This window comes from Oreochromis aureus, linkage group 2 (genome assembly GCF_013358895.1).
Source record: "Oreochromis aureus strain Israel breed Guangdong linkage group 2, ZZ_aureus, whole genome shotgun sequence".
Lineage (NCBI taxonomy): Eukaryota > Metazoa > Chordata > Actinopteri > Cichliformes > Cichlidae > Oreochromis > Oreochromis aureus.
This window is the reverse complement of record NC_052943.1, coordinates 4,258,187-4,376,921: the sequence shown is the minus strand read 5'-3', so window position 1 is coordinate 4,376,921 and position 118,735 is coordinate 4,258,187. Positions and strand designations below refer to the sequence as shown.

At 40.8% G+C, this 118,735-nt stretch overlaps 10 protein-coding genes and 1 non-coding gene across 15 annotated transcripts; 4 read left to right on the top strand and 7 right to left on the bottom strand.

Annotated features, from left to right (window-relative positions):
• Positions 1 to 25,514: 25,514 nt before the first annotated feature.
• Positions 25,515 to 26,777, bottom strand: her11 (hairy-related 11). Its single transcript, XM_031751437.1, has 4 exons — positions 26,724 to 26,777; positions 26,414 to 26,509; positions 26,197 to 26,290; positions 25,515 to 26,110 (listed from the first exon to the last, which is right to left on the bottom strand). Exons 1-4 carry the CDS (start codon positions 26,775 to 26,777, stop codon positions 25,515 to 25,517), a joined length of 840 nt encoding a protein of 279 aa, XP_031607297.1.
• Positions 26,778 to 29,968: 3,191 nt separating this feature from the next.
• her5 (hairy-related 5) lies at positions 29,969 to 31,278 on the top strand. The gene is made up of 3 exons (XM_031751486.2): positions 29,969 to 30,052; positions 30,146 to 30,241; positions 30,359 to 31,278. Exons 1-3 carry the CDS (start codon positions 30,002 to 30,004, stop codon positions 30,848 to 30,850), a joined length of 639 nt encoding a protein of 212 aa, XP_031607346.1. The 5' UTR covers positions 29,969 to 30,001; the 3' UTR covers positions 30,851 to 31,278.
• A 3,922-nt stretch (positions 31,279 to 35,200) lies between these two features.
• pfdn6 (prefoldin subunit 6) lies at positions 35,201 to 39,220 on the bottom strand. Its single transcript, XM_031751444.2, has 4 exons — positions 39,020 to 39,220; positions 38,746 to 38,816; positions 38,496 to 38,620; positions 35,201 to 35,473 (listed from the first exon to the last, which is right to left on the bottom strand). Exons 1-4 carry the CDS (start codon positions 39,081 to 39,083, stop codon positions 35,353 to 35,355), a joined length of 381 nt encoding a protein of 126 aa, XP_031607304.1. The 5' UTR covers positions 39,084 to 39,220; the 3' UTR covers positions 35,201 to 35,352.
• Positions 39,221 to 39,387: 167 nt separating this feature from the next.
• mmgt1 (membrane magnesium transporter 1) lies at positions 39,388 to 42,124 on the top strand. Its single transcript, XM_031751482.2, has 4 exons — positions 39,388 to 39,545; positions 39,895 to 39,947; positions 40,051 to 40,154; positions 41,259 to 42,124. The coding sequence occupies exons 1-4, from the start codon at positions 39,398 to 39,400 to the stop codon at positions 41,413 to 41,415; spliced, it is 462 nt and encodes a 153-aa protein (XP_031607342.2). The 5' UTR covers positions 39,388 to 39,397; the 3' UTR covers positions 41,416 to 42,124.
• A 1,760-nt stretch (positions 42,125 to 43,884) lies between these two features.
• Positions 43,885 to 63,542, bottom strand: ints6l (integrator complex subunit 6 like). 2 transcript variants are annotated; one of them, XM_031751422.2, is made up of 19 exons: positions 62,379 to 63,542; positions 62,182 to 62,259; positions 56,231 to 56,380; positions 52,751 to 52,840; positions 52,375 to 52,558; positions 52,130 to 52,258; positions 51,365 to 51,528; positions 50,900 to 51,052; positions 50,527 to 50,659; positions 50,059 to 50,153; positions 49,860 to 49,970; positions 49,064 to 49,279; positions 48,825 to 48,951; positions 48,553 to 48,695; positions 48,230 to 48,461; positions 47,770 to 48,150; positions 46,062 to 46,155; positions 45,562 to 45,657; positions 43,885 to 44,129 (listed from the first exon to the last, which is right to left on the bottom strand). In XM_031751422.2, the coding sequence occupies exons 1-19, from the start codon at positions 62,487 to 62,489 to the stop codon at positions 44,126 to 44,128; spliced, it is 2,691 nt and encodes an 896-aa protein (XP_031607282.1). In that variant the 5' UTR covers positions 62,490 to 63,542; the 3' UTR covers positions 43,885 to 44,125. The 2 variants fall into 2 exon arrangements, with proteins under 2 accessions (XP_031607282.1, XP_039471533.1); XM_039615599.1 differs by lacking the exon at positions 43,885 to 44,129 and having other exon boundaries at positions 44,570 to 45,657.
• An 88-nt stretch (positions 63,543 to 63,630) lies between these two features.
• On the top strand, positions 63,631 to 67,274 carry mospd1 (motile sperm domain containing 1). The gene is made up of 6 exons (XM_031751475.2): positions 63,631 to 63,776; positions 65,161 to 65,446; positions 65,556 to 65,631; positions 65,720 to 65,940; positions 66,291 to 66,452; positions 66,572 to 67,274. The coding sequence occupies exons 2-6, from the start codon at positions 65,290 to 65,292 to the stop codon at positions 66,601 to 66,603; spliced, it is 648 nt and encodes a 215-aa protein (XP_031607335.1). The 5' UTR covers positions 63,631 to 63,776; positions 65,161 to 65,289; the 3' UTR covers positions 66,604 to 67,274.
• Positions 67,275 to 70,344: 3,070 nt separating this feature from the next.
• pabir2 (PABIR family member 2) lies at positions 70,345 to 80,444 on the bottom strand. 2 transcript variants are annotated; one of them, XM_031751409.2, is made up of 10 exons: positions 79,050 to 80,444; positions 78,853 to 78,931; positions 78,706 to 78,759; positions 78,137 to 78,180; positions 77,980 to 78,034; positions 77,595 to 77,696; positions 75,592 to 75,680; positions 75,354 to 75,418; positions 72,529 to 72,625; positions 70,345 to 72,107 (listed from the first exon to the last, which is right to left on the bottom strand). In XM_031751409.2, exons 1-10 carry the CDS (start codon positions 79,172 to 79,174, stop codon positions 71,969 to 71,971), a joined length of 849 nt encoding a protein of 282 aa, XP_031607269.1. In that variant the 5' UTR covers positions 79,175 to 80,444; the 3' UTR covers positions 70,345 to 71,968. The 2 variants fall into 2 exon arrangements, with proteins under 2 accessions (XP_031607269.1, XP_031607270.1); XM_031751410.2 differs by having other exon boundaries at positions 75,592 to 75,677; positions 79,050 to 80,443.
• On the bottom strand, positions 77,770 to 77,926 carry LOC116329461. The gene has a single exon (XR_004200162.1). It is a non-coding gene; the product is annotated as a small nucleolar RNA U109 (small nucleolar RNA).
• Positions 80,445 to 82,628: 2,184 nt separating the features above from the next.
• On the bottom strand, positions 82,629 to 91,359 carry hprt1 (hypoxanthine phosphoribosyltransferase 1). 2 transcript variants are annotated; one of them, XM_031751407.2, is made up of 9 exons: positions 91,138 to 91,358; positions 87,953 to 88,059; positions 87,529 to 87,712; positions 86,476 to 86,541; positions 86,086 to 86,103; positions 85,915 to 85,997; positions 85,741 to 85,787; positions 85,533 to 85,609; positions 82,629 to 83,646 (listed from the first exon to the last, which is right to left on the bottom strand). In XM_031751407.2, the coding sequence occupies exons 1-9, from the start codon at positions 91,162 to 91,164 to the stop codon at positions 83,599 to 83,601; spliced, it is 657 nt and encodes a 218-aa protein (XP_031607267.1). In that variant the 5' UTR covers positions 91,165 to 91,358; the 3' UTR covers positions 82,629 to 83,598. The 2 variants fall into 2 exon arrangements, with proteins under 2 accessions (XP_031607267.1, XP_039471530.1); XM_039615596.1 differs by lacking the exon at positions 82,629 to 83,646 and adding an exon at positions 83,663 to 84,110 and having other exon boundaries at positions 91,138 to 91,359.
• A 4,394-nt stretch (positions 91,360 to 95,753) lies between these two features.
• On the bottom strand, positions 95,754 to 106,862 carry phf6 (PHD finger protein 6). 2 transcript variants are annotated; one of them, XM_031751451.2, is made up of 11 exons: positions 106,609 to 106,862; positions 101,259 to 101,422; positions 100,843 to 100,944; positions 99,367 to 99,500; positions 99,127 to 99,173; positions 98,746 to 98,906; positions 98,502 to 98,645; positions 98,314 to 98,418; positions 98,088 to 98,221; positions 96,730 to 96,859; positions 95,754 to 96,599 (listed from the first exon to the last, which is right to left on the bottom strand). In XM_031751451.2, exons 1-10 carry the CDS (start codon positions 106,613 to 106,615, stop codon positions 96,730 to 96,732), a joined length of 1,128 nt encoding a protein of 375 aa, XP_031607311.1. In that variant the 5' UTR covers positions 106,616 to 106,862; the 3' UTR covers positions 95,754 to 96,599. The 2 variants fall into 2 exon arrangements, with proteins under 2 accessions (XP_031607311.1, XP_031607312.1); XM_031751452.2 differs by lacking the exon at positions 106,609 to 106,862 and adding an exon at positions 103,438 to 103,591.
• On the top strand, positions 106,242 to 115,177 carry cab39l1 (calcium binding protein 39, like 1). Its single transcript, XM_031751454.2, has 9 exons — positions 106,242 to 106,618; positions 107,169 to 107,316; positions 107,414 to 107,578; positions 107,770 to 107,888; positions 110,801 to 110,969; positions 111,057 to 111,116; positions 111,199 to 111,264; positions 111,360 to 111,503; positions 112,113 to 115,177. Exons 2-9 carry the CDS (start codon positions 107,200 to 107,202, stop codon positions 112,302 to 112,304), a joined length of 1,032 nt encoding a protein of 343 aa, XP_031607314.1. The 5' UTR covers positions 106,242 to 106,618; positions 107,169 to 107,199; the 3' UTR covers positions 112,305 to 115,177.
• The last annotated feature ends 3,558 nt before the right edge of the window (positions 115,178 to 118,735 follow it).

Below are 118,735 nucleotides of genomic sequence, written 5' to 3'. Positions count from 1 at the left end.
ATTTCACACTTGAGTGCACACTTCTGATTAAATGTTTGTGCATCTGCCTGTTTTATAGTTTAAAGCCATGAACTTTATCTGTTTTACAGAATAAAAATTGCATCTTTTTATTAAGTCCCCTCACTTTAGACTTTTGAACTTGTCTCCTCCTTGTGTCCACCAGCTCACTCTAAAGAGGCCCCTCACATCTGCTGACCAAACCAGTGTGTGAGTCCCTCCGGAGCAGCCGTGTCACCATTTCCTCTGGCCTGCGTGTCCACATTACAGAGTCACAAATTAGGTCTTGACATTTTGATGCTATAATTGCCTCCCGAAAAGCATGAGGCATCAATTAGGCTCTCAGCACCATGGCGGGTTATCCCTACAGGACATAATCGCCACTCCGGGCTCCTCGGCTGGATTGTCCCACCAGGGCAGATGCAAAACACCCACACACACAATAACCCTGCAAATATGCAAATATGTCTGGATCACTAGTGGATTTTTTTTTGTGCAATCATGCCAAGATAAGCAATAAAACCAGCCGCTGTGGTTCCTAAACAGTTTGCCATTCTCATTAACACCAAATGATCTCTTTGAACTGAAAGCAGTGTGGCAAAAAAAAAAAAGTGTGTGGAATCCATGCTGGGGGAGTGGCAGCAGGTCTGAAGGTGCCGCCGCACTAAATAACAGCACAGATCTCTTTGATTTCCCAACTCTGCTGCAGCCTGACAGTTTGTGCTCCCGCAGGGCGTGGAGATCTCTAGGGTCAGAAAAAAGGTCAATTGGTTCATTTCCATAGCTTCCACTTTTAACATTCTTGGACACTTTGGAAGCAATTGAAAGAAAAAAGGAACACCAGCTAGCATTTTCAGACATGCATAAACAGAATAACACACAGAGAAATAAAATATATGAGCTTGTGTAGCTCAGAAATGCTGGAACATATTAGATATAACAGACTTCACGTTCACTTGGAGCATTGTCTTTCTTCTAATCTGGTCATTTGGGAAGATTGCAGGCAGCTACAACAACAAATAATGACTCCATTAAATGTTTAAGTTATTTGAAATTTGTGCAGCTGCTTTAACCAGTGCAAAAGTCCACCGAAGACACAGTGGCTAGCTTGGTTTAGATGAGATGACAGCATCACACAGTAGCTGCACGTTCATGACGTGAATGTGGCGTTCCACCACATCGCAAAGGTGCACCACTAGACTGAGATCTGGTGAGTACAGTGAAATCACTGTCATGGCGAAGAAACCAGTTTGAGATGATCTGAGCTTTTGTGACAGTGACTGTGAGCAGAAAAAAGAGCAGTAGTCTTAAAATGTGATGCAAGAAAAACAAGCCTTTCTTGTCTTCATCAACAGATTACCTCACTGCGTGAAGTCAGGCTTTCACTTAACTATGTTTGCCTTGATACATCACACCGAGTGGGACTGTCTGTTTTACCGTACGGGCAGAAGGCGCCAAAGTAAAGAGTCCAGCTATGTGTAACGCTTACCGCCTGGTTAAAGAGCAAGTGAGATAGAGGGAGACTGTACTCTCGCTGCCTACCGGTGAAAGTGGAAATGTGCTTTGTTGCCCCTCAGTCAGGCGGAAAATTGCAAACCCATTTGTCATTGTGTGCCAAGATGCAGAGGTCAGTCAATGGGTTCCTTCATGACAAGCTTACGGAATCGAATGTTTTTCCACGGCCTCACCCTTTCACACCTGCACCTCCAGGTAAAATAACAAAACAAGGGGAGAAGGAGAGAAAAGAGGGCTTAAAGCGAGCCACATAAAGACGGGGGAAGAGAAAAACGATACGCGAGAAGAATTCACCGTGAAACCCTGCACGTCTATTGGCCATTTCAGCTCATTTGAACCCAATATATGTTCAGCTCACAGTGGCAGATGAAATGCCGTGCTTTGGCCAACATCCAAATCCGGAGAATACCACTAATTATTCCTGCGTGTGACAACAGAACATTCTTACGGGCTCAGAGATGTTTTTTGTTTTCCTCTCATTGAGAACAGCAACTGCTTGAGCTGACAGAACAACAGCAACACTTAAAACTTTTCCACTGCTTGACTGTTTCGTCCACACAGAGAGGCTCTGAGCTGCAGCAGTCTAAAGTAAAAACAGAATCAGGTTGATGTGTACCTTTAAAAAAAAGTGATTATGCTTTAAATGAAGAGCATGGGCAACAGATAAAAGATGAGATGAGATCACACATTTTAAAATTATTTGTATTATTTGATATCAACTTTAAAAGTCGTAACTATATCTGTGATCTTTAACATCTGCTGTTGTTTCCAGGAAATCAGTTTATATAAAGATATCTTGCATGTTTTTCACCTTGTGAAAGGAAAGTGAAGAAAGCAAATATTCTAGCTTTAAATATCAGCTTGTGAGACATTATTGCATTTAACCTTCTTCTCTTTTTCAAGTGTTTCTGTTTCCCTGAACTCTGTTGCCTTTTTTCTTGCTACACATTTATCCAGTACATTTAGGCACTGGGCTCAGTGTCAATATTTTCAGCTCGCGTTTTCAAAGCATGATTATTTCACAGGTTTTTGTTTTTATTGCTTTTTACTCATGGTCAGTATAAAACATGGGAGTAGTTTGCGGGTCAGAAAAATGAAGCCATTGCAAAATTGCCTTAGACCGTTCTTAATGCATTCTCTCTAAAGGCCACCAGAGGGCGATAGCTGTGGTTGAAAAAAGACGTGATCCTATAGAAGTCTGTGGGAAAACAGCTTTCTGTTTTGAGCCCTGTTAACTTTTTCCAGATGTGTTTATGGGCTCTGTCATCCATCTCGGGTCACAGTGAATATAAAAGTAAAGTCTGTTTTGTAAATCTTGGTCATACAAAATTTATCTATTATGCTCTTTGGCTAACAACTTGTTGTTGTAGAGCAAGTGGTTTTTCACAGTTAGACCCGCCCTTTCTCATCCCATCCAGATTTTTGAAATCAAGATGGCGACCAGTGACTGTAAAAAAGTGGACAAAAATGCTCCTGTTCCTCACGATATACAAAAAAGAAACAAGTTTCTCCATGACAGCAGCTGTTACTGAAAACCGTGAATTATGATGGCATGCCCCAATTTTACATCATCACTTCAGTAAATAAAAATAAACTTGTGAGAAAAGTGACCCCTTAAACCCAAATCACCATGATGATGATGATGGCAGAAAGCATTTTAGTTTGATCCCAGTCCCATTCAAACACACACAGAGGGCGGAGTTTATAACCAGTACTGCAGCAAGACACCAGGGGGCGATGGAGACATTTTGGCTTAATGACGAATACAGTCAAAATGTTCATCTCAAGGCTTTGGATGTCATGTCACCGTAGTTACGTCCACCTCTTATACTACACAAAATCACTTCCTATTTATGTGAGCGTCTCAGTTCTCTATCCTTGGTTTCCGAGGCATAGCTAAAGTACTTTCTAACAATCACACAATGCAAAGACTCAAGCCACACTCTAAAATCTCAGTGTCAGCAAACCTGTGGTCATACCAGCAGCAGTTAGCGAACTGATGCTAACATGACCATGCTAAGGTTTTTACCATGTTGACATGCTAGTCTTACAGCACATTTGCCATCTTAGTTTGCAAATGCTAACACTAAATACAAACCACATCTCTAGGTTTATGAGAGTACATAAAATTTAGACGTTGATTCGACTGGGACATCTGGCTAGGCATGCAAAAATTTCCCTGTAACCCGAAAGCTATTTTACCATTGACTACTCTTATAAAAGACATTTGAAAAACAACTACCATCTAACAGAGAAAGGTCAATAATTGCTCTCCATATTAAGCATTTAAAACCACGACAGCCTAATATTTGTGTAGCACTGTTTGAACTTAGAAACTCATATTCTAAACATGACGTTATCTGGAGATCACGCTGCCAGAAGTACAAAGACAAATGGGCTGCAGAAGAAACCGGGGAGAGAAGAGTTTGTAGGGATTTGCATAGCTTCACTCTAAAGTGTGAAACTTCTTTTGCACTTAGATCAGTTCTTGTCAAGTAATCCTTAAGTTAAACAATTAAAACTCAGTTTCCTTTCCCTTCTAGGAGAGTGTGTTTAGTGATTGTGAACAGCTTATCTCCTATGACAAGACTGCTCTACAGATAGAGTAAACAGGGCTTTGCCATACAGTACAATAATCTGTAGCTCTTACATAGTTGCATTGTATAAATCACAGGGCTAAACATGAACAAGCCCCGGCGAGTCACTAGGCTCTGAGGGTGCCGCTTGAGTCGCTTGTTGTTTTGGAGAATAGAAAGGAGTGTGAGCCAACACAGAAACCACTTCAGAGAAATCAATGTGAATCAATAGACCTGTAATCTGCTGCATTATAAATGCTACGATCCCTAATTACATCACTTATGCATAGTGTTAAGTGTATATGATATAAAAGCTGGGTGAAAGTGGATTTGCACAACTGTTATCAGGGCTGTAACCTCGCATCACATTAAAATGAAACCAGACAGCGGTGTGTGCGTCTGCGTGTGTGTGCTCCCTGCTGCTGTGGCTGCTCTTCGCTGTGATCTCTGGGAGTGTTAGTGGTGCAAAACGTTGTGGCGAACTTCAAACAGGCGTTGCAGCAGAGCTCAGATCCTCCTCCACAGTAATAACTTTGAGTGCTTCTGGAAGAAGGAAATCCCCTGGCCAGGAAAGACACATCACTCCACTACAGAGGCAACGAGACGGGCGGTTTAACACAGCCAACTCACTGACTCCACCTTTAAACCACAACACACAAGACTAGTGGACGGTGCTAAACCTCGGTTAACTTGGACACAAACTTCTGCACATCCCGGATACCACCAACTGTAAAACTGAAGGCCATTTTGTTTTTGTAAAATAGCGAGGGGAAGCCTTCTTATGGGTTTATTGGATAAGATAGCATTAACTCATATCAGGTCTGTATTTATACAATCTAAAACCAGACTAAGTCTACCTCAGGGAGCTTCACAGTGTGCAGACCATTCAACAATATGAGGATCTATTCTTAGACCTTTCTTTAGATTAGGAAACCTTTTACAAAGTAACAGAATTTGGATCTTCTTCTAGTATAAACAGATGAGAAAACTGGATGAATGACAATGAAAATGACTTTAAAAACTCTCAAATGGAATTATAACATGATTATTTCCCAGCCAGCATGTGTGATCAAAACTCCTGTGACAGTATCTTTAGAAGACTCTTTAATGGACCCATATCAATCAAAATCCATCCCAGCATGCTGCTCACAACTGCTGATTTCTCCCGCTTATCACAGATTCAGTGTTTAATCAGCAAAGCCTGGAACAAGCCTTTATTTTCCCAAAGCCTGCATTTGTTCCAGTATCAGAGGCAACATGAAAAACCACGAAAGAACCGCAACAGGTGATAAACCACAAGAGTTAAAAGAGACTGAAAGAAGAGGACGCGCCGTTCAAAGATTGAGATTTTGACTTTTTTAGAACAATTCTAGTTCGGTGAGCATGTTGCGTACACGGTGTAATACCTGAGGTGTGAATTGGCAAGTTGCGTGTTCAACAAATATAAGGACTGCAACATCACCAACTGTCCCTTAGTTGGGGCAGTTTGTGAACTTTTCAAATACCAAATTCTTCTTCGCTGAAGATGAAAATTTCGCACATATGCACAACAAGCACCATCACAACTCGTGCACGTTAAAGGCCTCATAAAAATCTGATGCTGTCTGCAAGCCAGCTAGCATGTGCACCATTGCCACTGAAAACATATCCTCCTCTTTGTGGCTGAAAATTCGGTTGTGGGCATGTGCGAGAAATGTACACAGTAATTGGAGACTAATTGACTCACTATGCAGTCGCCTTGCAAATTTGTTACAGTTACAGTTAGTTGCTGTCTTCAAACTGACGTTGGCGCATCAAGACAGCGATAAAACGGCAAAAGGATGGAGCCATGCTGCTATCAGTGTCAATTAAACGTGTTCAGGTTGGCAAGTAAATGCAATATCTTTACAATAAATTGGCAAAAATCTGAAATTTCTTGCTTTCTACATACACAGAAATTCACATTAACTACTTACATACATTCAGCCAGAACCTCATAGATTTGAAACAGAACTTGAGAAATCAGTGCAGACTGACTCAAACTGATTGCAGTGTATGGGCAATCTGCCTGAGTTTATAAATTAGACAGCAGTTATGTGAAAAACTGTCTGAGAGTAAGTGCAGTTGGCGATAAGTTGTCAAAGGTGACCTTTGCAATCGCCTTGCGATCAAAAGTTGGTTGCTGCAACCACTGAGATTTTTACTAATTATAAGGAGGTTGCTATTCTATTTTTACAACATGCAGCTGAGCCATGCCAGCAACTCTGAGACACATTAGTGCTTTCAGTTAAATGCAAAGATACAGTTTAAGAGGCAAACATAGTTCAGTATATAACTTTTCATAGTTCATATTCATAGTTCTATCAGGACCACTTTTTGTAGTCTGGCTCTGTTCTGTGATGTAGTTATTGAAAACCAGAGCCCAGTTTATGTCCTCACGAATTGTAGCACATGCCAATAGTGACAACTGCTGGTGTCGAAATGCTCTGCTGTCATTTGGGTTGGATTTGCACCTCGTGATTTTTGTAAAGCTTAGTTTATGGTCATCATATTGGTTGTTGCACATGCCTACTGGGGCATCGCTGCAACCCCATAACTATTTATACTGGTGCATAAGTGATGACAAATATGCCTTGGTTTTCTCTGGAATAATAGGTGCCACCAACGAGAAGAACATTATTCCATCAGTACTGATTTAGTAATCAAAGAAACATAAAGCAATTCGTGACGGCAACAGTGGCGAGCAAAAACTAGACGTAAATTGTTGAGGAAATGTGGTGACATCATAGTCAAAGCATGCAACAACCAATGGTGTGACCTTAAACTACACTTGAAGAGGTGGAGAGAGTGCAGAATGTGAATCACAGAACAGAGCAGACATCAAGGACAACTGAGATGATATATAAGTCAGAAATGGTGCAAATAACAAAAAATTGGGTGGGTTGCCAACTAGCTTGCAGGGGCAGTGGTAACTATATTCAGGCTGAAGCAGCTCAGACAGGGCGCTATAATGCGGGACTTTGCTGATCTGCTGAGAATGTTGGCTGATCTTGACTCCATGGACCACTTGAGCTAACGCTGAGCTCAGTTTGAGCATTGTATCATGCTAACATGTGGATATGAACACTAAACACAAAATCAGGCTAATGTAGATGCCATTTGTTTTCCAGGTATGTGCTCATGAAGTGTTGGCCAAATCAGAAACTGGATGTGGCCATCAGTTTTATTGTAGACCTTTCCAAACCCTAAACCCCAGATGTCAAACTCAAAGTGACATTACAGGAAAATTCAGGCAGATTTTTAAGAGATCTAATAATGTGGACATACGTGGTTTCTAATAACACCCAGGACTAGTTAGAAAATCCTTCACAGATCAGTGACTGCTATAAGTAGAATACAAAGATTAGCAGTAGCTGGACAGGGAGTGGTTTCGATGAGGTTCTTCTTCCTTGTCCTCCTGCTCATAAGGCATGCATACCTCTCCACGTCCCAGTAACTAATCACCATACAGATCTGGCCAAGAACAGAGCCACCGAACACACAGGAAATATCATATTTAAGCTTTGTAGACCTTCACTTCTGCTTCTCGGGTTCATTTCCCATGCCTCAACCAAGGAGATATGAACAGTGTCTGCTTCAGTAGGCAGACATTACACTTCAAAGCTTTGGGACTCAGCAGAACAGTTTGGGGAGTTGTTCAAATGTTCCAGTGTTAGAGAGGGGAGCCATTTATTTCCTTGCCATTTCCCTATAATGCTTACTATGCTTGCACTAATAGGCTGGTCCAGCTCACATTATTCTGTCTGGTTGGCTCTGGTCTTTCAATAACCCAGGTGTGTTTTTATTGGATTCAGAGTTATCAGTGAGGTGATCAAAAACCTGCTGCCAGCTAGGCAGGTCAACCACTCTGTAATATTGAAATGCAAAAAAAATTGTTGGGCAAAAGAAAGACAATACCTGGTTTCATTATTAAAGAAAGCTAATTTGTGTCAGTATTCAAAGGTAGAATTTGACACTTTTATTTCTCAGTCTTGGTTTAAATTAGTTGAAAAATAACTCAGTTTGTCTCTAAAAGAAACCAGGAAAAGCACTATCTTCCAGTGAGTTGACATCCAGGATCAAAGCGCTTCCTTGCGCACATTAGGAAAATACTGGGGACTCATTTCAAGCGCTCAAAGTGCCACATAGATGCTTAGCCACACATTCCCCCTGTCAGAGTCAAACAAAGACAGTTTTCTTGTGAAGAGAAAGGCATGCTATTTCCCCAACATGCCTCACCCAGAGCGACCAATCACAGTAGCAGTTACAATCCCGGGCCCTGAAGGAAGACAGGTAAGGGTTTATGTTGTCATTGGTGGATGTTTTACAATTGGGTGTAATACATCTCACAGTTAATGTTTATTTTCACAGAGACCACCTCATTCCTTTGGTCTGACCCACAAGGATGCTGCGCGAGATCAGAACAGAGCTGACCGGAGTATGCTTGGATGTCTGCAGAGTGGCTGACATAATTAATTTGTTCAGGTTTGGCAGTGGGCTTGTCATTCTGTAAATTGGAAAGATTTCAGCAACACATCCTTTTAAAAAATTTAAATCAAATGCAAAAAATAGCCTTTGGCATTTGCAGAAGATTCCAATGGGGGAAAAATGGCGACACCGTATTAGGGAGGTAGCCCACATCTAACCAGTTAAGGTAAAAAAAATGTGTTTTTGAAACAAACTGGTCCAAGCAAAAGTATTTAAATCTCCAAAAAAGAAAGGTGCTGAGAGATACTAATGTGAAAATGATACTATTGATGCTAAAAAATAATTACTGTGACAGAAAACTATTACTGCTTTCAACAGATAAAGTTAGCAAAATTTAGACAAAATGCTTTTGCTAAGGGTGGAAAATAGTGAGCGTAAATCTGCTGTCCTGGCACTGCAGCTCAGGACATCGGTCCAACTCACAAGTCAGGGCCTTGTGAAGTCAGATGTAGTCTCACAGATTCAGATCAGTAATAAAACATCACTGTTAGCTTCGGGTTCTGAGCTGAACCTGAAGAATGTGGTTCTAACGGAGAGGACAGCAGGAGACCCAGTGAAGTAGATAATTATGAGACGAGGCCTGAGAACTCTTTCATGCTGATTTAAAACCATCTTTTACCGCTGAAAGCCAGTGACATGCAAAAGTATTGTCTATTCGCCGCGCTGTGATGTTGTGGGCAGAAAAGAAGAGAAGAAGCTGATGACAGGGTACTTTCATGTTACTTATCGTGGCACCTTATCAGAGTGATCTAGATGGGCTAGACAAAGTACCACCAGGTCCCGTAGCTCTGAGCAGAATTTCATCTGTTCCATCACATCGCCCTGCCTTTACTCCTCAGGGAAGATGAGAGGTTGGTGGTCCACGCATTTAGACCACAGTGAAAAAAGAGGAGGGAGCCTGAATGACAGATAAGTCTAGTCTCAAGAGGAGGCAGCTGTGTTTTATGAAGAACTTAGAAATAGGGAGCTGGATGAAAAGAGACAAAGAAAAGCTCTGATAAACTACACACACATGGTCTCACGCAACACTTGTCAAGAGGAGATAGCGTGCTCATCTCTTAAAAGTTCCTCGAGCTTTCAGAGGGTATGTTTGAGGATGGGGGCAATGGGACTCGAGAAGAAAACGTCACCACCAAAAATAAACACTGGGAGAGGCAAACTAATGCTTATTTATCAGTGCCGGAGAATCTCTGATTGTGACGTAGAACAAGCGTAGCAGCTTTGATGTTAGAAAGCACTGATTCCCTCACAGTACATTGTGTCGCCGCTCTCAGGCCTTCAGAGTGTGCTATGATAATGTTCCCAGATGTCACCAGATGTGTATCACACACACAGAGTCAGGGAGACTGTAACGGGAGTGACAGTGGAGCTTGAAGTAGTCAGGAGAGTTAACAGCATTGACACAAGAAAGCCCTGCAAATCCTAAGATTCAAAAATGAATCAGAAAAACTGAAGATTTAAGCTAACTAACTAGCTAACTCCTGCTAACATGCTCAGAAAGACAGTTTGGATAAATGTGTTTACTTCATTAGTTTGGAATAACGGCATGCTAATGTTTGCAACTTGCCACTAAAACAGAAAGTCCCAGTCAAGCTAATGATTGTGGTCATAAACAGACCTGATGATGGTGCCAGATAACACTGTAAATATAATGCGCTGCTGCTAGCTTGGCTACCAGTCAACCTAGCAGCAGTTTTTACTCTATATATCTACAAACAATGATTTAAAAAGTTTCTGGGAATAGCCTGGCTGATCACCAGTTCAAGGTCATCTTCTCATACACCTCTGGACCATTTTAGGGTCACCTCTAGAAATCTGTACTCCCGTTCTCACTCCTCACCTGATCTGTTGATTCTCCAACTAAAAACCCCTCACTCGCAGCCACAGCGCAGACACAGCGCCAATTACTATACTGAAGACCAACTGGACATGCTGGAAAAGCTGATGTGAATTTGAGATTGGCCATATTTAAATCAGGTTCCAGTAAATGTTTGATTATACATCATAAATAGCCAGGCTAGCTGGGCTAACCAGCCCGCTAGCCGATCTTGGGGCAGTTTAATTTCAGTGCACAGATTCAAGCTCCTTCAGTCACAAAGAGTCAGTGAGTTAGAGTTGGATGATTTGTAATTATGGTCCTCGTGGATTGTATGAAAGGAAAAACTGAACAAGTCTTCCTCATGAGCCTAAAAATCAAATGTGATCAGAATGTCACGAAGAACAGTTCATCAGCCAGGATTTCACTGGTTACACACCTAATATAAAGAACACAACCTGTATAATAAGAAAAACTCACAAGCGTCATATAACCAACACATGGCCTGGTCCATTTGTCACACATACCAGGAACATCCGACACCTACAGTGAGGGGCTCTGCTGTCACTCTGCTGTGTGGGCAGTTTTACTGGCATGCTGTGGGCCCACCAGAGTTCACCTTTATACCCCAGTGAAACTGAAATCTGATGAGAGGGGTCCCTTCGATTTTAAGGCACGATAGGTCACTGAATTGTTAAATGAGGATGAAATCAATCAAATGTTATGATCTTTGTGGTCATCATAGCTCAACCCTCCTGACCGCTTTATGGGAGACTGAAGCTAACCTAGCAGCACATTGTGGACCAACACCTTAGTAATAAGTTATATTGCATTTTTCCCCCCCTTTTTCATACACCAAGCATCACTACTCTCTGGTCACTTACTGATTAGCATGACTGCACTAGACCCCTCACAAATGACTACCAGCTAAGTTAAGAGTGTAGGTATTTGGCAGTCAAGATATATAATTTCCTCCTTTCCGTTGCTCTGGTGCTTGTTCCTGCATGGAGCTGCAGTGGGAAACCCCAGATCCCCAAGACAGAGCGCACTCTGCTCACCTACATCAGTTCTGCCAGGTGTCATCTTGTGAAAGTGCAATAAAAAAGCATTTTTTCCACACTTGTAATGCATGAGTAAGTCAATAAAGGACTAGAATGCTGTCTTGATTAGTTTGTTCATTCTCAGAAAAAGAGGCTACCTCATTTCCTGAAAGAACATCAGGCTTGTATTTATAGATTTTTTTCATGGCGTGGTAAATTTGGAACACTGTGCACTTTGGTGTCAGTCACCTTTTCTCAACCCGTCCTATTAAACTATCCACTGTTTGCTGTCAAATATAGCGCAGCCACTATAAATTGAGGCAATACAAAGTCAAACACAGTTGCAATAAAGACTAATTTTATTTCAACCGTGGCTAATTTTAGAGCTTTCCTAATATGCTTTTTATTGTTCATAAACTCTGGCTTCAGATGCTGCCGTCTCCAGCAGCAGAGGTGGAATTCTTACATTTTCGAGATAAGGACAGAGTGCTCTATTTGTCAGTGCATGGGGCCCCTTAAGGTCCCGGAGAATCTGATGTCCACACACTCTTTCGCCTGCACTCTGACATTTTCTCAGCAGTATGAGGTTACATACAAGAAAAAGACATCTGCATCATCAAGCCCGCTTTTTGTCCGAACAAAACAGCCTCTCACTCCTGTTTCTGCAGACGTTGGCCGATGGAAAATGTCAAAAGTTCCCAAATGTTTCCCTGCAAAACAAAGTATTCCGTAAATAAGAACGGACAGGAGCTAGTATTTTTAGATGACCTATGTATCAGTGGCTATTTTTATCTGCAGCTTCTGTTTGGTACGCTGACCTGTGACCTGTTGGGCTCTTACTGAATTTTAGAAAGGGGCAAAGAGCACTAAGCACACTGAAGTACATCCCTGGGATTACAAGCATTGCAGGGTGAGAGTTTGTAACCTGTAGTGGCTGCAGGCAAGCAGGGTCACAGCCCACCCATGGGTGGGGGTGGAGGGGGCGGACAGGGTCACGCAAGCTGAGGTGGATGCATGTTCCCAGACAGAAAATGGAGCGCTCCAGAGCTCAAACACAAAACACAGGAAAATGCTGGAAAACAGGCGGGAGAGGCTCGAGTCAAAACCCCAAGTTTAAAGAAATGGCTCCTCTAGGTTAAAAGTTTAAGACAAATGTGATGAATGTAGCACTGTGATGACGCCAACAAAGATGCATTTCAGGTCAGAACATGCTGACAATTAACTGCGCTTTGAATCTCAAGATATCTCTAAGCAGCACTGGGAAGATTACAATTTGGACCGCGCAAGCAACGCGAATGACAATATGCTTTGGCATACTCGATTGCAAAGGGGTCCCCCGGGAAGAAAAGGTTATAGGATCTCTGAAAAGACAGCCATTGTTCGTCATCTACAGCAAAATGACTTTGTAAAATTGAGAGGAAGAAAGGCAAACCACTGGACCAATGTGATAGCAGTCTCTGAAAGTGGAGAGCACTGATGCATGAGTGGAAAGCGCCTTATGTCAAATATAATTGCCCTGCTCTGAAAAACAAGCTAGCAACGTCTGATTCAATATCCTCTCGTTTGGCTCAGGTTACTTCCTGTCCGCTTAAAGCATGTTTGTCGTGACAATGGAGCTCCCGTCAAGATGGTGGGATGTTCAGTCTGTGTCCGCCAAAGAGCTAAATGTGTTACTTTTTCTTTCAAGTGAAAGGATTTATTTTAATCCGGCATAGTTTCGAATCTTAAAGTAACAGTTGCACATTTTGGGAAATAAGATTCTCACTTTCTTGCCAAGACTCAAGTTAACAACTGTGTGTGTCTCTACAGGCTACAGACGTTTGCTGGTTTGCTTCTGTTAGAAGACTGGAAAGAAACAGTTAGTCCAAGTGTAACAAAACCTGCATCCCAGTTTTACCAGCAGTTATTCAAGTTTTACAATTTTATTTTATCAAAGATTGGCCTTCAGATTTGGGCTGTTGCCATCTTGTGTGTCCAGGAGTTTTTTTGTTTTCTTTTATATGATCATATGTAGATAGTTGAGCAGATCTGAGGGGTATACTGAGAGGCAAGATTAATGGATTAGCCAGATATCTCAAGCTTAAAGTCAGAGTTTCCTGTGTTACGAAAGGGGTTCTCTTTTTACCTGGCTAAATCACCATGGTAACTGATGTAGAACACATAACCTGGTTATGTCAGTTTAACCCTTTCACACAGTGGTCACTACAGTGGACAGCTATTCAAAGGCTGTTTTCTTGCATTTGTGTCAGTGTTGATGGTGTACTGACGTGTCACTCCATACCCTGCCACCCACTGGTTGTTTTACACTATAGATGTATGACACGTTTCATTGTAATTATTGTTTTTTTAACCCTTTCATGCATGAATTATGACAACCTCAATCAGCATTTTTTTCTTAAGTATTTTTATTCATCTTTCATGCCCAAAGATGAATGAAATATTAAGAAAATAAATCCTGATTGAGGTTGTCATAAAATCATCTCAAATTGCCACATTTTCATTGACTCCTTTGTGTACATCATGTTTCAGGCACAGTACAGATTTTCTGTTGGGTTTACATGTTTTATATGAAACATATATGTAATGCAGATTCCATACCCGAATAAAACCACAGAGTTAAGTGCAAACTGTGGATTGCATTGTCACAGGAATGTGCATGTTGTTTAGAAAATGTATGCATATTTTATATTTGATTCTCATTGGCTATTTAGTCTGTTTCATACAGCTGGAATTCCAACAACTGGCACGCAAAACAGACACATCAAGAATGCCTGTTCAGTCAGTGAAATTAATTTCACTTTCATCTGCCAACAAACTTAAGTGATTTCCACATCTTCTTTAATAGTCTATGAGATGGTTCTCCTTTAACGTTTAAATGTATCCAGGTTTAAGTTTCAGAACTTGCAGCCATCATCTTGTAAATAAACAGCAGCACTGAGAGCGCACTCAACAATAAAATACTTAAATGAATTGTATTTTACCACGCTAATTCACCAGACAGCACTATCTAATATTGTCACTGACTGGAGTGGGTGACACTCATAGGGATCATTTTCTGTCGAAGGAAAGCCATGTGACCTGTGAAACCTCCTTTTTTTATGTGAGCATGCACGGACCCTGAAGTAGAAAGCAGAGAAAGTTGATAACCACATTGTGATACCTGTTATCGCCAACTGGGGTTTTAAGATTTGTAAAGCCAAGCTAAGCCAAAGACAGCCTGGCTGTGTTGAACTTAATATAACCCTCTAAGGAATTACTAGCTGATGCCAGCACTAGCTAGAGCTGATAAAAAGAAGCATTCATATCTCAAAGTGATATTAAATGGGATGCTAACTTTGATTTAAAAAGACAATTTAAAAATTAAATTCTCTTTCACAGGAAACTGAGTAGCTGACTCCAAAGTCTGTCCTTTACAATTAAGTACTGAAGAAAACAGAAACGCACCCACCCACCTAGAAATGCTAGCTATGTACCTTATTACAGACGTAAAATTTTGCAAGAAGGGTATGCAGCAAAAATGAATAAATACCCCTCATGCAGTTGTTTGGAGGAGGAAAATAAAGTAGAGCAGTCAGAACTGTTTTTGTATCAGGCTGTCAACATATTTCTTGTAAATTTGGGCATTTTAACATTGTGTGTGTGTGTGTGTGTGTGTGTGTGTGTGTGTGTGTGTGTGTGTGTGTGTGTGTGTGTGTGTGTATGCCTCATCTGGAATGTAAGGGTGTGGTTAGATGAGAGTGATGGGAGTGATCTTGGAAGGAAAAAACACTAAATCCTGACTGTGGCATGAACTTTTTCCAGTTGAGCCAAAAAAAAAAAAAAACAGAAAACCACACAAATGCAGAAAAACTCTCACATGAAATTATAATGAACGCAAACAAAATAATTACTGTAAGCACAATTTTTAATAATATTAACTCTATTTTCTTACCTTTACAAATGAAATGTTGTCCAAAAGTGGAACTCTGTCTCTTTTTTTCATGCAACAGCTGATTCAGTGAAGTTTAATCACAATGCAAATGTTACTTTTTTATTGTAAGTGGGGAGACTTCTTCACACACAAAGGTTAGTTGTGGTTTTCACACACTTCTGTGCTCTGACCATTATTTTTTACATATACATGCTTCTCTTAACGATGCTTCTGCTATACAGATGATATTCAGGTATATCTATCTATGAAGCCAGATGACACAAATCAAGTTTAGTTTAGATTTTTAGTTAACCTTAACGACATAAAAGCCTGAATGTCCCATAATTTTCTTCCCCTGATTTCAGATGAAATTGAGGTTTTTGTGCTCAGCTCTAAAAATCTTAGAACCATGATGCGTACCCATATACTTACTATGGACATTATTACCTTGGTCAGCAGCAACACTATGAGTCATTTTTGATCAGTGTGCATATTAAACAAATATATACATTGCTTTCTGTCACCCATGCAATATCTCTAAAATTAGAAACATCTTGCCTCAGAGTAGTCTGTGCCTTCATCATGTCACAACTGGACTTTTGTACGCCAATATTATTGGAGTGTTCTAGAAGTTTCCTCTGTTGATCCAGAACTCTGTAAGACCTCATAGTACCTTATTATCCTTGTAGTTCCTAGAGTTTCTGAAAGTAGAAAGTAGACAGAGCCATCAACCTTCAGAGCCCTCTCATCCCAGTTTGGATTCTGGAAACAGTGACTTTCTATTTTTAAGATGAGCTTATAATTATTGTTAGATAAGGTGACCCTAAATCACCCCTTAGTTATGCTGCTATAGGCTTCTCCTCTCACCTCCTGTAACTCCCGCAGGTATTGATATGCCACTATTGCATACCATTACATTGTGTGTTCTCTCTCCCATGTTTTTCTCCCCATCTCTCTATGCGGTCCTTTTTTCTTTAGTCTTTTCTCTCACGCCCAGCTTCAGGATGTTGTGATCCCTCCTGAACTCTGCCGGAGTTCTTCCTTCCCACTTTCATCAAGTGCTTGCTCTTGGGGGCCTCATCTGATTGTTGGCATTGGGTCTTTACCATTGACTGTAGAAAAGATGGACGACGCGACACCGCCTCCTCCCACTGTGCAAAAATGAATCCCGCTTGTGGAGGCTGCCATCTTGCAAATTTGGAGCCAGAGTCTGCGCAGTAGTGACTTGAGGTGGAGCTACTGTGTAACGCTCCCGCCCACACACCCGCTGGACGTGACCGCAAACACGCCCCCTGCACTTTTTACGTAGCCCGGCTGCTCGAGTTCTTTTGCTGGTTTACCACGGCTGACGACTCGTTTAATTAAGGTAAATACAACCATGTCACTGTTATAAAAAAAAAAAAAGACACACAGCTTATCATCTTATAGTTCTAAAATCACTCTGTTGTTAATTCGTTAGCTAGATTAGCCGCTAGCATACGCACCTGTTGGAGGCTTGTTGCTAGCTAGTTAGCGATGCTACACACCTAATACTCTTAATAGTCTGTGTTATTGAAGGATTCAGCACTTATGTTTTTTTTTTTTTTATCCATTTTTAGACAGCGATGAGATCATCTGCTCACTCTACAGAAGCCCAGAGTTACTGTTAATATCAAAAATATAATGCTGTCCTTTGAGATTTTAACATAAGACTGTGAGTGTAATGGATCTAAAACTGTTTAAATCTTCAGAGGCCTCTACAGCCTGGTAACATGGAGACTTTAAAAACAGCAGCAGAACGTTTCAGTAATGTAGTCTAATTTGTTCTTTTCATTTAATAATAGAGTCCATATTATATCAACAGCTACATTCACCCTGGAGAGAAACTAGTGAGGGAGACCACCAGGACCAAGCTGGGTTTCCTGGGTCCAGAGGTTTGGAGAAACTTCTTCCCTTTCTTTCATCACAGCTGTCCTGTGCCAGAAGTTCTGTTGACCCTCTGAAAGAGGCTTCATTTAAGAAACACCAGAAAGACTGAAGCTCATCACATTGATCAAGCAGGACTCATGATCTTCACCAGCAGCTCCCTCACAGGGAAATCTTCAGCACTCCTCCGTAGGCCTGCCCCAGGAGATGGATAAACCCAGTGTAGCTGTTGTCATGATGACATTGTATATAATTTGGATTATTTCTTTATCTTGTCAAGATTCATGTCATGATTGTAAATTGTTTAAGCTCTACATTACTTTGTTTGGTTTTTTTTGTAGTCAACAGTTTGGTGCTTTTATTTTGAAAGTCAAGTTCTCTTACAAGTTGCGCTAGTTTCCTCTTTGGGTAGAAAGAAGAAAAACACCTGTAAGCACGCAGAAAGGATGGTTTTTATTCAAAGACATGTTAAGTGGACTTTAACTACACACGGTTAAAGGAAACCTCAGAAGAACGGTGGCTAATTCCCTTTTTGCAGCATGCAGCCAACGAGGTATTTATTGATTTATCGTGTTTGTTGTACAGTGTTATTTTTAGTGCTGTGTCTTACGCTGAGTTTTATTTTGTTAATACTGTATAATTTTCACGGTGGCTTTGGAGAGGAGTCTTCAAATAAACCAGTGACAGAAAACCATTTGCGTCTGTCTGTGCTTCGAGGGAATTATACCCAGCATTTCATGAACACTGTGATGGAGACCTTTGGTTTGTCTAATGTTATAAATACTCGGATACTCTCCAGAGGCTCCGGACTTTTACATAAAGATATTATATTCAGTCCTGTAAGTTATATATTTAAAAATATATGATCCTCTCTGGTTACTCTGGGATGAATAACTCTCAATCACTTTATAGTAAATAACACACTATCTGCAAAAAACTGTGAAAGAATTCCAGATGACAAGTTTGTAGTTCAACATACAAGTGATGACGTTTGACCTTTATCAGGTTTTATTTAATTGTGTTAGAGAAAATCTCATATGCTCTTCATGCAGCTGAGTACATCAAGTGTTTAAAACGGAAGATGTGCAGGTCTGAGATCAGCAGCTTTCTGAAACACCAAACTGAGGTCCTGTTAATGCTGATATATAGTGACACAGTTACATGAGTGATTAATCCTTTTGTTTTTTTGTCTTTAACTTTATCAATAAAGCTGCAGCTTTCACTACAGCACATGTGGTACTTTAACCTTTGTACTGTTTTCATCAGTTCATTTTGCAGTTAACATGTGAACATGTTGGATGATCTGTCTGCTGTCACTGGGTGGTGCTGAGGTCTGAATCTGAGGGCAGCCCCTGTAATCACAAAGAGAACAGAACCATCAAACTCAGATATAAATTTTATCCCTCAAAATTGAAATAAAGCTGATTCTTCTGTCCTCACACACTCAGGATCTGAAGTTCTTCTCTTACATTTTTTTTTAGTATTACAGTACACTACAGTACTTTAATCCATAGTTCCTGATTAATGAGGAGTTACTGAAGTACAAGCTTTTAAAAAAGATGTTACTGTCTTTACAGATGTGGCAAGAGCCTGAAAACATGCTGTTTGCACATATTTAATATTCAGCTCTGCACAGGAGCTGCAGCAGGATGCAGCCTGTTGCTTTTACAGTATAATACTTGTAATAAAAGTACAGTAACAGTAATTAGTGACTGAGTAGCCCGGAACGTTTCTCTTGATTTCTTTAGTAAATTCATTCACCTGCACAGATTAGCTAAACGAACCCCGAAAGCCGAGTGCTCATTTTAGCTAGCTAGGTCTCGGGACATAGCTAAGGACCGTACTTACGGATTAGCTTACAAACACGTTTAACTTACCGAAAAAGTGCAGCGGGGCCTCGGGTCCTTCTGTCGGGTAGTCCAGTTTACTGAAGAACACCTCAGGATGTCAGGTTAAAACAGTCCGTCGTGTCTTCGTAACGTAAACGCTGGCCCTCCTCTCAGAGCCTACGCTCTATCTGCTATTCCCGAACACAGATACGCAAGTTTCTCCGTGACTGCAGCTGCCAGTCAAAGCTGCTATGATGACGTTTCACCCCAATTTAACATCGCCGCTGTAGGAATTAGAATCAAACATGAGAAAGGAGACCCCTTGGACATCAATCAGCATGTTGAGAACTATTGATAACAAAAGAAAGAATCTTTCGAAAAAAAATTATCTAAGGAGAATTAATTTATTTTAGTCTGACCCCAGTCCCATCCGCTAACATGGAGGAGGCGGGGTTTATGACCTATACTGCAGCCAGACACCAGGGGGCGATAGAGACGTTGTGGCTTCATTTTTGGGGAGCTGTCGCGTCGTCCATGTTTTCTACAGTCAATGGTCTTTACCTTACAGTATAAAACACTTTGACGTGATATTGTTGTTAATTGGTGCTATATAAATAAAAATGAATTTAATTGAATTAAATTGAATTAATCTAGAGCAACGGTAGGCAACTCCAGGCCTCGAAGGCCGGTGTCCTGCAGGTTTTAGATCGCACCCTGGGTCAACACACCTGAATCAAATGATTAGTTCATTACCAGGCCTCTGGAGAACTACAAGACATGTTGAGGAAGTAATTTAGCAATTTGAGTCAGCTGTGTTGAATCAAGGACACATCTAAAACCTGCAGGACCCCTCGAGGCCTGGAGTTTCCCACCCCTGGTCTAGAGATCTGCAGCATCTGTGCAGTAATATCGTGGTTTAATCGACATAAATTACTGAAAGTGTATCTGCGTCATCGCACTAGCTTATTCATTAATTATTTAATACATTAATAGCGTTAATGAACCAATTCCAATGCTTTTTCTGTTATAATTAAAACTGTAAGTCAAAGCTATTGTAAAATACTGCAGTTTTAAGTCATCATCACTACATATGATGAGTGTCATGCTTTTTTTTTGCCATAAATGAATCAAAAAACCAAAGTAGTTCTTTTATAATTCCCTCCTTCATGTTTGCAGATGCATACTGTTATATCGAGATAGAAAGGTGGAGGAGGTAGATGTCTCCCAAGGACACGTGTCACACTGCGTCCTGCTTTGGTCCACAGTCCTGAGTTGTTGGCTCGGTGCTGAGATGTCTGCAGTGGCCCTTCTCATGGCTTTTCTTTTGCCCCTTGCTGCTGGCCTGGAAGCATGTCCAGCTGTCCCATCATTCTGTCAGCACCGCTGTCTCCCTCAGCCCCAGATTAAAAACGCTAAAGGGGCCGCCAGGAAAAGTGGCTTGCCCTCATCTCTCAGGACTTATGTCAAAAATGTTTCAGTCCTCAGGTAATTTGCTACAGTCTGGGATCCTTTCACTATTTACATCAAAGACCCTTGCAAAAAGAGGGAAAGAGAAAGAAATGAAAGGGAGGAAAAAATGATATTTAGTTGTGAGTAGTGACAGATCTACATTCTTGAGTATTGACATGCGATCTTAGTGAGGAGTCCTCCTCTCTGCGCGGATGCTGACGGAGTCTAGAGCAGTCCTTCAATCTGACTGATAAAAGCAGTGGGTCCATGGACTGTCTTCCAAAGCAGAGCTTAGTCAAACAAATTGACTCAACTCCAAAAGAATGCACAGTCACTCCTACACAAATAGACAGCACACCAGAGGTTCAGAAAATCACAAACAGTTACTCCACAGAGCAGTTCCTCATCTGTTTTTCTCACATTCAACAGATTCCAAAATATGAAGGGCAAAATGTGCATAATGTGCTGTCTGGATTTTTCCTCTGCATACTTTTTCAGGCAATTTAATCATGTTGCCAAAATATAGGGAGGAGCACTGAATCAGTCTGAAATGGCCTTGGAAAGGTGCACAAGTATTCTGCATTTAAATGTAAGCTGATTCTCCCTCCTGTGTAAGATCATTTTCCCCTGTTGGACCTACAAACGGGTTAAGACCTGTGAAATGAGGGAGAGGAATCAGAACTGTTCCGGTTTTGAAAGTGTACTTGTGTTTTTTCATTTAATTTCAATGACAAATACCCAGAAGAAAAAGTATCAGGACTAATGATTTAAAAAAAAAAAATTGAAATAATGTTTTTGGGGCAACGTGATATGGTCCATTGCACTGTCACCTCACAGCGAGAAGGTCCAGGGTTCATCTCTAAGCTTGGGCCGTTCTCCCGGTATCCGTGAGGAATCTTTTCAGTTTGCTCCAAAGTCCAAAGACATGTATGGGGTTAGGTTAATTGGCCGTAGGTGTGAATCTGTTTCTCTGTGTTAGCCCTGCGACAAACTGGCAGCTGGGATAGCTGGGAATTTTAATCTATTGAGCATTTTACACAAGTTATAACAGGCAGTTCAACACATGGTTTTTAGCTTAGTTTTCATCTGGCCTAACCGATGGGCTCAGGTCTGGCCTAACCGATGGGCTCAGGTCATGGTGAGGCGTCCGTCATCCATCCACAGGCCATAAGACACGCTTCTTCACCCAGAGTAGTCTTTAGATTTTAGTGAAACAAGATTAATTTGTCCTGGCTGTAACTGTGAGCCTCACTGACAGCTTAGTGGATTTGAATCTTTCCATACGTCACACATTACAATAACCTGTAAACTGAGCTACTATATCACTGACTTTTTGATTTGACTCTAAAATTCTAATACAGTCTGCTGTCTTCATGTGTAAAACAGTAAGTGATTTTCATCATCTCACAGTTTGAAATGTGTAGTTGTCCTGATTTTTTTTACACTGCAAAAGAAATTCACCTTTTCTCTAATCCTTTCACTTTCCCAAGAAACTGCAGCTGCTATGAGTGAAGCAAATGATGGAAATTACAGTCATAAACCTACTCACCCACAAAAGATAAGTATTTTAAACTGCATTCTTTGCAATGACAAGTAGGGGGCGACTTTGAAAATTATGGTCCCATTTAGAGTAAAATGGACAGTAACGCATTCCCTACCTTGTGACCGATAAGTCATTAAAATATGAGTGTGCACAACTTTGCTAACTAATTTCTTTTATATCCTATTGCTGGTTACTTTCAGGATCAGAGTGGGTTTTCCAATACCACAAATGTTTTAGTGTTGTGTAAGCCAACTTGATCTCTCAGATGACCTCAATCAGAAAATAATCAATAGAAACCTCTTTTTGTATTTCTTCTTCTCTTCAATGTGGGCGCCCCCGTGTGGTCACAGACTAAATGACCACAAATGACCTTTTTGAAAGGGTAGTCCCAATTTCACCTAAACATCAGAGATACTATAGTAGTATGATAGCTTCAACATACTGAATAGAATTAGATTTGTCAGTTCTACACTTTGTCATGTAGAAAAGAAAAAAAAAAGTATTATAAGACTTTGGGGGCGGGGTGTTTGATTTAATCAGTTTGTGTGTTGAACCCTAATCAAAAACAAAAAATAACCTAAACTTTATGGTTATTTTTTAACAAAAACTATGTTGATGACCTGCATCTAGGGTACTGATTATCGATCAACATGAAATGTCCAAATTTGCTCTACCAAAACGGATAAATATATAAGAGCTGCTGAGTCGGAGTAAATCTGTGATGTTTGTCACCCTCGGTCCTGAAAAGACCGCCTGTAGATGTTTTCTGGGTGCTTCTCCTTCTGGCAGACAGTCATAAAGAGCACCTGCGTTGTGGAGCTGCTGGGCTAAGTACAGTGTGCATACTGTGTAGTGTACATACTGCACTTTCAACACATACAAGTGTGCACATGTGTGATGGAAGTGTTTGACACCAGTCCCGTCTCAGCATTTGGACTTTTGAAACGCACCAACACAAAGGAATTTGCAGATTCTCTGCAGGCCGAGACAAACCTGTGACATCTTCACAGCACAACATCTCGAGCTTTCTACAAACCAGGAATGCAACCTGGCAGAAAAAAAACAGTGATTAAAGAGGGTAACAGGATCAGCTGTAATCAGCTTGTCCTGAGAAAATGCCAGGGAGTTTTCATCCTTTGTCAGGTCAATCCAAGAGGTGATTCCTTTTCCTATTAATTATCTGCCGTGCCGCAAAAAAAGAAAAGAAAAGAAAAAAATATCATATCTCCGGCATGAGCAACTGTCTCTGCTTTCTTTCCAGAATTATCCAAACAGGCAGTGTGGGGAATCGAGCTATACAGTGATGTGCGTGCCCTCTCATTTCTCTGACAAAGAACAATGGCTACCTCATAACTCCAGAGTTTCTTCAGAAGTGGGGGGGGGGATAACGATTATCCAAAGACATGTTCTCTCATGTGACAAATTCTGTTTTCTCAGGCCAAATCCTTTGGTGCCTCTCTGCTGAAAATATTCAGAGCTTGTAATAGAGATTTAATCAGAAGATAAGGAGTGGCCTGAGCACTGAGAGACGGAAAGAGAGAAGAGTGATGATCGTGCATCTCGAGCTTATCGCTGATGGAATAGCTCAATGACATCCTCTATTTAGCCCGAATGACAGCCGCCTTTTATAACACCCGCTGGAAGAGGTCACGAAGGAATCCAGATCAGCTTCTCTGCCACGCAGGTGTATGCTGTGTCAATGCTGCCCTCTTTTGATCGTGTAAGGAATATCATCAAACCGGCTCAGCTTTTTTACACTTTCATTCTTATATCCTGGAAACTACATGTGTCCACTTAAAGCCTACTGCTGGTTGATTAAACATCTTAATTTAGGGGGAACACAAGAGGGCTGTAGGACTTACAGTGTGTTAAAAAAAAAAATTACAGAATATCATCAAAGAGGAACTTTGACATGGTTTTACACCTTTGAGTTAATTTATTGCACATTTTTAAAATTGTATGTATCCTAACTTCAAACATTGCATCAGACAGATTTTAAAAAGTGATCGGTCATCATGTCAATGTTCAAGTTACTTCATTTAAAGGCTCTTATTCATTGGCCTTTCAAAATGCCATGTGCAAAGGCAGAGGTGAGATCATAAGCCGGTGAAAAAAATGTAATTAAAAGATTCATTTCGTTAACACAAACACATTCTGTTCAAATGCTTGATCCTGAAGGGCATGCTTTAATATTGTTTCTAAGGCACACAGGGCAGGGCAGTTAAGAGCAATTAAGTTGCTGTGTGAATTCAAAAGTGTAGTCAAACCCGATAAATTCTCACACAGTCTTTAGTGCAGTCTTATGGTGCGATGTGGAGGCTGTGTATATGTACCCTAGACCCATGGTTTTCAAACTTTGGCTCCGATGCCCTTGGTGGGGCATTACAGGGGGAAGCATGAACATTTTTTGGCATCTAAGACAAGGTTTGAGAACCAGTGGGATAAACTATGCCTCTAATGCTCTTTAATGCCACATAAGTAACATGACATTAAAATACTGTGTGTAGGTTCATTTTTAGCCAGAGGAGCTGCTTCTGATACTGTCCTGTAACAGCTGGGAACCAACTGGAAATTTGAAGCCTAGTATTTGCAAAACACACATTAAATATTAATTATCACTGATGGAATCCAAAGCTACACTGCTGCACTGTGGTTGATGAACTGCCCCGTGTTTCTTGGGCAAACACACCTCCAGATGTTGCCACAGCCTCCATTAGCTGTTGCTTTACTGCTGTGACTTGTGAAAATGTACATGAAAATAATGTTTTCAAGCTCTTTTAGTGAGATTATAAACAAGATTTGATTTGATATGTCAGCACTCACTGTGAAGTATTTTAAGGCTGCCTGAGAAATTGCCCTGCACCTCTCAACAACTCTGAACAATAAAATTAAATGCTAATTGTAGAGCTGTTGTTGACACCGTTGGCTGTTAAGTTTCAAAGAGCTGAGACACTCAAACCATGAATGGCCCACTTTACCCGATGGCCCAATTTACTTCAGTTTACCTTATTAGCATTTTAAAGAAAAATACATTTAGCATCTGGTGCAAGGTTGTTGGGTTCTGGTTTTGTTTTTTTCCCTTACAGATTAAGAATTGAAAATACAAACAAAATAAAATCAGTTTCTGGTCTCAGCCTGGCCACAAATATTTTTTAAAAAATGTAAAAAAAATGTATGGCTCTGCCATTGTTCAGGATTGTTGAGGAGCTATTGATTTAGATTAATGACATATCACATGGGCACGGGTGGAAGCGAATACACACTTTATAAATTTGAACTTAATTTATTTACAAGAGAAATAATACATTATAGGCGACTTTAAAAATCTGTACACTGTACATTCAAGGCTTTGAGAATTTTCCACCCTCAGTTGCAATTTATCCCCACCAGGTGGCTCTGCTGCTGTCAGCATGTCAGTCTGATCCACATCAAAACCAAGGCCTCCAAATGGGTGAGGAAGAGTTTGGTGCCGACACTTCCCTGTGTAGAAGGTTTGAGGGGGGTCTCATTGTGGTGAGAGGGGAGAGGCTGGAGTGAGGAACTGTGGGTGAGAAGCTAAAGAAGGAGGTGTTGGAAGATGGAGGTGAAAGGCTGGGGGGGAAGGAGAAGTGAGAGGCAAATGACGCAAAAGGAGAAGAGGTGGCATACATGGAGAAAGAAGGGGAGAGCCAGGGAGAAGGAGGAGGGCTCAGGTAGTCGTGGCATGGCGTGGAACAAGCAAGAGGCTGAAATGGAGAATAAGATGGGAAAAGCAAAACGGGAGGATCTTCTTTGGAGTCGAATGAGCAAATGGCATCCACAGATGCTGCGTGCTGGTTGAAGTCTGGTTTCAGCTGCCTACCCTCTGTGTGATGTTTAAGCCCCTCAATCAGGCTTGTTCTCTGTGCCGGTGTTATCATGTGCATGTAGCTGGTCAGCTGGGCCACACACCGCTGAAAACCTGCACTCTCTGTGCTAAAGAGAGGAGGAGCATTGGACTCCGAGTGGCCACTGTCTGCCAAAGGAGCATGAGTATCCAATGAGTCTGCAGGATGCAAAAAGATAGAGATGTGAGGGATAAACAAGTGGAACATGAATATGCTGGTTTTAGTTTGATTTTGCTTAACTAACCATCGCTCGGGCCCTTTTTATCAGTCCACTTTTGGAGATAGTCAACAGCCAAGTCCAGAATCTCTGCTTTCTCTATTTTAGGATTCTGCAGCCGCTGTTGATGATGCACAGATAAAAAGAAAAACAAAGAAGAGGAGAAACAAATTTTACCACTGCATTTGTGGCTTATTTGCCAACTCATACAAAGTTAAAGGAAGGTTGTTCAGACATTACTCACTGGATCAGACGTGGCATTCATCAGCAGATGCCTCAGTTCAGCTAGACTTTGATTTATTCGATCTCTTCTCTTCTTTTCCACAACTGGCTTCAGAGTCTAGGAGAGAGGTCACGACAAAGCTTTGCCTTAGTGATGTGATGAAAATTCAACACAATGCATGATGACTTCTTGCTTTCCTAAAGCTAAGAAGCTACTATTGTCCTCGTCTACCCCATTTAGAATAAGAACATTTGTTTACAGTGATAAAAAGTTTTCCTAACCCCCAAAAGAATCATGCAATATAACACAGAATAATAATACATTTTCCTACCCTTTTCCTGCTCTTCCCATCATTCTGAGTTTGGTTTTGGAGTTTCCTGGTCATGTTGCAGTGGTCTATCCAAATGTCCTCCAGAGGTTTAAAGCCCCCTGCCTCCTACAGGGGGACTTATAAGTGCACCTCCTGCGACCTCTGATTGGCTGGCACGTGTGCGTGATGACACTGAGCAGAGACTGGAGTGACTGTGGGAAAACCGAAACTTGAAACTATTACCAACATGGTGACAATTAAAGGCAACATGTTAAATCTATGGCTAAACGTGTGGCCTGCAGATAGATAGATAGATAGATAGATAGATAGATAGATAGATAGATAGATAGATAGATAGATAGATAGATAGATAGATAGATAGATAGATAGATAGATAGATAGATAGATAGATAGATAGATAGATAGATAGATAGATAGATAGATAGATAGATAGATAGATAGATAGATAGATAGATAGATAGATAGATAGATAGATAGATAGATAGATAGATAGATAGATAGATAGATAGATAGATAGATAATAAGGAAAGAGGTTTGGTCGCTCTCAACACTTCCAAGAAGGTGCACTTGGTGAAGTGAGATCATGGGAAACATCCCATTCTCGTGGGAACAGGGACAAAGTGAGAAAACAAGCAGCTACGAGGACTTTTGTGACGTGTGAGACATCAGCACGTTGCATGAAGTGATTTTTGTCCTTCCTCTTCTTTAAAGACCAAGTTAAGATGAAGGAGTAGGGCGCAAATTGAAGATAGCCTCGTGTGTTGTCTTCGTTTGCAGCTATACGCACACAAGATAATCGTTAAAATGTAGATTTAAGCAACTTCGCGAGCGCACAGTTGTAGATATGGGCCAAATGGGAGAAGGGCAAGTTGGTGTGCTGACGTGATGACGTGTGAAGATGATGATTATGACACCCAAGCGTTAAGTGTGTGCCGGTTTCTCCTTCGGGACAGTTTGTCGGGTGTTTGGACTTCACACAAACTCTTTCAAAATCAAACCACTTGTCGACCTCGCTCCACGTTCCCAAACCTGTCAGGTCCGACACCCCAGCATCCTTTGTCACTGACACACACGAGGAGTCACCATATTAGAACTGAACGCTCCATTTCTCTGCTAGAAGGGCCACATTTCAGACCAGTCAGTTTCCATCCCAGGTTTCACGGGCTCATTATTTATGGGGCGGGTCCACGTGGCTTAAATCCTGCACACATTAATGCTCGAGCGCACTCGGAGTCCCAAACTGTGCGTTTACTTGTATTTACATTCACAACTTGAACGCCTAATTCCTTTCTATATCTATATTTTATATCCTCATGCTGCAAATGGTGTATCAGAGCGAGTTTCTTTCCCGACTGCCATAGAAACCAGGGCTGATCCCCGGGCCTCCACTAATCGCCCTTTCTTTGATTTGAAACGGAAGTATCATTGCTTTTGAAAAGCCACTTAATCTCCTCGGGATCCCCGTGATCCGATCATCCCAGTGTTATCTCCACACTCTTTAGCCTATTATGAGGATCAGGGTGACCATAAATGCAGTGCACAGAGAGCTACACCAAACTAAAAGCGCAGTTAACGCCAACTTCACTCTCTCTGCGTCATGTGAGAACATGCAGGCAGCACTGAAACAGTGGTTCAGCTCGATGATTTCACTATTTGTATTTCGATAGTTAATAAAGACGCCGGGGAAAGATTTGTTTTAAAGAAGAAAAAAAGTGGGTCTCACAAAATACAGAAGATCGGGGTCAAAAATACATCTGTTAATGTATAAAATGTTTAAGGCCAAACACATGAAACAAACTTACAAGTTTAAAGAACAGCAAAAACATAACAGTGAGTGCAAGCGAGATCCCGTGAGGGCATCCATGTTTCATTTTGTTATTCAGCAGAAAACTTGAAAAAGTAGATTTTTTTCTTGGTGATGTTTCTTGGTAATGATCATTACACCTGAGCGTAAAAATCAGCTTCTAAAAAGTCTTGAGCCATTCCTCGTGGCTTTATGCTTCGCCTCCAGTGACTTTCTGTAGTGTTCAGGCTTTATGGATGCGGACATATTTTTCATATATTTTCAGCCCAGTTGACTATTGTCTAAGCAATATCTTGGGTTTTTTGTTTTGTTTTTGTTTTTGTTTGCTTGTTAAGCCACTTAACACCGACTTGTGAATCATTCAAGCATAAAAAGACACTCAACTTAACGGATGAACTCGAGCAAATAATCTATTTTATTTATTTAGTTTTAATATTTCTGTATTTATTTATTGTTACCAGCGTCCTCTATCTATGCGGCAAAAATGCCAAATTTAAGACACAATTTGACATGCATAAAAATTACTCTTTTTTGCACGAATAAGGGGATTACCAAAGAGAAATCGAAACATGGCGTGTGCACTTTGTCCTTAAAAAAAAACAACTGAGGACAATCAGGTGGAGGACAAAAGAAGAACATGCAGACCTAAAAACATATCACCAGCAAATGAAAGTACTATTCCTTCAGAATAATGGCATCTCTCAGGTGAGAGATGCCATTATTCTGAAGGAATAATGGTACACCTCCTTTCATTACTGAGGTGTACCACATTACACACGAAAAATCTGTGCCAAAAAGTCTGAATCTGGGGTGATGAATCCAACTTTACATTTTTGTTTAAATCATCAGCAGCATGTGGAGAGGAGGCTGAGTGTATTTATGCAAATCGTGGGTTAAAAACAATAATCCTATAAATCGAGTGCCTGTTAAACGTATTCATTGGATCACCATTTTACTTTCCAAAAGAACAATTACACAACTGTTAATGGCAACATGAGGCTGATGAATTGATGAAGAAACGCACAAAAATAATTCAAAATAAAAATATGAATGAGGCAGTGTTTGCGCAAATACCGCTGATCTTTATTTTCAAGCATCAAGCAGACACACGCAGGAACCGAAATTAAAAAGGAGCAGACAGAGTTCATCCTTTTGTTTCTGTATGGGGAGCCGATCTAAAAGAAACTCTCCGAGTTAAATGCGTAAATAAGGCAGGCCTCGTGTGGAGCTGTTTCAGTCGTTCAAAAAGTTCCATTAAATCAATAAACATTTTTGATAAGAGGGCCTAAACGAAATAATTTTAAATTTAATGGAAGCAACGGCTGTATCGAACCACGTGACTCGGATTAATTCAGTTCTCTCGGGTGTCAAGAGGGGGCGTGGCCGCCCTGATCAACAAATTGCAACAAGGGCGCAAACTTGTGTCATTCGTTCGGTTTGGATCTGCAGCAACGAGGAGAGGCACGAGGCAAGCATGAAGGTTATATCTTCACCTGGAGCTCGAGGACAGAGGGCCGCCAGAAGGGTGAGTTACATCTCCGCAGACAGCAACACTTTGTGCAAAAAGCGCGTTCTTCCTGTTTGCAGTCTAAAGTGTTTTACTTTTTCGCCCCCAAAGATTTCTAAACCTCAGATGGAGAAGCGCAGGCGGGAGCGCATCAACCACAGTCTGGAGACTCTGCGAGTTCTGATGCTGGAGAGCACCCACAATGAGGTACGTCTCTGCGTCGTGGTTTTATTTTCGATTGTTCATAATGTTGTGTTTTTTGTTTTTTTTATTTTATATGCTGTTTGTGAGTGATTTGAGTAATGTGCATTCCCTTTAATGCAGAAACTAAAAAATCCGAAAGTGGAGAAGGCAGAGATTCTAGAGAGTGTGGTCGATTTCCTGAAGGCAGAGAAGGATGTACAGAAGGATCACCAGGCCTCAAAGAGGGCCCTGTCCGTGGAGCAGAGACCGGCCTGTGCCTGCCAGTCCAGCTACCATGACGGCATGAGGACCTGCCTGCTCAGGGTCAACCAGTTCATAGCCAGCAAGAGCCAGGAGGCAGGGGAGCCCAGCGGAGCGGCTGTACGGGCTTCCTTTACGCTTCCAGAGATCCCCATGCACCCCACCACTCCCGGCCACATCCACCAGTCACTGATACCCCCTTCTCCTGCTACTGCTGCTGCTCTGCCTCCTCATCCTCTGCCCTTCCATCACCCCCAGCTCTCTCACCACTACCTGAAGCAGACGGCTGGCTTCCACGGTGCCACCAGCAATCTGTCCCCCGCAGGTGTGGGGCACATCCCTGATCCCCTGTGGAGGCCCTGGCCTCAGTGATTCCAGCGTCAAGACCGAGGCTTTTGAGTCCATGTAACTACTGTACCTACTGTAACCTACTGTAACTATACCAGCAAAATGTATAAAGTGTATTTTTTCGGCTACTGCACAGCCTGTATTTAGCTCACTCAAGTCACTTTCTATCACCTCACACATGTACGAGTGTAATTAGTGATTTATCTTTTTAAAACGTTGAGACTCGCCTATATGTGCTCATTATGGACTACATTTTTAAATGTCTTTCAAGTTGTTTTTTTTTTTTTCACATTTACGCATCAGTACGTAAAACATATATTTGTGCTGACAGGACGGGCCTAAAATTGCTTTCCCTGCTTTCCCTTTGCTGGGGGGTTTGTTTTTGTTTTTCTTCTCTTTTTTTGGCTCTGACGTGTGTATAGCCTATATTTGAGCCACTGTGTGTGAGAAATAATTCATGAATGTGTTTGCTGAGTCTTCAATAAAGACACAGTTTGCTCAAACCTCCCAGAGTGACCTATTTTATCGTGTGAACCTTTTAAAGCCGCTGCACTTGTAGATGAAACGGGCACAGGATAGTTAACCAGAACGATCGACAGTTATGACATCCTTTGTGATGCTGATAGGCAGGCGACTCCATCTATCATCAGAGCAGTTTACTCGGGGGTAGAGGAGCAAACAATGGCGGCCATTCACACACTGTCCAGAGTCTAGACTCCTTCAGGGTGCGGCACCATCCAATCCACAAAATCCTCCCAAGTAAAAGAAAAGGCTGTTGGAAACTAAAAGGCAAAACCATGTGAAATGAAATCTAACATACATATATATACATCCTATATATATATACACCTGTGGTATCCCACGGGGATCAATATTAGGGTCTTTTCTTATTCTTTGATATGCCAACAACTTTTTGTTAATTTCTCTGGTATTTTGTATGAAGTAATGTTTGCTACTATTTAAATGTCCAACATGTTATAAACGAGGGATCGATAAATGTGAATGTCTGGTTTAAATCTAATGCGTTTTCATTTCAACAAATCTTTTTGTGTTTTGCTCAAACAGAAGCCAGAAAAAAAAGCTTTACATTTTTGCATTGAATAATTTCTAAGGCATACTAAAAAACGTATAAAGCATTATCTAAATACGTTAATTTATCTGTTAAAGTGAGACCTTTTACCGGGTTTAAACTGACTCAGAGCCTCACTGAAATTGCTGTATTGTTTTATGGTGCAATACTCATACTCAATACTCACCCACATACAGATTACAGACTTTACAAACGAAAGTTATACGGATGCTCCGGCGGATCCTCTTTTCATAGTTACAAATCTTTAAAGTTAACTGAATGCAACATTTTTCATAATGCTTGTGTAATGTAAAATAATGTAAGACTTACAATTATTCCTCTCACAGATACAATGCAAAAAAAAAAAATGCTTCTGAGGGGACGGAAATGCAAAGTTAATTGTACACGTTTTAGTGTAAACTGTAGCGATCCACAATTTTAGAATGAACTTCAAAGCAGTTGCTACTAAAACCCTGTATGACAAAGACCTTTTAAAACTATTGGATTAGTGTTATTTATATGTGAGGATCCTTGGGGTTATTTTAGGATATTTGCAGTGATTTATGGTAGGATGATAATGTATGCTGAAGCTTGATATATTATTATGTTGGACCTTGTATTTGAGTTGATTTGTGATTTAAGAATAAACTGAAGCTATTCCAAACTTCTTAAATCTTATTCTGACAATTAAACACACATAGAATAAGTAAACTAATTAAAGTAAACACATTATATAAATACAGATATATAAAACAATATTAACTTTGGTCCAGATAGTAAAAAGGTCTGGTTGAGTAATGTAGGTTTGCTAGTTTTGTTGAGGTATATTTGATGTGGTCTGTTTCCACCAAAGAACTATACTTAGAACATATACTAACAAGGTTCTTTAAAAGGAGCATGTTGGATATATTCAGCCAGTGTCTCGATGCATCTCCAACATTTAGATTTTGGAGACATTCAGCCAGCAAGTGTTTGGCTGTTGTTTGTGTCATCAAAGCCACTGAAAGGACAGCATCACGGAAACTGTCTCTGGTGGAGGGGAGGGGGGCTGATATTTATTTAGCCTTGAGAAACTTTGAAATCCACGTTCTGGGTTTTGGTGGCAGATTTGATGAAACTGCTTGAATAAGCTACCGCTAGGTGTGATCAGTGCGATAACAGCCTCGATTGTGTGCTTATCTGCGTTTGAAAAAAAGAAGAAAAAAAGATCCACTCAAAACTGGGAACTGCCCTCCATCAGCATTTCAATGCACGCTGGATGTGATAGGTCACAGCCTAACGCTTACCCGTCTTGGATAAAGTAGCGATGATTGTCCTGCAATCACCCCCTTTTATTTGAAAATGTAACTGCTCTCGTTTTTCCTTCACATCGCTGAAATGCCTTGAGTTTATTGACATTTAAAAAAATCTATATAGGACACAAATAATAAAAGATATTTTAAAAAATGTATGTTTTTGTGTGTTTGTGCGTCAAAAGTCACAAACTCATCCACAGCTTCAGGTTTATAGCGACTTGAAATATCGTGTTGTCTCCTTATCATAAATCCTACAGGAATTCCTTCAAAGTGCGTTTGAAAACATCTATCAAAGGAGGTGTTAGTCCCGCTGCGCTGATCTCTGGACAGGATGCTCCTTTGTGCGCCTCTAAGCTTTAACCGCACGAAGAAAAGCCCACACAAGACTAAGTAAATCAATTAAAGTTGAAATCAGATTAGGTTTCATTAGAGGGGCATCTGTCTAAATGAAGATCAAACAGGTCAACAGGAAGCTTGTTTTTTTTTAAGGCACTGTGAAATGGATAAGAATCAACCTATAAATCAGATACATTTGCTCAGAATGATGCCAGAGGGGACATGAAATTGAATTTTGTCCCAAAACAAATATCCCAAACTGTAGCATCGGAAAGTGTTTGACTAAACCTGCAGATCAGCAGCTGCTCCTGCCCGTGATGGTTTTACCACATCAGGGAGAACACAATAAACACGCCGTTTGCCCTCCACAACAAACCATTTGACGCTCGCAGGAGACACAAGTCAGAGTCACAAAATACAACACAATGATTTAATACCAGGTAAACACACAGTTTTTATTGTCTGAAATCAATAAAAAACAACAACAACAACAAAGCAAACTTAACAAAGTATCTCCCTCGTGTAGACCGACTAAATACGCGAACGTTCAGCTGGTTTCGGTCTGTCAGTGGCTCGGCTCTCGCTGTGTTTAAAGCATATTGCACCTCAGGGTGTTAATGGCTCTGCTGGAGCACGCGCGCTGGAAGTAACCGACTCGTGCACGAGGACACCTTCGTCGTCGCCTTTGTGTCGTAGGCTAAGTCCACACGTACCCGGGTATTTTTGAAAACGCAGATTTTTCTATGCGTTTGCACCTTTAGTCCACACGTAAACGGCGTTTTCGGTCACTGAAAACGGAGATTTCTAAAAACGCCTGCCAGGGTGGAGATTTTCGAAAACGGAGAAAACGCGGAGTCAAAGGTGTGCGCCTTTTTTGACGTCACACTGTGCGCCACGTTATTGTTTCGGTGAAATGAATTTCTACAATACTGTTACTGTTAATTGTACTCTCTGCAGTGTTTAAATGCTTACACATACACACACAGTTACTGTCCCTCCACACAATTACCGCACGTCCTCGTGAGGTTAGCGTTAGCCAAATTAAGGACACTCACAGCAGATGTGAAACATTTTAACGCAAACCGGTGATGCAGAGGTTTGACCCGTAAATGCGCTCGGCTTCACAGTCCCGTTATTTTTACGTCTTGATAGCCCTGATTTTACACATGTAGCCCACGCTGCAAAGCAGAGTTACAATTACAAAGATTAGCAGCGAAATTCAGCAAATAAACCGATTTACGTGCGACTTTTATAACATAATTGGTGTTTCTTTTGTATGAACAGTTTTTAAAAGCTCAAATTCCGCTGGCTGTCCCGGACAAAAGTTTAGTCGCATATCTATATTAGAGTGTATGTTTTTCCTTTAAACCCTCAGACAGGCTTCACTTCTTGACTATTAGGGAATCCCTCCGCTGGTGGTAAATGGAGAGGAACGCACATTCATTTAGTTGAACAAAGCAGCACCGCTGTGCTTTTTTTCTCTGCTGTGAGCTGTGGAAGAGGTCAGTGACTGGACAACATCTGCTCTGGTGGCAACCAGCATGCCCCAGTAATTAAGGCAAATGTTCACAGAAACAAACACACAGAGTGCTGCACAGGGCTGGTGTGTAATTTGTCAGGATGCAGCACGTCCTAATGGGAAAATGCCCTCTAAAATGAAAACTAATGCAAAGGTGATGGTTCATGAAAAAAAAAATGTTTATTCGTATCAAGAGAAAAGTCACAGTAATAACACTGCAAAGAAATGCCAAGAAACAAGCAGAGTGTCGCAGGTTTACATGATATTAACTACTTTGTGTAAGCGTGCGTGCAGCTACATCACTCCATCAGACTTTGCCCACAGCAAGGCCCTGGGCTTTCTGAAACTCCTGTTGTAAACTTGACAACACTTCTCGATGCTGTTCGGATTTCTTTTCCATGTCTTTCAGTAGCGTCTCATACCTCTGACTGCAAAAGGACAAAAAAGGAAACCACTGAGTTTTAAACACACACAAATGAGGAATATTTAATTCCAATTCTTGTACACTGAACATCTGTAATTATTCAGGGTTATAATACTTTAACATTTAATATCTCAAACCATTCAAACACAAAAAGAACACTACCTTAAATTAAGTATTACAAACCCACACACCCACATTTTTGCATTTTTGCATTTTGTCGCCTTGTACTTGTGACACGACAATAAAGCTGAATTCTATTTTATTTTTATCTATAATTGTACAAAAACTTTAACCCATTTAAAAAGTACAAAGTGGCAATAAAGCTGAATCAAGAAGTTAGTTTAGTACTTTTGCCTAAAGGACTCTTGTCTTTTTAAATCTTCTCCTGCTATTATGTAATCTCAGTGAGGAGAAAAGACTGACACAGATCAAGCTCGTGACTGCCCTCTACCTATGAGGGAGCACAGTGACACAGCTAAAGTCTGTTCTCATATCTACAATGGAGCCATCTGTAAGCTGCCTGCACAGTTTATTTTTAATGGGCGGACATTGTTTCTGATTTTATGAGGTTCCAGTTGTCCCAAAACTACGTTCACGTGTGAACTGTAGTGTTTAACACAGTATTAGACATGTGGCTATAAAAAGGGCGGTCGCTATAGACACACACTTTGGAACAATACATATTGGAGCAATAATCAGCTGCCTCTCCAGTGAGTCCAGTGAAAAGGCTCCTGTTTCACTGTCTTAAGGTGCAGACTGGACAAGGACTTCAGTCCACAACAGGGGAAATGGAGTCAATTTGACCATAACATGAGACTTTCTTTAGAGGCAGCTGGGTGATATTGAAGACAGCTACAAAAATGGCCTGGTGTGCCCACCAGTGGAGAAATGTGAGGCGGGAAGACCTGGGGCTACACAACAATAGCAAGGTCACAGTTTGCTGCTAAATCAGTTGTAGATGGATCTGTTCTCCTGGACAGATTGCAAACAATGAAAAAAACAAAACAAAACATGAAGTAATAAAATACTTTTTCAAACACTGTCCCGTGTATGACGACAAGGACAAGAAGAGCAAAAAGAGGAAAGAAGTAATGTTGGAAGTTGAACTGAAACAGACAAATGTTTTCCCAGGTGATGAGCTGGTTTAATTAGCTCTGTAAGTATAGCCTGGAGTTAAAGTTAAAATGCTTCATAAGAGTCTTCTGTTGCAGGTTCAGGCCACAGTGGGGCCAGAATATTGGCACAAAAGGAACCTCTGAGTCCACTGTATTTACTCTACAGTAGGGCTGCCACGATTAGTCGACTAGTCACGATTACGTCGACTATCAAAATCGTCGACGACTAATTTAATAGTCGACGCGTCGTTTGAAGCTTTGTAAGATCCCAAAAGATGCAGGAATAAGTAGTAGGATTTAAGAGTGTAATAACGGACTGAAACAGAAGATGGCAGCACTGCATGTACAAGGATGCCAGCTGCCGTTAAACCCCGAAGAAGAAGAAACTGTCCCAGAATTCATAGCGCAGCTCAGCTCAGTTTCCAACAATGGCGGCAGCTAGTTAGTTTTAATGTTACTGTTATTATTCTTTCTGGGTCACAAAATAAACGTTTAACATATTTTCAGGCGAGAATGTAACTGTGTAAACTTCAAATATCTGCTCAGTTTATCAAGACACCACATATTTGCAAAAGCGCTCCGGCGCTGGAGACGTCTGTTACCCACTAGCTCCATAGCTAGCCGGGGCAAGGCTCACTAGAGCCGGTGAGAACACCGGACTCCCGCAAATCTTTCGCTACTCAGGTTAAACATGATATATAAGCCACTTAGATAACTTAAAAATGTTATTGTTTGGCTTTTTTCAGTATTTTATTTGTTCATGAGTAAATCGGTTTGGCTGAAAGTTATAGTTTTTACACAGCTGAATAAACGTCAAGCAGACACCTGATTATCAGAAGTGTGAGATGCTCCAGAATATACTCCGGTGTCCTGTTATATTTTAGATAGCAAGGAGCAGACGGCTGTGTTTATTAAACTCCACCAAAACAATCTGCAAATTTCATTTAAATTTAATAAACTATCATCTTGTCTTCATTTTTAGTTAGCACATACCTTAAACACTTAAAGTTGTAAGCTAATGATAGTTATATAAGAGCAGATGCATGCTGGTGCAATAAGCTGTACGTTTTACGTTCAATGGATGCATGATCTGATTAGTCGACTAATCGCAAAAATAATCGGTGACTAGTCGACTATCAAAATAATCGTTTGTGGCAGCCCTACTCTACAGCGAGGCAATAGTCATCCTAAACAGATTTGCTGACTCCCACCACATCCTGAACTCATCCTGAACAAAACAAATTTCCCACGTGTGGGACTAATAAAGGTTATCTTATCTTATCTTACCGGAAAGGAAAAGAAAAGAACTTGGACTCTTATCAGTTATTCCTTGAGCTTAATATGACTAAACGACATGACAGGTGATTTCAGGAAGTCATTCACGTGTCCAAGACACAAAGCAGCCTTTACAATAACACCTTAAATTACTGATGCAGTGGGTGATGGCGCTGCTTGTCTTTATATTTGTGTGCAATCACCAGTGAATCTGAGCTCTTGGACTTGACGGTAGTTTTTGTTTGTTTGTTTGTTTAAATTTAACTCTCTGAAGTAACTCTTGGAGGCCAATCAATTTTCCCAAGAACCCGGGACTGTTGTGGAGGATTGCACCAATAAGCTGAACTCAGATGTGCTAAATATTAATTCAATATTAATTTTTACTTCTTTATAAGCTTGTTGGGGCAGCCATCCAAAACAGTCCCAGCTTCTCATGTTCTCAAAAATCATTGCCCACCCCCGATATAGACGGTGTGTGCGCCCGCTCCACCTCTCCCCCATCATCACAACACCTACACTTAGTAAACTCACAGAGGGTGTTTTGAATCATAATTGATCCCCAATGACCAAAACCTGATGTATTCCCATAGCACTGTGAAGGTCTCTTTACACATTGGTGTGGGTGAAATGGCTTACATTTCTCCGTTGATGTACTCCAGCCTTTTGGCTACTGTGGCTTTGGCCTCATCTAGGTCCTGCTTCACTAATACAGGACCAATGAGCTTATAAACGGTGTTTGAGCTGTCCAGCAGATCAAGCTCCTGGAAAGACAAAATGAGATCTCGTGTTTACTACAGAACAACACATACCGCAACATCGATAGAAACAAATGGTCTACCAATGGTGCTATCAGTGAATAAAATAGCAAATAAGCGATCATAGTTACCTCTTTAACAATGTTGTTCTCTGTCAGCTGCGTCTCGAGCTTCTGTCTGGCTGACATGCTCTTGCTAACCTCTGAACAACACACAGTTAGTTAATCAGGGGAGGAACTGGTTGCATTTCAATTACAGCGAAAGTATTGTTGCGACTATAATTCAAATGCATGCGGCAGTTATAACGACACACTTTAATGTATATCGAGCTTTCCTAATATGGTCAGTTAGCTCAATGCATCATGTCACACTAGGAGAAACCACGCAGGGCTAACTAGCACCCACCTTTCTGCATCTGGGCGTATTTCTCCACTTCCACCTTCAGCTTCTTTTGAATGGCTTCTGCCATGTTTGTATTTATTTTAAACAGTACTGTCGAGTGAGTAAATGTTTCAAAGAGATATAATAAGTTATGGATGATATAGCATATGAAAGCTCTATGCGAGCTAACCGGAAAGGGCAGAGGCTAGAGCGGATATTAGCTCATCCCTTCAAAGTAAGAGCACAAATGGGGACGGGCCGTGTATTAGCGGCAAATAAAGTAGTCAAATGAAACCATTCAATCTGTGTATATTCATGTATATTTATATATAACTTATTAATATGTGTTTCCCTTAATATGTAATTTCCCAATTATTAATAGGGTGTTTTTTTTACACCGCCATGGTTGCGGCTGTTTACGACACCGTTTTACGACACCGTACGCGCAGTTCCTCTTCGCTTCGGTTCAAGATGGCTTCGTCGTTTTGGAAAGGTGTTGTCGGCATCGGACTTTTCTCCTTAGCTCATGCGGCTTTCTCAGCGGCACAACGTGAGTTTCATTGCACAGAGCGAAAGACACGTCTCTGTAGCTGTATTTATCGCAGACTGTCTCCGGTATCACCGGGTAGCTCGACAAAACAGCAGCTCGGGCCTTTTGGCTAGCTAACATCATGCTAGGTGGGCTGTGCTCCGCTTTGAATGGGGCGCAGTGGTAGCGATTGAAATCTTTTCCTTGCAGTGCAGCCCGAAAGGGTCAGTGCTAGTGGTAGACAGCCATTTAGAGTAATGGCATTTAAAGAGGATTTCTTTTGGAGCCCTTTTTAGAGTTCTCTAATTAGCACCGTTTGTGCGAGGTGTTCATTTTAACTGCATTAGCTCAATCATGTTTCTCCCATCAGATCGATCATACATGCGACTTACAGAGAAGGAGCACGAGACGCTACCAATTGATGTGAGTAACTTTTATCCTTACTTTCAGCCTTCTTCCTGATTTCAAAGACTTTTCTTTTTTGTCTTTTTGTTTTACCCAGCGTTTTCCTTCTTTGTGTGTCCAGATTGTACTGCAGACTTTGTTGTCATTTATCATGACCTGTTACGGTATTGTCCACATCGCTGGAGAGTTCAAAGACATGGATGCTTCCTCAGAGCTGAAAAACAAGTAAGCTGACTTCACCCTGCACACCTCCACTCCCTCGGCAGTGCAGTTGTTTTTTTGTCCTCTGTCACAGGGGAAGCTCATGGCTCACCATCTCAGCGACATTTATAGTAACATTACTGTGAAGCTGTTCACCTCGAATCCCACAGGTGCAGCTTTACATCACACAGCCAGTGTGTTGAAACCCTCCTAAGACTGAAAACGTATTCAAAGCAAAGCCAAAGAATACGGCCTTATGTCATGAAAGTAAATGGAAGGTTGCTGGGTTGACAAAAGAGGTTTGGGTCACAGTGTGACATTATTATAACTACAGCTGCAGGTGACAAGATGGTGTTTTGGCTGGAGCTTCACTGAGTGTTGTTCAGTGTTATGAACATTGGCTACTTTGGCTGTTTACATTTTTCAAAGGCATGGAGTGGGCCCGGTTGGAATCCTTGCCAGGCTGAATCTGGTACCTGGGCCTCATGTTTCCCATCCTTGCTTGATCACCTTTAATCCATCAGTAAGGTTTTATCAGATCAGATAAAAGAATGAATAAAGTGATTTGGAGGCGAATGCAGCAGCAAAATTGTATAAACTAAGCAGTTGTTGAGATGTTTAAAGACATAAGACAGTAAGCAAGCCAAACATAAGTGACTTGTTCATGTTGTGATCTGCTAACTGGTTAGTTTGAGTGCTAAACCCAAAATATAGGCAAAGTTTTTACAGTGGGAGTGTAACCACTTCTAGATTTAATAAGTGAACCCTGTAGATACAAATCGGCAAGCAAAGCATCCCACATTAGAAATCACAGCTGAATGTTACACAGTTGATGCAATTCTCCCCTGAAACTTTCAATTTTACCTGTAAAATGTCTCATCTGATGGCTGGACACTGGGTTGTCACACTGCAACACTGATGATTCCAGTGGGTGTTAACATTGGTTTGTTTCTTTATTCTAACTCTGTATCAGGGACCATTGGGATGTAAACACACTTCTCTGTCCCTTCTCTCCTACAGGAGTGGATTATATAATTTAACAAATGTAATCAATCTCCATAACTTCCTGCCTCTTGGTGCCAGTGTTTAAGAAGTGTTTCTCTTTTTTTTTTTTTTTTCTTTCCCCAGGACTTTTGACACTCTGAGGAACCACCCATCCTTCTACCTTTTCAATCACAGGGGTCGGGTGCTATTCCGCACAGCAGAGGAGGAGCCCTCTTCTGTACGCAACCAACAAGCTCTGCCCAACCCCATACGGTTACGCAAGCTGGAGCATTTGCACTGAGACTGGCCTTTTCCTGTCTGTAACACGGTCATTGTCAGATAAGATTTGTTTTTGTTAGACAGGAGGGAGAACGTGTCAGAATTCATCTTTCTCCTATTTAACTTTTCTTTATGTTTTTTGTAAATAAACTAATAATGCTGTCTGAACATGCATCTCTGTCCATAACGTGGTTGCCACCATATTCAACGCTGACTGTGCCAACCCCTCAGTTTTTGTTTTTATTATTTCCAAGCAGACTTGTTTGTATATACAGTATGTAAACGCTTTGGAGTCTTAAGATACTGAGACATGTACCCCTTTGATCCCTTCTGAACTGAACTGGGATATGACTCTTTGTATATCTTTTGTATGAAGGGAATAACAAAGCCTGCTTTGGTTGCTGTTTCGTTCCAAACACACGTCAGCAACTGAAAACTTTGTCAACTGAAATGAGATTAATCAGTGGACTCTAATATTTGCTGTATTATTTCCAGGAAGCATAAATGCTCTGTACACTCTGTATGTGAGCAAAATGGTTTTTAAGTCACAGGAAATGAGGTGAACACTGGGATGGGCGATATTAGAGCGCTATTATAATGAGACTGTGAACACTAAGGCAGACTAGACAGTACTGGTACATTAATCTGAGTGAATTTTATTTTCCTTCATTTTAGATTTCGTCAATATTCAACAGATTGTTTTTAATTTAATAAAAGTCATACTGATTTTACGAAGTGTCCAGATCTCCTTTTTTTGTTGTACTTGGGCTGGAATATTGCTTTTGTCAGACAAAACTAAGTGGACTATTTATTTTCCAGATAATCTATTTATGCAGGAAGAAGTTGGTAAGAAATGGTAAATGGTTGGTACGCATGGCTTTTAAAATGAAATCACTATAGTGACAGTCTGCAGAGCTGTGCTGTGCCTGTGACCTTGGTGCAGGACTGCTGCATCACAAAAAACCCTCCTGATCCAAAAAACCTGCAGCTGTTTATGATGGACGCTAGGTGGCAGTCAAGGCTGAAGTTCCAGTCTGGGTTAAAATGGAGCAAACTAACAAATCATGTAGAACAGAAATGGAGAAAAAGTACATATTAAATGCTTGTTTCACTAACATGTATTTAATATAAAAACATAAGAATCAAGTAATTACAAAATTGAGACTTTAATGGATTTTAGGACATGTACTGGTGCAATTTTCAAGAACAAGGGTGATGTGCAGAGCTGCACTAAGTACACAGGGATCAAGTTTATGAGCTGCACCATAAGGTTGGATGTAGGTTGTTCATGCTGAGACAGCTCTACAGATGTGATGCTCGCTTTGTTACAGAGAAGTAAAAAGAAGGTCAGGTGTTGTACTGTCTTTGTGGTTGTAGAGAAATTTAGTTGATACTAAGGAGCCTGAAGTGTGCCAGGAAAATATCCCCCATATCATTGCACCCTCGCAGCACCCAGTGTGGTCTTCTGCTGTTGTAGCCCATCTGCTTTAAAGTTCAATTTGTTATTCAGAGATGCTCTTCTGCATAGCCTGGTTGTTACGAGTGGTTAGCTGAGTTACTGTTGCAGAGCCAGAGAGCTGCTGCTCACTGGATATATTCTCTTTTTAGAACATTGATGGTTGTGTGAGGAAAAATCCCAGCACATCAGCAGTTTGTAAAATATTCAAACCAGCCCGGCTGGGACCAACAACCATGCCGCGGCTAAAGTCACTGAAATCACTTTACTTCCTCATTCTGACGCTCAGTTTGAACTTCAGGAGGTCGTTTTGACCACGTCTACATGCTTAAATTCGCGGAGTTGCTGATGTGTGATTGGCTCGCAAAACATCTCCAATAACAAGCAGTTGAACAGGTGTGCCTAATAAAGTGGCTGCTGAGTGTATATGCAATTCCAGCGTTTGCAGGCTTTTGTAAAATTACAATGTGTTGTAATCAATGACAAAGGGTCACAAAGAAAATAGGTCCAGCTGCCGTGTGCGTCGCAGAGCTCTGCTCCACAACTTCATCACACTGTCAGACACACTGAAAGTGTTGCGTCTGCAGCATTTGCTCAGTTTAAAGTTGAGGCTTTACAAAAGAAACACAGACTCTAGAGACTTTATGGAGGTTAAACCAAAACTGCTTGAAAAAAAAAAAAGATGAAAGTAAGCGAGCTGTGTGCTCATCAACTGAGTCTTTAAAAAAAAACACCAACTTCATGCTAGTCCAGGGGTGGGCAATCTCAGTCCACGAGGGCCGGTGTCCCTGCAGGTTTTAGATCTCACCCTGGGTCAACACACCTGAATCACATGATTAGTTCGTTACCAGGCCTCTGGAGAACTTCAGGACATGTTGAGGAGGTCATTTAGCCATTTAAATCAGCTGTGTTGGTTCGAGGACACATCTAAAACCTGCAGGGACACCAGCCCTCGTGGACTGAGATTGCCCACCCCTGTGCTAGAACTACACAGTCTGACACACAAAACACAATTCTACCCGTGGATTAATTTGTTATCATTTTTTTTATTTTTTTGTTTTGATAAAAAAAGAAGTAGGTTCATAAAACTTTCCACTTTGTATATGTATTTTAACAGTTTACAAAAATGGCTTTGAACATTTGTCTTTCAAAATATTTCTTAGACTCTGAAATAAGCAATTTCACAAAAATAATCTCTATTCCCTATGAACATTAAAAAGTAGTGTACATCTGTTGTAAAAACAAGGAGAACTCAGGAGGAGCGCTGATGCCAGGTTCATCTGAAAAGCAGCAGAGGAGAAATGCAAAAGGTTCAACTTCAACAAAAAGGCGACTGCTGGATGCAAAACTGTGTTACGCTGGGAACCGCTGGAGCGTTTGAGGTGTGAGGATGACTCGGGCGTGAGTGTGCGCCTGTGGAGTTGCAGGAGTAACCCATGTTGTATTGCTGTGATGGCAGGTGAGAGGAAGAATGCTGCTCGGTCACTAAACCGGTAAACACTGCTGCTTCATGTTGGACTGTTTCAGAAGGAAAAAGGCGGCATTGTGCAACTATCACAAAAAAACACTGATTCGGCTACTTGGTGCTGTCCTTCAAAGTCACGCTTTAAAAGGTTGGAGCTGGTTGTGGGTTCAGAACATGTTGGGAGCTGCCATGAGTGAGGCATATGTGAAGTCTTATTTAATGCTGCTTGGGGTTGGGCAATATGGTCATATGCACACTATGAGTTTGCTATTCCATTGACTCAACTCTAATACACCCCAGTACTAAACACAGTATTTCCCATAATGTGCAGCCTTGCTTGCTGCCACCAAACAGCTAAAACAGCAAATGAGAGCAGGTAAGCAGATTCTGCACAAAGTGTGAATCGTTCACCCGACAGCACATACACGCCGTCGGGGCTGAAAGCCGACATCTCACAGATTCTGATGCTGCAGGTTTTGTCGTCTCAAATCTCTGTTATCTGCATTATTTGCTCGCTTATTACTCACCAGTCTACCATTGTGTACAGCGCTGTCGGGCTGGTTATCAGTGACAATACCCAGCCCTAATCGCTACTATGGCACTCATAGTCTTATTCCCATATTGCCCACCTCTGATGCCAGTGCAACCACTAATAATGGGGGCATATTGATCAACAGTAACATGGACAACAAAGTGCATCCTGTTGCAGATTTAACACTAAAAAATATGAGGGTTTGTCTTGCTTCTGGACAGTATTTCTCCTTCCATCCATGAATTTTCATGAATGCACATTTTATTACCCATAAAACACTTTTCAGACCAGCTGAAGAAGGGCCTGTTTTTTTTTGTTTTGTTGTTTTTTAGCATAACTATCCCAATAAGCCAGTCTATCCCTTGCTCTGCTGGCTTACTGTGTTATCTGTCTAATGGAGTGTATGTGTGGTTTCTGAGCAACGTCCCCATACAGACAAAAGCCATATGGGTGTTTAAGGCATCTGTCAGAGGATTATTTTTAAAGTCTCTGTACTCATCCCCAGTGGAGCTGCTCCCCAAGGCCCCTCCTCTGAATAAGCCCTCTGCCTCTAACAGGATGTGACGTACAGCACAGGGACTATCAGTGCATTTGTTCTTCTCCCAAGCTGGTTTCCAATTTGGAATTTCTGAGGCTTGGTCTAGAGGGATGCTTCTCTTCGGGTGGCGATGTCCAGCCGGCAAGAAAATTTACGCAAAAGTGGCTTTGTCACTACCTGCCATGGTCATTGGGAAGCTGTGGTGTTGTTTGCTTCCCCTCCAGCTCCGCGAGGGCGTTCTCCAGCTGCTGGATCAGTACTCGCTTCTTGAACCTGTTCAGGACATGTTTAGATGTTTGGATCAAAGCGACGACTTTTCAATAACAGGAAGAACAAGGAGTCGTGCGACATCAACCTCACATTAAATCAGTGTAAGAAGAGACAGAACAGATGAATCCACAGATGAACTGTGGCAAGGTGTTTGGAACAAGTGCAGTTGTAATGCTGGTGGGAGCTCACACTATCGATTTGATTTCCTTTTCCAGCTTACTGCAGTAGGAACCTCAAACTTTATCAGAGCGCTGCAGATGAATTCGATTCAAAGGGCTCTGAAATGAATGCCATTGAAGCTGCAGTGCCTCAGAAACACTGAACTCACTGTATGTCAGTGCAGTGACGCGCTGTTTAACAGGCTTGTCTGGGGATTTCAAAAGATTCAAAGCTGCTCAGTTTCTTACCTCATTGCTTCTTTGATGGCGTGCTGGATGAAGTACCTCTCTACGTTTGGCGGGCCTTTCACCTGCTGCAGTAGTCTGAGTATTGCATCATAGTCTGAGAAAAGGCACAAGCACAAAGGTAAGGAAGCGGTTCAAATGTTCCCAGTACGTCCCAAAATTAGAATAAAATAAATCAGTATTTTACATTTCTCTGCCACCTCTGACTGATTTAGCTCAGAAATCAAAAACAATTTTGGGACTTATATGAAAATATTGTATGAAAAAAATGTTTAAAAAAATGTGTAAACTTATTATTAGTGTTGTATTACTGGCCGCACAGCTGACAGATCCATTATGTTTAATAAAAAAAAAAAAAATACTGCAATGTTCCTCACTGGGTGCACATAGACTGTAAATGGGCTACAGCTGCCTTTTCTCTGATGTAATGAAAAAAAGGTAAAAATCAGTCCGCTAATCCAGCTTTAAAACACGTGAAAGTGTGGTACGATCAAGTGTTAAGGACAGTCAAGCTTTGACCTTCAACTTTTACCCCCATAAAGACGACATCTGACAACAACTCTAACAGACGCAAGGGGGAAAGAGTTTTCATGTGCTTGAAGAGGTTTAACATCCGTTTCATCTGAACCTTGAACTAAAGGGAAACATTTTATCATAAAAGAACATTTTAAAGGCACAGCAGCATAATTCCCCCACATAATAATCAGATGATGAATACAAACCTTAGATTACGTGTGGTTAATAAGTATTAAATGTAAACAGCTAAAGAGGACTGTCTCACTGTGGAAAGATTAAAACATTATGGGACAAAGCTGTGCAATAATCACGTTTTCATTTCAAGTACAATTTTGGCTTCTAACGATTAGTAAAACAAAACGAATGATTACTCTGCTGCTGTGTTTGACGCTCTGACCTTTCAGTGGACCAACTTCCTGACAGCCTCTGGTATGTTTGGTTCAGTTCACATTTATTTACTTTTCAGTTAAGTATAATGCAAATAAATTCACTGTTGAAAGGACAATGTTTTCAAGTTCAATAAATCCACTGTGATTGGGCGCCGGTTTGGCTCAGTGTGTTGAGCAGGACGCGGCTTCGACTCTGACCCACGGCCCTTTGCCATATGTCTTCCCCTGCCTCTCTTTGCTGTCCCTTCCTGTCATTTCTCCACTGTATCTTTCAATAAAGCTGAAAAAGGCCAAAAAAATTAATAAAAATCCACTATGATCATTTAAATCACAATATTGTCCAAAATGTCGAACCGTCCACTAGAAACACTAACACAAATATTTTAAGCAAACAAAAAAATCAGAAAAGGTTTGGGGAACTCTTTTGAACTTTCTACAAGCTGTGGATTGAAGAGGAAGTCAGTCTGAATAACTACGTGTTTCATGCACTTGAAATTGATCATTTTTATTTGAATTTAAATATTTCTTTTTAAAACTTGCACTTTTTTCTAATAAACTATACAGACTGTCACGTATCAATATTAGTTCTGTTTTGCTTCTGCTTCTTTTCATATTGATAGTAATTTTTTTGGCTATTATTAATATGAAGGACTTTACACACCAGAAAAATATGTTTTTCAGACTCACCTATTCTTAATGTAGCCGTTCACACAGACCACATAATTTCGCGGGATAATTTTTGGCATTTTTTAATTTTAATTAAGATCTTTAATTATGATATTGTTGAAAAACAAACATGTACTCACTTCGTCCGGGTTTGCGGACCTCCTTGATGACCCGTGTCCGCAGCTCTGCCAGGTTGCCATCTAGTGGAGCTATGAAAATGATCTCAGGCACTGCCGGCTCAGCGTCAGCGCCATCCAGCTGGCTCTGTGGACTCAGGCGATCACAGTTGAGCTTCTCCTCCAGCGGCTGCTCGTTTAGATGATCTTCCACCAGCCTCTCCTCCATCGTACCGAGGTCCTCCCCGCGAACTGCTGCTCCTGTCCCAACTTTCTCCTCTAAACTCGGTGAAGATGGATTCCCTGCCTCAGTTTCCATCTCTGCAGGCCAGATTTCCCCAGAGTCGAGCCCGAGAGCGCTGTCGCCGTTACTCTCTGTGACCACCATGTTGCTGCTATCCACTCCTGATGATGCAACAATGAACAACGTGAACCTCGTGTTCACCACCTTCGAGCATACTTTGCTATTACCTTCACATCTTACCTTTGTGCTGTGGAACTGGTTTGAGGAGGTTCTGCTGCCCCTGAATCCCTGCTAGGTTCTTCCCAATCACCACATGGTTGGTGTTCCCTGATGGTGTCTGCGGCCGCCGCAGCAACGGTGACATGCTCCGCCTTCTCTTCACAGTAGCTCCCGAATTGGAGTCACTGGAATTTCCTCTCTTCTTATTTTGAGGGCCTGCTACAAACTCATCCGCCTCATCGATCATCATCCCCTGGGAATAGCAGACAGACAGAGGAAACCGTTACACAATGGAAGGGCGCGATACTGAGTGAAGACATCTGTGTGCAGCTAAACTGCATTACCTTCTTATCCTGCTTGAAAGGATTCCCAAATGTGTGCAGCCGTTTAGGTTGATCGGGGTCAATCTCTCTCAAAGGAGACGGCATCATTTTTAGGTACTCCTGATAGTTTCCCATCTGAGCCACTGGAATACTGTGCAGGGAATCTAACAACCACAAAACGATGATTTAATTAAATGTTGTAGTAACTACACTGGATTCCAGCTGAAGAAACGCATGATGCAAGCTCATTAAGTTGTTGCCTCCCACTAGCAACACACTGCATATTAAGTTACCTTCATCTTGCCCTCGGATCAGTTTTAGTGACGTCCGCAGCAAATTGGAGCGCATTCGTGTGAGCTGATCCAGGAGGTTCCGTCTTGGGATGTCGTAGGCATTCCGATAAGCTTGAGGTTTTACATCCTGTGAACACATCTAGTCAGAAAGAATCCTACTGTACACGCTGTGTTTCCCCTTTCCGCTGACAGAAAGTATGCCACACACTGCACAAAGTGTCCGACTGTCCTAAACCTACCTTGTTGAGCAGGACGATCTGGAAACCGGCAAACTCTTTGAAATTGATGTCCGCCAGGCGAAGGGGCCCCTCCCCCGTGATTCCCTGCAGCAGCTGCTTAAAGTCTCGCCGGTGGGCTAGAGAAAGCGAGCTGGAGTGGTTCTTCACCTTTATGCCGGTTTCCTGAGGAGCCTTTTTCCCCACCGACACAATCAGACGATCCGACTCCATTTTTGCCTTCGAGCCAACAAACACAACATCTCAGTATGAGGATAACAAGCAAAGTGAAATGAGTGAAATATAATTTGGAAGACATCTCTCCACTCTGTTTCTTGGCAGTCTTTCATACAGCTCATTTCAGCCACAGATAATCATATAAAAAAATAAGACAAGTATTTATAAAGACTTCATATACTCATTTAGAAACTCTTTTAGCTCCACAGTTGATAGTAAAATGATGGTTGCACAGGACTCATAACTGTATAGTCAGCATCTGTATCTGGAGCAGATGGTGAGACTGTCACTCCTGAAAATATCCAGTCAGTGTGCATGAGTTTCCAAACTATGACTTGAATAATACTTCCACTTTGACGCCGCTGCTTGATGCTTAACATACTCTTCAAACTAACAGAAGAAATAAGATGAGAAGCCTTTGATGGAACCAGAGGCCTCACACAGCATCAGTGCTCGTTGTCTTTGACAAGTTTATAGTTTCAGTTCAGTCTCCTCACTGCTTGTGTCGTTTAGTCTGATCTCTACATTTCATCACGATCAATAAGCATCACAAAACCCGTTTTAGTCTTTGGAAGTGACTTACCTGCTGGCTGAGCTTCTTCAGGTAAGAAATGACGCTGTAACTCAGTCCGCAGTCCATGGTGTCCGCGATGAGGTTAGGTGCACCCATCATCCTCAGTGCCTTTTTCAAGGGCTGTCACAATTTAAAATGTTAGTTACAAGAAAAACACCATAAATCCATATAAACTAAAGGCAACCTCAAAGATGTTGCATTCATTTACCAGGAGGTAGTATGGAGGCATCGTCTTCAGGTACATCTCAAAGGCCTGTCGCCACTTAAGGTTTGGTTTTAGTTTGTGCACTTTGAAAAAATCATCTGCAGATAGAAGGAGAAAATGAGGAGTGGGTTACTCTGAGAGATTATAGCATCTGCATTGGTGTCCAGCTGCAGCAGACCCACTGATCCACATGCATCAGTACTGAGGATGATGATGGTAAGTCTACAACAAGCTTTGAAACACACATAATTGCCCAGAAAATATTCATGTCTTGTACAGAATTGTTAAAGATAAACCTTTTAATGATTTTCTGTGTTGTTAGACTGATACTTGTCATGACTGCAGATGATGAGGTGTCCCAGAAAATGAGAGCTTTTAAATATAATGTCAGCTCAGGCCTACTGACCCAAAACTTGTAGTTTTGGTTTTATTAGGCCACCCTAAAGACAAATTTACTACAATATGTCTCACCGAGGAGTGGGAGAAGGACTGGGTAGTTGTACGGCATAACAAACAGATTAACACAGGTGAGAGTGGTGCTGGCTTTAAGGTAGCCAAAAGGATGCCCCAGGTCATTCTGCTTCCCGCTGCTGCTGACAAACACCTGAGGACAGCAAGAGAAAACATGAAGGTAAAGCAGAGCTGCTAAAAATGAAGCCAAGCTGTATTCACAGAGCTTTAATGGCGTGACCAACAACTACTTCACATCAGCCCAAAAAAGGTGAAACGCTATGATGAATTTAGCAAGTAACCTCATTATGTCTGGGTTTCTAGAAATTCCCCGAGCCAACACCTGTGACTTTGTAAATAAGGTGATGAGCGTTGTTGGAAGCGTTTACTCTACCTGCCAGCACATGTGTGGGGACTTCCTTTCCAGGATGTACTGGGTGAGCGGAGAGGGCTCCAGTTCATACTTGTCGAAGGGAAGCTTGTCGATCACCATGGGTTCACAGTCCACGCAAGAGAAACGCACCACGGGGTGAGCAGTGCGAGGTGGCTGTGAGCAGCGGATGGAAATGAGCAAACTGTTAGGTGTGTTTGTCTTTGGTACACAATCCTCTGACGTCCTTATGACAGCAGTATATAACAAACCATTAAAGTTTTACAGGTAATCGCAATTATACTGGACGGTTACTAAAAGGTGTTACAGAAAAAAACTGGTGCCAATAAAAGAGAAAGGAAGTAAGAGAGTTTGAGAGTCCATAAAGCTACACAATACAAATACTGACATATAATCAAGCACTATAAGATGTAATCTGAAAGAGAGACTAAAAAGGCTGCTGAGGTATTTTGAAGCTTCTCTGCTCACTAGGGTTGGAGAGTTCTGGTCCGGCCAGAAGGACTCTGGTATGGGCCAATGCCCGACTGGCACCCCAGTCTTTGGGTTTGGTCGCACATAGATGAGTTTGTGGCAGCTGTGCCATGGCTGTGGGCTGAAGGATGACACGGGCCGACTTGAGTCCACAGAGTTATCTGGAAAACAGAAACACAATAAGCAGGCTGATATTAACTGTTCTGTTTGGCAGGGATGAACCTGACGGGCAGGGTCACGCCGCGTTGACTGATATCAGCTAACAGGCAAATATGCAAATGGGAAAGAACAGAATCTGATTTTAGTTGATCATATTCATCCAAACATTCAACAAGGAATCTCTAGTTTCTCTTGCACTCAAAAAATGATTATTTGCCCTTTTAAACATGAAGCAATTGTTTATTTATCCAAATAACTAATCATTAAGGAAGTATAAACTGACTGTATACCAATCAAGTAAATTTAATTTGCCTGATTTCATTAAATGTAACAAATTACAGTGTACATGGAAAATTTACATGTGATCAAATTACGTAAAATCAGCATTTGGGGCATAAATATTTTTTGGATATACCATTAATATGATGTTTAAATTAAATCACCAGTTTATAATAATTCTCTGTACTTGGCCAAACTAGAAAATGCACTCAGTTCTCCTTTAATTTTATTTGCTCTGTGTTTAAAGTTTAAACAGGTGAAAAACTTTACCCTGGGATTTGAACTTTTAATGGTTTTAATGGTCGCTGCGTTCTGATCACTCACCTTCCCCAACTGGAGGCGGATCTGGCCCGGTCTTTTCAAAATTAATGACAACACCGCTTTGAACCTTTTGGACCAGAGACTCCAGACACTGGTTCAACATCCTCTGTGTTCGCACACAGTATGATCGCCCTGAGAGGAAAAAGCGGGACACACGGCGATCAGGCATAAGAGAATTTATTGTGGAGCTCTACCCCAAAGAGTGCAGACACATGCTGAATGAATGAAAGTAGGAAAAAATGACAAACCTCCAGTAACTTCACACATCTGGGTGATAGCAGACTCATCCGTGGGGACGCTACCAAGTTGCTCATTATCTGGTGTAGCTGCTCCTGGCAGCCTCAGTACCAGTGCAAACAGACGCTGGTCCCAGCGAAAAGGCTCTTTGGTCAGCTCGCTGCCAGCCAAGGGAGAATTCAGAGGCAGGTGCAGCTACACAGCAGACAAGAATGAAGCGGGAGAGCAAGTTAATAAGTGGAAACGCAAAAGGTCGTTCGTTTTACAGATCTTAACCCTCAGATCACTTCAGCGACTCAACTTATGACATGTGTGTACAACAGACCCAGCTGGAATCACTGCATAAATACTACATGGTAGTGCCACTGCATTTGTTTGTGCTCTCACCTCATCTGGCACTCCCGAGCTGTGCGTGAGCTTGTTCCCATCAGTGATGGTGATGATCACAGATGGCTCGAGGAAGAATGGGTTGCGGCCCTGAGAGGGAAACGATAACATTCAGCAATTAATTCCAAGTTCAATACTAAATGGAAAAAACACTGAGCCCATTTATTCTCACTACTCTGACTTCTGTTTTTTTTACTTTGCATTCCAACTCACTGTTCAGGGCTCTGACTGTGGATGAAAAGGATCATAAAATTGGTAACACATGTGAACCTAATAGCACAACGGTTACACGTTGCATGCTTCGACTAATGGCAAAATGCTGGTATAACGTTTAAACAGACATCTACTTAGATGCAGGAATCATTATGGAATTACCATCCCACAGAAACTACATGTAATCTTTTTCTTTGTGTACGGATGAATCTGTAAGGTGCAAAGTGTCCGTGTGTTCCTTGTTAATAAGGACAGAGGCCTTTAGCACTGCGCTGCAGAGGTCAGCCTCATCTGATTCAAACACACAGAGAATGCTTAAGTAGATTTAAACGCTCCTGATGCACAGAACTCGGGTCACTGCCCGAGCGTAGTAATCCATCTGTGCCTTAGAGCAGGGGTTTAGAAAAAAGATGTACTTGACGAGAAGATGACTGGGTTAACTGAAGCAAGGTCGAGTGGATTAGGCTTCCGTCAAAAGTCTCTATTCACCCTGTTGTCTCCAGGTACATGATGTCGTCCTCTTATTACTTCAGTTACATTTAGTCCAGTCTTAATTTAGGTTTAGCCATAAAATGTCTCGGTTATGAACACATACCAGCCTCCGCTATTCATTTTTGTACTTTTCTTTAAAAGTTAAAATGAGTAAAATCCACATCTCCTTTCACATTATTCTGGTAGACCTGCCCTTGGTCACCTTGATTAGGACATCAGCAGCTTAAACAAGCAATCCTAAATTAAAACATCAAAAAACACATAGGGTAAAATAAAGTCCAAACTACATCAGTGTGATAAAAGCACTATTGTGTCCCATAATTTCTTTTTAAGACAATGCATTTATATCACTAAATAACAGTTTAAAGCAATCACACGAGGGCAGAATGTGTGAATCCATTTTCCACCTTCAACTCGACAAAAACTGTGAACTGCATGCAGATGCATTAAACAGTAGGAATGCACAAGATTAAGACTGTGCATGTCTCCGGTGCTTAATCAATTCAGGTTCCAGAGTGCAATAGGTTTAAAACATTTCCTACATGATAATATGAGGCATGGTGTAAAATGAGACTGTCGAGCACACCAACACTGTCACTAAAACCTGCCATAAATGTTGCCATAAGACAGAGTCAAGGTGTCGAATACATCCAATATCTTTCTGATAATACAACAATTACCTGTAATAAAGTGTCATAAATCACACATATGTTGCTTTATAAATAGACAGAAATTCATGTATATAATTTGCACTCAGAAACTTTCCTGTTCTATATGAAGATAACCAAAATACAGCCAGCTGGCAGCCAGTTGAGTCGAGTCCCCTCGAATTGTGCTCATTGACCGAGATTCATTCCGACTAATGACAACGTGTTATCTCACTGCATTTATAAACTAGACAGCAATTATTTGCAAACCTATGACAGTCTCTCTGAGAGTGACTGCAGTCAGTCAGAGTCAGCCTGCAAATGTTTGCAGAAAAGTTTCCTCCTATTAGACAAATATTGATATTTCATTTGATAAGATATTTATTATATATCAAAAATGTCATATTTTACATAATAAAATATCAATATTTGGTGTCTACTATTGTTACAATATTGCCACGCAAAATATTGACTATGACTATGACATAGACTACTGACTATAATGTCTTGATTTTTCCCCCCACCCCTAGCAAACAGTACCAGAATCCAGTGTGATCTGGTCACAGTCCTGTGTTTCTGGTTACATTTATAGGCTGATATTCAGCAGGAGCCAGTTTGTGAGCAGGTGACAGAGAGGATGAGAAGAAAGAGAGACGATTTTTTTGATGAATGTGTGAGCAGATGTAGAGTCGGAGCACAGAATGGCGGAAATGTGATATACAGTAAATGGCTTCACTCAGTCAGATTTCATCCCAAACTCCAAGACGTCATGCGCTAATGGGCAACTTTAACTGCATCAGTCAGCCCCACTACACAAGATTCCTGCGGTGAGACACTCAGGTCTGTTGAGTGAGGTAATTTCAGACTCATGTACCTGATTAACGGCTCATTCACATGAAAGTAAAAGTAGCACGGCAACCTCCTTGTGAACAGGAAACAAAACTGTTGGTTGCCTGATCACTGCACTCAACATTTTTGCTGTTGGAAAAAACTGCAAGTAGTTGTAGCAACTTCTTTTTTTCACAAGTAAATTGCATAAGTCACTTGGTGGGGTACCTGTCTCAAAACCATCAGGATCTGATTCGTACCAACTGCAATCACTCTCAGAAACACTGGAAGCTTTACAAATAACTGCTGTCTAATTTATAAATGCAGACAGACTGCCAACGCACTGCAATCAGTGTGTGTCTGTCTATGCAACACTACTGTGACAAGTCTCTTTACAATAGGAGACTTGCCTCAAATGGTTGCCAGCTGGTCGTATTCTGGGTATATTCCTATATAAAAGCAAAGTTGCTCTACACCTGTATTACTCTGCAGATAAATCACCATCCTGCAACACTTACACCACTGTTTCTGAATTTCTATTTAAGATTGATGACATGAGTACGTAGTTATTGTAAATGTGTCTGTAGAACTAACAGATTTAGGATTTTTCCTGACTTGTCACATTTTGTTGCCATATTATCACAAACAGACTGCAAGTAACTGAAAACTATGCACAAAGAGGAACAAGGAAAATAAACCTCACACTACACACAGTAATCTGGGCCACTTTCGCAGATCATGTAAACATTATTGGGGCAATCTTGGCTCAAGGGTTGGCAGTTCGTCTTGTAATCGGAAGGTTGCCGGTTCGAGCCCTGGCTCCGGCTCCCCGGCTCTCGGTCGTTGTGTCCTTGGACAAGACACTTCACCCGTTGCCTACTGGTGGTGGTCAGAGGGTCCGGTGGCGCCAGTGTCCGGCAGCCTAGCCTCTGTCAGTGCGCCCCAGGCTACAATGTAGCTTTCCATCACCAGTGTGTGAATGGGTGGATGACTGAACGTGTAAAATGCTTTGGGGTCCTTAAGGACCAAGTAAAGCGCTATACAAATACAGGCCATTTACCATAACATCGTGGTGACAAAGGGAAAGAGTGCCAAATGTTGGGATTTCGCTTTACTAGACTTGATGTGTGCAACAAGTGTGACTTTGCTGAGGCGTACTGTGGCTCTCCCCATGAATGAATCTGTGAGGAACATGGATGCTCGAAAAAGGGCTTAAAAATTAATTATGCAGTGTTGTGTTAACATCCATAACAAACAATGAAACAAGTTTGTGTTTCAATAACTCTGAAACCTTTCACACCTGCCCGTAGTTGTCGATTCCCGAGACGAGGCGGTTGAGGTTAAGCAGGTCGAAGGCGGTGCGAAGAGCGTGTCCTAATGTTGTGAGGCCGGACGCCTGCAGATTCTTCAGCTCGCACATGAAGGTGGCATGGTTCTCCTTCCAGCCGGCCTGAAATACAAGCAGTGCAGAGACATGTGTTGAAGGCACAAGCGGCAGCAAAGGAGAACCGAAGTCACTGTTCTGCATGAACAGCCACTAACCAAAAAAGACTCACACCCACAGATAGTTAGATCAAGTCATTATACGAAAAAAAACCCACAGCAAATTGTGTTCACTGAAAAGCTCAAACTGACCCTTTGGTAAGAGGAGTTTTAGTTTCACTGACTCTTTGCACCGTGGCGTAATTGTAACTATAAAATTTGATCAGGTAATGTGAAGCTCTGGAAATAGAAGATAATATTCTTGAAACTCACACCCACGTTTGAGCTGCAAGTTGCCTTTCAGAAAAGGTCTAATTTCATACATGACAAGCATCCAAAAGTACACTTCCCAGCGCTGCCTGTCCTCCGTGACAGAGAGACACTGCCAAGAGAGGATGTGAGTGTGTAACTGCTCTGGGACTTTTCTCCAGCGGGGTCAAGTGCTTTACCGCTGCAGATTCATGCTTAATCTAAGGATGACCTGCAAGCTTACCACTTCCTTTGCTAGGAGAGGGAGGGGAAGAGACAAAGAGAGAATAAAAAAAAGAAGCTTGAATTGCTGGGATGAACACGTATGCTTCGAATCAAGCCAGTGGGTAGATTTTTGGATTAGCATGCGATATGATTCCAAAACCACGATTTAGATGGAATTTCTACACAGCACACTGTTATGTGAATGACATTAGATGAATGTTGGGCAGTTATACAAGAAAACCTCACTAAAAACACTCAGAGGGTTAGCAGCAAAGTAACCCAGACACCGATCATCCCTGATAGAAGTGTAAGGCTTAGTGTGCGCTCAATAATTCAGACTACAGAATATTTCTATTTTCTTCCCACCCAACCTCATCTCTCTCTCCCTCTGCATCAACAATTTATTGCTTCTGTAACTGTGCAATCAGACTAGCTCCGTTCACTATAACCTTGTCCTTTATCGTAATCCTCGGCACACAAAGAAAGCAATAAAAGAGGGGACAGCAACAAAGACAAAGAGAGGAAGAGCAGGATGAAGAGGAGCTGAGGGTAGACTTTAGAAATAGGAAAAAGCACTTCAGCACCTGGGTGCTTCTGAGTGGTGGCGGCGGTGGTGGTGGGGGGTGGGGGATCATGTTTTGGATTGTTTTAATCTATAACTGGTGGTGAATACTGTGAATACAAGTAGCACAATCTCAGTCCTATAGATAGTAATATAACAATCATATGAAAATTACACACAATATTAATTAAGAATAGATCAGGGTCATTTCCAACTTAAAATGTTTATTCTTGGACTTATTCTAGAACTGGTTATTAATCGATCAGTTAATTGTGAATTATTCATTAATGCAGCTTTGACACAGAACTTCACAGTTCAAAATATTCCTAATTTATCTTATACTGGTCCTCGGCAGGGCCTTTCATTCCATTCACGCTCTAAAACAAGGAATGTAAGACCACCTCCACCTTAGAGCCAACTTTCTTTTGATTGGACGCTACTAACAAATACAAGGTTTAAAGTGCAGGTAGGTGTGGCTTCTCTGTTCAGACGGAAAGCTATGTGCCTGAGACGACAGGCAGCATATCCGGTCTTTAAGTCTGACATCATTAGCCGTTTCTGGGTCCAAACTTCTCTTCAGGTCCCAAAGTCAAAGGAACACTGCAGCATCACTGAGAGTTACAAACTGTCTAAAATCTTTCATCTTTAATAAAATGATCAGTGTGGCTGTTTAAAATCCAGGCATCTATGAAAACAGAATTTATGAAATTTAATGGAGTTAGAAGTTAGCAGGGAGTTAGCTCGCTAGTTTCTATCTAAAGATGGTATACCACAGTGGTCCCCAACCTTTTTTGCGCCACGGACCAGTTTAATGTCAGATGTCAGATAATATTTTCAAGGATCGGCCTTTAAGGTGTCTCGGATAAATACAACAAAATAAAATGATACGACCAAGACAAAAACTGTGGGATTTTGTAAATATAATAATAAATGTGAATTCACTGTGTAATTGCGTAACTTTATTAGCAGCGTCCTCCTGAAATGCGGCAACAACATTGAGAGTAACATCCTCCTCTCTGCCCCTTAATGCTCTCTGGCCGCTATGGTAACGCGCAAACATTTCTTTCAAAATAAGACACACAACTACAACACGGGAAAAGACCCAGGGAAACCGAGTTAACGATAAAATCAGTGAAAACCATAAATTTCACACCCGAGCCTCAACTCCCGTGGCCCGGTACCAACCGACTCACGGACCAGTACTGGTCGTTGGCCCGGGGGTTGGGGACCGCTGGTATACCATGTTCTGACTGGGGGATTTCTGAAAAAATTCAAACGTACAGCTCTACCATCACTTCTGACATAAATGAAGACAGGAAACTAAACAGCAGTGACGTTGTAGGGTTACTGAAGTTGGTCTAGCTGGTATATAATTATGTGCTACATGGTGGCTAGCTAGAGGTATGTTTAGCATAATATAAACACAGTGAAGCTGGCGGATGAACGCTAACTTTTTTCCACTCGATAAACATTAACGTGAGAGTTCCCGATGGTTAGGGACAAATGCAATCGCATGGCAGGATGCTGTAAACGGACCAAACTTCAGTCAGGAGAACAACTGAGATAATCCATCCACAATACAAGGTTAGTCATTAATATACTGCTGCATGGGCTGGGCGGTAGTTACATCGTAAGGTTTTATAAACTGAGCTTTAAAATGAGTAGTGGTAATAAAAAGCGAGAGAGGCCGACAGTGATCACTGACTGTTTTTAGGGTCATGTTCAGATTAAATAAAACAAGATACAAAGCATTAAAACATGTTAAAAACACAACAGCCTTAATAAATGCAGAGTAGTTTGGACCCGGAAGCAGAGTTCGTACGTCATTACTTAAAGACCGGATTGGAGATATGAGCTCTCACTGACATCATACATATGACATCATCATATTAGTGCCACCTTTACCATTACACTTGGTTATTAATTGTTCAGTTAATTTTGGATTACTGATTGTGAGAGCTTTAAATTGACATACAACTTTTATATTGCTTTTAAAAAATTGTTGTTGTTTTTTATTTAATCAAAAGTATAAAATTCTCATCATCCTGGAGTCTGAAGCCTGAGCTTTTGCTTCAATATGAGCTGCAGAGCTGCACAGAGAGATGTGAGCTAAAAATGGTCTTTTTGCCTTAATTTAATATGAAGGTCAATGAAGAGAAAGAGTCTATCTTCGTCTTTTTGTTGCAGTCATCCAAACACACACACACACACCCATACATATATATATATATATATATATATATATATATATATATATATATATATATATATATATATATATATATATATATATATATATATATATATATATCCAGTTCTGCTCATTATTAAAGAAAGCCCATTATTAAATAACATTGGATAACAGATCTGGGTTTACCTGTGTAACACAAAAATATCTGCTGGCAAATAACAGAATTGTATATGTGTTGGTGTTGATGATATAAAGTCGGTCTTAGTGATGACGTTCACGCAAGTTTTGGTTCAAATCATCAGATAGAAGTTGTTGTTTTTTTGATATATGAATGCAAATACCCTCCAAAATTATGATGTAATATATCTGTATTTCCACTAACACCAGGTTTTTCAGTTATGTCCAAAAAAGATAACAACAACTTAACACTGATATTTCTAATTCTTTTTAAAACTGGAGTGTAAAATACAAGAGATATTTTTTACCCACTCCGCAGTTATTTTTTGCTAATTCACGCTTTCAGATTCTTTTTAATAAAATATAAGGTTTCCAAATAGTGGGAATAGAATTTATTATATAAATATTTTACTTAGAGCATATATCATTTGACCATATGACTATAATCATTTTTCTTTATCTTAATAAGTTGTGTGTGAAGTTTTCACATTTGTCAGAAAAATTATGTAGTGCATTATGTAACTTACGTGATGCAACAGCAAATGCAAAAAATCCTTCACCATATTCATCTATTTATTTTTTTTTTACTTCAATATATTTCATGCATATAATATGGCTGCAGGGTGTAGCATCAGTAACAGCAAATGGCATACATCACAGCGCTTATACATGACACATTAATATGCATAAATGAGAAATTTGAGAATTTTGATATGCTTTACTCAAATAAATGTCAGTTTTAAAAATGCATGATTTTATAAGTACAAATAAACTGATATTGAGCAAACTTGCACTTTGTACTTGCTTCCATTATCCCATCCAAATTGTTACTGTGTTACTTAACACATATTGCCTGTATATGAATTTTTTTTTTTTTAACTGCCAAATTTGCCAATAGAAAAGAAGTTTACTGGGTTAAACCAAACAGCTGTTAATTGTAACAAACGTTTTGTAACAGGAAAACAAAAACTTCAGAGCTGCCTAACTTCACTACATTTTACAACCTATTTCACAAGATGATAAAGTTACAGAAGAAATTATTAAACTAGCATACTGGCGAAAAAGTAATTACACCGTAGTCAAAAGTATAACTGAGTAGATTAATAGTAATGAGTTGAATGTTTTAAATTTAAAATAAGCGTTTTTGAAACCTTGAATTAGTTTAAATAATAAATAATAATAATTCCATAATAATGATTTTAAGTATATTATCCAAATGACTGGGCATATAAAGATGGAGCATAAAATATTGTGTCATATAGTTTGCATTTAATTATCATGAGATATGATTTCAGAGTCTCACTTCTGGTTTCGGTGTCTTTAAAAACACCGCTGCTGTTTGAACTGTTCAGAGTAAACAATAACTCAGCTTTTGAGAGGATTATAAAAAGCAGAAATGTGGAAGTAATTTGTCATTGCAAGTGCACTGTGAGCTGAGCGGTGCTTTCTAACATATGCTTTTGTACATTTATTAACTCTTCAGCTTGGAGCATTTTGCTTCTTGGTCGTGAGGCATGCAAACTATTCCGTTTTCTCCAGGCATTGATGGCACAGGATGGAGTAAGCTCCCTGCACGCTGTGTTGAGTAGTAGAGTGTGGCTTGTAGTTATGGAAGCCTAGAGAGACCTAATATAGTGTAGAGAGCAGCCACTGAAGCACACCAGGGATCTTAGGGGTTCATGTGGATTGTATTTTATTGGGAATGAAAAGATCAGATGGAGATATGTGTTAGGTCATAAAACATGTCAACAGATTATAGTGAGGAAACCTTTGTTGACATTAACCCCGTGAAATTATCGCAGTGATTCCCACGTTGTATTTCTTATTTGTTCCTGTGTGTCTGTGCATGTATGAAGACTACTGCTCCTATGCAAAGACATGACGATCACTCGTATCGGGATGACAAATAATTATAATATGAATAATGAGAACATGAGCGAACTCATAAAAATACACAAAAAAAAAAAGAAATCTCATGATGAAGAGGGCTTATCAACTTTCAGCCCAGATTGGCCAATGGCAATGCGTGACTGGTGCAAGGGGCGGGGTTAAAAGTGATCGGCGGGCTCTTTGACCAGTCTACACGTTGTTATATTAAAAAAAGAGCGACGTCATAGCTGATAATAAATCTCCACGCCTCCATCTCAACGCCCGAGACTTTTCTCAACACAAAAGCAAAATGTCTGCTGGATGTTCGGAGGCAGTGCAGCTCCGCGTTTGCCAGTATTTGGAGCACTAATTTGCCGTTTTTTGCCACCGGGAAGCCGCCCAACACTGACTACAAACCAGAAGGACAATAAAATCTCACTGACAGAAAAATACGAACGACTTGTAAAATGTAAAAATGGCATCAGTTGCTAATTACCTTCACTCCGTATGGTGGATCATCGAATGTAACTAGCATGTACCTGTCGCCTCTACTAGCCGGGTCTCGGGCACGCAGCTGTCAAAAAAGAAAACCAAAACAACATATATTAATTTTGACCTATCTTCCCCAAGGAACCCTAAGCTAACCAAAGGTGCATACGTGCTGAAAAAGGTCGGGGTAAAATCATTATTTACCTTCATAAAGACCTCAACCGCGCCTTTAGCAACGTCCAGATACGTCGTACCCAAATAAGTGCGCTGATTCATAGAGGCGGACGTGTCTAACAGGAAAAGTAAAATAGGCATTTTAAATGTAAAGCCGCAGTTATATGCTTTTCTAAAATAACTATTATCCACATATGACCTATCGTGCAGCCCAACAGTTCACACATGTGTGTATATATTTGTTATAATAAGCCCCCCCTCCAGTAGAGGGCCGTTGCCTCTGCCCTCTCCCTATCTGCCTTTCTAGAGCTCTGTCTCGGCTCGCGCTGTTCAACTTCTGCTCCTAACCGAATGGAACGCCCAGCTCCTTCCAGTGCGACGCCATTGGCCGAGTCCGATGGGAATGACCACGCCCCCTCAAGCACAGATATAACGAAGTCGAAATGGCTCGTGAGTACAGTTTGTCAGTCTCCTGGTGTTGGGGGTGGATATTCAAAAGCGTGGTATAGTACCCTCGTATCTGTGGTCCCTTGAGGCTAGTTTGAAGCCACATAACTGATTGTTGCAGTGTGAGAATTATATTCTTAGACCTGAAATTTCTTGCCAGTTGCACCGTACCCCTCCCGCCCCATCACAACCTCACACGCGCGCGCCCACATATGTGATTCTTTTGCTGCGTTCAAGACGTCTCAAAGGCTCCGTCCTTCTGACTAACATAATAACAACGCATGTAGTTACATGACCTTGTTAACTAAAACAACAAAAACTGGGGAAGAAACTTACACATGCATGTTCGAGTTTGTAAATACCACAGCGGGAAAATAATTCTCGCTACAGAAAGAAAAGATTGAGGCATCTTTTGGCCGTAATGGTGGTAACTCCGACAATACTGGAGTCACAATAGTGTGCTTCGATGCTACCATGATATTAAGAAATAACGGAAAAATTAAAATTACAGTAAGTTTTAAAACTTTATACCAGCAGTTTAGAAAAATACCTCATGCCTGGTGGAAGTTTAAAACAGGCTATTTCTTGTTTTCAGTTGGCCTATTTATACGTTATATGTTAAAGAAAACTATTTATTGCACTAGGAAACTGTGAGTATACTTTACATTTGAGCACATTTTTTTCACAGCAGTTATGTTGTCAAAGCATTGTGCAAATATAATTAAATTATGCCTGGGGGGTAAAGTTTTCTCCGATCCAAACGTTATGAAATTGTAATAAACACGTTAGCCCGCGTGCTTGGAGAACATTTACGTTCTCACGTACTCGCCTTCTGCCACCCCAGCATGCACCGCGAGGTCTGCAGTACAATTATTCACAAAGAAAAAAAAGGCTTGAGGAGCAACAACAACAGGGTGGGAGCAGAAGCACAGATCTCGTTTACAGCTCTAACGTTTCACGAACCCGTGTGCTGACAACAAGGTAAAGTTTCCTTCTGACTTGTTATTGAAATTAAATAAATCTGCGCTTTGCTTTCTGAAATGACACTGCTGTAGACAGCGTTTAAGAGGCAATTTGCTATCAGCTGGGTTTTCTTAGCCGGCTAACGCTAGCCATCAGTATTGAACACCGTTAGCATACAGTGAAAATATGTGTTATTACACGAGCAGAACAAGAACATGTTATACCATCGGTATTACTTAATAATGGGAACCGTATTACTTTAAAATCTCATTTGTTATAGATTTATGTCAAATATTCAACGAAAAACTAATTTCTGGTGTCTGTTTACGTTGTTGCCTGTGCTTTAAAGGCAGCTTTGAGTTTATATACACTAACGAAATGCTAAAGAAATCTAGATAACTTAATAACAAATCATATCTCATATACTGAAAGTGACTTCGCAGCATTGTGCTTCAAATGTAGTGATGTTATTGTGTTTTTCTGACGTGGAGCAAACAATACGTAGAAAATAAAAAGTGTTACGACACCACAGGTCTCGCTCCTCGAGCTCTTCCGTTACCATGTAAACACAAAGGACCACGTGACCAGGCACATGGAGTTCACTTTGTTAACTTTGTTTGCCTTTAATAAAAAGTTGTACCAGTGAAATTGCCTTAGCTTTCTCGCTTATCATTAAGTTCTGAGTTTTGTTTCAAGTACTTGCCTTTAAAAATACACGTCTCGTTAAAATCTTGCACGTGTAGGATTATCAGTATATAACAAAACCCTGCTGTGCTCAAGTTTCAAAGACATGGGTTCAGGTGGTTTAAAAAAGGTTTTAATGTTTATCAGTGTAAATATCTTATTACACTCTTGAATTTAAAAATCGTCTAAACTAAAAACATTTAGGTGAGTGTAAAATATCACGATATCAGATAACTCATTTTTTAATCACATAAGTGATAGAATTTTAGTTTTCGCTTTAAATTGAGCAAAGTAAATCTAGAATCTAATTAAGTTATAAATGCTTAAATGTACTTTTAAATATACTAGGATATCATAATATAATGAAGGCAATGGGGGTAGGGGTAACTTTTGTTGGCGGGGGATGGCTTCACTCTTTGTTATGCAGTGGGGGTGAGGGAACAGAGGGTGTGAACCCACAGAGGTGGGGGAGAAGCTAAACAGACAAAGCATCTAAAAGGTGGGCAGAAACTCTGGCTTCCTTCAGGTCACTAAAGTAAACAAACAGGCACAGTAAAGTGTTAAGTAACTAGAAGCTATGGGAGATATGTGAATAAATGAAATAAATGTATTACCACTACACTATTACTAACCTATTAGAGTTTCATAAAATGTAAAAGAGTGGCAGGTTGTTGTCTCTTGGTGTATTTTGCATTTCATCTCTTGTGTCTCTTCACAGTATCACGTCATGGCCCTAAGGAGCTGAGAGTGGGAAGTGCTGTTTACCTGAAGGGAGCTCACAAAGCTTGAGAGTTACTAGAGAAGAGTTGGCGGGGCCTGGGCAGAGGGTAGAGCTCAGCGGGAGCCAATGCAGCAGCAGCAGCATCGACCGCCTGAGCTGGTGGGAGGAAGCCTTCCCGTGTTCGTGTTCCCCAATGAGCTCGTCTTCTATGCGGATGATCAGTCGTCTCACAAACAGGTGCTCACGCTCTACAATCCCTATGAGTTCGCCCTCAAGTTTAAAGGTCAGTGAGCAGATCGAAACAACATCTCTGTGTTTCCGTATAATTGTTATGTTCATTTTTGGATGTCCAATCACATGGCTATGTCGTGTATTGTTTTCTTCGTTGTCAGTGCTGTGCACAGCGCCAAACAAGTACACCGTGGTGGATGCAACTGGAGCCGTCAAGCCTCAGTGTTGCGTTGATATGTGAGTTAGTTCATGCTTTGGTGAACCTAAACTAGCAGATTGATTAATTTATTGCTGTCTGTACGGCTAATTTTGTGCATCCACGCAGAGTAATCCGACACCGAGATGTGCGCGCATGCCATTATGGGGTCTACGATAAGTTCCGGCTGCAGGTGTCAGAGCAGAGTCAGCGGAAAGCTCTGGGCCGCAAAGAGGTGACAGCCACTCTCCGTCCCTCTGCCTCACAGGACCCGCCTAGCCCCCGGCCCCAAGATGAGGAACGCCGAATTGCTGACAGCGAGTTTTTTGAACAGACTGCATTCCAGACAGGTAGGAGAAAGAGGGGAAAGCGCTGCTGTGTGAAACTGCCACTAGATGGAGCCAAATTATCACAAAATTCAATTGGTGAGCATTTCAGGGGATATCGCTTATTCTAATTATATTATTGTTCCTCCAACCCTGTGTTGCTTTGTTTTAAATAATATGCTTAATTATACCCACATTAATTCAGTGCACATAATCTGCTGTATGTTGTTATTTGGCCAAACGATTGGGTCCCCCTTCAGACTTAAATGGAAGCAGTTTAAGTTAGTTTGGTAAATTACCAGGCTTTTTCTGAGTTACACATGTGATTGCACTGAATCTAAGTGTGTTTATTTGTGTGTATGTGACATTTGCAGAGAGCCGTCCTGTTGCTGGAGGACCCAGTCTGTTGACAGTACTGCTTGGGCTGGTGTGTATGGCCGCCCTGATGCTCCCGACACTGGGGGAGCAAGAATCTACTGTGCCTGTCTACCTCCACTTAAGTGTTAACAAGAAACTTGTAGCTGCTTATGTTCTCGGTGAGTAAAAACAGAAGGAAGTTGCATGTTCAATTCTCAAGTGAGAACCACATTGTTTGTTTTGACAAATCATGCGATGCAGTTTATAATACCTGGTGTTATTTCTTGTCATATTTTAGGGCTTCTTACAATGGTCATCCTACGCACATGAAGTGCCGTGAGCCGAAAGGAGGGAAGAAAAAGAAACAGAAACATGAAGAGAACATTCTCCCACCAGAGGCACTACTATGAGTAAAAAAAAGTAGAGCTGACAGCAGGGGAGCAGGGGTACTTATTCGATTACCTCATCCTCTGAAAAATACATTTTAGCATACTTGTTTTCAAATCTACACATTTGTGTTAATACATACACGGAACTAAAGTGAGATAAATGGGAAGACCTGTCATGTGTAAGGTCAGAGTGAGGGGAGCTGTCCCTGAGAAAAAGGGCCTGTGAAGAAGCGTGAGGCCGTTTGCTGTTGTTTGGCCTCACACATTGTCTGTAACTCTGTTGCCATTATGTGAAAGAAAGTGGTCATTTCAGTGTGAAGGAATCAACATGCAAACGCGGTACTTGTATATAAAGCCATTAAAGTTTTGTTACCTGTTACCATTATTAAATTTATGTTTTTTTTAAAGCATTTTAGAGTAGACTGAAGACTAAATGCTGTTCCTTGCATGTGTGGATACTTTGTATGAGTGGGCTTTAAGTTTGTTAGCAGTAAGATACTTGTACCTGTCACCAAAGGAGGGATCTTCTCTTGAAAGAAGAATGGTTCGCTTGCCGTGCTTTATCAAATGTTTAATAAAGTCTCAATACAGCTGTAGTGTGTCACGTTCAAAGATAGATTCTGTTTTATTTTTTACACATTACATGTTATGTCAGGAGAACACACGGCACAGAACAGGACAATAAAGCTCCTGTTAGTTTTGCAATGATGGTGACTGAAAATTATCCGGCGGTCTCCCTCAGGGGAGGGGTGTCATCTCAAAGCAACATGATTTGCAGCCGCTTGGGAACCAGTTGCCTCTAAAGCTGTAAATAAGGCAGAGTATTAACACTGAAGAAATTATACAGAGAGGGACGTGACACTCAAGAGGATGCTGAACTGAAATCTGTGGAAGCATTTTCCAGCACCAAAGATGGTGGAGGATACGCGTGCACAGGGTTGTCTGATGGCATGCAAGACATATGCACACATCGTGCTATGAAGTATTAAGATAATAATATAAGTACTATGAAATTACATAAATATTAATAAAACACAGCTAAATACAACCAGGAGTGAGAAGAGGTGGTCAAAGCCACCCCAAACAAACAGTGTAAAGGACTATTATAAAGTCGGAACTTGTTGCATCCAATAACCTACATTTTTTTCGAGTAGTCATTTCTCCACAGTCATCATCCCCACATGGACACATGTTAACAGCACAAATACTTATTTTAACTTCTGTTTTTAATCACATCTAAGGAAGAATATTTTAAGCACAAATAAGCGTCTGTGAATACTTCAGCTTGGACACCACTATCTAAAGTGTCCCGCTCTCCCTCTGCTTAGCACCTAGTTTGTGTCCCACTGAAGAAAAAATCCAGAGAATGGATAAAAATGAAAAGAACAAAAGTAAAATATGATTGACTGATTATTGAGGGACTGTCTTGAAAACAAAGTTCAGTGTAATTAGGCAGCATGCAAACTGAGGGTCTCTGGCTGAAACATCGGGCACCTTTCACTGTTACCAACAGATTCAATGAGCAGCACCTGTGCAAAGTATGCTGTGTGTACATCTCTCTGATTCCTGTCAGGATGGTCTGGACCATGTGATCTCTCATGGAGCGGAACACGGTGGCCTGGCTTTCTGTTGCTGTGTGAGTGGCTGGGATTCAATTCAAAGTGGCCTTTCTAACATCAGTGGAGAGTTTATTCAAAATCTGAGATGCAGTGATCAGAAGGACTCGGAGAACTCTCTCTATCACCACTTCCTGCAGAGCCAGCAGTGTGGAATCCTGTGTTTTAGAATTTTGACTTCAAGCTATTCAAACAAAACTGAGATACTGAAACATAGTTTAACTCTTAAAAACTGCATCTCAAAAGTGACTCACTGAAACATGAAGTATATCTGGGCTTGAAACGTAACGTAACATAACGTAATGAACATAATTTGAAAGAACTCCCAAAGCCTTAGATGAGAAACAAAACTGAGATTTTATCTCAGCATTTATGCTTCCCTTTAAAAAGCCCAGAGGGGAATACCACTGTGTATCCTGTAAACACCACAGCACAATCATAATGATAATAGGAAATTACCTGTCACTATCTTTTCTTAGTTAATAATGCTCAGAGTTCAATCTTATTCCAATAAACAAACTTTTACATATAATAATAATAATATATTAATAATGATACAATTATCACAACTGCACAATTGTTACCATGTGGTACAACAAGCATCAGCATGAAAAAACTGCTGTCCTTTTCTCTGCCCACACTCACACAGGCTCTGCCCCATTTAGCCTGCAGATGTCTCTGTTGAGGCATTTTAAGCAGAAGACTTGCCAGTATTAAGCTACATAATTATCTGTTGGCTAAAAACAGTTGGGCAGTGTTTTTGGCACACTTTGGGCCCCCTTACTACCAACTAACTATCGTTAAAACCATGAACTCCTTTGTATACCAAAGTATTCTAGAGTCAATCTGTCTGACAGCTAAAGCTTGGCTGAAAGTGGGTCATGAACCAGGACAATGATCCCAAGTTAGCAGCAGTGAGACTTGCACTATATTCCCAAAAGTATTCACTCACCCATCCAAATCATTCAGGGTTCCAATCACTTCCATACACAACTGTATAAAATCCAGCACCTACGCATGCAGACTGTTTCTACAAACATCTGTGAAAGAATGGGTCGCTCTCAGGAGCAGTCAATCCACTGTGGTATCATGATAGGATGCCACCTGTGCAACAAGTCCAGTCATGACATTTCTATGACTGTTCCAGAGTCAACTGTTAGTGATATTATAACAAAGTGGAAGCAACTGGGAACAACAGCAACAGTAAAATCATAGAGTGGTGTCAGTGGATGCTGAGGCACACAGCCAGTATGGTGTAGAAGACCTTGACTGGCCTGCACAGAGTCCTGACCTCAGCCTGACAGAACACCTTTGGGATGAATTAGAATGGAGACTGCGAGCCAGGCCTCCTCATCCAACATCAGTGTCCTCACAAATGTGAAGAACTTTGTAACTCTGTTTTGAAAAGTGCTATATAAATAAAGTTTATTTTTAAATGTGCTTCTGGAAGAATGGTAAAACATTTCCATAAACTCACTCCTAAAGAGTTGAAGCTGTTATCACTATATCATTAAATCCTATGGATTAAGAATCAGATGTCACTCAAGTTCATATGTGAAGGTAGACGAGTGAATACTTTTAGCAATATAGTGTACATCTAGAAGAACTGGTAACACTGTAACACTATCCTGCTCCTTGATGCATCTGCATTTAATTTGTATATTTTGGTTTATGAAGTACTAAAACTGACAAAAATCAATAAATAATCGACTCAAAAAGTAAAAATAACTGCACCAAATGTCATATAAAAATACTGGTAACATAATTTATGAAATGTGAAACTTGCAATTCAGATTAAATTTTTCCATTTCCATATAATGTTTCTTATGTTTCCCATTTTACTTTCCCCATGCATTATTTTTATATGCATTTTTTAAATATGATATTCAGTGCATTTAATTGGATATTTAATTCATTCCTTATTTTTTTTTTTTGGAAGTCATGAACTGAGAAGACCCCACCAACTTCAACTTCCATTGGACTAATATTTGGGGAATTTTTTTATTTTGGTAGTTTTGGTCTTCCATATGCGAGCGCTAATAAAGAAGAACACAGATACAAAAGCGTAATAATGAAATAATTTATTTACTCCTGATGTCCGCTACGATAGCAGTCACAAAAGACGAGCATAGGCAAGGTGTTAGCCAGCTTGGCAGATTACAGCCTCTATTACAGACATACAGTATAGCATATCATTTGCTAAGTTCATGCCCTGAACACTTCATAAAATGAGCAGAAGAAAAAGAACACATCGTGAAGGGAACAAAAACAAAACTTTAACAGCCAGGCAAGCAGAAACCCCCAACATTTTCCTATTTGTATAAAAAAGGGAGAAAAACCCCCCCAAACATTCAGTAAGTGAACTGCAACCACACTTGTTTAAATTAAAAGGGCACACTCCCATAAAATGATTTACAATCACTTCCTTTTTGTACATAAACATTTAAGGTTACAGAGCCACAGAGGGGTTTGGAAGTATCGAGTTATACGGATGGATATGAATACTGGGGTCATGACATTTGAAACAAAATTTAGGTGCAAATATCACAGTGCAGGCTTTAACCTCTACATACTGTACTCCTTGGACTTTTTTCTTCTTCAAATTTAGTTTTAGTTGTTTCCTGCTTAAGACTCACACAGGCTGAAACACTACAGGACCAAGCATCCTGTGCAATACGCATTGAAAAAAAGAAAAGAAAAAAAACATGTAACCACAGCAGAAAGAGCAGTCTCTTTACTCACAATGTGATGGTGCTGTTTTTTTGCCTCGTGTTCCAGCAGTCACTTGATTTGGTGTAAATGACAGCACAGATGGTTTACTGGAGATAGAACGTTATCACAATCCAATTTTATAACAAATATGTTGTCCATAAATAAGAACACTTTGCCAGAAGGAACAAGGGAAAAAAAAGAAGAAGTCATATTTCCACTTTTATCTACAAAAATCATCCCGATAAGAACACAGGAACTTTTAGTGTTGAGACTACCAGGAATGATCATGATTTACCACTGGGTGCGTTAATTGCTCAGAATTAGCAATTAAAGTAGCAGCAAATCATTTTTTTTGGAGCTGAAGGGGAGGGAAGAAAGAAAAAAATAAAAAATAAAAAATAAAAAAAATATGCAAACACCACAGTTCACAGCCTATACCATAAAAATATTTAGAATATCTGCTCAATATCTGAAGCAGGAAAACAATAAGTTAAATCTTTTCTTACAAAATCTGAAGACTGTGTGCACACCACGGCCAGTGGGCCAGACATTTTCCAGCACAAAAACAGGGAAATATACACATCCAAGTAGTCTTTATGTCCAGTGCTCAATGTCTCTCTCTCTCTGGTGAGGGGAACTGGTAGGACAGATTTACACAACAGCCACTTAGAAGTATCCCTACGAAGCCTGGCACCATCCAAGATCAATTAGCAGCTGGTGTACGCAGCGACTTCTATCAGTCCTAGTTTTACTAGGGTTACCTCTTACACAAAAACATCCATGGCTGTAGTCCCTTAAAATCGAGACCCTCCATAAAGGTAGCCAAAAAACAGCCAGTCAGAAGAAAGTGTGGGGAAAACTCCACTTGAAGGAAATGTAGTTGGCAATGTGAAGGGTCTGAAAAGGAAACCGGTTCCACGGAGAGAAGTCTTTTCCACTCTTTTTTTTTCCTTCTTCAAAGTCTTAGATATCCCATGCTCATTTGGGAGACAAATCCTGGAGAGAAGCAAAGGGTGAGTTGCTGGACGAGGAAGGAGACACTCCCTCCATTTTGCCTGGCGAGTCGGTGGAGGAGCCCACGCTGCTGAGGCTTCCATCCAGTAAATCTGGAGAGTGACTGAGAGGGAAGAAAAAGGAAGTCTTCAGTAAGGCTTGCATAACTAATTTACCCTGAATGAATGCACTGCTCAAAATCTCAAATGTTAGCACTCACACCAACTCAACTTTGAGACAGAATTGCCCCAGAATCTATATACTTTGATTCCTATAGGAAGTAAATATTTCTTAAATAAAACTGCTGCCAGTGAGGCGACTGCCATTTGATTCCAATCAGGATCAACAAGGCTCAATAAAATCCCATAATAATTACTCAAATCCTCTTCATGTAGGGGTTTCCTCGTTTTTCCATTTATGAAATGGTGACTAGTAATCAAGCTTAGCTTTTACAGCCAGTGTGTCTGCCTACCTGCCTCAGCACTCAAAAGCTCATCATTATCTAAGCAGCTTCTTATTTGTTGATGGGCCTAAGAGTTCCTTACCAGGAGCTGAGATCTGACAGGTTGGAGACATCCGAGGACAGCATGGTGGTGGTCCCCTGGAAGAGCCTCTTGGGTTGACTCTCGGTTTCCATCTCACCTGCAGCGTAAAAGGCATCCAACATTTAGAAATCGACACGTGAGCTCTGCGACTGTTCACAAAAGAGCCAGGCACATGAACAGGCAATGTTTACACTTACTGAACTTTTATCTAGTCACTTCCATACTGATTAACAGCACATTCAATCTGCAGCGTGGCAGTGTTTTGTCAACAGAGGACCACAAAGTACATACCCACACACAAAAATCAAAACAAATGTCATGTTTAATGATTAAGGCTTCAAATGTGAACCTCTCAGAATTCGCATATTCCAATAGGTTTACTCTACTTTAACCGTCTGTGTGTATACACAGGTACACATTTACTGGCTGCAGCATCAGTCGGCTGCAGCAGCCACAACCAGCCTGAGCTGGATGTGACACTTGTTACCCTCTCATATAATGTTATTTCACTTTAAAACAATCAGGTTAGAATGATTTAATATGCTCGCTCTGATTTACTCAATTTAGAGATAACATGCAGCCAGTCTGTTGACTGAAGAGCAGGTTGATTTCAGATGACCCAGACTGAGACTGAGTTGAGACTGCTCGTCAGACATGTAACCAAACCGAGTTGTGTGGCATTAACATTTAGTGTCCAGATCACAAGTCAAATGTTTGTTATTCTTCCAAGAATCTTTATTTCCATGAACCATTATAGATACGGTTTAACCACAGATATGGCACACAAGCACAGCATCATCAAGTCTGTTTGGAAAATATTTCTAAACTCACGTATAACATCGGCTGGCATGTCCAGCCTATAGGGCTGTTTGATATAACGAGATATATCAGATCAAACGTCTATCGTTTCATATTATACGCCATCGTTTGTTTCATGGTGTTGCAAAACAAACTGTTTACAGCAATATTTTTTCATTGTTTTGATGGTCACTGTAGAATTTCTTTAAGTTCTCTCTCTCTCTTATATTTAATATAACCACACTACGGACAGACAAGGGACTGTTTTTAAGCGTTGTCATTAGCAACAACAACGGTAAAATCATCGCCTGGCTCCGCCGTCCGCTTGTTTATTTTCCACATAAACCTTTCACAATAAAGTTGAAGATCCTGTTCAGATTTTTCAAAATAAACTGAATCACGTGAAAGATGCAGAGTGTTTACGGACGAGAAGCTAAAAAGAGCCGTCAGGTGCTAAAAATAAACCTTAGAACAGGCGTTTCCTCGCAGCACGCCGTGTAATACTCACAAAGAAAACTGTGGCCTTTTCAACTTATGTAACACTCGACTCCAGGTACACAACGCCCAGCTGAAAACACTTTAACCAAGTCCAGTTGCCCGAGATTCACAGAATTTACAGAAAATGTAAAGATTTTGTGATATATATCGTTGTCGGGACGATAAATGTCTCATATCGGGATATGAGATTTTGGTCATATCGCACAGCCCTAACAGCCTAACAAGCATTTCCTGCACCATAGCACTTAAAAATTAACTTCATCAATATAAAAACCACAGAAGACTCATTTCGAGAACATCTGTCCTGTAGTCTAAGAACAGTGATGATTAACAGAAATATGCATTTCATACCATTTAAAATGTATTCAATTCTTAGACGTACCACATTTCTTTACAAATACATTCTTCATTACAATCAAAGCTTCAAGGCCGACATGTTCAACAGATGGCTTCTGACTACGGTCGCGCTGACGGACGATAACATCAGAGCTCACCAATCAAGATGACTTTCACCTCATTTCCCCTTTGATGCATTAAATTAAACATCATCAGATTCTTAATAAATTGAATTTGCTTCACTCAAGTTTCAAGTTGCATGTTCACATCCCTCCCATAACCAACACTTCCAGCACAGATATGTCCGAGAGCACACAGGTTCATGCCCAGACTTCTGCAGGTTTTCAAATCGGTCATCATTAAATAACAGAAGACACTAACAGGATATTTCTGACTGCATGATGGTTTAGAAACTGGAACTTAATGAGCCCACTCACCAGTTGTTTTTGCTTTTTGGGAGAATTTTTTGACACATTGTGCTTTATAGAGGGTGGATAGTGCTGCCATAATGGGGGAACTATAGAGCAAATCATCCAATCCTAGTTCCAACCATAAAAGAAATCTACATCATGATCAGAAACCCTTTTTAACCCTTCGCTGTGACCTTTCAACATAATCTCACGTAGACTGAATGGTGTGGAAGGTCACAGCCTATTGAGTTAAAAGCAGTTTCCGGTTATGGCGTAGATTTCCTAAATAAGTCTAAATCAGGCATTAATCACTGGATGTGAGCACCACTCTCTCAGGTCAAAACAGATGAACACCTTGGCCATGATTAACTCCTCCCTCAGCAAGGTATTGTAAAACAAAGTGGCCCCTGATCTCACGGCGAGAACAATGTGCAGAGGTTACACCAGACAAGTCAGAGGACTGACGCCTAAACCCTAAAAACATCGAGTGAAATATGCTTAAGGTAGCTAAAGTTTGTTTTAGGACGCCACCAGCAAACTGATGCGATCACAGCTCGTCTCTTTTGAGTGGGAGGTCAATCTCATAATCTCCGTATAAACACAGAGAGGGTCAGAGGTTACAAATGCCAGGATGTACACACATTTAAATCGGCTACCAAAACAGAGAGGAGATGTAGGTCTGACTGCAACACACTCAGAGGGAGTGTGCCCGTTTGCTGCTGCGTTAATGTGCAAAGCCTCCCTTACACAGAGCATTGAAAGCATGTCTAAAGCATGACTCACCTTTGCGTTTTATTGGACCGAGTATGCTGGCCCTGATGCAGTTGATCGGGCTTTGACTCCGCCGACTGAACAAGACAGAAAACAGGCACAATTAAAATCAATACATTTGGAAATACAGCGAAAAACTGTGGGCATGAGCTGAAGTTACAAACATAATTGTGCCAAGTCTGTAATGGACAGATTTTAACTCTTTATGTAACTTTAACTGCTGTGACAGCTCAAAAGAATTGGTACTCACCCAAATCGCCGTGTTGGGCTGGGTATCGGGCTGGGAGTGAGACCATTGCTGCTCACCAGAATTTGTAGTGAAGGAGAGAAACACTGCTTCTTGTAAGAGGAGGAGAGCAGAAAACAGACAACGCATTAGATAAATGTGCAACTGATAGCATTCAAGTGCTGCAAAATTACTGCTTAATCGTTATCTTTTTGTTCTAATATTTTAGAGTTCCCTATATGTTAAATGACTTTATTGTAACAAAAGAATTTAGCCAAAAAAAATAAAAATAAATAAATATTGGCTTCTATATACAAAATCTAACATGAAACAATAATTAAACTGGGCCCATTATGAAGTTCCATTCTTATTCCTATTTGTTCTATTTATCCCTTTCGTATATTTTATTTATATATGTCTTTGTATTTATATATGTGTATATATAGTATTCCGCTCACATTCTGGAACTTCTGTCGGTGCTGTGCTATTGGAAACTGAATTTCCCAGAGGAACCCACCCGAGGGATTAATAAAGTTTTATCTAATCCAATCTAAGTAAGACATAGCACTTTGCAACTATCACGGGAGTACTTGTTTGGTCAGTGGGACATGGATAGTTTGAAGACTTTGCCTCAAAATAAGGATTTAAAAACCCTGAAAATTAAACTTCTATCGTCATCTTTGTCTGTGAAGGTTCTCAGTCATCCAGGTCATCGTAGTCAAAGGAGTTTGCAAAGAAAAGCGTCTGGACTTCTTTGAGTTGCTTGAGACGTTTCACCTCTCATCGAGAAGCTTCTTCAGTTCTAAGGTCAAATGGCCGAGTCCCAGATTTAAACCCAGTGGGAGTATCCCCCAAAGAGGACAAGGACCCCTGGTGATCCTCTAATCACGCGCCAAGGTGTGAAAGGTACCACACCCGCTTTCACACCTTGGCGCATGTGATTAGAGGATCACCAGGGGTCCTTTGTCCCTCCTTGGGGGATACTCCCACTGGGTTTAAATCTGGGACTCTCGCCATTTGACCTTAGAACTGAAGAAGCTTCTCGGATGAGAGGTGAAACGTCTTCAAGCAACTCAAAGAAGTCCAGACGCTTTTCTTTGCAAACTCCTTTGACTATCGTCATCTTAGCTGTCGTAGAATTCTCTTACAGATGTTAATAATCCTTGTGAGACAAACACCAACTTCAGACTGCTCCAAATACTCCGTTTTAGATTGTTTCACATGGTGACTTCAGGAGGGGGACAAATAAAGGAAGAGGAGCAAGAATTGTTTGTTTCAGACCACGGAGACATTAAAGTATAGTGCTAATATAAAAATCTGAATTGTTTTGTGGAGCTGGAAATAAGCCGAATGAATCTCTTAAGAGAAAATGTTGCATCTTGGAGCTGCAGCAAACTAAAAGCCTTTATCCACTAGTACCTAACGTGGCTCGACTTTGGTTGGTTTCCACTAAAATCCGGTAACACCTGATGTGCATGAGGTTGTTAAAGCAATGCAGCCGAAAGTCCTGTGAAGTCATGTGTATGAGACATGAACACCACAACATGTTGAGGCGATGGTATATCTCCCGCTTGGTCTACAGCTTTTTGCCAGACTCTGGGATCACAGTGTTTTTTCTGACCATCACGCTCGTTGCTGGGTTTCAAAGAGGGACGTTTTGATTTTCACGAAGGAGACCCTCTCATGACTCATCGAGTGATGTCACTGGCTAGCCAATCTGTGCAATGCAGGCTGCTGGTGTCACATTTCCAGATCGCATCGGATCTTTTTACCAGGCACTACCGCATAATGGAAAACCTAAAAACAGAGTCGAGCTGTGCTGAGCCAAACAGGTACTAGTGGAAAAAGGCTAAAGGCTTAAAAAGCTCCTGCTTCACTGTAGCCAGCCGTTCCCTGCAAGCTGCACATAATTAAATTATTAGTCAACTGGGTTATAGCAAGTAATCAAAATGATTTGCCTAGATCTACTTAATGAAACTGTAATGCGATAACTGTGCGACTCTAACCACAGTTAATGTCAGACGTACCTTTTTTCCTATTCCTCTGGTTGGGGACGGGGCTGGAGACACAGGCACAAAGTCGATTCGCTTTGGAGATGAAGATACAGGCTTTTCCAAATCATTGTCACTCTAAGAAACATTAAAGATTTCACAGTTCACTGTGTGTTTACAGCATCCTTTGGTCCAATAGTAACAGCACTGCAAGTGTGGGAGTATTATACTACCAACTCAGCCTGACCTTTAGAGACTGGTGGCCCTGTTAACTCCCAGTTGTTTCAACATTACTCTAGCATGTTTCTTCTTGTCTTCTCTATAGTAATAAAGAGAGTCCAAGAAAGGCCAGGGGCCAAAACATGCAAAACTGCCTGTCAACAGAACATAAGCAGCAACATATATGGGACAGAGTTTTTACCAGACTAAGGCTTTCCTCCCAAGAATGGCTCATCTGCATAGCAGCTTGAACTTCCCTGAGTGCACAACAACAATCAGAACATGGAGTCATCAGCCTGTCACCAACAACACAGCAGATCTCCTCATTCAAACACTGTGTGCATAAATGGATAGCTTACCGTTCATGTGCAGTTTCTCTGTTCATCACATCTATGCCCTCTTCCTACAAGAGGACAAAAGAGACCCAAAGGTTATAAAAATCACATTAGCTACCACCACATCATTTCAACTTTTCTGAGTTATGTTCTTTAAAGTGGACCCATTATGTTTTCCCCCTGGATAAAAATGATATGTACTCTTATTAAAATAATATTAAATATGGCAGAGAGAGGGGAAGACATCTTTTTTTGATGGAGACCAGGAAGAAGCGCTTCAGTTGCTGGATGAACTGAGGACCTGCACCAAGGCACAGTACAAGATTAACAAGCCCATTTCAGACTCAGTCTTATCTCAGATGCTACAACTGAACCACTCCCCACCACCAACACCCATGTGCTTTCTTATGGAAATCAAGACTTGCCCTGCAGGAGTGTGATACTAATAGTTGATCAGCTTGTTAAGATCAAGGACTGTGAATGTCTAAAGGCGTTGCTCTTGCATGTCTCTCACTACAGCCGATGTAGATATTGGTCTAGAGAGCTCAACTTCCACAGGAATTACTTGTACTGCAATGACCTCAATTCCTTACTTGTTTTATTTGATGAAGTCTGGTACTCGGGACCCGAATGGGCGATGAAGGAACCTGTAAAAGGAGGACACGGCTGATGAGTAAACACTTATTACAGTAATTCAGGCATGTCAATCAAGTCAGTGTGTGTTTAATGAACCAGTGTACCATGTTGGGCCTGTTCACAACTGTAGTGCTATTTCTCCTGCACCGTAGGACCTCCTTCTGGAACACCTGGGAGTTATCACTGCAAAGACGAATTATAAACGCCTTTAACCATCATGTCAATGCAAATGAACTTATTTTAATGTGTGAATAAGGAAAGACTTTTAATTCTGCAGTAAATTAAAGTCAGATTGCCCTACCTTAATCCATTTATCATGGGTGCACTGTTGGATCTTCTCAGGTGTCCATCGCTTGGAACTATGGAAGCTGGGATTTCCAGATCCAGTTCCATCTTTTCTTGTGGCATGACTCCTGAGCTGTTCATTTCGCTAAATAACGCTTCACCACCACCCCTCACCGATTCATCAACTTAAAATGGCGAACCGACTCAGTAAAGTTACATTACTGATCTTCAACCTGTGCAAACTTTACATGTTCTTGAAGCAATATGAGTAAACAGGCAGTTGAGCTCACCTAAGACAAGCCAACACAGTGTCGATAACTCTCAGCAATCTGCAAGGCCCCGTGCCCAGGGCAACTCCGGTGCTGAAGCAAACTAACGCTGTATATGTACCATAACGGCGTCCAGTCCACAAAGCAGCCGTATGCTCATCCGAAGCTGCCCCTCATCAACCCTGTCTGTAACGCTGTGACCGGTCACCAACTTTCCTGATGGATTGTTAGAGAGCCATGGCTATACACACCGCACAATGCCTACTAACAGTTGGTTTGCTGGTGCAAGGCAGCAGTTTGCGACGACTGGATCCAAACTACCGCTGCATGTTAGCGCCTTAAATGAGCTAGCCGTAGTTAAACTAGCCAAATGGTCGCTCTGTCCACCAACTGAATGCTCGTCTTTCAATCTACTACAAAAGACATTAAAATAGCCGAGCTACTATGAAGTGATGCTCATCAGCCTACCCTGTAGCTAACACCGCACAGCTAGCTAATGGAAGCCAATTGGCTCAGCGACAACAAGAGTCCAGCTACCTAGCCCGATAAGCTAACTAGCTAAGTTAACCACAATGCCATTTTCAGAAAGAGAGAGGCCGGGTCACCGTCTCACTTCACGTTTTGTCCATCAGTCCGACAGCTACAACTGCACGCAAGACGAATTAATCCGTGTCAGTTTGAAATATTGTCCACAGACTACCAAAAAAATAAACCCTTCTGCTGGGCACCGCCAAGAATGAACCAGATCCCCCAGATGATCACACAAGAGCTAAAAGCTAGCAGCGAAGTTCACGCCCCCTTTTTTTTTAGCGTTAGCAGGCCTGTCCAATAAAAGCGCTCCATTAGCCGGCGTGCTCAGGCGGAAAGTATTGTGCTCCATCCGTGCGTTGGTTCCCCTCCAATTTCCATACATGCAAACGGTTTCACGGCAAGCCCCGTATTCACCAGTTCCACAAAGAAATCAAACTTTACTCTGGCACATAAAGACGGCTAACGACGAGATAGTTTGTCAGAGACAGATATGTTTGTCTTATTCCGGATATTGTTTGTATCCTTCCTGTTATCAATAAAGATTAAATGAAAAAGAATGGCATACAATTTACGAAGTATAGTCTCAATGTTTTCTGTAAAGACACTTTTTTCAGATCTATAATATAATTATGGCTGAAAGATTTCAGTAAGATTTTTACTGCAAAACAACAGGTCTTGAGACAACGACAAGAGGCCCTGTGCAGGCTTGGATGGATTATCCTTACTGTTTTCACGGGTTACTCACTACCTGCAGATAACCATGTTTATTATGGTGCCAGTTTTGTGGTCGTAAATGAAGTGAAGCTTGCAGTGAGGAGGCAAACTAGGCAGAGAAAAGTGGTTAATTTAAGGCTGGGTCTTGATAAGCATCATGAAACACAGCTGGTTATGGTTAAGATTAGTCTCAGTTTGAGGTAAGAGGAAACACACAGTTTCCATTAGAAGTGACACATGAAACTGGAATATAATGGAGTGCTTAGAGTTAATATAACATCCAGTCAGTATGAAAACAAATGTGAGCGGTGCATCTGCAAACATGAGTGGCTTTTCGTCAACAGCACAAATTAGAAACCAGAGTAATTATTAATTAGTGGTTGGCACTCTGGCCTCAGAGCAAAAAGGTTGCTGGTTAGCTGGAGCCTTCTTGTCTGGGGTTCCCCCCACAGTCTGAAGACATGCATGTTTGCTCTAGGTAAAATGTCTTTCTCTTAGTCCTTTGATGGACTGGATACATTTTCAGAGCATACCCCATCTCTTGCCCCATGACAGCTATGATGGGACCTTTCATTTCAATGGTGAGACACAGAATATGAACAAACAACAACATTCCGTAAAAGTTATGAATTGAGTTGAATGTCACTCAGTGTCACAAATAAGTATTTGATCTTCTCCAACCCAGCCAGAATTCTGCCTCCGATTGATTGAAGCCGATTACAGACACTCCTGATCTCTTTTATCCGCAGAATCAGTTTCTTCTATTCCAGTCTCTCCACTACCAAGAGCAAGACTGTCAAAGGACATCGGGGACAAGATTGTAGACCTATACAAGGCTGGAATGGGCTACAAGACCATAACTGTTGGTGAGATTATTTAAGAATTGAATAAATATCACATGACCATATATCACTCTTCGTCTGGGGCTCCCGAGGTCAGGATCATCATGTGAAGGGTGGTGAATTGGCCCAAAACTACACAGGAAGAGCTTCTTAACGATCTTAAGGCAGTTGGGACCACAGACACCAAGAGCACCGTTGGTAACACACTACGCAGTAACATGCTGAAATCTTGCAGTGCCCACATAGTTCCCCTGCTCAAGAAGGGACATTTATACGCCGGTTTTAAGTTTTCTAGTGAACATTTAAATGATTCAGAGGTTTGGGAGAAAGTCCTGCATTTAGATGAAACCATAATCAAGCTCTTTGGCATCAACTTGACTCACTGTGTTTTGGAGGAAGAGAAATGTTGAGTTTGACCCAAAGAACACCATCCTCACAGTCAAGCACGGAGGTGGGAACATGATGCTTTGGGGTTGTTTTTCTATTAAGAGTACAAGAGGGGCCAGTGGACAGATACATGTACCGTTAAATCCTGGACCAGGTCCTCCTTCCCTCAGCCACAACACCTGAAGGTGGGCTGTGGATGGGTCTTCCAGCGTATCACTGACCAAAAACAAGCCAGAGGCAACAAAGACGTGGCTAAAGAAGAAGCACATTATGGTCATGAAGTGGCCTAGCCAGTCTCCAGACCTCAGTCTAACAAAAATCTGCAGAGGGAGCTGAAGCTTCAAGTTGCCAGGCAGCAGCCAAGAAATATAAAGGATTTAGTTTCTGTAAAGAGGAGTGGACCAAAATCCCTCCTGTGTGCAAACGTCTTACTGCTGCGCTTGTCAACAAGGGTTTCTCCACCAAATACTGAGTCATCGTTTAGTTAGGGATCATGTGCTTATTTCACTCAATGACATGGAAACCAGTGCATGGAAACCAACTTGTGTTGTTTTTTTTCCTGGATATTTGGTTGATATTCTGTCTCTCTCCATTAAAATGCAACTGCTATAAAATTACAGATTTTGTGCAAGAGAGCAAACTTACATATCATCAGGGGACCAAATAATTATTGCCCAATGTTAGCTTCAATTTCCAAATGAAGATCAGACAACAGGAGCTCAAATGTTCATGATCTTCATGAGCAAAGATGGAAGACCAAATCTTGGCAGCATCATTCTGTCTCTGTCAATATTTATATTTTTCTGGCACTATGTATTTCAATATGCTGTAAAGTTAAAATGAAAAACTTTCTTTCAGGTTTGGTGTGGAAAAATTTAATGGCTGGTGCTGCAACACTGACGATTACAGAACATTCAATTTAGCGAAACTGCAAACAAAAAGGACATTTTTAAAAAGGGGCCTTTAATTAAATTATGTGTGAATAAAACATATGTAGATAGAGATTAGGATATTTCAAATATTCAAATGAAAGATTCTTAACCATTAACAGTTTGTGATTGAATATCTGCAGCATTAAAAGGATCACCTTTTGTGTTACACAAAGGAAGTGCATGTCTCTAAAGCTTTGATTTCATTCATTTTCATAAATTTCTTCTCAGGTTTACCAATGTCCACATAATTTAATCAGGGACAGCAGCAATTTACTTTTCTACCTCATGTGTTTTTAGCGTTACAAAACACAGTACCATAGAAAAGTGAAGTATTCTCCCAAAATATACACACACTTCAATAAAATTTAACTTCCTCTTCAGGTGTCCCATAAAAAAACAAAAACATTTTAATAGTTTCAGGTAGAATTACACAAATACAAAATAATAATAATAATAATAACAAAATAATCATTTTACACAAAAAACAAAATATGAAAGAGGAGGCTGTAAATCTTATGGCAGCACAACAATTACATGACTGCACTTGAAGCTAGCAGCATTTCCCTAAAATGCTCTCAATTAAAAAATTAAAAAGGAATGAATGTGGGGACCATAAAAGCATTATTCTAATTGGAGGTGAAGCTGGGATCCATTCTATTAAACCCAGACGTGATTCTTTCTCAGGGAATCGAATTCAAAAAGTTGAAACCTTTGCGTGTCCATGCGTGGTGATTCAAGCACAAACACGGGATTATCACGTTGGGTGTATCTTCAGGGACCCTGAGCAAGCTGGTTGTATTGTGTCATGAGAATATAAAGCAATGAAATATAACATCGATGCTAAATGGAAATGAAATAACCAAATGCTGAAAACTGTTACGAGGTGCTCTTCATGCTTTGTACTTCTCCTTCCCTGTTTCACTAATGACGCAGATATGCTGGAACAGAAAAGAAAAGAAAAAATACAGTACTGCAGCAGAGTGTCTTACTGCTGTCAGAGATGTATGAAGAGAAAAATAGTTTTAAAATATGAGTTACAGTACTGGGAAAAAGTCTTGAGCCACTTCTTATATTTTGCTAGGAAAATAGGAAATGGCTGTAGCGATTTACAGAAACGAAAACAGAGATGGAACTACAATATACAGAGCAAAACAGAGTTTGTACAGATCCAACAAACTTGTTATGACCATGTTTATTCTTCCACACAGCCTGAATTCTTATGCTGAAAAGTGAAGCCATTCTCAGTATTGCAAACTGGATCAAAGTCTGACACTACTTTTCTGTGTTCATAATTCCGTTAGTTTTAACCAAATCTCCAACAACACCACCGTGTTTTATAGATGGCTGTAAGCACTCACAGTTGTTCTTCTCTCCTGACCTCCTCCACTCATACTCCAACGAGCTGAACAAAAAAAAGATTCAAACTTTGAGTCATCACTTCATCAGAGCTGTTGGCACCGATTTCAGTCCAGTTCTTGTGAAATTTGGCACACCTCAGTGTTTTCTCCCCGTTTCCCGTTCTTAAGAATGGCTTTTCGGACAGCCTCCCTTCCACTGAGAGAATTTCTGATGAGGCTTCAGTGAACAGTAGATGGATCAACTGAAGGTCAGATTAATCTCTCAGCTCCTGTGTCAGGTCTTTTCTTAAGAACATGACATTCAGATACTGTCCATCTGCTGGAGACTTCTTTTGTTTTCCATGACAAAATATGGCAAATTCTCAGCTAACAGCTTTTTTACTTTCCACTTTTTTGGTGCAATAATACTATTTTACACGTGTAAAATTGTGTAACTTTGGCACTTTTCAATGTACAGATCAACTGCCTGGGAACTGGAATCAGTGTTCTTGACCCTGACAGGCCGGTCAGCCTTCCATATGACTACCAGATGATCTGTTTCGTGTATGTACCACACACACACACACACACACACACACACACACACACACACACACACACACACACACACACACACACACACACACACACACACACACACACACACACACACACACACACACACACAGTGGTGCTGGGAAATAGTTGTGCACACTCTTACAGCCACATGCTAATATGTTGCTTAAGCTCTTCACTGTGAGATCGATTGAAACAAAATTATCATCAGAATTCATAACAAACCCAATGATACACTTAAAATCACCCTCACCCAGCTGAACGTGGACATTTTAAAGAATCTGACAAAGTCAAAGTGCGTAAAGCTGAAAGCATCCAGAGCTCAGAGCCAGCCACAAGCCAGCGGCCTCAGTATGAGCACAGGGCCGAGGCAGTTATGAAGAAAATTATAAAGACAAGTGGAAAAGACAAAGACTTGAAACTGATATAAGAACAAAACTGATATTTGTTTTGTTCCTGTTTTGTTTGGAAAGGTAAAAATGTGTCAGGTGTTTCTGCGACAGGTTCCCTAAAGATATAATTTAAAATCAGTTCTTTGCCAAGTCGCCTGTAATGTGTAGAGTCAGCACTGGTTCATCCCTTGAGTTGGGTGCGTTTTTATGCTTGATTTATTCATAGGTTAGTATTAAATGGCTGGTTAAACTGGGTCAAACTGTTAACAAATGCCTTTTTGAGACAGGCTGCTAGTAACAAAGTATCTAAAGACACAACCTCTGGAAGGAAAATGAGTGAAAACGAAGCCAATGTCTAAAGAAAATCTTTGAGAGACCTTCAGAAAACCTGGAGAAGTATGGCTCAAGACCACTTTAAAAACTTACAATAAAGTCTAAAAGGGTTGGAAGCAAAAGAAATGAAATATTAGAGGGCTCAAGACTTTTGCACGGTACTGTTTATCTGTTTCAAATACTTACGTTTAGATCTCTAAAGTACTCGTTGTAGTCTAGCGCATAACCCACCACAAATTTGTCAGGGACCTCAAATCCTACATCTGGGAGAAAAAGAAAAGAACATGTGAAGCTTTTCTTACATCTTCATTGTTACAGTGTAACAAACTGTTCTATAAGCTGAACTTCAACCAAAGTCTGTTAGGAATTCACAAGTTACAAATAATGAACTCACAGTCCGGTCGGTAGCCAACACTTCTTGGTGTTCTCTTCACCAGCAAACTGAGGACACAAACCAAAATGATGATCAAAATCTGCTCTAGCTGCTTAAAACCCCTCAGCCTGAAACACACCAGTCTGAAGCAGCTTTCCAGTAAAACTCCAGCAGTTCAGTGAAGCCAGGAATTACCTCGCTACTTTGACCATTTTAGGATTGTACTGTTTGAGGAGCTCCAATAGCGTTTTCATCGTCTTCCCTGTGTCAATAATATCCTAGAAGCACAAGAGAGCAGCGCAGATAAGCACTACTGGAAATAACAGCTGCCTACTTTGAAACAGATGAAAATCAATCAGTACGTACCTCCACAATCAAGACATTCTGTGTGTAAGAAAAAAAGAAAAATCAATTAATCAAGTGAAAAACAAGTCATCTTAAAATGCAACTGAGCTGAATAGGAGAGCTGTGGTCTCTTGATTACACAGGGAATGATTGCAACAGTGCAAAAGGCTGTAACTACGTGGGAGCTGTTTTACTTACAATCACATAACCAGGCCTGTTTTAAATTAATGTAGGACATTTAAGAAATGATTACATGAAAACAATGGCTTTGCTTAAATGTGGATGTATTTCTTTAAAATATCTGTTCATGCTGACTGCTAGCAACTTTAGATTGGAGAAAAAACAAGGGGGCAAAAACCAGCCTTGAATATTTTTAATCACGTCAGTAGAGTTTTAGCTAGCTGTCTTTACCTTGCCTGTCAGAGTAGACAGGTCGTCTCCACCGATTACTTTGATTTCACCCGTCGACTGGTCATTCTGTGCAGACAAAAATAGGAAAAGAATAAAGGAAACCTCCAGACTGGCAAGAAAGAGTTTTTCACAGGGTGACACAGAGGCATGTACAAGACCAGGTACACCTTTCTTGCTTCCATAGACTCTACAGCCCTCAGTTGGCATGTTAAATCTGTAAGTTTGAAAAAGACAGAAGTTTTTGAAAAGCCTCTTCACAAAACACAATACGGTTTAACTTTAAAGAAAAGACCAAAGTGGAGAGGTTTGGCTTTAATGGAAGGCTCCACATTAGTGGAGGGGTGATGATGTGGGCTCGTTTTGCAGCCACAGGACGTGGACACCTTGCAGTCATTGAGTCAGCCATCAATTCTTCTGTATACCAAAGTATACTAGAGTCAAATATGAGGCCAACTGTCTGACAGCTAAAACTTGCATGATGCAACAGGACAAGGATCCCAAGCACAGCAGCAAAACTACAACAGAATGGCTGAAAAAGAAAAATCAATGGCTCAGTCAAAGTGCAGACCTCAACCTGACTGCAATGCTGTGGCAGGAGCCTAAGAGAGCTGTGCATAAACAAATGGACTGACGCAACAAGAAGGTCAAAGACAGAAAGTCAAACCATAAAGTCTGAGGCTGAGAAAAATGATTAGAAACAACATTTATGGGTTGTTTTGAGTTCATGATGTTTCTTCATTGCTCTAGACAGACTTCATATTTTTTATTTATTTTATTTTAATAATTTAATTGATGTTCAGGCTTTATATTTCCAGGCATCCCCAGTGGATTGACTGAGAGGCACCAGCATGGCCTCATATGAGCATCATTTATTTGCTGAATCCTTTCCCTACTTTGCTGTTTTGCATTTTACTTTTATAATTTAAGCAACTTTTAATATTCAGCCAAACTTTTTAGTTTATTTCCACTTTAGGTCTATACTCTAAGTAAAAAAAAAAAAAGTTCCAAGAGGCTTTGGTGATTTAAAGAAAAACTATAAGACGGATCAATTACATAGTAGCTCTTGAGGCGTATGAAGTCGACCGTCATTGGGATGGAGCGGTCGCTGTTCCTGTTCAGAGCCTTGATGTAGTCGAGCAGGTCTGCGAAAAACTTGTAGCCCCCTTTCAGCACACAGAGAGCCACGATGTGGTGTCCACCCATTTCCTTCATGATCTCTCTGGCCAGCCTCTCTGTCCTGATATCACATGGTTTGGGGAGCAAGAGAGAGAGGATAATGACCTCAGTGTTCTGCGACAGTCAGCAGAAGTTGTCATTTCTTTTCAGTTTGTGTCAGCAAGCCATGGTTTCTAAAAGATTTCTGATTGCTGTAAGTTTGTCTGCATTAATCAGTGAATCCAAGTTTAACAGAGCACTTTCATCCACCACTTGCAGGAAATCTCTGGCATGTCATAGCTCTATGAATGGGACCACCCACCTGTCCAAGATGAGTCCATGTGGGATGTAGACCCTCTCCAGGTCAGCGGCATAGTGCTTTGGTATGCAGAAAAGGTCCAAGTCATAACCCTGCTCCTCATCACTGATCTGAAAATAAGAAGAAGAAAAAAAATTAGCACAAAGGAATTAAAAGAAAAATCTCAGGGGGGGATTACCCAACAAGGAGCGGGGGGGGCGGGGGGCTCACCTGACACAGGGCAACCAAGGTGAAAGAGATCAGGTTAATGGAAGTCTACTTTCCCACGTATTTTGCTGCCACACTAGTTTATCTGCCTCGTTTTACACATTCACGGGGCGAATCTGCAGAGATTAGGGAGGAGCTGGATTTCCACCTAGGGCCACACTCAGACAGCAGTCTCAAGAAAAAAACCCTGGATTCTCAGAAAGAGGAAGTTTTCCAATTTGGACATCATTAAAGTGTCAATGAATCATTCCTTTGTTGCTGCTGAAGGTCTCCTCACAAACAATATGTCCAGCAAGATACTGCAATCTGATCTCTTTCCAGACGTGTATGCCTCTTCCTAAGGAGGTACTTGATAATTTGTAAAATTACATTTTATGCTGCAGGTCAAACAGCAGACCACAGGAAACCAAACAACATGACTGGCATCATGTGACAGCTGCAGCACAGAGCTCGAGGAGTCGTGGGAGGGATGAGAAAAACTGAGAGAGGAACGGTGCAGAATTTGAATCGAATACAGGAATGAACGCACCAAAACTCTGGATAACACGGTTCCCATTCTCATGCCTCGTGCGGTTACACTGAAATAAAGCCTTTCCCTTTAGTCCTGCTGACATGTGGGTCAGTTTGTGAACTCTTGATAAAGGCTGATACAAAGCAGATGTCATCACAGTCACCTGATTAGAAAGAGTATGTTCCACTGTTACTCACAGACTTGCTGTTTGTTTTAAAGACGTATTCGGTTCATTTCCTGCTCCGTATTTATATTCAAGAACTCAGAAATTTATCAAACCAAACAAAAACAATGGAACAAGGAAAAAAAAAAAGCAAGAAAACATAGTTGTATTTGCTTTATTTGCCGGCATTTTACACTTTATTGGACTGGACAGTGCAGAGACGAGACAGGAAAGTATGGAGAGAGGAGGGGGGATGCAATGCAGGAAATAAGTCTGCAGCAGGCTTGAAACCAGGACCCTGAAAGGACCCTGAAAGGACCCTAGCCTTCAGTATGTGAGTCTACTAGTCAACCATAATTTCGCTCTTGATTAGAAATGGCAGCTATTTTAAAACTATATACATTTAAAGCCCAAAGCTAATTCAGAAAATGACAGCAGACAGCACAATTATGTGCAGAAACAATTATTATTATTATCAGATATTCTAAAACAGTCATGGAAACACCTTGATAAATACGTACCCCTGTAAACACACAATGATTTGGAAATGTGCTGAATGCTGACGGGGTCAGGGACAAAGGTAATATAACTAGCAAAATATCACTCTGCTGGTGCAACATCCTTTATCTATAGAGGACATGGAGCAGATAACAGTGAAAAGAAATCAACTTCTTTCACATACATTTACCTAATATTTTAAACTTAAGCTATGTCTCATATAACTGCTGTTATAAAGCAAAGTAAAGCATTAACATTTATCAAAACCCAGAAAAATGACCTTTGTGCTTACAAGGTCTATGTTTGACAACTTGCCAATTTTTCTTTCAATGTGATTAAGGCGACAGCACAGTAAAAAGATACATTTTAGCCAAATGGACACTTTGCTTTATTATCTATGTCTGTAAATGTTTTCTGAAATCTGTTTCCCAGAAAGGATCACAAGTACACTGGGCTTAAAATGCTGGCGACAGCCTGAAAAACAGCACACTGGTTATCTATTTACTGATTCTAGTGTAGGGGCCAGGGTAGCCTGTAGTACAGTACACAACACAAAACACACACCAACAGATCCAGTAAGGCAGGACCTTGTACTTTGACTCAGAATGATGTAACAAAAAGTAAATGTTACTTATCTTTTTTTAATGGCTATTTCAGTCCATCTGCGTGTCTTTTCTTTATTCGTAAAAATACTTAAAATTCAGTACAGCTTGGGAATACTTTTTCCATCTGTGACATCAGCTCTGCAGCACAGACATCCACACCAGCATATTTAATGTAATGTCACACAGACTGGTGGCTAAATCTAATTTATTTCACTGCTGGGCCAATTTAATTTTCCACAATGCAATCACTGTACATCACCAAGCAGCTTTTCTACAGTTAGCTACTTTATATTTCAGACTAGAAGTGGACAAATCGAGGCAAATATCAGTAGCAATACTAGTATTGGTATCGGCTCGATACTAGCAAGATGGGATCGATACTTTGACTTGTGACAAATTCATTATCTATTTGGAAATGGGTATGAAAATATTTATATATAGCATATAATACATTGAAACAACAGAACTACTTATGATGTTGATTACTTATGATGGCAGGTAAAAATCACAGTGATTTGGTTGTCATTAAAATTTATTTAGAATTGTCAAATTAATGATGACATCTACACTGCTCTCCCCTCCATCAGCTGCCTTTACGAGTAAAAAGTATCGGTATGTGTACTGGCCCTGTATTTACTTGGTGTCGGACCGACACCAAACTGCACGCACACTCGTGATCCTAACAGGCTTTAAAGACACCACGTTCTCATACAAGTGTGGAAGCACTTTAAAGCAAGATTTATACAGAGGTCTGAAGCCGCCCCAACACCAACATAAACACAATGCCTTGCACCGTTATTTAGGAGCCACACTTAACGGGCCCGTGCTCTAACACGCCCCCTTCTTTATCCCCCGGTTTCGAGCACTTTGTTATTTTGTATAATGGTTCTGCTGACAGACGCATACACCCGCACGTTAGTGGGTCCACCGCTTGCGTCACGTACGTAAGGCATATGTGGAGTGCGTTTCTATAAAGCACCACAGGCCACGCTATATTGAATACAATATCCATGCAAAATAAATAAAATAAAATACAATGAAAAGTTACGGTGGAGGTGGGTATGGTGCAGAGTACTCAGTCCACACAGGTAGTTATCATTTAATAACAGCGGCTAACAGCACGCCCACGCACAGCGAGTTTGGCTGCATGCAGAGGTAACCTCCAACCACCTTCTGTCTCTTATTTCACTTGGGAAAAACTTACCACCACACAGGAGCTGGAAGTCGCCATGTCCGTGTCAGTCCCTGCCGTTAACAACGTCTGTACTCCAAGGTGCGGACTTCAGACAGAAAACGCTACAGCGTATCCTCAGCTTGATCTCGCGGGCTCTTCACCCTCGAGACAGCGTACACATGGAGCAGATAGCTCCGCTGCTATCAGAGGTGTCTGTCTTCTTCCGGGCTCGCGCCTCTGGTGCCGTCCCGTTGCACGCACGTGATCGTACGCACAAGCGCGGCGGGCAAATCGAAAAATGCGTGGAGGGGTTAACTCCTCCCACCGTACATAGGGTGTTGGAGAGCTGCCAATCAAAGAACAAAGCTCCGTGGAAATGTAGCGAACCCGAGTTTAAGAAGATTCTATTGGTCATAGATACACGATGTTGTGCACACACACCCAACACTTCAACCAATGACCTCACTTAAAGTTGCACTACTGAAAGAGGCTACCTTTTTAGGCGAAGCTGATCATTATTCGGGGCAGGGTGTTAACTACACTACTTCTTCATCATCTTCTTCTTTCAGCTGCTCCCTTTAGGGGTCGCCACAGCAGATCATCTTCTTCCATCTCACTCTATCTCTAGCATCCTCATACCAGCCCTCTGCAAGTCCTCCTCCACTACATAATCTTCTCTGTGGTCTTCCTCTTTTCCTCCTGCCTGGCAGCTCCATCTTCAGCATCCTTTGTACAGTGTATCCACTATCTCTCCTTTGCACACGTCCAAACTGTCTCAGTTTTTCCTCTCTAACTTTGTCTCCAAACTAAGCTGTGCCTCTGATATAGTAATTTCTAATCCTGTGTATTCTGGTCACTCTCAATGAAAGTTTTAACGCCTCCAGCTCACTCTCCTGTCTTTAAGTGGGTGCCACCTTCTCCAAACCATACATCATAGCAGGTCTCACAAATCACCTCTGACTCAACTCTGACCTCAACTCCACCCACTCCTACCCTGCATGCACTCTGTTCTTCACCTCTTCTGCATGAGTGGGAGGCAGGTATAAACACGTGCATTGCTTTGACTTACGTTCATTCTTCTTCTCTCCAGTACAAACCTCCACCTCTTCAGGCTCTCCTCCACCCACCTTCTGCTCTCACTACAGATTAGTATTCTCTATGAAAATCAGAGTCCATGCAGACTCCTGCCTGACCTCATCTGTCTTCAGTGCAAACAAGTAGGGGTCAGAGCTGATAACTGATTTAATCCCACCTCCCCACCATGAACCCATCTGTCGCTCCTACTGCGCATCTCACAACCGTCTCACCGTCCTCATACATGCCCTGCACCAGCCCTACATACTTCTCTGCCACTCCTGAACTCCTCACTGCACTCAGCAGTTCTATACTAAGAACAAAATGCAGTTTTATGCTGCAACCCCCCGAGTACACCCCCTGAAAGACATCTTTACCCAAGAAGAAGGTTTGAAAAAAATGTTTTAACTCTCTGATTCCTGTATGGATTATGTTTATTTAAATTTGTTATGAAAATTATTTTTCCTAAAAAACAAAAGTTGTTCTGATTTAGAGAGAACTTTGGGGTCTTCACAATTCTGCATTTAAAGAAATAGAAATTTAAAATACTATAGACTATGGATATGGTTACTAATTTTATACCAAGGTTGGATGTAAAATGACATCCACAAGCTCATTTGAATGTTAGGTTTTTTCACATTGTGTAAAGATAGAATGGGGAAAATAAACACCTGCATTAGCCTTATTATCAGTATTACGAGTATAATAATGTCTATTTCTTTCTCCAGAGTTTGTATAATGTTATACTCCATATAATGCCAAAACTGTTTGAAGTCTCTAGTCTGCTTGCAGGCAGTGACACTCTGGACGTGCTGTTTGATGTCCTTTCACTACACAAAGACAAAGTCCAATCATTTCTTTTGAACAGTAGCTTCAAAAACAGCAGCCCTATATACATGATATATGTCACATAGACTTTGGCACTTTCCCACAATAAGCACAGGCATTCATGAAATGAATGAAACAGGCTGAATTCAATGAACTGAAGTCACAGTATTGTGCACTATGCCCCACTGGCATACTGTTGTGATTTATGGTGACAACCGAACAAAACAGCCATTGTTGTGTTACATTATTGTGAAACCTGTTTTTATGTGTAAGTCACAATGTCTGCACACCCTAAAATTCTGTATATAAGAATATAATGACAGTTCAAAATGTAGGTGGGAAGTAGTTGAGAATTACAGACATATTAAAACCATTTCTTTCCTTGGTCATTTTCTCACAATGATCGAGGAAATCCTACAGTCAGTTGTTGACTTTCACTATAATACTACAACTTGGTTTATTAAAGACCTGTCAATGATTTTCTTAGGCACAAGTGGATATGACTGTTCTTCTGAATTAATTAGATCTTATAGTAAAGTAGTAAAGCCACAAACTGAGAGAATATAACTATGTTCATTTTTCATACAGTTATGTCTGATGATAAATGGAGGGTGACATGACTTTGGCTCTGTATGCAAACATAATAGATTTTCCAATGAAGGAACTGAGATGCATTTGAAGTATAGACTGGCTAAAATATATTACATTGACCACAGTCCTCAATCAGCAATGTCTGGAAACTATGACCACCATCAAAGAACGGGTGTAGCCTTTACTGAAGCTGTGTTCAGTTGTTTGCTTCAGCTTTTAGTTTCATCTTCAGCAAGTGAAATACAGCTGGATTGGGCTGAGATTCTTTGATTCATTGCAGAAATTCCCATTTTTCATTTTTCCATATTTTAAGTCACTGTCCATCTTTTCTACAAACTACTGCCCAATAACCTTTGCTGAATTTGTCTATATTTGAGCAGACAGCTCAGAATTGATCAGGCTGCTTCTAACTTCTGTCAGATCATCAATAAACACCACGGACCCAATCCATTTGAAGCCATCCATGCTCATTCCTCACACTGCCATCATTTCTCTGTCTGTTACAGGCTGATTTGAGTTTTATTTGTGCCGTTTCAGAGCTGTTTGGACTTCTTGAGTTGTTGTTTTTTAGCCAAGTTTAATCTGGCTTTTCTAATCCTCAGACTGATGATTTGTTTATAACATCTGGTGAACACTGTGGATTTCCACTCACGGCAGTCTCTCTTTATGATACACTTACCTCGTAGAGACTATTCTTTACTTGGCTTGATGTTATGGGGTTTTTATTTTCCATGGAAAGGATCTTGTAATCACTACTACTGGGTTCTTCAACAAGCTGCTGGAAATATTTCTCGAGAGATTTTGGTCCATATTGACATGACGACACTGCTGCTGCAGATTTGTCAGTGGTACATGAATGGTGTGAATCTCTGTTCCATAACACCTCAAAGGTGCTCTACTGGATTGATATCTGACTGCTATGGAGGCTATTTGAGTACAGTGAGCTCATTTTCATGTTCAAGAAACCAGTTTAAGATTGTGTGAGCTTTGTGACACAGTGTAATATCCTGCTGGAAACAGCCATCAGAAAATGGCTACACTGTGTTCATAAAGGGATGTACAAGGTCAGCAATAATAGTAAGGTGGGCTGTGGCATGTAAATGATGCTCAATTGGTACTAAGATGCCTAAAGTGTGGCCCAAAATATCCCCCACACTGTTATACCCCCACCCTGAACTGCTGTAACAAGACAGGATGAATTCATGTTGGTTACACTTAACTCAGACCCTTCCAACAGATCGTAACAGCAGAAATCAACTCATTAGATCAGGCAACATTTTTCCAAACTTCTGTCCAATTTTGGCGAGTCCATGTGAAATGTAACGTCAGATTTGTGTTCTCGGCTGGTGTGGTCTTCTGCTGCTGTAGCACATCTGCAATCAGAGTTAGTCTGACGTCTTGCATCAACACAGCATTTTTGCCAAGAGAACTGATGTTTTTTTTCTTCCCCTTTTACGTCCTGCTTTCTGTAAACCTGAGAGATGGTTGTGTGAGAAAGTCCCAGTAAATGAGCAGATATTGAAAATACTCATATCAGCCTGTCTGGCACTGAGAACCACGCCACGTTTCAAGTCACTTAAATCATCGTTCCTCTGATAGTTAGTTTGAACTTCAGCAGATTGTCTTAACCACATGGGCATGCCTAAATACACTGCCCAAGTTGCTGCCTGTGATTGGTGGTTTAGATATTTGTGTTGAGCAGTCGAACAGGTGTACCTGTTGGCCTGTGAGTGTATAGGCTATTGTAGCATAAGGATGGCTACATTTCACTTGCACTGACAACTTTTTCAGCTCATGTTGGTCCCAGAAACAACTCCAAATACAACAGCCCTTTCACCAGCCTAATCTATGTAATCAGGGGACAGACTACCCCTGTCTGTGGAACAGCTTTGAATCAACAGTACAATAACTTTTGGCCTTTTGAAAAACAGCGCACATCAATACAGTGTTTTTTGGTAAATAGCTAAAACAACAAATGTTGCATCACTCTGTAACAACATACAGGCCTAACTGTACCTGCATGTTCCCACAGCTAGCGTGTCACATTTAAACTTTTAAAACTCACTTTTAATACTCTAACTGGCCACGTGTAGGGCTCCTAGTTTCTACTACTCTTCAGACGCACTTTTAAAACAAAGACTCGATTCACTCAGTAAAAGTGTAAAATAAAAATATTTTCTATTCCAATCATTCATGGATACATTTGTAGAGATACAAGTAACAGTACATCAAACAAAGTCAAGCCAACTCCTCTAAAGGGCTCTACTTGGCCCTTTAGCAGCTAAATAAAAAAATGCCACCTTTAACAGTGGGAAAATCCAAGTGCATGCTGGCAAAACTTGTAATTGTGACTGTCTGAAATCCAGATATTCAAAAGTACTCATGATGATAATACAGTAGCAAAATATTACATATCAAGAAAGAAAGGCTAACATGAAAAGAGTATTCTTAAGACGCGATTACAGAAACAAGGTAATCAAACTGCACGACGTCATCGACACTAGTAACAAACAGACCCCTCTTAAAAGTGAGTCCTTTAGAAGCTAGGGAAGAGGAAACAACGCTTTGACGTTCAACAAGTGTGGGTCATGTCATTTGTGGCAACATGGGCAGTGAGTGACAATCAGAAGATCAGTTCATCATCTCCTTTCCCCGACATTAACATGTGTTTTTCAAAATTGGTTCAATAGCTGAAACTTGGGAAAGAATAGCCTTGGCTTGTTATGATGCTTTTGCAGTCCAGTGCACTGCCGAGTACCACCGGTCATCCTGTTCAACTCTTAAAAAAAGGGTTTCATGAAGAAGACATCTGGTGCACACTGGAGGCATCCTGTCCATGTGAAACACTTTGGGAGCTTGTAGACCACAACTTTGTGAGTAGGCTAAGGTTTAGTATAAAGAAAAACAAAACAAAAAATCTCTCTCCGAGGTCTTGCGCTCTTCGGGTTTTCTTCCTACGTCACACCAACTGGGCCAAACCTGTTAAAATTGAACCTGCCCTAAAAAAGCAAAAATCATAAGGAAAGTTTGGTTAATGATGGCGATTCCACTTTTATTAAATGATCGGCTTTAAAAGCGGACATTTTTACACTTTGTTCTTTGTGCACAACCAGAGGAGCAGTGACGTACTTAGTTGCCATTCACTTGTGTTGATGGTGTTCCTCTGTGGTCGATTGCTGCTCTCTCTCTACTGCGATTCTCTCGTTCCTCATCCTCCTCATCTCTCTCCTCATTGCCACTGTGGTTCTTACAGTATAGCCTTAAAAAAAAACCCAAACAAACAAAGAAACAAACAAAAAAAAAACAAAAAAACAGTGTTTGTAAGTTATGGAAATTAGTTTTTTTTTTTAGGGTGATGAATAGGCCAGGAAAGTGGAAAACCACAGAGTCAATGCTGAACTAGCCGCCAACGCTATTCTGATTTCATTACTGCAGAGCTCCAAGTTTCCTCTCGCACTAACATCAGCACAAACACTGTACACTGGGAGCTTCACAGCAGCTCCTGTAGGTGTAATGTGTAGATAGAGCAGTGCTTTGGTCCATATAATGTAGCTATCACAGCTGTAAACCATTCACAGCAACCTTAAAAAGAACCATTTTGCTGTATTTCAGCCTGAAGTCTTTAGTGGTTTGCAACCTCCGTCACTGCACTCTTCACCTCTGCTGGAGAGGAGAAAAATGAGGAGTCATTCAAAACAGCATGTGAATGGTGTTTATCAGGACAACCTGCATGAGCTCACCACAGCTTTCAAAAAAAAGAAAAAGAAAAAAGTAATGACTCATATTAACATTTTGTTTTCCAGTCTGACTGATAACAAACTCAGAAATTAGCCGCCTGGCAACAGCCGCTTTGCTAACTGCATTACAGAACCGGGGCAGCCTGCCAGCTGACTGTTGTGGCTTGTTGCTCCTCAAATTGACCCTAACATAACTATCAAGGCACTCCGTCTGGCAGACCATCGGGTATGTACCGAACATCGTGAAAGAGGTGACTGTGTGCATCCTGCTGGATCAAAAGACGCGTCTTCCTGAAACACACACTTGTACTGAACGAGCAACAAAAACATTTAAGGGGAAATAAGCAAGGAAGGAATTCTCCTTTGACGATACACTCGATGCTTTGTGACAACACTAAAAAATTAATAAAAAGTCTTAAGAGCACAATTTTTCTACCTCACCTCCATAGTCGTGATCACAAAATTGGGGGCAGGATTACGATAATCAATATAATATATACCAGAAGGTGCTCGAATTCAAATCCCTACACATCACTGAGACAACCATTAATTATCTTTGTGATCCAGTATTCACTTCAGTAACTGAGTTACAAGAATAATTGCAATGCTCTTGATGATCACATATAAAACAAGTGATTGTGTGTTAACAATTACTGTCACTATAATGAGACCACAACTGTGCAATAAATATATAATTAAGCAGTTTAGGACACAAAAACAGAGAAGTTAAAATAGAGAAATTTTGCTCACTTGTAAATCCCACGCGCCATGTTTTCAATATACTTGGCTTTGTCCTGCAGGCCGCAGTGGTAGTGGTAGGTCTTCACACATGCTTTGATTTCACACCCAATGGTAGCACCCAGCTGAGTACACAGTGTGCATTTCTGGGGGCAAAAAAACCCAACACAATCCACAACTCTGTCAGAACGAATTTTAGATGCAAACACTTAAACAGCTATTTGTTTCGTGTCCCCACCATTCGTTTGCCTCTTTTGATTTCCTGGATGACAGTTTTCACATCAAAGTTTCCAAATTCGGCCCGTGACGTAGTGGTCAGCTGTACCGTCCCCGATGAAAAAAGCTGAAACAGATCAGAGATTAAATGTAGGCCGGTGGTACTTTAAAAGCACATCCACAGATTACTCTCTGAACGGGAATTCTCACCATGCATTTGTAGTGTGCGGCCACTTTTTTGGAGTTATCCGTATGAAGCATGCCTCTTGTTTCATTCTCTTCCTCACCAGCATGGCAAAAGCCGCAGCGCTGGCCGCTGTCTCCAGGGCTGGTCCGGAGAGGTGACCTGTCCCGCTAAAAACCAAAAATGGCACGTCAGCTAAAATTCACACCCAGCACAGACACCATTCAAGAGAATCTCGTATTGTGTTAGCGACTCTGAGCGATGCCGTACGTGAGAGGAGCTCTCCTCATCTGCAGCCTGTGACGAGGTAGAGCGTGTGTCTTCTGACTGGCCGCGAGATCCCGCCTTGGCCCTCCCCTTCTCAAACCTTCCCCTGCCCCTGCTTTGTGGAGGCGACGAGTCTGAATCCTCGGCCACAGCTCCCTCTTCATCTAATGACAAAGCAATGAATCGGGCTTCACAAATGTAAACTTCGCAACAACTCAAAGACACATGCAAGTGGAAGCGTTTTGACGATAAAACAGATTAGAGTTTTAAATGAGAATAGTGCTAACAATGGCTGTTGTTGCACAGATTAAATGATAAATGTCACCTTGAGACAGCGTTGTGGTTAAGTAGTAGCAGTGTGACTGATGTTAAAGTAAACTTTACCTTGAATGCCATCCTGGGAAGCATCCCTGTGTTTGCGGCAGTAAACGCTACAATCAGAAATAAAACAGTTCAGTTAAAAGAACCCAGGACTGAATATGAGTGACAAATGGTTGAGATTAATGACCTCCCCCCAATGCTGCTCCTCCCCCAGCTGTGCAGCTATAGTTAATAAATGGCCGGGTGTATGACTGTTTATTGTACAGTAATGCTCAGCAGCATCCGAACGTAAAAGAGTCTTACAGGTAAATCCCTTGTGAGGGATTCTCTTTGATCTGGGCTTTGTCCTTAACAGCACAGTAATAGTGATACGTCCTCCGGCACGTCTTCACATCGCAGCCGATGGTCGCACCCGGTCGGTGACAAGAAGAACACATCTGCAACAACAGCAGATGCAGCGACATTATTTTGTACGCCTATTCAAAACAGTTGCCAATTAGTAACCCATTCATACGTGGACCTGAGAAATGATCGCTCCAAATATCACGCGTCTGGTGGGTCATACGAAAATATTAAAAACACGTCCCAGTGGGACACTGTTGACTGATTCAAGAGAAGAACAAATTAAAATCAGCAGGGAAGGTTACACCAAAAGGAAAATAATGTGATACAATTGAAAAGAAAACCAGCACAGGAAGCTTAGAGCAGCTGATAACATACCGTCTGTAGATGAACACTGAACTGATCAGCAAGCGTTGTTTTTCAAAACTGATGAATATTTTTAGTCATTTTTTTCCCAGCTTCCAAAATGTAAGAATGCTTTGTTGTTTATGATCATACACCAAATGTTTAGTTACTGGTCAAATAAGACCTGCCTTCTAAAGGAAGGGATTTAACGTTTTAAAGTCAGAAATATGAGCTGATTCCAAAAGATGAATCAATGAAGTGAATGAAAATCTGCAGAAAGGTTTGGGAAACAAAATAAAATGTTTGCAAACACACAACTTTAAATGCTGCATTTTTTTACTCTCTACTAAGTGATGATGTAACAAAAACAATTATTAAATAACTCAAATACAACATGTGAAACTCATTAATACACAATGCATAATGCTCTGCAGATCAATTCTCATTTGGAAATAAGCTGCATTTCAGTGTGACACCCCTCTCACACTTATATACAGGAAATACAGAATAGTGCAAGCACACACTTACAGACCGCTGCAGTGCATCCCATTAGCATTCAGTGGCACACTGACACACACAAAACCGGTTTTGATAGCATCCTGGAAAAGCCATCTTCTTATTTAACAGTATGTCAGATGAAGCAAGAAGCACAAGCAGCTTTAGATCTTTTATTGGATGAGAACAGCTGACATTTCCCACTTAAAGATGCCAAGAAAGAGGATATAATGTAATAATAGCAGCTGGTATCAACCTCAGTCCTCTGTAGCAAACTTGCATAGTTACATAAACACACACAGCTTAAAAGGTGAGACACCATTATTATAATGATTATTATTATTATTATTGTAGCAAAAGCAGTAAAAACCATGAGTACCTTTTGGCATTAGTAACTATTACTTAGGAGCAGGTATTGTACAGCCACAGATTTGCAGCGTTTCCTCAAAGAGAAATGCGCTCAGGGTCATTCCCTTGAATCATTCCCTGACTGCTTTCAGATGCTAAAAGAACAGTCTCTGAACTGAAAATTTGGCAGCAGTGCTAACCCATGGATGCAGCCTGTCTGCTGACCTGAGCACAACAGAAGGTACTCACCAGTTTATTTCCCCTCTTGATCTCTTTTTTCACATCCTCGATGGAAAATCCTCCGATGTTTTCACTGTCTGAATGTGATGTGACGAGGGCTGAAGAGAAAAGCTGAAGAGGACAGAAAAAAGAAGAAATAAAATAATGAGAAATTCATTTACGTAGCATTTATATAAGAATGAATTTGATATACAGAACATCTCTGGCATTATTCCCCTTAACTACTGCTGATATACAGTTTTCCACGAGGTCATTAGATCATTTAATGGAGAAGAATCATTTCATTTCACAACTGCATGAAGAAATAAAAACAAAAACACACATGAGCTGTTCACTATTCTGCTCATGTGGCAGAGGGCTGCAAAGTAGGCAGCTTGGATGACGGATCCCGGGCTGAAAAGCTGAGAACAACGCGGCTTCCTCACCATGCACTTATGGTGGGCTGCCACCTTCTGGCTGTCAGACACCAGCAGCTGCCCACACTCCTTGTCCCGGTTGGTTCTGCAGAAGGCACATTTGGGTAGCCGTGCTGCTGCTGCGGCTCCTTTCCTCTGTCCCGACATGGCCAAAGGCTTTTGTGTTTGTGAATCTAATTTAGAAAAGGAAGAGAAAAAAAAAGTAAGAAAAGCAAGATCAATTTGACTTGCAAAAGCTTGTAGACTCTTTTAAAAGGGACGCAATCAAAGGAAATGTCCACTATGATGCATTGGTCTACATGGAGTTTAATCACCGCTCATAAACTAGAAACTACAAGATAGTAGATACTCACTGCCAACGTAGGCAAAAAGTGAGTGATGAATACAAACATCACTTACAGTTTGGATATTTAAGCATAAACCACATTCTTGGACTCACACACCCCCAACCCCACGCCCTCACTTAAGTGAAATAACACGTAAGTTGCTTTGGAAAGGAGCCATGAGAAACTCTTTTCCAGAAACAGCTGGAAACAAAACTTTCAACTACTACCTTCAAGTAACTTCAAAACAGAGGGGGGAAGTCACAACAGAGCAGCTCCGTGCCTGCTTTAAGTGCTGCTTGGCAAAGTCAGGAATGGATCACACACGGGGGGGCCCACGGGCAGTTGGTAAGATTTCCAATTTCACTTCAGTTTTTCCAACTTCAGATACTCATAAGGTTTATTCTAACAGGACATGTGGATTTTTTTTTCTAACTGCTGAATGGAGAGGGGAAAAAAAGTAACAAGCACCTACAGTTTTTGTGTGTGAAGAAGGTGGTCAAATATAAAATTCTATTGAAAAGTGTCATGGGTGAAGGCCATATTGTGAGAACGCAGGGAACCTTTACCAGTCATCCAAAGACTAGATAAGATTAAAAAGGAAGGGAAATCAGCAGAAGCTGGTGAAGCACATCCGATGCAACCCGGAGTACTTTTAATTATAATGTCCTCCATAGCAGACAACCCCCCATGAGATTTTCTTTTCAGCCAGTGATGCAACAATGTTTCTTATTTTGCTTATACATCCTGCACCACTATTCTCCCACATCTCATCTGCAACAACTTGCTGCTGTCCCTTCACAAAACCCCCCCACTACTATTCAAGGGGAAATATGCAGTTTTATTTGTGATGACTAGTCAGTACACAGGTATTACCTGGAGTTTGAATGATTTCAAGTTTCGTATTGTTTTTGATTCAATTCCAGCTAAATTTTTAATGCACATCTTAATTATGTATCAATCTAAATTTTATTAAAATTCAAACAAATCCGTTAGTGTATTCTTCAGAGTGCATAGGTGGAACAAACCTCCAAACGTGTGCTGTTATTTTCACAGTGTCCGCTGTCATAGTGCTCTGCACACACTCTTTAAAGAAAAAAAACAAAAAAACCAAAGGAAAACGAAAAATATATAATCAATCCAAAAACGAAACTAGGTGTTTTTAATTTAGATATTAGAGAAAGAAAGAAAAGAAAAAAAATCACAATAGCAGTGCGCTGCGACGCCTTGATAGAGCCATTACAGCCATGACAGCAGGGCCAGGATTTCACTGCGGCGGCTCCAGCAACGGAGCTCAGCGTGCAAACACACAATACTGGCCGAGCAAATAACACCAAAAAGACTATATTTCAACATCTGCTGCTCTCTGAATCGCTCTCACATCGCAATCTTGCACTACACGACGATAGTTGTGGGGGGATTTTTGACGAGAAGGGGCGAAACATAAGAAGCGACTCAAATTTCTCCCACAAACTTTTGAATTAAAGGGGGTGTGTGACTCTTTCTCCACTAAACTAGCTATAACTGAAAACATTTTACTACGAACATCTCAGCGCCGCGAAATGTTCCTCCCAAGGCCTTTTCATGCAGAGAAATAAAGGTCGGTTGTAGGAAAATGTGACTCTTCGACATTATGGTTTCACTGGAAGTCGAAAAACTGAGAATATTTCCCTTTAAATGTGGGAAATTATCATGACAGGCGCGGGTCTTTGCGAACCGTTTCGAAGTAAAGAGCGCCATACGTGATGTATCCCTGTGAAAAGCGAGCAGCTCGGCTTGTACGCAAGCAATACGGCCTGAAACGACAACAGGCCATAAAACACAGCGGGTATCATCCAGCCGTGGATTCACAGCTCGTAGCTTACCTGTTAATGTAATCTTATCGCGCTGAAACGGTACAAAAGAAGGAAAAGTGCTCCGGCCAGCGGCTGTGTTTCTTTCCGTCCTTCAGAAGTGATCGTGTGCTTTTCGCAATAGCACCAAGCTAGCTAAAATGTCCACGGCGGCAGGACTTCCGGGTCTGGCTTTCACAATAAAAGTCATGACGACAAACTTACGTGTCAGGCGTAAAAAAAATAGCAAAAGTGTTTTTCAAAAAGACCCAATTGAAATGGCTTTAATTTTGAAGTTTATCTTTCCTAAAAGCGGAGCAGAACAATGGCCGGGCATGCAGGTTTAGTAAAAGCTAGTACTGATTTTAATTTAAATATAAGTCGTTGTTGTATTGGCTAAAATCAGCCCATGTTGTCATATTTTGGGGATTTTTGTCTTAAATTATCAAAAATAAATGTCTCTTCTGAGAAAAAGCGGTCCATTTGATTTAATTGAATTTCTTTCATGTTGTAAAATTGCTACAAAGATAAGTGAGTCTAAACCTTGTACGTTATCACATTTTCTAGATCACTTGAATATAATCACAGTCCACACTGAGTGGTCATCGGGGCACATGAGACCATCAAAGAAGGACTTGTAAATAAATGCCATTTACACTTTGTAATGTAATTACATTTATGTAATTACAGATGGATCTAAGTTTGGTCCCCGTGACACACATTAAATGATAGATAGATAGATAGATAGATAGATAGATAGATAGATAGATAGATAGATAGATAGATAGATAGATAGATAGATAGATAGATAGATAAAAATATAAAAAGAATTAATAGAATTTATAAACTATAAAAAATAAACTGCTAAAATAACACTTTATAATAACCTAAAAACTACATAGTAATAAAAACACATACATAAACTAATAAAGTACAGAGGAGAACTTACGGCACTGAGTTTATGAACCTCAGTTTATGGGCTGGTGGAAGGGGTCTCTCATGATGTCCAGTGAATGGTTCTGTATCTGTTCATAAAAATATCCCTTAAACAATTGAAGCTGCTGTTGTTGTGCTGACTTCTTGTCAACTCAGAATAGTTGCTATACCAAACAATCATAGAAGATGTCAGGATACTCTCCACCACACAATGCTGAAAGGAAGTCAGCACAGCTGCACCAAGGCCAAGCATGTATCAACCTCCTCATCATACAAAACAGTCGTCTTAATAATACTGGCTGTTTTGTGGTCCGTTTGAGGTTGTTGGGTATATGCAGAGTCAGGTATTTGACTGTGGTCACCACAGCTTTTCCTCTAATGAGGAGGGATTGAAGGATGTAAGGTCTCCTCCTACCACCACAATCACTTTTATCTTCCCCAAATTTCCCACAAATTGTTTGCATCACACCAGCCAACAAGTTCTTCCACGTCTCTCCTCCACATTGACTCATCATTGATTGCAACAGCTGGATCGTCTGTAAACGCCACAATATGATTGCCCGGATACTTTGCTGAACAATCACGTGTGAGTAGTGTGCACAGTAAGGGGCTCAATACAAGCTCAATCACAGCTGAGTTTTTAGGCACTGGGACAATAATGGACCTCAAAGGCACCACAGCCTGGGATATGTTAAAAATGCATGTCAACATCATGGTGGGCTCCTGAGTAGGAAAAGTTTAAACCAGTGATGTCAAACTCATTTTATGTCATGGGACACATGCAACCTACTTTGATCTTAAGTGGGGCGGTCCTGTAAAACTCCCCTTTCTGTCACTCTAAAGAAATGTAACTTGCATTTAAACCCTGAGATATCTTAATATAAAAAAGTGCAATTTCAAGAGTATGTCTCAGTTTTTCTACATGACCTGAACGGTAATAAACAAAATAATGAAGTCATAAATGTGTAAAATTACAGAAAAAGTTCTATAAAAAAATCCCAGAAATTTCCACAGTATTTAATTTAATTATTTACGTATTACTTTATTATTTTAGTGTGATATGAATATCAAGGAGACCTTTATCAGTAGGAAAAGTATAACTTATGAAATTACAGTTGCAAGGTCTAAATTTAGCCTGGACTTCAACATTACTATTATATACCATTACTGAAGCAATGTGGGATCACCCCGGCAGAGAATGGAGCAAAACGCAGCCAACATCCAAAGAAGAGCTTTGACGGTGAAGTGTTCATATGTTCCCTTAAATGACATTCAAAGTTTCACTAATTTCTATGCAAGTAAAAAGCTTTTATGCAGTATTTGTTAATGTAGTGTGGTTGTTATCACAAATCTGGACAACATGTAGTTGGAGAATACAGAAGAGAGTCAACCCATTATGCCTGTCATCCGTTATTAAGTGATGGTAAGTGGATATACATTAAAGACTTTGGTAACTATTCACGTTGAGGAACTTTTTGTGGTCCATATGTGTGTTAGAAATTGCTTGCTTTGATAATGTCTAGTGAAATGTGTTTTACAGATGTTGCTATTGGATACTGAATTTTCTTGTGACTCTACAAAGAAATCACCAAAAGGCGATTAGATGAAAGAGAAAAAAACTAATCCTGTTTCTTATTCTGGCCGATTTTACAACGTTTAGATTTCATAACCACAGATAAAACGAACTATTTCTCAACTAATGGCTTATCTCTTCCCGAGAATTTAGATGCACTTGATTTCTATTAACGGGCTGTCCGGTAGAGTGGCTTCCCTTGAAGTCTGCAGCATACTCCCCCTCATTAGTATGTAACTTTGTGAAACATGCGCACCCGTAGTGGGGCAGAGGGCGTGCCCACATCGCGCAAAAGTGATAGGATAAAATTGGTGTCAGTCATATTACACAGCAAAACATGACCGCCCATTGTCCCCGGGATGAGAAGAGGACGGGTGTTTCGGCAGAAAAGAACAGGGAAATGAAGTTGACAGACGGGCAAGCCCAGCAGCAAGTCACTCTGTAATAACTAGGAAGCTAGCAAGTTCGATGACAGGGGTCACTAGAAGTGAAATTTACGTCAAATATCACTGCTATGAATGTCTCTAGTTTGAGGAAGTTGTAGCTACAGTTAGGGGACGTTAGGTAGCTACAGCTGTCAGACAACGTTACAGACTTTTTCAAAGTAACCTTACAGTGGATACTGAAAGTGGAGACGACTCGCTAGCCCGCTAGCTCACCTTTGGTCCCCGAGCGTCTTTGAAGTTCAAACCTACCCTTCATTCGGTGAGTGTAGACAGCCTGAAGTAAATATTTCAGCAGGGTGTTTTGTGCGTGTGTTTCCCCACAACCGTCGTTCTCTAACTGCGTCCTGTTGGTAGTTGCCTTGTTTCTAGCTATAGCTAACTAGGTCACAAGCTAGCTCAACTTTGCCGATGAGCATGCTGCAACGTTGACATTTTGACGTCCTGTTCTCCGTGACATCCTTGTTTTGGTTAGAAAGCTTGACTTCTACTGTTCAGTTGGCCCAGCTTAGTTTGAAAGTGGACGAATATAGACTAATATATTGAATTCACTCTAAACTCGACGTAAGAAACGTTAAGTACGAAAAGTTGCTAGCCTTTTTTTCCGACTAACGTGAAGGAGCGTTGTGAGTTACTTTAAACTTTATTCTCTTCCTTATGAGCTTCTGTCTTTAGTCAAACGCCATAACTCACTCATGTGTAGCTCATCAGGTGAAGTTTTTTTTTTGTTAGCGATTTCCTGATGCACAGAGGTGCAGGAAGTCGAATAGGTTTATTTGCACAATTTAAAAACCAGTGTTATGTTTCATCAGAGATCTGGTCTTGGATTACCTGTCTTCAGCCATGCCTTTTCCGTTTGGAAAGTCTCAGAAGAACCCAGCTGAGATAGTGAAGAGTCTGAAGGACCATGTTGCATACATGGAAAAGCTGGATGCTGGTGACAGCAAGAAGTGTGAAAAGGTCAGCTGTGGATTTCTATTAGGATGGTATGAATGTTAAAAGTTGCAATAACTGAGCAGCAGCTGATCATACTTTTTCCCCCCATCATGTTATTAAGGTTGCAGAGGAGGTGTCCAAAAATCTTGCCTCACTGAAGGAAGTACTTTGTGGAACAGGTGACAAGGAGCCTCAAACTGAAGCAGTGGCTCAGCTTGCACAGGAGCTGTACAACACCAACCTTCTAATTTCTCTCATTGCAAACCTACAGAAGATTGATTTCGAGGTAGGAGGAAAAAATACCTTCTTTCTGCACTGACTTTATGAGTTTAAAGTATTGATTGGTTGGTGCACACATTGAATGATCAGGGGGAGTGTGTGTTTGCATGCCTGATTTGAACGTCTATGCCCAAAGCAAAAAAACCCCCAAAAAACTGTGCATATCAGCACCCAGTCTGAGTGGTTGTTACTGTGCAGGGGAAGAAGGATGTGGTCCATTTGTTCAGCAATATTGTGAGACGTCAGATTGGCACCCGCACGCCCACGGTAGAATACATTTCTACACACCCACAGATCCTCTTCATGCTTCTCAAAGGGTAAGTTCATATTTTCAGTGTAGAGAAACTCAGTGTTTGGTGATTTGATGTTCAGTTTGACTGTTCTTTGTCCATTTACATGCATTAACAACAGATCCACCATTAGAGCCTCATAAACAAACAAACAAATCATTAGCATGAAATAAAAAGCATTTGGCTTTTGCTTTTTAGGTACAAATACCTTCCTTTAACATGCCTTGCAGTCTTCTGTATTAGCCAGTATGAGTTTCAACAACTCCCAAAGGAACAAGCATGAACTTGCTCACATGTGAGCTACACATGTAGATGGATGGATAAAGCAAAAAGTACAGTGCTAGTTTTACAGCTCTGAAAAACTGAGTCATCCTGCTCACTCAGAGACCAGCTGCATGCTCCGGCTGCTGTTTGGTGGATCGAATGCCATCTTATCCGGTTGAATGTCACAACTATAAAGAGGAAGATTTGGTTTGTTTATGAGAGGCAGACATCAAAACCTGACATTTAATGTTGATGTCTTGGTTTGTTACACTGCTAATGAACTCCCTTGTTGTGCGTAGGGAGATTGTGTACTTTTTGCACAGGAAAACAATACCTCACCGTGGAAAATGAGACCTAGAAATGTCATGTTCAACCCAAAATTATACCAAACAACTTCATTGATCCCACTAGGGGCAATTAGTTTGGAGCGGTTTGTTGTACACAAAACACAGGAACATTCATACAAACGGATGGGCAATAATGTGGAAGGAGATGCATTAAAATAGAAATATATGAATAAAAAAAATACTAATAGGATATAAACTACACAGAGGATTTTGTACTATGATTGCAGAGGGAAAGATTGTCCAAAGAGGTAAAACATTACGACACCCTGATGGCTGCAGAGGCAGCTCACTTACAAGACCACGTTCAGCCAAAACACTTCCTGCTTTCATAAAAAAATCTTTTTTTCTTTTTTTGGTTCACTGATGAGCTTGTGAACAACTTTTAATAATAATACTGTTCAGGCTGCTTCTACTGTTTACCATTAAACCAACAGATAAAAGGAAAAAAACTGTGTAGACTCACAAAAAAGTGGACAGTGGGTAACAGAACTGGCAAAAAAAAAAAAGTATTTAGGCTGTGGAGAAACTGATTATTTTTTCCCTCTGTGGTCACAATAAACCTGGGGATCATGAGAAATGGCACCAAAATATTTGTATAACTGTTCCCACACGTCACCTATTCAAAGCCTCTTTCAGATGTTCACTCCTCTCTGCTCATCAGAGACATCTGAACATGCCAGCTTCATGTATGAATGGCACCCCGGCCACTATTCCATGTAAAAAGCCACAGCTTTTAATACAGCAAGAATCTGAATGCATGCCCTTCACATGAACCAGTAGGCTCACATGTCTCGCTCCAGTATCTTGAGTTGCCCTGCTTTTGTTAAGAAACATGAGAATGCTTTAAAGAGCAACAACATGAAGGGGCGAAGAAAAAAAAGGTTTATATGAGACAAACTGCTTTCCTTCTGTTTCACAGTCTTGCACTGCCCAAGCTCATTAAGACCTCAAAAACGATTGTTTATTAAATAAATGATTGTACATGTCACAGAGGACAAAGCATGAACATCTGGGTAGTTCCTCATCTTAGCACAAAATTCGAAAGGCACAGTTTGTGTGCATTTAATGGCCAGATGGGTGCACAGACCTCTCGAAAATCACAAAACGCCTTTCACATCTGTGGTAAGGTTGTTCTCATTCACTTTGCTGTATCATTTCACATCTATTACAGTTTGAAATGTTTATAAAATCCAAGTTTATGTAAGTCTCTGTCTGAAGAAGTCTGCGACAGGTTGGATTAATCAAAGTCAGCAGTGACGGTAGTTTGTGTTCCAGCTGTTGGTAAAAGTCTTTCTTCTGAGTTCATAACTAACCTGTAGCAGCAGAGAGCAGTGTGATAACGCATGCTATTACAAGGTCCGTCGTGATCAACTACAAAATCCTTACCTTCAGACTGGTAGGTAACTTAAGTTTTCCTTTATCTGAATAATGTCTCTTTAACAGATTGATGAGAGGGCTTATAATGCATTCTTTGCAGCTCCTTGATTTAAGCCCAAGAATATATCACACTAAGAAATAGTGCAGCGTCCACTACTGTAAATAATAAAGACTGAGAGTGTTAATGAGACCCTTTGAAAGCACACAGCAACCTTTTTATTAGAAGTTACTGGTGTGATGTTGTATAAACAGTTCTCAAACAAAAGCTCGGTGTACTCTTGCCATTTTTCTACCTGCTTAAATGAGTATAACAAGCTTTGCATCCTGTGCTCCTCTCCCTGCCAAGTAAGCAAATTGCAGTGGTTCAGACTTTCCATTCACACTTAACAAAACATAGTTTTCTCCCAAAGTTTTTCATAATTAATGAACACAACTGATTTAAAATCACTGTTTATTGGTCATCTTTAGACGAGTACATAAGTGCTCCAAAATGCGAAGATCTGGTTTCAGGGTAGTGACCTATGGAGGATACAGGATACATTCAGCAGACTTGGTTTGGACCAGATGTAACACTTTTTTATTTATTTATGTGTTTTAAGGATCTCTAACACATTCCTCAATTATCAAATTCAGCAGGCTCTTTTAAAAATATAAAAAATATTTTGGCAATTTACTGTTCCATAAGTTTTACCCTAGTTTAATTCTCAGTGTCACTGAGTGATTGACGACTTCTCTGCGTGTAGATCGCTGCTGCTGTACTCACGTTCTGCCTTAGTTTAATCCATTTGTTTATTTTTGCGAGGATCTCGTTCCTTCATCTATGGAAACACAGAGTTGATGTCAAACTAACAGTGAAAGTGTTGAGGATGTGATTATACATCTCGAGTGAAAGTTGTATAACTGGTGATGAGTTCACCGTCACTTGGACCTGACATGTATGAACCTGTGCAGATACGAGGCTCCAGAAGTGGCTCTTAACTGTGGGATGATGCTGAGAGAGTGCCTGCGTCACGAGCCTTTGGCGAGGATAGTGCTTTTCTCTGAAGACTTCTTCTGCTTCTTCCATTATGTGGAGCTCTCAACCTTTGACATCGCCTCAGATGCTTTTGCCTCATTCAAGGTACACTAATATATTTTCTTTTTAATGGCAAGATTAACATCCTGACTTTTCCCAGCTGATATCTTGGCCTCTTCTATTCCCCATCAGGATCTTCTCACGAGACACAAGATTATGTGTGCAGACTTCCTGGAGAATAATTATGACAGAGTGAGCTTTCTTGAGTGGTTTTGATATTTAATTGGAAAAACCGCTCATTCTTTACCTAACTTACTCTTGAAATTTGTATCAGGTGTTTACAGAGTATGAAAAACTTCTGCACTCTGAGAACTACGTCACAAAACGGCAGTCTTTGAAGGTACATCCTCCCGCTCCTGCTCAGTCTTAAGTTTAACTGACAAGTTTGTGGACTGATTCAGTAAACTCATATTTATTTATTTATTTATTTATTAGCTCCTAGGTGAACTTCTTCTGGATAGGCACAACTTCACTGTCATGACGAGGTACATCAGTCGGGCAGAGAACTTGAAGCTGATGATGAACATGCTGAGAGATAACAGCCGAAACATCCAGTTTGAAGCATTCCACGTCTTCAAGGTGCGCAAAAAATATTTCTCAAAATCCACTCTTTAAAAAATCTGAAGTGTGTCATGAAAACCCCACGTACCTGCCACCTTAAGTTGGGGTAATATTGAATGCGGTTTTTAAAGACTTGTTTGAGCTGAAGGAAGAAACTTGCCAAAGCAGTTTGTGTTCCCCAAACAAAGGTTTTGTTTAGTCAGGCTGAGTCATTGTGATTTCTCTTATTTAAACGTTTGGTTGCTGCTAACAGCTTCACCTCTCATGTTTTCACTGCTAGCTGGATATTTGGCTAGCTTTCTGTTTTGCCAGTCTTTAGTATCATTCAGCTGCTTCTCCAAAGAGTCTCCTGTCCAGCAGTTGGTCAGTCAGGAGGACTCCAACTCCATCGTGTTGGACTACAGCTGGCGAAGGTGTCCTTGATCTGCTCTGGAGATCTGCTGCAAGCTGAAGGATCACTGAACCTAATCAGAACCTGCAGCAGGAGGAGAACTGGTTCATGATCAGAGCAGAACAAGAACTACCGTCGCAGCTGCAGTGCAAGACTTTGGCTAAAAGTTGATTCACTGGACTCTGTGCATTGCATCCATGAATGGTACTTAAACCTTTTACGTAATCTTTCCAAAGGTATTTGTTGCAAACCCCAACAAGACTCAGCCCGTGATGGACATCCTTCTGAAGAACCAGACCAAGCTCGTGGAGTTCCTTGGCAACTTCCAGACGGATAGATCTGAGGATGAGCAGTTCTGCGATGAGAAAAACTATCTGATCAAGCAAATCAAAGACCTGAAGAGACCCACAGCGTCCGAGGAAGCTTAATGCAGTCGTCCCATGCTAATAATGGGACAACTGCTCTGTCAGGTGGTCGATTTTAGAGGTGGTGGTTCAAGAGGAAAAAACAAAAATAAATAAAAACATGCATCATTAAAATTTAATACTAAGTATAAAAAATAGGAAACGTTAAGATTACTTCCTTCACTTTCTGGCTTAGTGTGGATGTGGAGGTTCTTTCCATCCAGCAACCTGAGTGGGCCAAGAACTGTTATTTAAACCGCAGTGCTTCTTATTTAGTGATAACCAAATGCCTTTTGGTTCCTTCTTCTAATGTTGGACCTTAAGCTGTTACTTTTCCACATACATGGAAATTCACAACCAGCTCGAGCACTGAGGTCATTTTCCAGAACTTGTACATGCTTTAGAGATTGAAAGGTTGAGAGGTAAATATATTATTTTTCTAATGTCTCTTTTATTCTAAAACATTTAAAGCCTCCAGTAACTCTTCTTTTCGAATGATGCTTATTCTCATTGCTTAGGTTTGGTTTATTGCCTCCTTTTTTTTTTTTGTTGGAAAGCTGTTCTTTGTACAGGGACTGTCTTTAGAAATCCAGCTTTAGAAGACTGGCAGGTCGGCTCATATTGGGCAGGTCAGCTCGTAGTAGTAACATTTGGCAATTGTTGCGCAGTTTTCAGGCTTTCGTTGGAGCGCACGCGATTACGCTGGTCAGAAACGACCCCGCAGTGCTGCACTAGCCAATGCATTAGCTGTCACAGGAAGAGAAAATCAAAACCATAGAGGAATCAATTAATTGTACTGTGATTTTTCAGGCTGTGCTCAGCGACGCTTACATGACTGAAATAGAAACAAGGCATCAGATAACGCTGCAGGCTACCAGCCCATCCGTTCACAGCTAACGCGGACAGCCAGGATACACCGATTGATCTCGCTGGAAGCACCTCATTTCTTCTTCACGTTCTAAAACTGATGGCAACAAATTAACAAAAAATCATAAAAATGTTACACTGTTACACCTGTTATATTCATATCAGAGCACGGTGTGTTATTGAACCACAGACTTTTATAATAATGTTAATTGGGGTCGTGTTTCTCCCTGGGTAATTTCACTGCTACACTGGACTTGATTAGTCTGAAGACTGAAATATTTACTAAAACAAAATGACATTTCACCTCAGAAACCACACAGATGCGAACTCCTAACCACACCATCATTCACTTTAATACAGAAGAGACAAACTGCTTAAGGAGACGGTAAAATGTTAGATTTGCTCTTTTTTTTGATATGATTATAACAGTGACACAGTGCATAACAACATGCCTGCAAAGCATCAGAACAGTAGGTCCCATCAGATGTCACCATATTGTCAGGATAACCACATGCACTGATCCACATGAGATTTTTGGATGATGAGCACTGACTTTATTCCTCACGTGCATCACCAGAGCTCAGTTGAAATAATTGCCTTATTTCTGCTGTTGTTGTTTTAGTGGCTGATGTTGCAGCGTTTCAGAATGCGTTGTCTGTGCAGACTGTTAGTGTATATACCTCATGGGATTTGAGTTTGCGGATGCTGTGTGTTTTTTGTTTTTGTTTTTTTTTTTCTTTAATTTCCTTGACGAGATATTTAATTTGACATTTGACCAAAACAAAAGCACACAGCATTGGTTTGAATGCCGACATGTGATACATTTGTTCCGACTTGAGCAGGAACTGCAGCCTGGTTTTCACAATGGAAAACTGGATCCTTTTTTTTTTTTTTTTTTAAACTTAAACTTTTCATTGTGTGGTACCTCACAAATGTTAATTCATAATGAATTGCAGTGTGGTACCTTGTAATGAATTTTTGCCTTATTTAAAGACATTTCATGGATCGTGATTGATCCTTTCAATTTCTAATTTGTTTTAAACCAAAGCTGATATGAAAAGGGTTTAAAAAATGTAAAAAATTAATTACAAAATGTTAATTTCAGGTCCCAAATACATTAGCAGTTAATTTCTCGGGTTCATGCGTAGAGCAGGTTTATTACTAACTGCGATACTTGCTTATATATAAACCTTGGGAGTGTAAATATATTTTAAGAGATCTGTAGTAGGCATCAGACAGTGTAGTTTTCAGCTGGGTTGATTTGGCTTGATCATTCTTTGCTCCACTTCATGAGACAGTCACAAAGAGTGAGGACTTTCAGGAGCCATTAAATAATTTGCTAAACTTGCTGTGAATGTGGTACATGATGCATAGATAAACTGAAGTCCTACACACAGTGCATTGTCATGTCATCAGTTTAGAAACTGTAAAACAAATTAAAACTGTGAGAACACATTGGGTATAACCCATATACACAGTGGTCATTACTAATGTCTCCATGCGGTCAGACGTATAGATTTACTGAGGACAAAAAGTCTGTTATCAGTAATAATTAAAACTGTTTACGTTTTGTTTTTGTTTTTTTAATGGAAGGAGGAAAAAAAATATTGGTTGTATAAATTTGTATGCAGACTTTTGAAATTTGGCCCCAGTCATGACATGCACTTTTAGAAGGACGTGTTGTGCGCAGCCATCCCACTAGGGGGTGCTGTTAGCAACAGTTGGCACCTTGTGTTGTACAAACAAAGCATTTCAAGTTTCTTTAACCCTACCTCCTGTTATGAATATACGAGTCACTGGCAATATGTAGTCACAAATTTAAATTCCTTAAAATCAATAGTATGTATGAAATGAATTAAACTTTTCTGGGTTATTGTGCTTTACTTTTTTTTGACTCTGTTGCCTTCTTTTCTGTCTTTACCTTTCCACACTGGATATTTTATTTTCTTCGGGTGCAAATTATGTGTACATAACTTTATAAAGGATAAATGAAGTGTGAAAGCATTCATGAAAATAAAATGTTATTGCAATGTTTTGTTTTGCATTGTTTTTGATGCCTAAACAATTATTACACATGAATGTGTAGGGTGATACAGAGTGTGGTAGTTACTTACTAGTTGATCTGTCACAGCAAAACTTGAATCATCTTAGAAAATAAAACTCGTGAAGTTACGCCAGATTTTTAGGAAGTCTGAATGTATGATATTTATAATAAGGGTGCAAATCAATAAAACCTCAGGAACTAATAACTTTGTAGCAAACAGTTAATTATTTATGCATAAAGTTAAGGAGCAGCCTCATAATTAATTTTTCCTGATGTCTCAGAACACAGAATGCTTGAGTGATATGGCCTCCAGTTTTGTGATAATGTTTGAAGGAAACTGGTTATTGACACAAATTTCTAATCACCCAATCACATGAGAGCAACTCATTAGCATATTGACATGGTCAAGACAACCTGCTCGAAGTTCAAAGTGGGAAAGAAACGTTGACTCTGAACATGGCAATGTTGTGGTACCAGACGGGCTGATCTGAGTATTTCAGAAATTGCTGATCCTGCTGGAATCTTCCTACAAACATCGTCGTTAGGGTTCACAGACAATTTCCTGAAAAAGAGGAAATATCCAGTGAGCAGCAGTTCTCTGTGTGAAAATGTGTTGTTGACACCAGAGGTCAGCAGAGATTGGACAGGCTGCTTTGAGCTGATGGGAAGGCAACAGTAACTAAACTAACGGCTCATTACATACCAAGGTACGCAGAAGAGCATCTCTAAATGCACAAAGCAAGCAGATGGGCTACAGCAGCAGAAGACCGCACTGGGTGTCACTCCTCTCAGCTCCTGGGACAAAAGAGGGCATCTTCCACCCAGAGCTTGTTGGCTGTTTTGTAAGTGCTGTTACACAGAGCAAATTTTTAACACAGCCTTTCAAAACAGCTTATCCTGAACAATTCCAGCTCATTCTTCTTCAAAGAATCTCTCAAGCTCCTCCAGATTTCATGGTCTTCCAGCATGGATCCTGGTCTTCAGTTCAACACGGAGCTTTTCAGTGGGATTCAAGTCAGGGATTTGTGCCGGCCAGTCAGGAACGTTCACTTTGGTCTTCTGGAGGTAGTTCTTCACCAGGAGCAACATGTTTTGGGTCGTTGTTGAAGATAAAGAGACGACCCAGACCCAGGTTGGTTTCTGACTGCTCGAGGTTTTCTTTTAAAATCTTCACATAAACCTTCTTTGTTTGTGATTCCTTCCACCTTGATGAGATTCCCAGTTTGAGACACACTGAAGCATCCCCACATCATGATCCTCCCACCACCGTGTTTCACTGTGGGAACAGTGTTCTTTGAGTTGCACATCTTTGATGTACCAAAGGATGCTTCCAGTGTGCATTATCTCACTCTTTGCTCAGCACCAGTTTGTGTTATGGCCCAATAAAAAGAGCCGTTTTTCAGCTGAGATAATAATATTGAGCTTGGTCATTTTATTTTTCTGGAATAATTCTGTTATTGTGTGCAAATACAAATAATTTATGCCTTCTAAAGAAAACTAGTTTGTTTAAAAATGCTACGTTCAAAATCTCTGTTTTTTGATAAAAACTTTAAAATTCATAGCAGGGCTAATAATTATGTCCACATCTGCATGCGTTCTTCAAGCTGACTCTAAGTAAAAGCGCAGGGTGTATCGCAAGCGGAGTGGGCAGTAGTATCGTGATTTATGAGATGAATCATCATCAGTTTGCAATCAGCTTCTGATTTAGAATTATCGACACTGATTCAGAGGATAGAAACAAAGTATCTATCCGATACCAATACCATCGTTGGTATCAATACTATCGATATTTTGATTGATCCTCTCACGTGTAGCAGGCAGTGCGACGGCAGGAGTTGGGCGCAGTTTTGATGGCGGGGGTAACCCTGAGCCACCTACAGGCACCAATGTAAACCACTGAGCCACCCTGCTGCTGCCACCAATCCACACAATGGACTGTGCATTTTTTTTTTTCTGTGTTTATATGATGATCCCTTTTCTTCTGTCAGACATCAATCGCATATTGCAGATGAGTAAAGTAAAATGGCAGCTGGGGGCCTTCTTTCTCTTTACGCAGCCAATCACATGCTTTCTAACACACATACAGCCTGGGAAAGTAGGTCAAAGTTCAGCCAGAGAAGACGGAAAGTAAGGCAACTCTGCAGCTTGTCCCCACGGTGGTCAGGGGAGTGCCGCCGTGCTTTGGAAAGGCTGTGCATCTCTCTGCTTGACAGCTGCAAACAGAGTTTTATTAAATGGTGTTTTGTGTGGGACTGCAGAGGAGGGACATCCTGGCTGCGGACAGCACAGAAGGCTATGTGGGGGCAGGGTTTTACTGGGGTTATAGGTCACAAGCTTCCTGGGTTTCTTTGGCCAGCACGGCGGTGAATGGATGAGTGAGGTGGGTCAATAAAACTGATCTCACTTCAGGTTTCATATTCAGATTGTTTTTTTCTTCCCCAGCGGATGTCGCTTCAGAGGAAAGCTTGTAGATATATGATGCCAAATATCTAGTGCATTGATTATGAGTGGATTTAAGGACGCACATCCGCCTGCGCTCCTGCCCCCACCCCCACAAAGAGGAAGAAATACAGAAAGAAAAAAAGATGTTGTTACAATTTCATGAATGAGAAAAGTTTTTTGTTTTGTTTTTTTCTTTTTTCGCTGAAGGGTGGCAAAGAGGAATACACTGGGATGGAAAATCTACAGAGATACTGCGAGATTTCTGCTTTATGGGAACCCCCGTTGGTTTGACTGCACCCATTAAACTGAATGAAGCTCAACACGATCAGAGGTAAGCCGTGTGCTGACAACTGCGCTAATAGAGACGTTTGATTGAGAAGGTCTGGACATAAAGTCTGATGCAGCTGTTGATTAGTTTGTCGGCACCTCCTGCACATTAATCCGAACGCTGTGTGAGGCAGTATTGATTACTCAGACTTGGTATAATCTGCACACGAAGACTGACAATAGCTTGTTAAAGTGCATTTGCTCAAGTCGCAAATGAAGGCCTCTTTATTAATCCGCGAAGACCTAAACATGAACACGTTTACTGCTCAGCACTGATTGTCTTAATTGCGTCATTAGATTGACTGAGTGCTATTCTTTAATTGAGGGACTCCATGCGCTCTCCAGGGCAGCACCAGACGCCGGTGGCGCCACTTCGTGAAAGCAGAGCAGAGCAGGGCAGAGCTCAGCTCAGCTCTCCGGCCTTCTGAAACTTTTAGTTCAGGGATAAAAAGCGAACAAAGATGACCTCCGATGTTGTATCCTGAAGTATGGTTTTGGAAAATGGAGCGTCGTAAGTTTAAACTTCCTCCTGCTTCTCCAAACTCTAGTGAAACACGTGGGCTGTGCAGCTATCGTGGAGAGAAACCTCTAGAACTGGTGTGGATCGATCGAAGAGAAAGGCTTGATTGTAACCTTTGGGTAATGTGGAGTACCAAAGGTGGCCTGCACTCATGCAAAACTCGGGGTATGTCGGAACATTTGTGAGGCGTTTTCACGGTTTTTCTGAAAAATGCGACTTCACATTGGTGCAAATGGAAACCTCTCCATGTTTTCT

Coding starts and splice junctions, on each gene's coding strand:
- pfdn6 (XM_031751444.2), bottom strand. CDS start 39,083: ATGGCAGAAGCCATTCAAAAGAAGCTGAAGGTGGAAGTGGAGAAATAC. Junction 38,817..39,019: donor ATACGCCCAGATGCAGAAAG/GTGGGTGCTAGT, acceptor TGTGTTGTTCAG/AGGTTAGCAAGAGCATGTCA. Junction 38,621..38,745: donor AGAACAACATTGTTAAAGAG/GTAACTATGATC, acceptor TTGTCTTTCCAG/GAGCTTGATCTGCTGGACAG.
- mmgt1 (XM_031751482.2), top strand. CDS start 39,398: ATGGTTGCGGCTGTTTACGACACCGTTTTACGACACCGTACGCGCAGT. Junction 39,948..40,050: donor ACGAGACGCTACCAATTGAT/GTGAGTAACTTT, acceptor TTGTGTGTCCAG/ATTGTACTGCAGACTTTGTT. Junction 40,155..41,258: donor TCCTCAGAGCTGAAAAACAA/GTAAGCTGACTT, acceptor TTCTTTCCCCAG/GACTTTTGACACTCTGAGGA.
- hprt1 (XM_031751407.2), bottom strand. CDS start 91,164: ATGGCGACTTCCAGCTCCTGTGTGGTG. Junction 87,713..87,952: donor CATGGACTCATCTTGGACAG/GTGGGTGGTCCC, acceptor ATGTGATATCAG/GACAGAGAGGCTGGCCAGAG. Junction 85,788..85,914: donor AAAATGGTCAAAGTAGCGAG/GTAATTCCTGGC, acceptor TTGTGTCCTCAG/TTTGCTGGTGAAGAGAACAC.
- mospd1 (XM_031751475.2), top strand. CDS start 65,290: ATGCAGCAGCAGCAGCATCGACCGCCTGAGCTGGTGGGAGGAAGCCTT. Junction 65,632..65,719: donor CCTCAGTGTTGCGTTGATAT/GTGAGTTAGTTC, acceptor GCATCCACGCAG/AGTAATCCGACACCGAGATG. Junction 65,941..66,290: donor ACAGACTGCATTCCAGACAG/GTAGGAGAAAGA, acceptor TGACATTTGCAG/AGAGCCGTCCTGTTGCTGGA.
- phf6 (XM_031751451.2), bottom strand. Junction 99,501..100,842: donor TCAAGAGGGGAAATAAACTG/GTGAGTACCTTC, acceptor CTGTTGTTGCAG/ATGTGTTCTTCTTGTCACCG. Junction 99,174..99,366: donor CCCTCACAAGGGATTTACCT/GTAAGACTCTTT, acceptor TTCTGATTGTAG/CGTTTACTGCCGCAAACACA.
- ints6l (XM_031751422.2), bottom strand. CDS start 62,489: ATGCCTATTTTACTTTTCCTGTTAGACACGTCCGCCTCTATGAATCAG. Junction 52,559..52,750: donor GCTCGGGAGTGCCAGATGAG/GTGAGAGCACAA, acceptor TCTGCTGTGTAG/CTGCACCTGCCTCTGAATTC. Junction 48,696..48,824: donor GATCCGAGGGCAAGATGAAG/GTAACTTAATAT, acceptor TGTGGTTGTTAG/ATTCCCTGCACAGTATTCCA.
- her5 (XM_031751486.2), top strand. CDS start 30,002: ATGAAGGTTATATCTTCACCTGGAGCTCGAGGACAGAGGGCCGCCAGA. Junction 30,053..30,145: donor GACAGAGGGCCGCCAGAAGG/GTGAGTTACATC, acceptor TCGCCCCCAAAG/ATTTCTAAACCTCAGATGGA. Junction 30,242..30,358: donor TGGAGAGCACCCACAATGAG/GTACGTCTCTGC, acceptor CCTTTAATGCAG/AAACTAAAAAATCCGAAAGT.
- pabir2 (XM_031751409.2), bottom strand. CDS start 79,174: ATGAACAGCTCAGGAGTCATGCCACAAGAAAAGATGGAACTGGATCTG. Junction 78,760..78,852: donor TTGTGAACAGGCCCAACATG/GTACACTGGTTC, acceptor CTCCTTTTACAG/GTTCCTTCATCGCCCATTCG. Junction 78,181..78,705: donor GACTTCATCAAATAAAACAA/GTAAGGAATTGA, acceptor GTCCTCTTGTAG/GAAGAGGGCATAGATGTGAT.
- cab39l1 (XM_031751454.2), top strand. CDS start 107,200: ATGCCTTTTCCGTTTGGAAAGTCTCAGAAGAACCCAGCTGAGATAGTG. Junction 107,889..110,800: donor CTCTTCATGCTTCTCAAAGG/GTAAGTTCATAT, acceptor GAACCTGTGCAG/ATACGAGGCTCCAGAAGTGG. Junction 111,265..111,359: donor CAAAACGGCAGTCTTTGAAG/GTACATCCTCCC, acceptor TTTATTTATTAG/CTCCTAGGTGAACTTCTTCT.
- her11 (XM_031751437.1), bottom strand. CDS start 26,777: ATGACCAGGAAACTCCAAAACCAAACTCAGAATGATGGGAAGAGCAGG. Junction 26,510..26,723: donor ATGGGAAGAGCAGGAAAAGG/GTAGGAAAATGT, acceptor CCTCTCTCCTAG/ACTCTGAAGCCAGTTGTGGA. Junction 26,111..26,196: donor TAAAAAGGGCCCGAGCGATG/GTTAGTTAAGCA, acceptor TGCATCCTGCAG/ACTCATTGGATACTCATGCT.